Source organism: Lissotriton vulgaris, chromosome 2_1 (genome assembly GCF_964263255.1).
Source record: "Lissotriton vulgaris chromosome 2_1, aLisVul1.2, whole genome shotgun sequence".
In the NCBI taxonomy this organism is placed as follows: Eukaryota; Metazoa; Chordata; class Amphibia; order Caudata; family Salamandridae; genus Lissotriton; species Lissotriton vulgaris.
This window is the reverse complement of record NC_141687.1, coordinates 1240008459-1240152637: the sequence shown is the minus strand read 5'-3', so window position 1 is coordinate 1240152637 and position 144179 is coordinate 1240008459. Positions and strand designations below refer to the sequence as shown.

Below are 144179 nucleotides of genomic sequence, written 5' to 3'. Positions count from 1 at the left end.
CCAATAAAATGCACCACTGACAGAGTACCCCTGGGCATAATGGATGAAAGCATGGCGACTGTGTGCAGGCCTATGGCACAACAAAGTACACTGCCTGGCTTCAAAATGGCCCCTAGACCCCCACAGCATGGCCAGGCCCTGCCTGTACCAGTCCTCAAAATGGCCCCCACCCACATGGCCATGCCCCATCAACACTCCAAAAAATCGAAAAACACACAAAAATCACCCCAATCCAATGCCATCCATGCCCTCCATGATGTTTACATTGAAGAGACCCCACAGAAAGACTCAGTCCATGCACCACTGAGTACCCCTGGGCAAAAGGCCCCAACAACAGCCAAACAATCGAAAAACACACAAAAATCACCACAATCCAATGCCATCCATGCCCTCAACCATGTTGAAATTCAAGACACCCCACAGAAAGACTCGGTCCATGCACCACTGAGTACCCCTGGGTATAATGGATGAAAGCATGGCAGACTGGGTGAAGGCCTTTGGCACAACAAAGCACACTGCCTGGCTTCAAAATGGCCCCTAGACCCCCACCCACATGGCCAGGCCTTGCTGGACCAGGCCTCAAAATAGCCACCACCCACATGGACAGGCCCCAACAACAGCCAAAAAATCGAAAAACACACAACAATCACCACAATCCAATGCCAACCATTCCCTCCATGATTTTTACATTGAAGAGACCCAACAGAAAGACTAGGCCCATGCACCACTGAGTACCCCTGGGCATAATGGATGAAAGCATGGCAGACTGGGTGCAGGCCTATGGCACAACAAAGCACACTGCCTGGCTTCAAAATGGCCCCTAGACCCCCACCACATGGCCAGGCCCTGCCTGTACCAGTCCTCAAAATGGCCCCCACCCACATGGACAGGCCCCAACACGACCCCAAAAAATCGAAAAACACACACAAATCACCACAATCCAATGCCATCCATGCCCTCAATGATGTTTAAATTCAAGACACCCCACAGAAAGACTAGGCCCATGCACCACTGAGTACTCCTGAGCATAATGGATGAAAGCATGGCAGACTGGGTGCAGGCCTATGGCACAACAAAGCCCACTGCCTGGCTTCAAAATGGCCCCTAGACCCCCACCACATGGCCAGGCCCTGCCTGTACCAGTCCTCAAAATGGCCCCCACCCACATGGCCATGCCCCATCAACACCCCAAAAAATCGAAAAACACACAAAAATCACCACAATCCAATGCCATCCATGCCCTCCATGATGTTTACATTAAAGAGACCCCCCCAGAAAGACTCAGTCCATGCACCACTGAGTACCCCTGGGCAAAAGGCCTCAACAACAGCCAAAAAATCGAAAAACACACAAAAATCACCACAATCCAATGCCATCCATGCCCTCCATGATGTTTACATTAAAGAGACCCCACAGAAAGACTAGGCCCATGCACCACTGAGTACCTCTGGGCAAAAGGCCCCAAACAACAGCCAAAAAATCGAAAAACACACACAAATCACCCCATTCCAATGCCATCCATGCCCTCCATGATGTTTACATTGAAGAGACCCCACAGAAAGACTCAGTCTATGCACCACTGAGTACCCTGGGCAAAAGGCCCCAACAACAGCCAAAAAATCGACAAACACACAAAAATCACCCCAATCCATTGCAATCCATGCCCTAAATTATGTTAAAATTCAACAAAACAGTTGTATCATGCACCCATAACTAACCCTGGTCCTACTGGATACTGTGGCTACCCACAATATATTTTATTTAATGTTCTGTTAAAATTGTAGTTGCAGCAACTGTAATGCCCCAAACAAACAACATCAACTTACTTGTGAAATTTCTAATCCAAAAGTGATCCAAAGAAAGTCAAAAAGGCCTCAAATACAAATATCCAGCAGCATCCACAAAAAGTAATCCTTCCAGGTCAAGATCCAAATCAAAGTGACCAGGACATGAACAAAGCACTGGGAGGAGCCTGCTGGACAGGAACAGGAAGTTGGAGACTGTGGGGCTCTTCCTTCCTCCCACCCCCCCAAAATGGACTCCTTGCAAAAAAAAGTGCAGGCAAATGTCAACCTGAGGAGTTATTCTGATAAAAATCATCATTTTCAGAAGGTTTATGCTGCCTGCTGGTGGATTTCTTGTGCAGAATTGCAAATTTTGCAATTTTGCGAGTGCGAGATTGTTGCTGCCCGCCGCATCTACGAGTTCGCAATTGTTTACTCCCGCGATACGTGATCACAAGCCTTCATGACGTACTCGCAATGACAAACTCTCGCTGTGCAAGGTGGCAAGCCGCGATAACGTATTGAAGTACTGGGTTTTTAAGAACCCAGCGGTGCCAGGGAACACACCCGAAAACTTCGAGTCCTTCCTGTTTCAGACTACAGAAACACAGAGTTTTCTTGGTGAAGTCAAAGATCGTATTTATTGGCTGCAGCCAGTAACAGGTATCCTAGAAGTACAACACAGTGTATGTTCTCAGGAGGCTACTCAATCTTACAAAGCCAGCCTTCTCTTTTTATACAAAATATTATGCTTTAGGCAAACATTCCTTATTTTACAGTTGACCATTCACATATTTCCACTACAAAGAAAAAGCAGAGTCATGATGACAAGCCCATATTTCAGTTTGTCCAGCCCACAATAAATTACCCTGCAAGGGCTATGTATTTTCATCAGATATCGCCGGACCCCCAATAAAAACGGGCACCTCCTCCTCGTAAAGCAAGTCATAAAGAAAGAAACAGGGACAGGTTTGTGTAAGGTTAGGCATGGTTTGTGTGCGATGAAAGGTTTATGATATGTTGTGCCTAGATACTAATCTCATTCGGCCACTGGGAAAGGAACTGGCCGAACAGGTTTGGCTTCTGGCAGTGGAGTCAGCTTGCCCAGGTCACAGAGGAGTCAGCAAAGGTGTACGTGTCCTTTAGACCCATTTTTGGCCTTAGTCATTGGGCCTATGTGAGGGCAATCACAAAATGGCTGCCGTTCACAAAATGGAACCCGAGGGTTTAGAACGGAAACTCTGATTTCAGGGTGATTTCGTCACCCGAATATGACGGAAATGCTTGTGCATGGTATCCTAATCATTCTCGGTCTTATGATACCAAAATCGTCATGATACGACGATGTTTATAACACAGGTCCAGAATTTTCAGTACCACAGGCCCTCCTTTTGCCCTTAGATAGGCAATAACCTATACTCACGCTAATCTGAGTCCAGGTCTATATTCATAAAGTCATTGAGATGTTGCTGTAGCATCATCCTATTACTTAGCTTGTTTCTTGATACAGGCTTCCTTACACACGATGTAGCACAGAGGCCACATATTGCAGGAGCACACTGTACACAGAGACAGAACAGGAAAAGAATGGCTAAGATCATCCCAATGACTATCAGGATCTTTCATCCATAGGCAGATATCAGTTCCCAGAACCACCCCATCAATGACCAATCTCCTTTATCCACGTGAATAGATTCAGAGATTTTATGTAGTTTGGAAATGGCCTGGTAAACTGTCGGAGCGCTATCTGGGATGAAAATACAACAACTTGATTGGATCACTTTACATACCCCACCTTGGTCTGCAAGTATGACGTCTAATGCGACCCTGTTCTGAAGAGTCATAAGGCGATCCGATTGAAGCTCAGCCGTCAAATTGCTAAGGGCACCGGCGGTTTCAACTACAGTGGATTCAACCACCCTTGTCAATTGCCTAATGTTCCTGCTGTTAACCATAGGTCCCCAGAACGGCAGAAAACCCTTTACGAAATCTCCAAATTCTTGTCCTGCAGTGTCTTCTTCACTAATGACACCTCTAACTATCCTTGTCTTGTGGTAATCTGCCGTGGCCGAGTAGGTGGGAGGCAACAGGAACGAGACAAAGCATGTGCCAGAGAAGTCAGGGGGCAACCATGTATAGGCTCTATCATGGCAGATGAAATAGGTAATGTAATGTAATGTAAAAAGGATTTGTAGAGCGCTGCGTTCACCGGACGGTTTCTTGGCGCTGATCACTAACCCATGAGGAGGCAGAGAGGGGAGAAAGGAGAGCATTATGTATAGACACCGCGGAAAAGGTGAGTTTTTAGGAGAGATCGAAAGTGAGGGTAGGAAGAGGAGAGTCTGAGGTCTAGAGGTAGAGAGTTCCAGAGTGAGGGGGCCAAGAAAGAGAATCTAAGGCCTCCGTGCTTTTTTCGCCTGAACCTAGGTGTCTGGAGAAGGGCGTGATGGGAGGAACGGAGGTGTCTGGGGGGGGCGTACGGATGAAGAAGAGAGGAGATGAAAGAGGGGCCGATGCCGGCTAGGGATTTATGGGTTAGGCAGCCAAGTTTGAACTTGCAGCGTTCCGACACAGGAAGCCAATGAAGGGCTTTGAGGAGGGGACGGACGTGGTGATGTTTTGGCTGACTGTAGATGAGACGGGCGGCCTGATTCTGGATTAACTGAAGTCTCTTTATTTGGTATTGCGGAATGCCTGCGTATAAGGCGTTGGCGTAGTCAATCCGGGAGATGACTAGCGCCAGCAGCGCCAAGGTGAGAGCTTCAGTGGTCAGGAAGTGAGCTATTTTCCGGATTTTTCTGAGCTGGTGGAAGCAGGAGGATACTGTGGCACTGATCTGATGGTTCATGGAAAGATCTTGTGAGATGTAGACCCCTAGGCTTTTTACTTTTTCGGCGGGACTAGGAGGGGGGCCGAGGGAAAGGGGCCAGAAGGTGGAGTTCCATGGATTGGCTGGGCCTCCGACAAGAACGAGCTCCGTCTTGTCGGGGTTAAGCTTAAGGTGGTGAGCGCCCATCCAGTCGCTGATATGGCAGAGGGTGGACTGGAAATCCTGGGCCGCATCCTGCGATTCAAGGTTGAAGATGAGCTGGATGTCATCTGCATAATTAAATGCAGTGACATTCCTTCCCCGGAGGGAGTGGATCAGGGGGGTAAGGTATAAATTAAAGAGGAGTGGCGACAAAGACGAGCCCGGCGGGACTCCGCAGGTGAGTTTCATCCTATCCGCCGAGAATTGGGAGATTCGAACAGATTGGTGGCGGTTCGTCAAAAAGGAACGAACCCAGTCAAGGGCTGTCCCTCCAATACCAGCCTCCTTGACACGGTCGACCAAGATGGAGTGGTCGAACGTGTCAAAGGCTGCCGACAGGTCCAGGAGGATTAAGGCTTGGCTGGCGTTAGAGTCAGCACCTCTGCGGAGTTCCTCCATTACAGAGAGAATGACCGCCTCGGTTGAGTGGGCTGGTCTGAACCCAGCCTGTTGAGGGTCCAGGAAGTTGGAGTCCTCAACAAAGGAACTGAGGATGCTGGTGACATATGACTCAAGTACCTTGCTAAGGTAGGGAAGGAGGGAAATGGGACGGAAGTTGGCCATGATTGTAGGATCGGCGCTGGGTTTCTTCAAGATGGGTACTACTTCCGCGTTCTTAAACTGACTGGGAACCGCGCCGAGCAGAAGGGAGTTGTTCAGAGCGGCCAGTGGAGGGGTGGGACAGGCTGAGAAGGCAGCCCGGAGAATCGCGGGGGGCAGCAATCTGTGGGGGAACCAGAGGAGACTTTATTAAGCAGACTGATGAGGACTTCTGATATCGGGGGGGAACTGAGTCAAAGATTGAGGGTTGACAGAGGGTGCAGCCTCAGTTGAGGGTACAGCCGGGGGAGTGAAGGAGATGCTATTTTTGATTTTGATAATTTTTTCTATAAAGAAACAGTTGAGGGAGTCACAGAGTGCTTGAGATGGAAGGGGTTTGAGAGTTACCCTATCCGGGTGTGAGAGCTCGTCGACGATTGCAAAAATATCTTTAGATTTCTGCGCAGAGTTAAGGATTTTGGTGGAAAAGTAGGCAGTTTTTGCAGCTGATATGGCTAGTTTGTATTCTCCCAATAATTTTAGAAAGAGTTGTTTCTTTACAGGGTCATAGTTTCTGCGCCAGCGGCGCTCGGCCTGGCGGAGACCTAGTTTTAAGGTTTTAAGACTATCAGAAAACCATCGATGTGCGTCGTGGGGGCGCTTGGATCTTATTAGTTTAAGGGGAGCAACCTTGTCGCTGGCCTGTTCTAGCCAGTCGACTAGTGCAGCTTCTTGGGAGTCGATGGGGCCTAGAGTAACCAAAGCCGAGGATGATAGAGAGGTGAGGAATAAGTCAAGGTCTGCTTTGTTCCAGTTGCGAGCTTGGAGGCTAGGGCCTCGGCTGCGCGGGGGCGGGGGAGGAACCAGGAGGAGAAAAGAAATTAAATGGTGGTCGGACCAGTGGCAAGGTGAGATCATGAGCGACTTGATTTCAAGGTTATAGGTCCACACCTGGTCAAGGGTGTGTCCCTTGGAGTGAGTGGGTAGATGAATGTAGGTACCCTTAGCTGCTAGAAACGGAGGGGAAGTCTGAGACGAAAAAACGTACGTTTCAGTGCAGACACTTTTCCCTAGCTGAGCTCTTGGATTATTGCCATTACCTTGCAGACATAGGTGACCCTGATGGGGTACAATCCAAATCGGGGAGGATCTCTTTGCTCGCTTGTTCTCACTCAGAGTAACTCCATATATTGTTACATTCCATCTATCGTAAGCTTGCAACTCATCTATGGGAATCGTTCTATACGAGTCAATGTTTCTGCTCATATTTGTGATTCCCACTACCAATGCTTTGTTGCTCGAGTTACTTCTCGTGGAACGTGGGGGATATGGTTCGATGGCATATATGAACATCGTCTGAAACGCCCACAAAGAACCATTGTAGCTAAATGGTAAGACCAAGTATGAAATACCCTTATCTGTTGTATGTGGCATAAGACCACACACCCAACAATTAGTTGTGTTCATTACTAATTGGTGTTGGTGTAAAAGCTGGATGAAGGAGTTATTGATAAACTCTAATCTTCGAATGGACTCATGCTCTGGCAGAGGGTGAAAAGAATGCGGGGAAACAGTAGAAGGAGGTATGGGCTGTGTAGTGGGTGCAAAGGTCACTTGAAAAGAGAATAAAACATATCATATTAAAAACGTCATTACACTAAGCAACATGAAAATGCATATTATCAAAAATCATTTCTTTGTCATCAGTATACACATTCTGGTTTTAAAGTTCATCTGTTTGGCAGGTCTCTCCATCTTGAAGAACTCCATCCTCTCTAATTGCTGCCCGCGGCGGTAGGGTGTTCTATGCTAAGGAATGCTTCTGTCAGTCCAGGGCAACTCCCTTAGACCGACCAGAACTGTCGACCTAACGTCTTCAGCTGCACTCCAAAGACTTGGGCAACCGCGACCCTAGCAGCTGAACCGGATGGCAGTTTGAAAAACAAAAATGAGAAAGTTTCTCAGATGAGAGAGCTGCACTTTCAAAAATAGAAAAAAAAGATTTTTTATTTGTCCATAGTTCTCGGCCTCAGATTATAACGGCTTTTTCCAGGTAATGTCTGGTTCTGAAACAAGAGTTCAGGCTCTGTAGTGTTCAATCGAATTGACGGTGGCACAGCTTCTTGCAAGATATTGTCTCTTTCTTGTTCAGAAATTGTTCCTTTTACACGTGCATCGCTAAAAGACAGAAAACGAGGCACAGTCTCAGTTTCGCAGTCAGCGATCCCCTCCTGGACCCTACGGTCGTACGGAAGAGGCAGAGGGACCCTCTTACAGTGTACACCATGGATCCAGTGCTTTTTCCCTTCTACTCGAACAGCTGATCTTGTTGAGAGAAGGACAAGGTGGGGGCCGGTCCAACGGGGGTGGTCATTCTTTGTCCGTTGGAAGTTCTTAATCAGCACCCACGATCCAGGATCGATAGGATGTCCTGGAGCTTAAGAGATCTGAGGCAGGGTATTGTGAACCTGTTGGTGTAAAACACGCAATTTAGCCGTCAATTCATACAAATAATCAAGCAGTACAGGGTGTTCGATCTCGCTGAATTTTGTCGGTCTTGGCACTCCCCATATGTTGGCCGGACGGCCGAACACAATTTCATAGGGACTAAGTCCCACTCGCGAATGCACAATCATTCTTGTTGATAGGAGTGCCAAAGGCAGAGCGTCAGGCCATTTAAGACCAGAACTCGCTTGGATCTTGGCCAATTTAAGTTCTAGTGTGCCATTGTAGCACTCTACTAGTCCAGCTGATTGGGGGTGATTTGCAGCATGAAATTTTTTAAGGATACCTAGCCCCTCACATACTTTCTTCATCACTCGACCCACAAATTCACTCCCATTATCACTCCAGACCATTCTCGGCATGCCGAACCTAGGGAAAAATTCTTTGACAAGGGCTTTAGCTGTGGATATGGCAGTGTTGTCTTTTAAGGGATATGCTTCTACCCATCTCGAAAAGGCACAAACAACAACAAGTACGTATTTCATATTGTTGCACCTTTCCATGTGGATGAAATCTAGCTGCAAAACCTCGAACGGATACGTTGTAGGCGCAAAATGACCATCTGGAGTTGGAGTTCCCCTACCAGGATTGTATTTCAGACACACCATACAGTTCTTTACCAAGTTCTCTGCACATTTTGGAACTCCCACATTCTGCCAAACCGGAGTCAACAACTTGCAAATCCCTTTCACGCTAATATGTGCCATTCCATGAGCAATTGTCACCACTGCAAGCACATACGCATCGGGTAACAACCATCTCTGATGCTCTGACAAATCAGTCCAACAACCATTCGAATCCAATCTACCCTTACTTTCTCTCCATTCATTCAACTCTTTCTCTGTAGCTTCAGCTTGAATGGATTTCACACTCTCAATCGTATCTTCACACATTCCAACGTCTCCAATCCATCTTGCAGGGCCTGCAACATACATTCGATTCATTACATCTTTTGCTGTTTCTTTTGCGGTTTCATCGGCAAATGCATTCCCACGACCAACATCATCCGTAACCTTTTTGTGTGCACTGCATTTCACAATCGCAACTTGTAATGGCAAGGTCAGTGACTCAAGAAGCTCATTCACCAACTGACCATGCTGAATCTTAGCTCCATGCGAAGTCAGGATCCCACGTTCTTTCCACAATCGTCCAAAACTGTGAGCCACGCCAAAGGCATACTGACTGTCAGTATATATGGTCACTCTCATTCCTTTCGACAACACACACGCTCTCGTAAGTGCAATCAATTCTGCTGCTTGAGCTGAATTATGTGGGATACGTGCAGTTTCAACAACTATATACAAAGTTGTGACAGCATATGCCGCAGTCGTGTCACCATTCGGAAGCTTGAAGCATGAACCATCCACCCATAAGGTTCCATCACACTTCACAAGAGGAGTATCTTTTAGATCTACTCTCCCTTTTGTTTCTTCATCTGTCCTGAGAAAACAATCGTGCCGTTCGACATCATCTGTCTCTACTGAAATCGGCAATAACGTGGCTGGATTCAACGTATTGCACCTCTTTATGTGCACATGACTCGCTAATAGTGTCAACTCGTAACCTGACAAACGAGCACTAGTCAAATGTTGTGTCTTGGTTCTGTTTAACAAAGTGTCCACCGCATGTGGAACCATCACAATTAGCATATTATTCATCACTAATCCAGCAGACTGTCGAATAGAAACAGCTGCTGCCGCTGTGGCTCTCAAGCAACTTGGCAACGCCTTTTGCTACCGGATCCAAAGTCGACGAAAAATACGCGCATGGACGCTGTTTGTCTCCAAAAGACTGTGTCAGCACTGACAATGCACAACCTTCTTTCTCATGGACATACAGTGTAAAGGGCTTACTGTAGTCGGGGGTACCCAACACAGGAGCCGAACACAATGCATCATGAAATTCGGAAAAACTTTTCTGACAATCTTCAGACCACGGAATGGGATTCGGTGTATCTTTACAAGTTAATGCCACCAAAGGTTTGGCCAACAAAGAAAAATTCGGTATCCACTGTCTGCAATATGATGTAATGCCCATGAAAGCACGTACTTCTCTCTGTGTCCTCGGCACACTCAATTTTGCAATTGCCTGAATTCTTTCTGGGGTCAGTTTCCTTCCCTCCTTCGATAAGAGGTGACCTAAGTAGGTCACTTCTTGTCGACAATATTGCAGTTTTGAAAGAGACACTTTGTGGTGCAGATCAGACAAATGAAGCAACAACGACAACGTAGCTTCCTTACAAATCTCTTCAGTATCTGCGGCGACTAGTAAATCATCGACGTACTGAATAAGGGTAGCGCCATCAGGAAAAACAATCGTATCAAGCTGAGTTTTTAAAGCCTGACTATATATTGATAGGCTTTCACAGTAGCCTTGAGGAGCGCGTTTGAAGCGGAAGCTTCGGCCTCCTAAACTGAAACCAAAAATATCCCTGCTCTCCTCGGCAATCGGGGTGCTGAAGAAAGCATTCTTCAAGTCAATCACCGAGAACCAAGCGGCTGAAGCTGGAATCATAGTCAATAGAGCAGTGATGTCAGGGACAACGGGAAACTGTGGCACAACTATTTTATTTACCTCTCTAAGATCAATCACAAACCTGTAAACAGGTGGCTGGGATGGGTCGGTACGCTTCAAAAGAGGCAGAACAGGACTATTACAAACGTTGCCTCTTGTCTCTTCAATTACATCTTTTTTGATCAGATCATAAATGATCGCTAACAACGCCTTTTCACCTTCGCTAGAGATCTTGCATTGGGGAATGCGCGGCATTCTAACATTGGCTTTCAATGTTACAATATATGGTGGTATTTCCAAAAGACCCACGTCGTTAGGACCAGTAGCCCAAAGACTATCCGGGAGGGAAGAACATTCTGTCAGAAGTGTATCTTTCGACAAATAGATTGGGGAGACCACACTCTTGCCCAGTGTAAGTTGTACTCCCGAAGGAGAACAATACAACGTCGCATATAGTCTTTTCAACAGATCCGCTTGTGGGAGGGGGTGCATTATTTATCGAATAGCCAGGTTTTAAGTTCCTCTCTGAAGGAAATGTGGTTCTGTGTGAGGCGGAGGAGGGTGGGGAGAGAGTTCCAGGTCTTGGCCGCCAGGTAGGAGAAGGATCTTCCTCCCATGGTGAATCTGTGGATGCGCGGAACTGCGGCAAGCTCTTGGTTGGAGGATCTTAGTTGGCGGGTGGGTGTGTAGAAGGACAGTCGTGTGTTGAGGCATTTGGGTCCTAGTTTGTAGAGGGCCTTGTGAGCGTGGGTGAGGAGATGGAACGTTATTCTCTTGTTGACGGGAAGCCAGTGGATGTCTTTCAAGTGGCCGGTAATGTGAGCTTGGCGAGAGATGTCCAATATGAGTCTGGCAGATGCATTTTGGATGCGTTGGAGTTTTTTCTGTAATTTGGCTGTGGTTCCGGTGTAGAGGGTGTTGAAGGTTCTCCCCACAACCTGTCATCAGAATAAGGGGTGCTTCAAATTCATAAGGTCCAACAGAAAGAGACATAGGACTAGAAATCGGGCTCCTAACCGGGGTGCCAGAAAAACCTACTGAAACATTCATTTCGCCAGACAAAGGTGCGCCAGGGAGTTTTGAGTGCATAATAGAACTCTTTGTAGCACCAGTATCCAACAGAAAAGGCTCTGACACACCTGATGTAATCACCTCAACATAAGGTCCACTCTGATCTACTGGAACTGAAACAACTCCCTCTCTTTGTCCATGGCTGTCCTAACAATCATTACCATTCATTTCCTCTCCTTCATTATAGTAATCGTCCGTATAGTACTGAGCGGTCCTACCAGATGAACCTCGCTGTTGATCAAAACTATTCATCGAGTTCTGTGGAGGCAAAGAAAGTACATTCTGTCCACGACCTCTACCTCTAGGCGTTTGTTGAGCACCTCTACCTCTTACACCAGAAGCACCATTCGTACGCTGCAACAAAACCGGACAACTATTCTTGTAGTAACCCTCTTCTTTGCAATACGCACACTGATTAGGACCATACGGAAAACGCTGTTGAGAAGATTCGTTTCTTTGCGAGTTTCTCGCATACTGCTGAGGTTGCTGATAGTCGAGCTGGCTATTACTACGGGGTGGATAAGCTTGCTGTAGAAGAACTTTAGTCTTCAATTCCTTAGTCTTCTTATCTGCTTTCTCTAACTCATCTTTGCGCCTATTTTCATAGTACTGGGCAGTAGCCAAAATCTGTGCTGACGTGGAAACACTCTCAGAATCCTTCAACTTATTACACAGTTCAGGAAGCAAATTATGTACAAACTTGCCGACAAACAATCTCTGACCACCCTCTGTAGCCATATCCTGACCACTATGATCTACAAAGGTCTCTTCAAACCGCGTGAAGAAATCAGACACAGTCTCGTCTTTCTTCTGTTTACATGCAGACAACTTGTCCCAATTGACACGCAATTCGGGCATTAAAGTCTTCATATATGTAATAATCTTATCAGGAAGTTCAGTAATCAAATCCTCAGGCTTAGCACCGCCTACTTGCCTATTGTCGGCATCTCTAAGATTAACCCATGTATCACCCAATTCAACCGCATGATCCGTATGACGAATCTTACTCCAAATAGGTTGTGAAACGACATTGTCAAACAACATGTCGATGTCCGCCAAATTCATAATACACGAACCCACGGTCTGAGTCAACTCTTTATAGTACCCTGCTGGATTTTTGGTGGGTCAGGCAAAGACTGCTTAGTAGCTAAAACTTCAGCGCGTTTCCAAGGAACATGCACCCAGACACGCTGGAAATGAGCCGGTACAGGTGGCGGTACATTACCTGGACCAGCAGCCACTTCTTCTTTCCATACCGGAGGAACCTCTCTCATTGGATATTGTCGTGCCTTTCTCCCAACTGAAGAATCAGGCCAGAACAATTGTCTAGAAGGAGACTCACTCCTAAATGACAACAACATCGCGACCGCTTTCCCTACATCGGATGGACTTACAATAGTTCCTTTCGCAAATTCTGAACGTATGTTGTACAACTTATCAGGAGCTTTCCCTACATCCTCGTCCCATTTTTCAACAAGAAAAGCACACATCGTATCGAAAATGTACCGTTGCTTCGGTGCTTCCCATTGAAGGAAAACATGCATAACACCCTCAAGATCATACTGTGTATCGTACATAATCCATTTACGCGCCATGTGGTCCAAAATCGTACGCTCATCCATATTCGGCAACTGACTACGTGACTGCCTACGCTCAGTAACAGGAGACATACCCAATTGTCCCAACAAAGGAGAAAAGAAACCATTAACTGCAGTAGTCATTCGTTGTCTAGCAGAAGAAGAAGGTGAAAGAATAAGAGAAGACAGAACAATAGCAGAAGAATTCAAAGTCGGAATGGAGGGAGCATTAAGAACAGGCGTAGGAGTAGCAGATGAAGAAGGAGGCAAAGGTGGCGGCCCCTGAGGAGGCTGCGCCAAAGGAATAGTAGCTAACGGAAAGGGAGCTGGCTGTGGTGGAATCACAGGAGGCACAACAACTGGGGGTTGTGCAACCACAGCTGGTGGCGGTGGTACCGTAGCATTTTGTGCATAAGGGGGTGGCGAACTCAAGAGATGCGACATTAAAGGATCTTTCTCAAGATCTTTCTTCCTGTTCTTTACGAGGCAAAACTGGGTAGCATCTATCTACCGCTAACTTCTTCACTGTAATCATCTGTTCGCTTTCTTGCTCTTCCTCATTATCCCTAAACGCAACAGCAGCTTGTACCATTGACATACCTCGTTCTCGTTTATTTTTCTTCGCTAATTTAATTTCTCTCTGTTTGGCTTCTTTGCGCCATATGCGAAAAGAGTCAAACATTGCCGGCCGGGCTTTCTTCTTAAAAAGTTTAACTTCTACATTATCCAAAATCTCCGTGTCAAAACTACCATATTGGGGCCATTTTAAAACACCATCTTTCCTGGTGTATCGGATCCATACTTCATTATAGGCGATGGGGCGTACGCCATGCTTTACATAAAGTTCATAGGTCGGAGTTCCAATCGGAGGAACCGGACACGAGTCCTCCAATCGGGAATCCCTATTACAACCAAGACAAAACAGATTTCCAAGTCTGCTAAGACCAGGCATCTTCGCTCTCTAGTCTAGCTTCAAACTTCAAAGGATTATCGAATACGATAGTCTCGTGAATACACGAGTCCCTCGGCTTTGGTACTTGCAAGTTCCAAATAAAGGCGATCCCAAGGGGATACCCAATACTAAGAACCAAACTAAGGACTAGGAGACGCTCCACTCATACTTAACTGAGGTATCGATGATGTCACCAGAAGACTCGTCTAACGTTTCGCTCTACCAATCATCGAGGGTCCAAAACAGGGCGATAGTCAGGGCAGCAGTCCTTCGTAGCCGTCGGGAAGCGGGGAACCTCGCAGCAAAGACTTTCGGACCACGTCGACATACAGGGGTCGATGAAGTGGCGGCCTTCCTCCAGAATTTTCACACAAAGCTCCTCACGAACCTCTGGCTTGGACCGGTACCGCTGAAATCGCCCAACGTTGGGCGCCAAATGAAGTACTGGGTTTTTAAGAACCCAGCGGTGCCAGGGAACACACCCGAAGACTTCGAGTCCTTCCTGTTTCAGACTACAGAAACACAGAGTCTTCTTGGTGAAGTCAAAGATCGTATTTATTGGCTGCAGCCAGTAACAGCTATCCTAGAAGTACAACACGGTGTATGTTCTCAGGAGACTGCTCAATCTTACAAAGCCAGCCTTCTCTTTTTATACAAAATATTATGCTTTAGGCAAACATTCCTTATTTTACAGTTGACCATTCACATATTTCCACTACAAAGAAAAAGCAGAGTCATGATGACAAGCCCATATTTCAGTTTGTCCAGCCCACAATCAATTACCGATTTACAAAAGGGGGGTGGTGATGAACAGAGTGTCTGAATTGAGCAGACCACTCTTACCCAGTCCAAAGATCAGGGCTTGATCCATCACCGTTATTTATCTCACTGCCCCATCCCAGCTCAGAACCTGGCTATATGCAAATCAGTCTGTCCCTGGCCCAGTGCATCATGGGAACAGGGCAGACTAAACTACCAAGCCAATTCTTTACCAGAAAGGAGACAAGCTACCGGGGACCGGTTTCTGGCATTTCAGCCGTCTTCGGCCCGGCTTGCTTGAATCCTGATGGAGCAGTGAGAAAGGGACTCATGTCTGAGTATACCCTGCCACACCTATAGTGGCCAAAATCGATTTACAAAAGGGGGTGGTGATGAACAGAGTGTCTGAATTGAGCAGACCACTCTTACCCAGTCCAAAGATCAGGGCTTGATCCATCACCGTTATTTATCTCACTGCCCCATCCCAGCTCAGAACCTGGCTATATGCAAATCAGTCTGTCCCTGGCCCAGTGCATCATGGGAACAGGGCAGACTAAACTACCAAGCCAATTCTTCACCAGAAAGGAAACAAGCTACCGGGGACCGGTTTCTGGCATTTCAGCCTTCTTCGGCCCGGCTTGCTTGAATCCTGATGGTGCAGTGAGAAAGGGACTCATGTCTGAGTATACCCTGCCAATTACCGGGCAAGGGCTATGTATTTTCATCAAATATCGCCGGACCCCCAATAAAAACGGGCACCTCCTCCTCGTAAAGCAAGTCATAAAGAAAGAAACAGGGACAGGTGTGTGTAAGGTTAGGCATGGTTTGTGTGCGATGAAACGTTTATGATATGTTGTGCTTAGATACTAATCTCATTCGGCCACTGGGAAAGGAACTGGCCGAACAGGTTTGGCTTCAGGCAGTGGAGTCAGCTTGCCCAGGTTACAGAGGAGTCAGCAAAGGTGTACGTGTCCTTTAGACCCGTTTTTGGCCTTAGTCATTGGGCCTATGTGAGGGCAATCACAAAATGGCTGCCGTTCACAGAATGGAACCTGAGGGTTCAGAACGGAAACTCTGATTTCAGGGTGATTTCGTCACCCGAATATGACGGAAATGCTTGTGCATGGTATCCTAATCATTCTCAGTCTTATGATACCAAAATCGTCATGACACGATGATGTTTATAACACGGGTCCAGAACTTTCAGTACCACAGCATTCGCGGTCGACAAACTCCCGCGGGATCACGCAGCAAGATCCAAAAAGGCGCAGCACACGCAAACTTGGAGAAAAACAACTCTTCAAACGCTGAATGACTTAAGTGAACGCAGCGCGCCGCAATATTGTATTTGTCAAGCGCGACCAAGCAAAAAAAATCTGCTGCGCTAGAATTTGCGAATTGTCGGCAAATTTGCGAGAATTCGCGGATTGCGAATTTGCCGAAAGTCCGCAAATTCCGCGAGTGGAACAGATTTTACGCTCATACTTAGAAATCGCATAGTTGGTCATGTTTCCACAGATAATGGCAGTAATATAGTTAAGGCCATGCAGCAAGGTGACTATTTCAGAGTGCCGTGTTTGGCGCACAATATTAACATTGTGGTGCAAAATTTCTTGAAAAAAGAAAGCACAGTCAGCAAGTAACTGACCACCTGCCGAAGAATCTGCACACATTTCAGTCATTCTTTTAAGGCCCGGAAGGAGCTGAGGAGCATTTAACATGAACGTAGACTGCCAGTCAAAGGACTCATCCAGGAGGTGGCAACACGTTGGAACTCAACCTTTTACATGCTTGAGCGCCTTTCTGACCAGTGGAGGGTAATAAATGATTATGTCTATAAACTGGGTTCTACTATGAAAGACATGAGGCTAGAGGCTTCGTCCTTTTGAGGTCGTCAAGGTGTGAAGTCAGCCTGGAGGACTGTTCTTTGGGCAAAGCTATCCCATTGTTGGTCATGCTAGAGCACCAACTGAAGGCGGTGTCTTCAACGTTCCGAGATGATGCTGAAAAGCAAGACGCATATCAGTTGGCAGAGAGGTTATTAAGCTGCCTAGTTGCCAATGAAAGGCTTAAAAACATACATACAGAACAACATTACATTTGTGCCACTATTCTGGATCCACAGTACAAAAAGGCAGTGGCCAGAAAAGCATTCATTCCTTTTGATGAAGCAGATGTTTCAAAGTACAAACATTGGCTAGCTGTGTCAGCCACTCGGTTAGAAAAAGAGCGGCAGAAAATTCAAGGAGACGGCAGAAGTATAACTGAATCAGCAGGCCATCCGGCGTCATGTTCCACTTCTGAATCTGTGGCCGAAGGGAGTCACTTTCCCTCACAGCCGTTAACGACACCAGCAACCATATCATCATCCTCACCTGCACCAGGCCCAGCCATAATATTGTTGGAAGCGGATCGACTAACTCCTCAAGAGTTTGCTCGTTCCAGTACTGCAAAGGCCACAGATGGTACGCAAAGTGGAGCAACTGTGGAGAACCTTGAGTCGTTGGGGCAGGCCTATCTGGATGACCTAACAGAGGTCTTTTTTAATCAGTATTTTATATTATTGGTATAGGAAAAGGCCTCTATGGCCACTGATCACCAACCTGGCTCTAAATTATTTGTCTTGCCCACTCGCAAGTGTGTCTTCTGAACATGTTTTCAGCGCTGCTGGTGCCATTGTAACTTCATAAAGGACCCACCTCTCGTCCAAAAATGAGGAGAGGTTAACACTGATCAAGATGAATCAGCACTTCATACCAAGAGATTACAAAATAAGTGAATGCACGCAGGAAGAAGAGGATACCTACTTAGGTGAGAGAAGTTCTTCTCTGTTAGCTGACCTACTCGCGTCTCAATTCATAGAGTTTCAGGACGAGCTCTACTTCCATGACACCGAGGCCTGAAAATGACTTCCTTTTTGCTCGTCCTTATTCACTTTCATTCCTGTATGTCTTTCTTTGTTTTGCAACTTTTACCACAACAAAACTCTAATCACCTAATCACAACAAGTCCATCACAGCACTGCCTTCATCTTATTTTCCTTATTGATTTGAAGGTGCCGCAGTCTGCATTCCTGAGGTTCATCAGTTCACAAATCAATCATGCTCCTCTATCCTCCTCCTCCAGACTCCCCCTATCCATTTCCCTCAAGGCAGATGGATGGATTACGAAGAATAAAGAAACTTTGTCTTCGTAGATGAGTCCCCTCAAGTGGGACTGAAATTACTGACTGACTACATGTTTGCTGATTGCTGACAGAGTTACTTCTGAAATTGACAGGAGAGGCTGCCCTGTGGGCCCTCACTTTCCGAAGAAGATGCGGACAAAAAGTAGAACAGGTAATAAATAATGAGAAGATGGCATGCAGTGGACAGCAATGGCTGTCTGGCTCTATTTAAACCAATTGCTGTTTGTTTTTTGTGCATGAAATGAATCATATGTCTTGTCTTAGTTATTATTTAATCTTTTACACGCAAATTGTAACTCGTGTCTACTACTCTGTTTTTTTTACCTTGTTTAATTCAAATTGTACTTCAACTTCATGGGCCACTATGTTGCATTTTCCAATATGCAAAATGTCCTTGGAGTGGACTCACTTGCCAATATACCATGATGATTGATTAAATAATATATCTTTTTTCTTTACAGTCACTCACTGGGATGGATGGATCATCAACGTCGGCTTACGGAAGAACTATTGCCAATTTGTGAGTGGCAAACAGGTAAACCGGTCTACAACAACTACTACAGCAGAACTACATGTCTGTCTATTCGTGGTATGTAGGGGTTGAGGGTGAGGCAGTGTACTGTTATTGTTATGCCAGGCAGAGTCCACTCCACTCTAGAGAGCAGTTCATGTAAATTGGGGCTATATGGCTTGCTGCATACAACTAGATATGCTTTATCTGACAAAGAGCCTAGGTATGCTGCATCAGATTGCTTCACTCAGTGGTGCCTTCCTTGACCGTCTGCATGTCCATGCCTCAAGCTTGGGCCAAACATACGTTATGTTTGCGAAATTTGCTGTTTCTGTTTTTTCGCGAATCTTGCAAAATTACCGAAAATTTGCAAATTCTTGAGCGGATCGGATTTTTGGCCCCTGCTTGCGGCAGGGCCATGCAGACGGTCAAGGTAGGCATCACTGAGTGAAACATCCTGATGTAGCATACCAAGGCTCTTTGACACAGAGAGACAAAGCATATCTAGGGTTTAGGGTTCAGTGCGATTTACTTGGGTTTTTGGGTTTAAGTTGGTAGGGTTCCTGCTGAGTCTAGGGCTCAGGGCCCGATGCAGGCTCGTTCATAATGATGTTGGCAAGGTTTTAGGGGGGGTTTGCGTTCTTTGGTCCTGAATTGGCATACTTTTGGCCTTTTTTGGTGTTTTGCGGGCGCGTGTGTTTGGGTGAAAAGTGAAAACTAGTTGTACACCTTCTTCTACTTCTTCTTCTTCTTCTTCTTCTTCTTCTTCTTCTTCTTCTTCTTCTTCTTCTTCTTCTTCTTCTTCTTCAAAGAGCGCAGTGGTTCGATTTTGTTCTGCCTTGCTGAGATTCTTGGGAATCGCTGGAACAAGTGTCCAGGTAAGTTTCAAGAGGATCAAAGTAGTGGAAAGCTGAAAACAGCCATTTTTTGGATATACCAGTATTGCATGTTTTTGGGGGGCTGTTTGGGGGGGTTCTAGGTTTTTGGGGGTGGGTTGGGGGGTCTGGGAGCACTGCTGGGAAAGTCTAATTTTGATCGCAAGTGGTTTGAAGAAAATCAATGGTGGAAAAGGGGGGTTTGGGCCTAGCTGCAGACAGCATTTTGGCACAATTTAAACTGAGGCCTAGTAGTATTGCATGTTATTTGGGGGCTGTTTGGAGAGGTTCTAGGTTTTTGGGGGTGGGTTGTGGGTCTGGGAGCACTGCTGGGAAAGTCTAATTTTTATTGCAAGTGGTTTGAAGAAAATCCATGGTGGAAAAGGGGGGTTTGGGCCTAGCTGCAGACAGCATTTTGGCACAATTTAAACTGAGGCCTAGCAGTATTGCATGTTTTTGGGGGCTGTTTGGAGAGGTTCTAGGTTTTTGGGTGTGGGTTGTGGGTCTGGGAGCACTGCTGGGAAAGTCTAATTTTTATTGCAAGTGGTTTGAACAAAATCCATGGTGGAAAAGGGGAGTTAGGGCCTAGCTGCAGAGCGCGTTTGGAGTGATTTTGAGGTAGGCCTCAAATTTTCTGTGTGACATTTTCCATTTGTGCGTTTGGCCTGTTTGGGGGTGTTCTACTTTTTTGCGGGTAGGTTGAGGGGTCTGGGGCATTGCTGGGAAGGTCTAATAACGGATGCAAGTGATTTGGAGAAAATCCATGGTGAAAAAGTTTTTCCTTTTTAGCTCATTTCCGTGTTTTTGGGGGGCTGTTTGGGGGGGGTTCTAGGTGTTTGGGTGTGGGTTGGGGGGCCTGGGAGCACTGCTGGGAAAGTCTATTTTTGATTGCAAGCTGTTTGAAGAAAATCCATGGTGGAAAAGGGGAGTTAGGGCCTAGCTGCACAGCGCGTTTGGAGTGATTTTGAGTGAGGCCTCACATTTTCGAAGTGTGACATTTTCCATTTGTGATTTTGGCCTGTTTGGGGGTGTTCTACTTTTTTTGCGGGTGGGTTGAAGGGTCTGGGGGCATTGCTGGGAAGGTCTAATAACGGATGCAAGTGGTTTGGAGAAAATCCATGGTGAAAAGGTTTTTCCTTTTTAGCTCACTTGTGTGTTTTTGGGGGGCTGTTTGGGGGGTTCTAGGTTTATGGGTGTGGGCTGGGGGGTCTGGGAGCACTGCTGGGAAAGTCTATTTTTGATTGCAAGTGGTTTGAAGAAAATCCATGGTGGAAAAGGGGAGTTAGGGCCTAGCTGCACAGCGCGTTTGGAGTGATTTTGAGTGAGGCCTCAAATGTTTTAAGTGTGACATTTTCCATTTTTGCTTTTGGCCTGTTTGGGGGTGTTCTACTTTTTTGCGAGTGGGTTGAGGGGTCTGGGGGCATTGCTGGGAAGGTCTAATATCGGATGCAAGTGGTTTGGAGAAAATCCATGGTGAAAACGTTTTTCCTTTTTAGCTTACTTGTGTGTTTTTGGGGGGCTGTTTGGGGGGGTTCTAGGTTTTTGGGGGTGGGTTGGGGGGTCTGGGAGCACTGCTGGGATAGTCTAATTTTGATTGCAAGTGGTTTGAAGAAAATCCATGATGGAAAAGGGGGGTTTGTGCCTAGTTGCAGACAGCGTTTTGGCACAATTTAAACTGAGGCCTAGCATTATTGCATGTTTTGGGGGGCTGCTTGGGGGGGGTTCTAGATTTTTGGGGGTGGGTTGAGGGGTCTGTGGGCACTGCTGGGAAGGTTTAATTTTGTTCTAAAATAGCAGTTTGCACCTAGCTTGAGGGGAAAGATCCACACAATTCGCCCATACTTACTAATTACTATCCTTGAAAAGGAGACTCAGAGTACGCACTTTCGAAATTAAGCTTGTATGTAATACTGTTGACTCTGAAACTGAAAGTGTTATTTGTGCACTACACAGCGTACCTTAAATTTGTTTCCCCGTGGTGTTAATATCACTTCCTGTTTTTCCATCAACAATTACAGGCTGGCTTTTACCCTGTGCGATTGGAAAAACGTTGATAAACTCAGGCTTACCATTAGCGATCCACAATTCTGCATCCGCCAGGCAGGCAGTGGACAGTGTGTTTGGTCACCAAGATTGATCGACGGAGCCTCAGATGGAATGGAGGAGTACCGCGAATAAGAGGAATGGCTGGATGCACGCAACTTCCCAAATTCAACAGGACAACTACAACATACACTTACAGTATCCTCTACACTTCTCCTTATCTTTTAAATAATCTTATTGTTGTGAACTTCTATGAGTGTGACTCTGTGAATTTGTTTGCTCTCTGCTTCAAATTCATCCCTCCTTTATGTCCCTTAAAAGATTTATGGATATCTTCATATCCAAAGATTTGTTTATCTTCATTTGTTGTTTGTCCATGCTGTGTTTTTCTCCACAAAACTTTCCCCAAAAACCTCATTCCCATCCAATTTTCAAACCCTAACCCTCTTCCCCCGGGTTGTGTGGTTTTCATTGAGGTGTGACTAAATGACAACAATAATTCCACCCACTTGCTGGGGAGGATAAGGTCAAAGCAACAGAAAATTCATTTCAAGGCTGGTGAAGGAATCCGAGGATATATTCTTACTCAGGTTGACACACACCCATGACTATTTGCAAATCAAATCTGATTTTCATGTGCGCCATCAACTGGACTGATCATCAAGAACATCCTCCTCCTACACGTGGCGAATGATTACACTGCTGTGTCCTTCACCTTCAGTACTATTTCTTGTAGTAGCCAAACTCAAACTCCACGCAACTAGTAGATATACTTTGAATTAAATAGTTTACCATTTGTTAGGCTAAATGATGGCACTGTTCTTGTGTACTGTGCTATCTATCGTACTGTTCTAATGCTCCGCTCAGGCCACTCAAGGTTTCAATTTCTTATTGTCATAGGCTGCTACTGCCACTGTGTACCAACACTACTACCACCACAATGATGCCATTTCATCCGCCCAGGATTGCCAACCTTCATCGCCATTTGCCATGCAGCCAGCCCTGTGCCTAGCCCTATTCTCAAACACGAATCACAGGTAAGATAAGGGTTTGGGGGAAGGAAGAATAATGGAGTAGGAGGAGAGAGGAGAGACTGACGGTACTACTAGCAAAGTAGTAGGACAATTGAATTCACTAACTCTGTGAGTGGCACTTACTTTTGTAAACATTTGGGCGATCACTTAGGCAATTTGAATCAAGCAGCCAGTTAGGTTTCAGGAAAACAAACGTACAGTTACCCCCCCCTCGCCTCCCCCGCAAAACAGTAAAAACGTGTATGCTATGTTTAAGTTGAAAGTAAATAATTATTTTTATCCCTAACAAAAATAAACTATCCCGCAAGGCCCGACCCACCCGAATCTCCCTAACCGCAAAGAATGTCCGTGAAATAAAAAGTCCCCAAAGTCCAAATAACCCAACTCCCAATTCCCACCCCCCAAAAAGTCTTTAAAAAAGGGGCAAGGGACAGTCTCTCCTCCTCTACTGCCGCCGGCAGTGTCCTTTGGCCAGGTGGTCCTGTTGCTCCCTGCGGAGGTTCTTCTTGAGCAGGGTTTTCACTCTCTCCATCTCCTGCTCAAGGTTGGACACCCTGAGGGTTAGGCGGTGGATGCGTGCCTTGCACCTGCTGAGGGGGGCGGCTGATTTTTTGGCTGCTTGGTGGTGGCGAGTGGCTGCGGTACCACGGCTCCGTACCACTGGAGGCTTGCGCTGACTGGCTGACCCAGGGTGCGCGGAGGAGGATGCAGCTATCGTGGTTGTGGACTGCGACTGCGTGTCCTCCTCCTCCTGGGCCACCAGCCGCCGATATTCGGCAACATTCGCCTCCAGCTTCCTTTGCCGGGTCCATCCAGCCAGCTCCTTCCGTGTTGGTTTGGAAGGAGCATCTATATGAAGAAAGAAAAACATACTGTAACCAATGCTCTTTAAGATTAACACAAAATAATTCAGCAGAAAGTTGTGTCACAGTAGCACTAGCAACTTGCAAGCACAGTACATAACATTTGTGGCCTGTATCTATCTAACATCCCACTTCGTCGGCCTCTGCTCTAACATTAGTGGGAGTTTCAGGAATTCTACTACCACTATATGGTCTCACTACATTAGACTCAGACAGTACACCAGTCTTCTTCTTCTCTCGTTTAGCGAAATTGGTACGTGAACTTGTGGAAGCCGGCATAATGCCAGCGCAGTCAACTTGCACCTGAGAAAAACAGACGCAAGACATGATGACACAGACTTGCGTTACTGCACCACTCTAGTACATGCAGGTTGTGAGGCTCTTACTTTTCTATTACCGGTGTAACTCTGTTACAAGGGCTACTGTGATTGTAATTGTGAGAAGCATTTATATAGCGCATGGCTACCCGGAGGCATCCCAGCGCTTGATTAATTTAACTTTCACCCTGCAGTGCCAATGACTACTAGAAAAGGAAAATGAAGAAGATAAATAATATGATTATCCCTTCACAGGATATTTGCCTACATATGGGATGCTTTATTTTTTATTGAATGAACACTTATAGGCCACACATGAATGACAGAGTTGTAATAAAATTATTAACAGAGGTAGGGAGGGGTCCCCATAATGGCAGGATATATGCTGTGCTTGCAAACTACTGTTACTAGTCATGGTAGTATTCTGATAAATTACATCTTCTTTTCTTCTCCTTTGCTAGACTGGAACGGACGTGCGGGTGCGGTTTTAAATGCTCTTCAAAGTAACACTTACGTCATCCAGTGACCGTCTACTCTGTCTACATACACCTATGCTATCTATGAGTAAGATTGTACCATGATCCAGGCATCCATCCATTCAAAGTAAATGTCAATCATTCTTCTTAATGTCTCAACTGGACAAACCTTAGTTTTTCTCATGGAAAAACAACCTTTTTATTTTATTTTGGAAACCGCCAGCCATGCATCCGTGCTTGACTTGCATTTGAATTTGAACCAAAGGATATATTGCGCACACATACAGTTTCTGTTTCACCCACCCAGGCAGTCCTCTTCCCTTTCTTCTTCCACCCATCCTTGCTTCAGCCTTCAACCGGCCATGCATCATATTCCCCGCCACCTCGGGCAGCATTCAAAAACAAGTATCATTCTTTGCCAGTCATTACTTTTAACTCGCTTGTCCTTCCTTACACCCTTCTTTCCCTTTTCGTTCATCCCATCCATCAACTTCATCTCTGATCAGACTTGGCTTCTCGATAAAACTTTCACAGCTGAGTTGAATTCAAATTTAGAGGAGGCCATTGGTTACTCGTCAACTCCTACCGCTAATGCTATTGCTCATGCGAAGTCAAGGCTGAATGTCTTCTACCTGGTTGACAAAAACGTACTCCTAAATTTGTAAGTCTTCTTAACAGTAAAGTGTACTTGTACTGTGCAACATATACACCCGTGCAGAGAGCACAACTACCGTGGCTTCCCCCACAGCAGTTCCTGATGGCTGTTCCACCGCCTCCGCCCCAGGAGTGCCCACCTCCGCGCTGGCCCCGGCAATGGTGGATGGTTGTGCCGATGTTCCGCCTACAAAATACATTTCATATTCTTAGATGTCATATACACCACTTCCTATTTTTTATAGGAATGAAAAAATGTTACTAGTACTAAATAAACAAATTTAATAATTTGTGACTCTCTAGTCTCAAAACTACAAATTTCCCTTTCTTCAGGGAAGGCTTTTTTTTTATTTATGCTTAGCCGTAACATGTCTTGCTACACTTTTTGAGTGAACACTGATAGGCCACACACGAATGACAGAGTTGTAATAAAATTATTAACAGAGGTAGTGAGTGGCCCCCGTAATGGCAGGATATATGCTGTACTTCATTCATTAAGGTGAGAGCCGTTTTCAGGCTTATTCTTTTAAGTACCAACTATTGGAGTCCATACCATTGATAGTTTCCGGACTTATGTTTCACAGATTACTTTGACTCTGTGAGATCAGTTGGGACCATATTGTTTTTACCTCCGCCACTTGAGTTAAGACTCATGGTGATTACGTGTTCTTCATAAGGCAAGCTTTTTTTTTATGCTTCTGCATGACTGTAAGCATGGGCGAATTTTGCGAATTCGCGATCCGCGGATTTGCGAATTCGCGATCCGCAAAATTCGCGAATTTGTGCGAATTTGCGGATTTTTGTTTTTTTGCGTGTTCGCGGGGTTTTTTGCGTGTTCGCGGGGTTTTTTGCGTGCTCGCGGGGCTTTTTGCTTCTTCGCGAGCGGCTTGCATAGCGAAGTTACCCATGCAGTCGTTTATGGGAGAGGGAGAGAGAGATAGATAGATAGATAGATAGATAGATAGATAGATAGATAGATAGATAGAGAAAGAGAGGGAAAGAGAGAGGGAGAGAGAGAACGAGAGAAAGAAAGAGAGGCGGGATCTCTGAAGGGCCAGATTCCTGAGTTGCCCCTACAGAACATACAGCTTTTTATTTTTAGCAAAATGCATATGAAAATTGTGCTGTAAAGGTTTCTTTTAGTTTAACCCCTCCTGACAACTCAAAATGGGTGTATTTACCATCCTCTCCCTTCTTCCTGTTTTTTATATCTGTAAGTGCTTCCTGATGAGGTTTAATTCCTTGGACAGGTGCCTTGTTGCCTACTTGTAACTATTCTCTGACCCTGCTTCAAGGGTCAGAGCAGGGTCAGAGAATAGTTGCAAGTAGGCAACGAGGCGCCAGGAAGCAATTAGCAGCAGGTGTCCAAGTTGAAGTTAATTTGTTTGTAACCCTTTTGTAAAAGGTTACAAAGAAATTAGGTTCAACTTTTGCACCTGCTGCTGTAACCCTTGCTTGGCTGAAAATTCGTCCCCGCTGATTCGCGGATTTTACCGCGATTTCGCGAGATTCGCGGATCGCGAAATCGCAGAAAATCCGCAAATTCGCCAGCGAAACGGATTTTATGCCCACCCTTATGCACGAGGCATTTGTTATTATGAGTTCAAGGGTGTGGTATCTTTGTCACCGATCATCTGAAACGCATGAAACACACAGTGGGGTGATCTCATAACCTTGGCCTCTATTTACCTACTTCAGGAACACTAAGTACAGGACTATCCTCTCACTTTCACGAACCCCTTCATGAGCACCTATTTAATTTGAGAGTGCAAATCCTATTTTTTTGGATGCAGTAGACTTACTGCGTTTGTTGTGTTGTAGATTACTGTGGATTGGATCAACATTTGGAAGACGTCTATATTGACAGAATTGATTCTCCCCTGATGAAGAGTTCGGATTTTGAACCCGAAATGCATTGGGATTTTTAAGGTCAATGATGTTAGATTTACACATTTATGTATAATGTTATGTCACTCATTTAACTTAAAAATGAAATATTTGTAAGAGCGATACATGACTATTAGCATGCATATAATGTTTATAGACATGAGTTTATGTTTTTTTGCACAATGATGACTTAAAAGTTGATAAAACCTTTTTGCCCTTGATCATTTGGATTACTTGTGTTGTAACTAAAATTGAAAAATCTTTACTTGAGACATTTTTTTCCAACAGCTGTGCACTCCCCTGACTGTGGGTATCCCACGGTCTATTTTTGTATTCTAATTCATTGAGAAATTATTGGATCTTTTCTCATACACAGGCAGTAGCACGCAATTTCTTTACAAGAAAATAAAAAATCCCCAAAAATTGGTTTATTTAAACTGAAACTCATTACCTAGGTGTGCAGCCACACGTTTGTTTTTTGCTACACTTTTTGGCACAACTGATGAATGCTTGCTTTTTAACACGCACCATTTTTCTCATAAAAGACAGAAGCTTCCCCTCTAAGAACAAGAGCAAGATCAGATCATCATCACTTGGAGTCAGCAACGATTCATCCCCACAAAGAAGACTTGAAGTTCCAACCAGGTGAGGGCTCTCCCACAATTAATGTGTGAAATCAGCCACTTTTCAGTTTTGAATCCTTCACCGTTTATCTTATATGATGAAGTTGATTTTAATAAATCTTTTAACTTTTAATAACACTTTAAAACTTACCTAGACTCTATGGTTTTTGGTCATGAGTGAGTGAGCGAAAGGGTTTGCAATTTGCAAGCATGAGTCCGTGGCTCAGAGAGGTCGGGACTCTGACTCCGTAGTCTTATGTTCTGGGTTGTATAATCATTGGGGATCAATCATCACTGCATTCGGGAGCTAAAATAATGACTCTGACACACTAGTTAGTCAGTAAGGAGATTGGGGGTTCAACTTCTGTCATGACTGAGGTATGTGGAAAGTCTAACTGCGCCTATTATAATTCATAACCAATGCCCTATTTCTTGTCCATAGTTCTGTTGTGCAGAATAGTCCCTGCAACAGTAGTAGTATGGCTTGTCCTCCTATCCAATCAAAAAGTAAACTAGTATCTTATTCTTGGTGGCCATTGACATTTTATTGTTGGGAATTGTCAAAGCATAAACATTTAGACGACTTCAATAGACAGTAAGGACAACCCAGAGGACTGCACTTAGTGCATAGAGCTATTGCTGAATAGAATAGGAGTTTTGTTTAACACCTTTTGCCAACTGCGCAAATTTGGTTAGCTACACAGACAGACTAATAATAATCTAGTAGTACCAAAGGGAGTCATACTAAAGGCAGGATAAGAATTTAGAAACAGTCTACAAGAAGATCAAAGACGATTTAGTAAAAAATAGAATGAGGAACGTTTGGAAAAAATACAGGTGCTGTAAAAGATAGAAAAGTATAATTATTAATATTAACAGGAAAACTTACTGGGGCCAGCAGAGGAGCCCTCGCCGGACCGATCCTGGCCTTCCTGCTGTTGTCCCTGCTCCGCCGGCGCCGGAAATAGACAACAATTGCACTAAATTTATTGACCTATCTGATGTGGTCTAATAGGATATTGCTGGATTCACGGACCGTCTACTTGGAAAGTTATGTTACTCACTAAACCAACTACAAAAAGGAGCACGCGAAGTGACAGACACAGTCTGTCATGATCACCACCACTATCTCTTCTTAGTGGCAGGAGTACAAAGAAAGGACTGGACTTGAGTCTCTATTGTCTAGCATTAAGCAGTTCTGTAAAGTACACTGATACATAATCATCACCCAGGCCAAATGAACATAAAATTGAAAGCAAGTAAGCATAGTAAAACAGCCAGTGAGCAGGCTAGCACCTGCAATCACAGAAGCTTTTGAAACATAATTTACCTGCAACGTAATCGGCAGCATTCTTGCTCTTCGGAAAAAACAAACATTTGCGTTATGATAACATGGAATAGGAGAAAACAGAGTAGTGATTAAATAGCTACTACTACTCACCAAGCCCAGGGATCTCGATGCCTAGCAGGTCGAGCAGGTCGTGTTCCCAGGCCAGGACTGCGGACCACCGGTGCGTCGCCAGGCTGTAGGTGCGCCACCTGGCTGTAGGTGCGCCGGACCCCAGACTGACAATACATGGCCTAGCACACCTTCCCCCATAGCTCCCGGAGCCCGTACCCGGCACCGAGCCTGCCGCGGCCACCTCCACCGGACTGAAAATCTCCTGGGCTACAAATGCTTCCTCCCTTAAGCGCCCCCATGGGAACCGGGTAAGGGGGGCGGGACCCTTCCCCTTACTCTTCCCGGCTCCCTTTGCCATGGTCCTGGACAGCTGCAAAAAAAAAAATAGGAAAGAAAAGGGGAAAAAGTAAAGAAAAGAAAAGAGTTTGAAAAAAGTAGCTTTAAAAGTAACCAAAAGTAGAAAAAAACACAAAATATAGATGTAGAAAAGAGAGGGATAGATAATGAGTTAAAAGAAACAAAGGATTGCAAAGATTAGCAGAGGATTGGAAAAGCATGCCCAGAACCATAGCAATGAATGAAAAACAAGATGGCCGTGCCCACTGAGAACCGCATGGGTAAGTTCGCGCGATATTTCCCCCGCGAGCACGCAAAAACGCCCGCGAACACTTAATCGCGTCCCGCGCACAATGCTAGCATGCAAATAGCGACCAGAAACGGAAATACGCAATGCGAACAAGATGGCTGCGCCCATGTACGGCCGTATTGGTAACTTCGCGGTCGATGCACTGCAAGCGGCCCGCGAACATGCAAAAAGCCCCACGAACACGCAAACAAAAAAATCAGCAAATCCGCACAGATTCGCGGATTTTGCGGATCGCGAATTTGCTTTCGCGCTAATACACGCAACGCGAATTTGCAAATTTCACCCACACTTAGGGACGACCAAACCAGTCACTGCGCACTGAGGGTTGGGTAAACCACTTCTCCCCTGACCTGCTCCTTGAGCAGAGCAGCCCCCACACCCGCCCACCCGCAAAGCAGCAGAACACACCACAAAGCATAAAATTATAATAAATTCAAGTTATTATCATTTTATGCTTCTTTGCACTGCTTAAAAGCAGTGGTGGGGTGGGGGGTGACACTCCTCTGCCATAGTGGAGGAGCTGCCCCTGACAATCTCTGCAATTGCCTTCTATTGAGGTCTATATACAATTCAGAATACCAATTTTAAATGCTCTAGAAAGAGCTGGAGGTTGGAACCTGACACTAACTGCCCATGTAAATTAACTCTATACCCTTCAGTCCTTGTTAATTCTTCTAAAAGTACTTTTATCTAAACCTGTCATTTAAACCTATTTAGGCCCTGATTGCGAGTAGGTAGTTAGTTCGGACCCCTGTTTGCACACAGAATGGAATTATGAGTTGGGCTGCGTTAAATATCCCAACTACCATTTAATTTTGACATATTAAACCTGTTAACATTTCACAGGGGAACTTTATTGGTATTTACCATACCATGTGGATTTTGCTGCGTTAAACGCAAAACCTGCATGTTATTTCCTTCAAACTGATGATAGATGTTATTTATTGCACACAATACATAACCTACCCTGTGTTATTGTTATTTATCTTGTGCGATAAATAACACCCAAACTCATAATCAGCGCCTTTAGTTTAACACCGAGTGTGATACTGCCCATCCCTCAGATTACTGGCGTCTCAAGTGATCATTTGCTTAGGACGTTCTAAAAGGCGGACGTTATGTGCTTTAATTTTTATTGACTTTTTCAACAAGTCCTTTGACTTATCATATGACAGTGAAACTTTTTCTGTAATTTAATATACTGTAAGCACTGAAGTGGTGTTGTCCTACTGAGGAAATAACAGAATAGTCAGTTTCTGTATTAAATGATTATACTGACCTCATGGCCACTGGGTGTGACAGTATTGGGTATGATTCCTTGAAATTCATACTTTTTGCTCTTCTTGAAAACATCTATAAATCTGTGAAATTATAGAACACACAAAAATGATAATAGGCATATTATTAGAATAATATTTATGGTGAACACTGTGTGGCTCTGGTGTTGGGCAAAGTAATGCAGAGCTCCTAGTCTCTAAGAAGGCCACTTGCAATCAGAGCAGGGAAACAAATGTATGTTTAATACACCCACCTAACACTGAGGTCCTATAAATATTACTACAAATTTTCATGTGATAACTTTAATTGCGGAGCTTTACAGACCAAACACAGGGGAACATCCCACAGAGCACAGATGTGGTGCATTAGCAAGGAGGTGTGTATAAAGCTTGTTCCATTACTGTGAATAAACACAACACTTCTGTTTACTTAGCTGTCTGTTCATTGCATACACTGTAGAAGCAACTGCTAAAGAACAAGTACCTACATTTAGTAAGAGCAACCTTTACATAATGTATATGCATACGTCTAAAGATAAAAGAGAAGGTCCCAAAGTCATCTAGGTAAATAGAATATTCACCCAGCTTCTGTCAGTCAGTTTTCTCCTTCCCCCACACCCAGGATTTCCCATGTCACTAATCTAGGCAATCACTGTTACCATAGTCTCCCTGCAGGATCTCATTGATGATGCTCAATGATCTATTATTGAAAACAATGGTCAGATGGTTAACCTCTTCTAGTTCAATGACATGGACCTTTTCCTTTTGTTGTTTGGTCTAGCGCTTGCACAGGCTCATACTCCGTGTGTGCATTGTATCATCCACATCAGCGTATGTAATATTTATACGCTCTCCCGGTGGGAAGTCCTCACCATATGCATAAGTCTCTGGTGTTGGGATCCCAGTGCCGTAGATGCAAAAGACTTCAACACCAGAAGGCGGTAGGCCTTCGAGTATGTTTTTGGGTCCTCCCACATGTACCAGCAATCTTCAAAATCAATATCTTGGAAAAAAACACTTGTAGTCGGCATAAGTGTAGTTGTAGGAAGGCATAGACACAAACACATGGGTCTCTGGCCAGGCTAGGTTGCTTGGAATCATCCAGGGGTTGATTGTGGGCATGCCCTGATCTTCCCAAATCTTGATGTTGGAGACCATTGGGATCCCTTGGATATCTCCTAAAAGACAAAAGTTCCTATTATTTGAAACAGTCTTCTTTAGGTGCTAAAACGTGATTATTTTTTGATTGTCAATCTTGAGGTTTTCAGGAACATGCCATGCCAGATTTTAAGAATGCCTTCTATGTAATTAATTTCTCTTTAAATGACTTTTGAGATTAGGTTCATGTGGATATTTTTAATAATTAGAGTGGACGTGGAGAACATGAACCGATATTGGTGACCCATAATCTAACACAGTGTATTTCAAAAGGGTGTTAAACATAGCCTTTCAAAACATAGATATGTGATGTTCTTGATCATTAACTAAGTTAGAGCAAGGAATGATCTCCCATAAAGTTAATGTGCCAATTTGATAGTAAGGGAATAAAAGGTTTTAAGGCAGGCCCGAGGCTCAACCCTGGGAGACTAAGGTGCTAAGCAGTAGACCTTTTTCAGAGAAAATGTTAGCAAAATATTTAAGCAGCAGCAAAACATTAAAGTCAAGAAGGTAGAAAACTAAAATGATAAACTTAAGTTAAGTGGGATCCAGAGGTATGCATTTTTAGTTTAAACATTAAAGAGGGCCCATAAGAAACAATTGGGATTGCAAATGTCAATGTTAATCGGTGAGGTTTGTGTGACTGGAATTTAGGCACTTTTTTGTGATGAAGCACAGGTCAGGTAAAGCATAATGGTTGAGCTTGGGTGTGGGTGGCAAGGGGTTGGTACATGAGGCGGTGTATGCTGAATTTGTTTTTTTTTTTGCACCCTCCCGTTTAGTGCCAAATGATCAAGTGGGACCCACTTTAAATTTATATCTGCTTGGTCATTTCACTGAAAGAATCACTTGGCTGCCTTTTCTTACTGCTTTCCTGTAGGTTCATATTTACGGCCTGATTCAGAGGTTGGAAGGTGGCTCGTCATCCGTCAAGGGGGTGGAGGTCATTAAGTTGTACTACCATTCACCATATTTAGAAATCTTCACCATCCCTGTAGACATTTCTGTTTTGCAGAGGCTCCTTTGAAGGCACTAACAGTGTTCAAAGCAGGAATTAATTTTTAAAAATTTTAATATGAATGATCCAGATTTCATGGGAATCTTCTCCCAGACTTTGGAGGTGGAGTAGAGCAATTTAGACTCCATCCTAATGAGTCACAGAAATGCCCTTATGCACTTATATGTACCACTATATTCACTATGTGTCATAACTTTATGAACGCGTGAACATTTAAATGCAATAATGAAGTATATAAACTATGCAAACTAGAGTTTTTACAAATGTGTTCCCTAATGTTGAGTTTAACATGAAGACATGCATTCAGTATTCACGGTAGTATTTATACTTTGTCCCATTGCATATGTTCTGATAGTTAGCTTTGAAAGAGTATTCATGTATGCTTTTACTGACGTATTGCATTTGTTCTCGAGTTATATGTGTACAAGTATAACAATGTTTTTGAAGTGAACGGTTAAATGGTTAGTTAATGTTAGCCTGATTAAAGGCCTTAATTTTGAGATTATTTTCCTCTGCCAGTTTGTTTTTGTCCTTTGCAGGTGCGTTCTCAAGGTTTTATTAGCTAGAGTAATGGAGTCTTTTTGTCTGTACTAGTTTTTGATAGTAAGGGTAGAGAAGAGAATTCTTGGAAAGAAATGTCAAGACCCAATGAGCAGATGAAGCCTCCTAGTCATCGTGTATCAGGAAATGGAGAATGTTCAAGGTTGCAGTAACTGTCCAAGTTCTGTGGAATGGGAATGTCTAGTATTGTTACAAATACACAGCCCAAGAAGAGAATTGAGTGGGTCTGGGTGATGTGGGAAGAGATATGATTGTTGTTGGAGCATTACTGATTTTAATTAGTGCTCACACTGTTAAGGAAGATTATCTTAGACTTTGAGGGGTACAGACCTGCCTGCTTCCTTTATTCTACCATGTGTGGAGCTTCATACTTATTTCAATTCTGGAAGACTTCTACTGGAGCCTTTATTGTGCTTAAAAGAACTAAAAAAAGGAGAAACCCTATTCTTCAAGATAGGGATGGGGTAATTAAACCAAGAAAGTAAAACAAGACTGTAGCCAAAAGTTTGGATCATATGTTGCTCTGTAGTCATATACTATATCAATGGGGTTAAACTGTATGGGTAAATTAAAAAATGCAATAATTATAAGATATCACTTTGACATATAGTGATTACGGAAAGATCCCTATGACATATAAATGTAGTAGACATTAATGCAAAAATACAAGGTTTTTCTTAAAAATGTACAACTCAGTTTTTCTTTATCATTATATTTAAAATAAACATACATTTAAAAACATATTAAAAAACAAACCATTGTTACAACACACTTGTGTTGATCATAGGAACAAAAAAAACTACACAAAAGCCTATGCGGCGTTTCTGTGAGATTAGGATCAACCACCTTCCTCAGGACAGAGTTTTCTAAAAATTAAAATATTTATCTGACAGAGACTACTAGCCACAGATTCCTTAACATAGAACTATCCCCAGGCGTGAGACTGGATCCGGAATTTCTTTTGCCAAAGCATCTCTGCCTGCTGGGGGTGGTATCACGTGACTCCGCCCTGATGTCATACGTCAGCAAGGTCACATAAGCCCCACCCTGGCATGCTGACGCCAGTTTCCTTCTTTTCCAGGAGCAACGCGGTTCCGAATTGTGTTTCCTTGCCTGTTTTAACGCTTTTGCCTTGAGGAACTGTGCACATGCCTTCGGGTTTCAAGACGTGTACTTTGTGTACACTTCAGATGTCGGTGACGGATGCTCACCCTATTTGTATGTGGTCTTTTGGCGAGCACCATGATTCGATGGACTGCGACGTTTGTCAGCATCTGGAGCCGAAGTCCCAGCTGGAGCGCCGGATGAAATTGCTTTCGGCCCGCTTGTCCAGATCGGTCTCGTCACCATGTCCGTCCCCTGCCTAAGGGGGGTCTAGAAACAGCTGATTCCTGCTGCAACATCGTCTTTCACCGAGCCCCCATGGGTGTCACACGCACACCAGTAAGTCTTACAGATTGTCACCCAGGCCTGGTCCTCAGTCTGCAAAGTGAGCGGGTTCCTCTCAGGACGTGCACCCTCGCCCGTCGCCACCCTATCCATCATTTCCTGGGGTTGGGGTGACTAGGGCCCAAATGGAGGCCTATGCTACGGCTCTACAGGCTTCTTTGACCCCCTCTCCTCTTCCTGAGACGTCCGCAGATCCCTTGCCATGTGCGGGGCCTTCCGCGGAGTCGCCTGCGGATTTGACCCCGGCGCCGATGGATTCGGCTTCAGGTTTTGTGGGTGTGGTGTTGTCAAGGTGTGGTCCTACCGGAGTCCCCTTTTCAACCCACGGTCTCCCTGCCTCGCCGCAAATCCCTGCTGGGGTCCCTGTGGTGTCGCAGGAGGTCTCCGGGATTCACGGTTCATCCTGGAGTCCCCCTCGGTCCTCTGGGCAGGTGGCTGCCTTACCGGAGTCCGAGCCAGCACTGACTGCTTTCCTCCCCAGCCCTGGTGGCGCACGGGACCCGGGGCACCTCTACGGGTCCCTCCCGGTCTTCCACGCAGGCAGCTGCCTTGTCGGAGGTCGAATCAGCACCTTTTTGGCACTGTCCATTAGCCGCTCCTGCTCCGACCTGCCCCATTCTCCTGGGGCACAAGTGGTGGTGGAGGTTGACTTGGCGCCCCTGAGGGCCACTTTGGTGCCGGTCGAAGATGCACAAGTGCCTATGGCGGACTCGACGGCAACGTTCCGGCGTCAGGTTGTCGACTTGTCTCTGGAGGTTGGTCATCTCCTTGTCTCTTCTTCACCGGAGACTGGACACTGCATCATTGCCTTTTCCCCAGCATCTTCCAGGGAGGGCTCAACGCGGTCTCGGCGGCCACAGCCCCCTGACCCTCTCTTCCGCAGCTCGCTGTTGGTTGCCCCGCAGGCTTCTCCACCTTCTCTGGAGGCCCCTCAGGCCCCCCACTTGTCCTTGTATCTTCCATCCTGCAGGGGCTGACCGTTTCTTCCTCCAGCTGGACTCAGGGATGGGCGGCTTAGTTTACAGCCATTGCCGAAGGAGGAATTGCTTCCTCCCCCGCGACGCCCTACGAAGGCGAGTGTAGCCTTTGTCCAGGCCATTTCAGCGGCCGCTGGCATTTTGCAAATGGGCAACCCGGTCACCCCATTTCCTACGGATCATTTGTTGGAAGTTCTCCACCAGGGCTCTGGTGGAAGGGAGCTGCTTCTTCCATTTGAAGCTTCGCTCCACAATTCTCTTCTCGGGGCCTGGGGGCATCCTGCCACGGGTGATCCGGTGCCTCAGCCAGTCCTTAACTGCCACCGTCCTGCTCAAAATGACCCAGTCTGCCTTTCTTTCCACCCTTCTACCCAGGGCCCTCTTCTACAGACTGCTTTTCCTTCCTTGCCTTCGTGTTGTTCCCTCCATCACAGGAGGCCCGGTGGTTGGATTCCTGGGGGCGTAACATCTTCTCTTCCATTAGAGCAGCTTTGTGAGTGCTCAACTCACTTGAGCCTTGGATGTTTCTGATTCTTTCGGCCGCGCTATGGCAAGTTCTGTGGCTCTCCGCCGCCATGCTTGGTTGCGGGATGGTGTTTTTCCGGAGAATGTTAGGGAGCGTCTGCTTTTCCTGCCTTTTGATAGGGTTCTTTTGTTTAACACCCACATGGACTCCTCCATTCAACAGCTCCTTGCATGGCTCCATCCTCCGCCCCTCCGTAAGCTTTAGATTGTTGGGCCTCTGGTGCTTTATGGGAGGCATTTATCCCATCTCATTCTTTGGGCCTAGTGTTTCGGTTGGCCCGTCTGCGTGTTCTGTGTGGCTTGAAATGCCTTCAGGGGCCTTAAGTTGGTCTCTCTGTGTTCTGTTGGCTGCTGGTACACCCATTTGGCTTTTGTGGTGTGGTGTGCTTCTTGGTTGTGGGTCATTCCTGCCCTGTCCCCGGCCTCTGGGCTGCTGCTTGTTCACCCTTCCCCTCCGCTGTGTGTGTATGTTTTCCTGCGGCGGGCTCTGCCTCCGCTTCCACCCCTTCTCCTTGGAGTTTGGGGTGGTTCTTTTCTTCCTAGGTACTCCTCTGGCACTGTCTGTCCCTACAGGGTTTTCTAACGACTGTCCCTTGTACCTTGGGTAGGCTTGCGTTATCCTGGCCCTCCCTTCGCCATGTTCTTGATTACTTCTGCTGGGTGGAGACTGGGCCGCCCTTCCTGCCGCCGTGACACATCCCTTTGTGGGGCCCTGTGTGTCTTCCAAGCAGGGAGGTGCTCTCGCACGCCCTCCTCCCCTTTGGGTATGGCTAGGGTATCTATTCTATGTTAAGGAATCTGCGGCTAGTAGTCTCTATCAGATGTACAAGTTACTTACCTTCGGTAACAATGTATCTGGTAGAGACTATTCTAGCCGCAGATTCCTTCACGACCCGCCCTTCCTCCCTGTTCTGCGAGGACTCTCAGCTTGGTTTTCTACACTAGCCTCCCTCCGGGTGGCCTGTCTTCTGCCGGTGTCCTTTTTCGTTTCCTCCCTGTGGGATGCTTCTTTCTGTTTACTTGTTCCACCTCTTCCTTGCTGGTACTTGGAAGGTTGGTTCATGTATACTTCTCCATCCCTGCACCCTGGGGTTTCCAGTGTGGGGGCCTACTCTTACTCTTTCTGACTCCTCTGCAGTCCTCTGAGTTGGGGTCTCTAGGCTATACCTCAGCCTTTAGCTCCTCCCAGGGGATACAACCCTCCTCAATGGTTTTAACTGTCTGGACTTGTTGCCCTTCACTATTGTGGATTGGGGTTGCAGATTTTCTGTTGTCTGCTATGTCGTTTTTCTGCCTCCAGGGAGGATGTTGCCTTAGCTTGCAAGGTTGCTTCTCAGAGTGGTGCTCTGCTCTTTCCCTGCTATGGCTTTCAGTGCCACAGGGCCTGGCACTTAACCAACTGGTGCTGTTCCTCAGTTTTGCTTCCTTTTTCTGTTATACGGCTTTTTCGCACACTGTTCCCATACTCTCACAGATTTGTTTGTGATGGCTCTGCGTTGTGGTGTGGAAAAGTTCTCCGAAGCAAACTGACGTCAGCGCGCCGGAGTGGGGCTTATGTGACCTCGCTGATGTCACGCCTGCAGACAACGTCAGGGCGGAGGCACGTGGTACCGCCTCCGGTGTGCAGAGATGCTGTGGCAAAACATTTCCAGATCCAGTTTCATGCCCGTGATAATTCTATGTGAAGGAATCTGCAGCTAAAATCGTCTCCACCAGATACATCGTTACTGAAGGTAAGTAACTTGTACAACAATACAACAATATGTTAGTTTATGCATCACAAATCAGTTTCAAATAGTTTTTACAAAATTTCAAAGCATTAGTCTCTATCTACAACCAGACATGGGACAGAGAACGCACTATACATTAATACATGTCCCCAATACAGATGAATAAAAACAATGAGTTCAAGACATCACATGATCCTTCCTTATCATGACCTACCTAATAAAATGTATCAATGAATCCCCTGTATGATTCAGATAGGAAACATTCTTCTAGTTGATTTTGTGATTAAAATTAGAAATATCCTGCAGCACACATACAAAGTAGGAAAAGGTTTTAAACTTGTCCTGTCTTTGTATTTTACACAGGAAGGGTACCCTTCCTGTACAAAACCTATGGTAGACTCAGGTACGCATCCAAGCACAATGACGCTAAGGTGTGTGCCTGGCGCACAGCAGTTGAAATCAGCACCAACATCAGGGAGAAGTGAGGGGAGTGCCATATCTCTGTGAATATGGCGTTATCCTGCTCTCTCCCTCTCTCCCTTTCACACAGCACAGCCTCTTTGGGTAATGCTCTGCGTCTTGACACCTCTCAGAATCTGGGCCAAAGAGTATGTGCAACCCTTTTTAACAGGACAACAGGAGTGTTTTTTTCCCCCTGGAATCTTTAATGTTGATATTTAGCAGCAGAGTTCAAATGTAGACAAATACTAATCGCCTGAACTAAATTTAGAAATAATTCATTGAGTTTTTGGCATACTTAAAAAAGTCCACTCTTAATATCAGTTGTAGCAGGTTCCTTATTTTACTCTGCACTGTAAAAAAGTGTAAATGTTTTTTTAATTATCAAAATGTTGGGACTGTACTACGACATCAGCACTGTGTTCAATGCAAATACATCCCGGCCATATTTCTAGATATGTGTCAGTATGATTATGTTAATAAATAAGATATATGCCGCAAGACACAATCGTCATGCCAATGGGTCTAGATAACAATCATCGCTCTCCTCAAAGAGAGGCATCTGCCGGTAAGTCCGAGTCCCTGTCGATATTCTTGGTGGCTGGGGAACCTGTACTCGAGGAGGCGAAGTCCCCCCCTTTTATCGACTTGGTCTTTGCTACTGCTGTCGTCGTCACCTGGGGTACCTGTTCCTGAACCATTTCCTCCTCCTGCTGCTCCTGATTTGCAGGATTATAAGGACACTCGCGTTTCCAGTGTTCAACCTGATGACACTGGTGGCATTCGTTAGTCTTTTTCAACGTCCCTACATCTACCCTTGGCTTAGAGTCGTCCCCTTTTCCCTTTTTCTGACCCTTCTGTTTCCTTCCTAAAGTACCTCCCTTGTCAGCAGATTGCATCTGAACCAGCATCAGCTTGTCCTTGAGCTTTTTGTGTTTCGAGTCGATTTCATCACTACGGTATCTAGCATACCTCAAAATCTCATCCAGCGGTTTGTTCTGCCAACAAATCAAATGTTGCTGGATCATAAGACAAATATCAGGCCTCAACCCTAGAACGAACTTTGAAACAAATTGTCCCATGTCCCTAGGGTCCATCACATCTAACCCACTGTACTGCTTAAAGACCTGTATTAGTCGTTAGTAATACTCATGCACTGTCTCTTTAGGCTCCTGAACCGTCCGATCTTAACCCAGTCGATATCCTGTGGTGGCACCTTAGATTTCAACCACGTAATCACTTGTTCATATTTTTTCATTATAAGAGGTGACAGTCCATTTGTGGCAGCATCCCTATCTGGTTACACAGTGGGCCATTCAACAGCAACCTTGCATGCTACCCACAAGTCTCCTGGAACCACAATGTCAAACAAAGTGTTCAGATCAATCCACAGCACCTTTGAGATTTAACAAACCTCTCTACCTGCTTGTGCCATTCAACTGGGCTCTCTCACAGCTTTGGGAAATCATTTGTAAAGGCAGCCAAATCTTCCCGACTCCATGGCACATGTGTATATCCTCCATTAGTTGCCTCCCGTAAAGGGTATGTTTCAATTCCTGCCATTCCTCCTCCCAGAGGGGGCGTCTCAGTCATAATCCTTCTAACACTCTTTTTCTTTGACCACCTTTCTTCCCATTTGTCAAGTCAGCTCCAAGCTCGTATCCCTATAATCAGTTCCCGAATGTGAGTCTTTAGTCCGATTACCCTCTTCTCTTCTAGGTCTTGATCAGTATATTGCAATCTGTGATTACCCTGCAGCATTTTGTCCTAGACAAATCCACATCATATTTATTTGCTAATTCAGTCAGTTTCTCATGGGCCGACCTAGCTTTCCGAGTCACATCCTTCGCTACAAACAACAACTCATCTGGTTCATAAAGCTCAATCCTCTCTAAATGCAGGTTTCCTTCAACAATCTCATCCACTTCTGCATTTAGTCGCATCACATCAATTGTTTTTGCTTTTTTTGCTGCACTCAAAGTACCTCGGCTAGATGCACTACTCCTTTCTTCACAAGCACTGTCCTGTTCTCTTCACCTGTTCACTTCAGATACTCCTCTGAAAGGCGTCCTGTTCTCGAAGTTCCCCTTGTCCCAATCCTCCCTTGGCCTGTCACTTTGGGTCCCTTCAACTCTCTCCCATGTTCTCAAATCTGGCCTCAACTCCCCGAAAGATTTTCGTCTCTGGCCCCTTAAGTCCATCGCTCCTCTCGATGAGTCTGCTGTCGCTCATAGTGGGGTACTCCATTCTGCAGGCCTTGGCATTTGGCTCAATCCATCCACCACCACACTATTCCTTCCACTGCTTGTGCTCCCTTCCATACCATCCGTGATGGACCTCCACTTTGCTTCTGCTCTGGATTATATACTGACACTATCAGGCCAATGGTAACCAGTACTGTAAGAGCATCCGGCAACCTCTGATAACTGACACTTTCTACATTCTGTCCTTCTCCTGTCGAGAGCTTTCCCACTACTTCAGCTCTAGGAGGAACTTGCGGTACCCTAACTTCCTCTACCGGGGCTGACTTCTCCTCCCCTGACTCTGTGTTGTATGGGGGTGGTCTCTCAGATAATAGCCTTTCTATCAAGCTATCATCCGTATCACTGTTGTCTTCCTCTGCATTCCTTCTCTGCACATCCCCTGTTTTAACCAACAGTGGAAACAACCTGTCTCCATCAGTTGTCTGTACTCTCCATCTCTTTTCCAATGCATTCCACCTCGCGTCCTGGACTGCCCTAACTGATCTCTTCGCTCTTTCCTGTCGCCTGTCCCTGTTTCTTATGTGCGCTGCCCTGATCCATGCATTCAATGCCTCAAATTGTGTCGGTCTAGGTAGAGGTCGCAAAGAAGCCATAATCGATTTCAACTGATAGAACACTTCCAATCTGAAAGTGTCTAGGTAGAGGTCGCAAAGAAGCCATAATCGATTTCACCTGATAGATCACTTCCAATCTGAAAGTTCTGTATCTAGGGAATGTCAACTCTTCATTTCCATCTGTCATCTTAGCCCAATTCTCGAGCCACAATATAGTGTGCAACCCACCATTTGTAGCCACGTAATGAGCCGGAGTATACTTGGGCGGGGTCTCTTCTCCCTCCCGGGGTTCTAGACTCTTTTTTTTCTGAACAATTCTCGCAAAACTGTAAAACATTTCATGATGAAAATCAGCGTCTCTTCTCCCGCAGCGCTATTTTACTTCCTGGTGACAATCCACCAATCCCAGCGCGGCTTCACACCAACCACCCTATCCCAGTGCGGCAACTTCTGACATCACTCACCTTCTCTTCGCAGCAGTTACCCCTCCTTTACAGTTTGTCTCTCACTCACACACACGTCCCAAACATACACTGAAATGATCCCTTCAGACCAAGCAACCACTTCGCTGACTGTACGTCCACAGTTACGTAATTGTCACCGAACTGGCAACTGTCTGTCCACGAAACGACCGGACAATCACCTCAACTGATGGGTTACAAACCCACAGCAACTCACGACCAGCATCAGTTACTCACGCACTCACACATTTGTTCCCCCTATTTCGGTCCAGCGGGCGATCGATGGTACCTCACGATTCCCTTAACAATGGTTGGCAATTACTATGGGTGTTTGATACACCCGAACCACTTAAGGTACTCCTTGAGCCTAAGAATTTCCCGGGCTGCGCGCGCTCACAGCCTGATCTCCTTTCATACAACAGACATTCCATCTCCGCTAGACATTACAACACAACACAACATATAAACACCGCAATCTAACAACATATAACCCTATTCATACTCACTCTCCTATGAACTGCTGCTTTTCGCTGCACGTCACTCTCCGTCAGTTTCCATGGAACGCTGTCTTCCGCCGACAATCCACTGGGCAATCATTACCTACTTTCTATGGGCCTTGGGAAACACTTATCCTAATCTAGATCAGATCTTCCCTCACTCCAGAAAGGGAACCATCCTACTCTGCTACTAACTTGGGAGCTGGGATTTTCATCTAGATTTTCTTACCCATCTCTAGAATCCCAAGCCAGGTCGACTGGATCTTTTTCCCTGTCCTAGAAATACAAAGGGAAGATTTCTTCCATGATAACTTTGAACAGCTTTACAACCAAATCCAAATTATACTCAAAGGACGACTGGCTATGAACTGAAATTTTGTAGATTTATTACAAAGTCAAAAATAATTGAACATACATCTCAGCAAGAGGTTCAGAAAATAGACAAGCTCTAATATAAACATAATTCTATGCAGGATTCTCAGACGACTCAAAATTAAAAGCAAAGTCAATTCAAGTAACATTAGGCAACCAAGAACAGTTCAAGCTTGAAGTTTGGACTGCCTTTACAGAGGAGAAAAGAAAATTATTAGTCTGTCCCTACACTATTCTAAAGTGACATCCCTACTTAACATTCCCTCCAGACAAGAGTAAAGGTGTCAGCAGTGAAGACTTCCAAAGAAGTACATTCACTTTCTTCATGCAGGTAGTCTAGCTATCGAGCTCATTCTAAGATGCTCCTTCTTACACCCCACTCTGCCCTAAGTTCCCTAAACTCTCTCTACAACTACCTACATACTGCTCTGTCAATTTCCTAACAAAATCTGCTTTCCACCCTCGGGTGCTGTCCCTAATACAAAATCCCAAAAACAGTCGACACGCCCAGAAGTACACCCTCTGGCAGGTACAAATATTTGGATTTTTCCAGCATGGCACCTCTCCATCAAGCGTCCGTTGATGTGTCCTTGGGTCCCAGGCACCATTCACGCTGAATGTTGCACTCCCAAATTCTTTGGCAGCTCCTCTGCACTCACGCCTACTATCCTATCTCCTAAACAATGGACCCTTCTACCTAACAAGCCGTGTGGCCTTGCACCTGCAAGTTGAAACACATGGAAACATCTTTACAAACATTCAAAGTTACAATTTAATATTTTGCTGAGGACAGCTTCTTTCCCGAAGAGAGAAAATCATTCCTTCTCAACTCAGGCTAACAAAAGATATTACCATTAGACCTCTGCTGGCTTCAACATATCCCAGGCCCTTGCACGTTAAATGCATTTCTAACATGACATGACATTTCAATTTCTCACTCTTAAGCATTAATTCTACTTTCAATGTAAGCAATATCTTTCATATTAAAAGCCTACATTAATTCACTCATCAATAAGCACGTATATACTTCAAAAACATTTCATTACTAATACGACATTTCACATGTGATTATTTCTCTACATTAAACAAACAGTATTTCCTAACCAAGACACTACATTAGTCCATGATTGATAAACACCACACTTAGGGCCAGATGTAGGTAAATTCGATTTACCGACTTTTAAATACTGAGTCATACCGAATCTGTATTTAAAAGTCGGTAAATTGGAAGGAGGCAGATGTAGGAAAAAAATTATCGAATCTGTCAGAGTCGGTATTTACCGATTCTGTAAATACCGACTCTGTATTTCCCATTGATTCCTATGGGCCTTGAAGCCCATAGGAATCAATGTGAAATACAGATTTGGTATTTACAGAATCGGTAAATATCGAATTGTGCAAGGGTGCAGGGGGTGTCACTTTGACACCCTCTAGCACCCCAATTCTGGACTTGTGTGCAATGTGGCACACAGACATGCCCTAAGGGCATGTCTGTGTGTCACATTACACAGGTGTGCATGCACAGATGTGCATGCACACCTGAATTCGGTATTTTACCACCCAATAGGATTGGGTGGTAAAATACCGATTTTTAAGGGCCTGTGGCACTCTTAGAAGTGCCACCTACATGTGGTTTTTCAAAATCGGTAAATATACCGATTCGGTAATTTACCGATTCTGTAAATTTACCGATTCGGTAACTCTACAGAATCGGTAAAATATAGGCCCCCTACATCTGGAAACCCTAATACCGGTCGGTAACGGCCGAATTCGGCCGTTACCGACCGGTATTAGGGCTCCTACATCTGGCCCTATATGTTATACTAATCTACTTTAGTAAGACCCTCTAAATATGTGGGTGTTGACTACTCAGGATTGTGCATCCCTACAATTTTCCAAATAACATGGCGCTCTCTCAAGTGTTAACACTATAGAGTTAAATAATTCAGTAAATCTAGCTGAAAAACATGGGGAAACCACATACAAAGATTCAACCACTTACATCATGATGTAGAAATGACCAGAGGTTGCAGGGTCCTACCCGTATTATTGTGCTTGCAATCTGAGCAGACTGTTGTAGAATCCCTCTAATTTACTCAATGTAACAACTTTCCTTTTGAGTTAAAACAGGCCTTTTCCCTTTTGCAAATTTGAATATATTGTTACAGATCAGTTCTATTCACAAACAGTTCCTACATAAGTGGAGCACAAGCATGAGAGTTTCTGAATTTCTGCATGCAAAATTGGCAGGTGGTTCGCCAGTCAGTTTTGTTTGCAGGAGTATTATTTGCAAGTGCATAAAGTCTGCTTTGTGTGCAGATTTTTTCCATTCTTAAGCAGCCCCTAGTATAGTATTCGTAGGCGTAGCCAGGGTATTTTAATGGTGTGATAGGACTGTGCAATGCAAACGAGGTAAACACTTGCACAGTCACATATTTTTAGCATTCTCAAATATTTGGAATACCATTGCTGCAATTATATGCACTAGCATCTGGATGATCCAGCTTTAGGTGGAGGTGCTGTAAGCTTGAGAAAGTACAAAAGAATTCCCCAACTTCACATGAGATTTGAAGAATGAGGAGCGATTTCTCGTAAGCTAATTTTCAGTGAAAATGTATTTGCATTTCAAAAAAACATATCCAATGCTTATGCATGATGATTTTCCAATCAATCAGTCAGGGATTTTTAGATGCGGGGGATCTTGGTCAAGGCTAGGTCAGCAGAGCGGAAGTTTCTCTTGGAGGCGTAGAAGGAGATTCGTTTGTTGGGGTATTAGAGTCTTGTGTTGTGGAGGGCTTTGTAGGCATGTGTGAGCAGCTTGAAGGTCACTCTTTTTTTGACAGGGAGCCAGGGAAGGTCTCGTAGGTGCTGAGTGATGTGGTCTTGTCATGGGATGCTGAGGACGAGTCTGACTGTGGCATTCTGGATGGTCTGCAGTTTGTGGAGTAGAGATTTGTTGATTCCAGCATGGAGGGCATTTCCGTAGTCCAGTCTGCTGGTGATGAGTGCGTGGGTGACAATCTTCCTGGAATTGGGAGGATTCATTTGAAGGACTTGTGGAGTATGCGGAGGGTGTTGAAGCATGTGGAGGATACAGCATTAATATATTGGTTCATAGTGGGGGGAGTAGAGTATGATGGCAAGGTTGCGGGTGTGGTCCGTGGGAGTGGGAGGGGTGCTGAGGGCGGGGGGCCAACAGGTGTCGTCCCATGCAGAGGGGGAGGATCCGAGGATGAGGACTTCAATTTTCTCAGAGTTGAGCTTTAGGCAGCTGCTGCTCATTCAGGTTGTGAGGTCCTTCATTCCTTCCTGGATGTTGTGCCTGGCAATATAGGGTTCTATGGTGAGGAAGAGGATGAGCTGGATGTCGTTGGTGTAGAATACTATGCTGAGTCTGTGTTTTCTGACAATGGTTGCGAGGGGGGTCATGTAGATGTTGGAGAACATGGGCTGAGGGAGGTTCCTTGGGGTACTCCACATCTGATCTCTGTGGGTTTGGGGAGGAAGGGCGGGAGTCTACATCTTTGAGTTCAGCCGGCGAGGAAGGAGGGGATCCAGTTTAGGGTAGTACCCTGTATACTGGCGTCGTGGAGTCTGGCAGCTAGTGTGCAGTGGGAGATGGTGTCGAAGGCTGCTGAGAGATCTAGTAAAATGATGGCGGCAGAGTGTGGCCTTGGTCTAGGAGTGTGTGGATGTCATCCATGGCGACTAGTAGGATGGTCTCTGTGCTGTCGTTGCTGTTGAAGCTGGATTGAGATGTCAAGGATGTCATTGGATTCTATGAAGTTCATTAGCTGGATGTTGACGATCTTCTCTGTGACTTTGGTGGCAAAGGGGAGGAGGGAGATGGGCCTGTGGTTCTTGAGGTCTGTTGGGTCTTCAGAGGTCTTCTTGAGGAGGGGTTTGACTTCTGCACATTTCCAGTCATCGGGGAATGAGCTTATTTCGAGGGTGCAGTTGATTGTCTGTCGTAATTCTGGTGCGATAGCAGAGGCGACCCTGTGGAAGATGTGCGGCGGGCAGGGGTCACTGGGTGCTCCACAGTGTATGCTCCTCTTGGTCTTTGCGATGTCTTCTGTGGTGACAGGGGTCCAGGCGAAGATAGTCGGCTGAGTGGAGTTGCTGGTGGAAGGTGTTGGGTGGGCACCTTGGTTCAGTACATCAAAGTTTCCACAATCTTAAGGCTTCACATATGCAGCCCTTAGGAAAATATGCCTATTTTAGAAGTGAATATTAACTGTCAGGTTGAGGCTACTGGGCAACCAGAGCCTCAACTGTCAACCATGAAACAACCATTGGCATAGCTAATAGGTCTCGCCTTTGTGACCATATAAGTTTTTAGCCAGAGCTGTTAGCTTTGCCGATGTCTTTAAGCTATGTTGTAAAGCAACATGACTGCTGTGCAGCATGTTGAAGAGTTATCATAAAAAAGTGCTTAAAGCATTTTTGTTACCTTATATATAACCTAGAAAATATTATATACAACTGAAAACCCCGATTAAAAAAAATATTATCATAAAACATTCTCTAGTTTTCTTTGTTCTTGAAATCCTGGCAATTTTTTCCTGTCTGTTCTAATGCCTGATTGTTAACGCTTTTTTATTGCTGTGGTGGGGGGGGAGACATACACAGCGCTGGTAGTGTGGTGGTGCTGTACTGGTGAAGAGCTGGTGCTGCGATATTGCAGAGGTGGTGCGGCACTGGTGCTCAGACGGTGTATCGCTGGTGCAGTGCTGGTTCTAAGGGGGTGCTGAGGTGGTCCTGTTCTGGGACTGTGATGCTGGGATGGTGCTGTGGTGGTGGTTGGATGGTGGTGCTCAAGTGCTGCTGAGTGATGCTGACTTGTGCTGAAGGGGTGCTGCACTGATGCTTAGGCAGTGCTGAGTTGGTGCTGAGGTGGTGTTAAACTGATGTACTGGTGCTGAGATGGTGTTGCGCTGATGCTGTAGTGGTGCTAGAGTGGTGCTATGCTGGTGCTGAGTAATGCTGAGGTCATTACACATTGAACTGCATCCTCTGCCAGGAATGAAAGGGACAAAATGTAGCATTTTTGGCACCTGCCTCAGCCTTTCAGCCTCTGTGTCTGCCTTTTAAGATGCAGTTTTATTATGTTTTTGCATTTTATATTCTTTATAGAGTTGTGTTCCTCCTGATAAACAATATCAAGCTATCTGAATGTATAGCTGAAAGTTAGCAGACAGCTGAAAGTCTCTGTTGAAGGGGTGTGGAGGTGAGGGTCTGTATCAGGGACTGTCCGGGACTATGTGGGGAGCACAGTCAGGGACTTGGGCAAGGACTGGGCACTGGGTAGAAAAATTACACAGGAAGAGGAGTACAGCACTGCCCAGGATCATACAGGGAGTCAGAGAAGAAAGAGGGATCCGAAGGGGAAGCCTGTACAAGTGAACAAGATGGGTAAGACTTGGAAAGGAAGGGCACTCACAAAGCAATTTAGCATTCAGAATAACTACACCCAGGACGGACGTGCGAGACATATATATGAAACAACTTTAACAATAAAGGGGGTGTGGGGTAAAGTACTTAGGAGTTCCACATGGGAAGACTGAAGCTCAGTAAGTTTCTTACCCACAATTGCTGTTACAGATACGGACTGCAAATACCCACATATGGTATGTGGGCGCAAAGGCAGGGTCTGTGGAGCTTATACCTATGGTGATGTTATAAATGTAACTCAAAGAGAATCCTCACAGTGAACAAGAAACACCACCTAGTAGTCAGCTGTGCCCACGGATCCTGGCGATCAAACAGGAACACGCGAGGCAGTAACAGCAAAGGGGTAGAACTAAAGACAAGCACAATAGACAAGGAGCTAGTAAGGGGAAGTGCTTAATAGGAAAGAAAGGAAATGACAGGGCATACTTGGCAGAAAGCAGGTAACACACATACAAGGCAAAAGAAGCAAGACAACAGAATAGAAAGACACCAAACTGGAACTGGAACCAAGGAAATGGGAAGAAGGGCGGGGACTGGAAAAGGATATACAGAAGGGGAGGTTACAAAGGTATACTAGAATAGTGCAGGTTAAGGAATCAAGAAAACAAAGTAGCATAGAAGGCAGTGCTGGGGCAGGAACAAGACGTGAGCTAAGGCTCAGGAGTTAAGGAAGCACTGCAGACAGTGCCGGTTCAGGAACAGGGACTTACCAAAGCTCCAGGAGTCAAGGTAGCACTGCAGGCAGTGCTAGTTCAGGAAACAGGGAAATTACTTTAGCTCAGGAGACATGTTAGCACTACATGCAGTGCTGGTTCAGTAACAGGGAATTACTAAAGCTTGAGGAGTCAAGGTAGCACTGCAGGCGGTGCTGGTTCAGGACCAGGGAAATTACTTTAGCTCAGGAGACAAGGTAGCACTACAGGCAGTGCTAGTTCAAGAAAGAGGACATAGCTACAGCTCAGGAAACAAGGAGTCAAGAGAGCACTGCAAGCAGTGCAATTCAGGTACAAGACCTAGCTGAAGCAAAGAACAAAGAATAACTATAGCTCAGGAACTCAGGAAACAAGAGCACTGCAGTCAGTGCTAATTCAGGTACAAGGAATAGCTATAGCTCAGGGACTCAGGAAACATGGTAGCACTGCAGGCAGTGCTAATTCAGGTACAAGGAATAGCTAATTCAGGGACAAGGAAAATTTGCTGCAGCCCAGGAACAAGGATTACAAAGGCTCAGGAGTCAAGGTAGCTCAGGCAGTGCTAATTCAGGAACAAGGAAAACTGCTGCAGCTCAGGTACAAGGAATACTAAGGCTGAGGGGTCAAGGTAGCACTGCAGGCAGTGCTAATGCAGGAACAAGGAAAACAGCAGCAGGTCAGGAACAAGTCATAACCAAAGCTCAGGAAACACTGGAAACAAGGATAGAAAAAGCTCAGGGAGCACTGGAAACAAGGATTGGTCTCACCTGTAAACAGCTAAAATGACCAACCTTGGCCTGAAGGGAGCTGGGGGCTTAAAAGAGCTCACAGTAATCATATGCATCAGGTATGAGCAGGCTAGCAGCAGCCAGCCACAGATGAGCTGATTTCCTCCACCCATCCTTGGCCTGCAGGGGTGGAGACAAAGCAGTGAGCAGGGAATTCTGAGTATTGGAGTTTCAGGCATGAGTTTTCTGGCTTCAAGTATAAGCAGGCTGGCTTTCACAAAACCTGGCATGGATTGGGAATGGATGTCAATTCCCAATAAGTGTCCAAATGGCTGGAAGTCAGGATATGCATGCAGGGGAGCATCTGGAAGCATATTAGAAGACTGGAAAGTCTCACTATGTGGCCCCCTGGTGGTGGGTACGAGAGCACAGTGAGCAAATCGTGACAGTCTGAAGGCCCTGTGACCTCCTCTGTCCTGCTCGGGACCCTCATACAACTGTAACTTGGAAAACGAGGACTATGATTGATGCATGGTGTCGTAGAGTTGAGATGTTGGTGCCGAGGTTGCCACGGAGAAGCAAGGCATCGAGTCCATGCGGGGCTGAGGCATTGAATCCAGGACAGGGGAAGTTAGGAGGCGTTAGCGGTGAGGCGTTGGTTCCAGTGAGGTGGTGTGAAGTCAAAGAGTTTGTGAAGTTATGCTCATCGGTTATCGGCTCCGCTATAACGTGATGCTGGCCCTGGCAGTGACGGCGTCGCTGCATGCACTGGCGACGAGAAAGCCGATAACTGAAGGTGTCAGCAGGCGTCGAAGGGCATCAGAGATGCGGTGCAGATGGGGTGGTGCCTTTGGCCTCAGTGCAGGTCGCAGCATCACTGTCAGCATTGCCAATGGCGTCTGAGTAACTTTTCTTGCTTAGCACCACCCACACAATTCTCAGGGCCCAGGAACTGGAATTGGCACCCTTTTGATTGCAGGAGTCCACAGAGGAATCCAGGTGCTAGTCAGTGGGTTGGCGGTGAAGTATTTGTGTCCCTGAGACTTCAGAACAGGAGGCCAGCACATACAAGCCCTTGGGAAGTCTTTTTTAGGCAGGTTCACTGCAAAGTTCCAGTCTTTGTCCTTTCCTTGGCAGAAGCAGCAATTGCAGACTAACTCAGAAAAGCACACCGAAAAAGGGACAGTACTCCTCCTCACAGATCTCCAGCTCTTATACTTGGCAAAGGTTCCTATTAATTCCAGAGTGAGCATCGGGGTTGTAACTTGCTTGTATGTAGTATATAAAGAGCAATGGTTCCGTGAAATGGAATGATACGTTCCTCATAATGGCATCATACAATCCTCGTAACGGCATCACCTCCTTACTTTTGCAATATCATTGTCCCTGGAACAGCACTGACTTTCTAGGGGTCGATCTCCAATGGCAAGCGGAGCTTACTCCCCAGGTGCCCAATCCAGACAAGAGCTGAATTCTCGACTTGGATATGCCTCTGCCTGGCTCTTCTCCTTGACATTTAACCGTTCTTCCTTTTGTGTTGGCATGAAACCTCTGCTGCTACATCTCTGAGTGATGACAGCTTCCCAATATGAGGAATGTTGTCACCCACCACCTTATTCATAAACAGAGTGCTGGGGCTTACCCTAGTCAAGGCGTGTGGAGTGAACTGGTATTCTTGAAGGAAAGCATAGAGGGCGCATTCCCATATTCTGATTTTTGGTCAGTGCAATCCTCAGAACATTATTCAAGGTTTGCATGAAGTGTTTGGCCTCCCCTTTTGCCTGGGGCCATCAGGGTGTTTTCCTCCGGTGACGAATACCCCTGGATGTCATGTAGTCAGCAAACCCCTGACTGGAGAACGGAGCACTGTTATCTGTCCGGAGCTCACTCAGCAAGCCATGAGTAGCCATAACCTTGTATACTCTTGGTATGGTCTGGTTGGCAGTCATGGACTCAAGAATCTCGACTTCATGGTTATTTCGAGTCAACGATTATTACCAGCATGTGCCAGTCATTTAGTAGGCTTCCAAAGTCAGCACTTGCACAGTGCCATGAAAATGGAGGAGTGCGTTCTGTGATCAGAGGTGCAGGCAGGTCTGTGGGACCGGCAGCTTGTCATAGGGGGAATTGTAGCACTCTGCGTTCCATCTAGTCATCAGGCCCCGGGAAACAGACTTAGCATCTGAGCCTGGATTTTGTTTTGACTACTCCTTGGTGGGCAGTTTGAGCTAAATCTACTACTTATTGTTATAGTTGTGCAGTTGCCACCCACCGGGACGGATGTATGTCATTACATCGCATTCTAATACCACGCATACCATTACAACGCGGGTATTACAACGTGATGACAATTACATCGCATGCCATTACATCGCATACTTTTACCACTAGTATGCTTTTACCACGCATGCCATTACAACGCAAAGACATGCGTGGTAAAGCTATACTTATGGTAAAAGTATGCAAGGCAAGTTACATCCCTATCCCGACACCTACACAGCAGACTACTCCCACCCCTACACTACCCCAACCTAAAAACACTACCACACTAATACACTACCCACACTACTCCCACCCTTACACTACCCAAAACCACTACTACACCCTACCCACACTACTCCCACCCTTACACTACTTAAACCCTAAAACACTACTACGCTACCCACACTACTCCCACCCTTACACTACCCTAAACACTAAAACACTACTACGCTACCCACACTACTCCCACCCTTACACTACCCTAAACCCTAAAACACTACTACGCTACCCACACTACTCCCACCCCTACACTACCCTAAACCCTAAAACACTACTACGCTACACACACTACTCCCACTCCTACACTACCTTACCCCCTAAAACACTACTATGCTACCCACACTACTCCCACCCTTACACTACCCTAAAACACTACTACGCTACCCACACTACTCCCACCCTTACACTACCCTAAACCCTAAAACACTACTACGCTACCCACACTACTCCCACCCTTACACTACCCTAAACCCTAAAACACTACTACCTTACCCACACTACTCCCACCCCTACACTACCCTAAACCCTAAAACACTACTACGCTACCCACACTACTCCCACCCCTACACTACCCTAAACCCTAAAATACTACTACACTACCCACACTACTCCCACCCTTACACTACCCTAAACCCTAAAACACTACTACGCTACCCACACTACTCCCACCCCTACACTACCCTAAACTCTAAAACACTACTACGCTACCCACACTACTCCCACCTCTACACTACCCTAAACTCTAAAACACTACTACGCTACCCACACTACTCCCACCCTTACACTACCCTAAACCACTACTACGCTACCCGCACTACTCCCACCCTTACACTACCCTAAACCCTAAAACACTACTACGTTACCCACACTACTCCCACCCCTACACTACCCTAAACCCCAAAACACTACTACGCTACCCACACTACTCCCACCCCTACACTACCCTAAACCCTAAAACACTACTACGCTACCCACACTACTCCCATCCTTACACTACCCTAAACCCCAAAACACTACTACGCTACCCACACTACTCCCACCCCTACACTACCCTAAACCCTAAAACACTACTACGCTACCCACACTACTCCCACCCTTACACTACCCTAAACCCTAAAACACTACTACGCTACCCACACTACTCCCACCCTTACACTACCCTAAACCCCAAAACACTACTACGCTACCCACACTACTCCCACCCCTACACTACCCCAACCTAAAAACACTACCACACTACTACACTAACCACACTACTCCCACCCTTACACTACTCAAAACCACTACTACACCCTACCCACACTACTCCCACCCTTACACTACCTTAAACCCTAAAACAAACACCTGCACTTGTGCTCAGCCTCACTCTCATTCGCACCCCCCACCACTGCATCCAAGAAAGCAAAACGGGAAGTCGAGCGTTCTCCTACATTGCACCCAAGAGAACGACCTTCCACAACACAGCAGGGTGTCCCCCACATTAATTCAATTCCGCAAGAAGCTGAAGTGTCAGACACTCAAATCCACATAACATAACATGCTGAAGTAATCCTGTGCACGGGTGGCCTTATACCCAGGTTGTTTTAAGCCTTGAAGTGCAGTGAAAGGGTCATAGTATTGTTTACGCCCCTGCCGCCATTACACATTACATCGCATGCGTTGTAAAAGCACATGCGATGTAATGGTATGCGTGGTTTTACCACGTGTTGTAACATCGCATGCGTTGTAATGCATGCGATGTAAAAGCAATGCGTGGTAAAACCAGCGTTGTAATTGCTATTCCCCCACCGGGACCCTCATTAGGAACCCTTTGGGAGAAACAGTAGGTTCATGATGGGCATTATGTTATGTAATGAGGCACTTATTGAGCACACGTACACCGGAAAATGTCTCTTGGTCGCAAAGGTAATAGAGGCTATTGCAGCAAAAAGAGATTAGCTGTACGTTTGTCTAAAGAGCCAGGTTTTTAAAAGTTTCCTGAACCCCGCAAAGTTGTCTGTAGATCTTACATCAGAGAGGAGTGGGTTCCAAATGTGGGGAGCAATCGCTGAAAACCTAGCCCCACCCGGTCTCTTTCTTTCACTTCTTGGAACAGTCAATAGATCCAGGTAGGCTGATCTGAGCTGACAATTAGGGTGTAATGCAGAATTTCAGAGACAAAAAAGCTAGACTTTTGCCAGGGAAGGATTTAAAAATAATCCATCCTGTTTTAAAAATAGTCCTCTGGGCTACCGGGAGCCAATGTAGCTTTTCCAACAGAGGTTGGTGTGGCAATTTTTAAGCTTATGATAGACTAGCCAGGTTCATTAGTTTGTGCTATTTGCAGTCTGTGATTTGGGTCAATAGGGAGTACCAGGAAGAGACCCTTTGCATAGTCTATTCAGGATATTACTAAAGTCATGATAATTTGGATGACTGGTTCAAGGGTGAAGTATCCAGAAGTTGGAGAAAGCATGAGGATGTCACTACTCCTACCTGGGGTTTCATAGCGAGATCCTCATCAATAAGGATTCCAAAGCTTTTAACCACTTCCTTGGACGCAGGGGTTGATCCTATATCAGAAAGTCAAAAGAAGGGATTCCATTGGTGGAGTTTATTCTTACTAACAACAATCTCTGTTTTATCTGAGTTCTACTTTAATTGATGGCAGTTTATCCAATCCTGAATATATAGCATAGTGTCTTGAAAATTTTCCTTGGATTCCACGTTATTCTAAGTGGTAAAACTCAGCTGCATCTCATCAACTTAGTTGTATATTGGCATGCTCCGCTGCTGAGAGAGTGGACACACATAAAGATTAAAAGGAGGAGAGGGATAGGGAGGAGTCCAGAGTCACTCTTCAGTTTAATTGAACCTTTGATGAACCTACAGGAAGAAGACAGACTGATTGAAAGCGGTATTTAAGGAAAGATTCCATCCAGTCAAGGGCAGTACTTTGCAGGCCTATGGTCCTGACACAGTTTATCAGAATAGTGTGATTGACCGTGTCAAAAGCCACTGATAGATTTAACAGGACCAGTGCCTGTGTGATACCTCTATTAGCTTCTTTCCTCATGTCATCGATAACAACAAGAAGGACTGTCTCAGTGGAATGAGCTGGATGGAAGCCAGCCTGTTGAAGATAAACATAACACAATGTGTATTAGTAAAGTGCAGATTCACCGAAGGGTATCTTGCCGATGAGTTACAGATGTTCGCTGATACCCAACTCAATAGTACTCATTTCATCAACCTCAGAAAGATGAAAGGCTGAGTGGACCCACCGGGATTTGAACCTGTGACCCTGAGGTCAAACACAGGCCCATACAATGGAGGCAATACTTCACTAAGCCACCAGACCCAGGCAAGTTAGACTCCTCCAGAAAGAAGCATGTATGCGGAGCAACATGAGTTTAATAATTTTGCCAAATAGGGGAGTAGTGAGATTGACCTAAACTTTTTCAAATTAGCAGGGTCCTCGCCATTTGCTTTTTTAAGGAAAGTATGACAGCCTCCTTAAAGGAGTGTGGGACCTTACCCTGACTAAGGAATTGATTAAGAAGGGAGATGGCTATGTTGGGAAAGCAGGAGAAAATGATTTTTAGAATCCGAGGGGGGCAGATATTGTTAGAGGAACCCGATTTAACTTTGGCCATCAAGTCAATAAGATAATCTTTACTAATGTCTGGGAAAACTGTGAGTACCATGGGGTTACTGTCTTCTAATGGATTTGCAGTGATTAAGGAGCTGGAGGGAATGTTGCCTTTTATCACCTTTATTTTATTTTTTAAAAATGAGTTCAAGACATTACATTACTTTTGAGTCAGAACCACCAGTAGAGTTACTGTATCCAGATTGGAAAATTCTCTAACAGTCTCAAATATGACCTTAGTTTTATTATCTGAGTTAAACATTTTATTTGAAAAGAAAGTAGATTTTGACTGTAAAATTAGTCTTTGATAAGTTTTTCATCATTGAACAAAAACTTCCTAATTTTCAGGCATATCGGAATTTTTACATATCTATTCTGATTGTCGAAGATCAAGTTTTGCAGACTTTAACTCATCCAAGAATCATTTAGATGCTTCATTAAGTTGAGATTTCTTTTCTTTTCTGAACAGGGGCATGAATGTTACTGGCTACTGTTAGCCAGTCTGTTGTTACCCACTCAGGAACGTCCAGGTTCTCAGTATGAGTATGTAGGGATTGTGCCAATGTATCACAAAGTGAGTTAAGATTTGTTAGTTTCCAATTTCTAGAAGAGGTCCCTGGACATGAAGGGGGTTTCAGCCACGAAAAGTCTTTCAAAATAAACTTAATACGGTGATGGTCAGACTATATGCAAGGGGAGACAGTAAGATTCAAAATAGTTAAATTGTAAGACCAGACCTGGTCTAAGGTATGAGGCTGATGTTGCTCATGCTTTCCATGAGGTTGGTGGAGTTGCCATAGCCGGGGCCGTGAAGGTGGAAGTTGAGGTCCCCTAGGAAGATGTAGCGCTCCAAGTTGATTGCAAGCGGGCGATGAGTTCTGGGATGGAGTTGAAGAAGCTGGAGTGTGGTCCTGGTGGTCTGCAGGCAGGTGTACCTCTGATGGGGCATTTTCTATCTGCATGGAGTTGAAAATTGAAGTGTTCCATTACCAATTTTGGGTCATCAGGGGATGTCATTCAGCGTACGGTGTCCCTGTAGATGATGACTTTATTGCCTCTGTGCTTGTCCCTTCAGTCCCGGTGTGTTATCACCACCAACATCCCCGAAGGTTACAGGATATCTGGTGAACAGGTGGGGTTTAGCCAAGTTTCTATGCCAGATCTTCGTGGCATGTTTTCTGAGTGAGCGTACATTGAGTAGGATTCACTGGAGTTGTGACGTGGTGGTCTCAGTTGATGTCACAGGTGCCGCCATGTTTGTGGTGTCACTGGTGTCATTGAGTGCTTCGGTTCTGAAGGGGAGGGGAAGTGTCGGCAGGAGAGCGGTCCTCTGGTGGTGCACAGAGATGTGTGGCAGCAGGGATTGTTTGTGCGTCCTGGGTCCATGGCTCAGAATAACTGTGGAGTGGAAGGGCCAGGGGTTCTGGTGCTAAGCACTGTCCAGACTGGCTTGCCTTTGGTGGATCAGCTCCGCAACCAAGCTGCAGCCTCCATTAAGTAGGTCCTGGGAGGAGGCAGAGGCGCTGGCAGACAATGGGCGGGGCTAGGTGGAGGTGGAAAAATGAGACATTCAGGAGCAGCAAATGGGAAAAACAAGGAAATAGAAGTGAAAAAAAGCAAGGCAGAAAGCAGGAGGAAGCACATACAAAAACAAGGAAAAAGCAGTAAAAAATGAGGCACAAACCAGGAGGTAGCCCTTAGAAAAACACAGGGAAAGGAGGGAGAAAACAGTAGAAATGAGGCAGAAAGCAGGAGGAAGCACTTTGAAAAATGGGGAGACGGGAAGGAAAAAGCAGTAAAACAAGCAAAAGCAGGAGAGAGCAATGCAGAAGCATGGGAGAGCTGGGCTTGGGACCTGAGATTAATTTCTTTGTCCCGCAGTGGAGCATCACCGGTTCCCTGTGCATTGGCTAGTTTGCGAGTCGTATGCCCCACTAAGGAGTTGGGAGGGAGCTGACCCAGAATGTAGAGCACGCCTAAAGGAGAGGAACTGTGGGGCATATGTACAAGCTCCTATTGCCAACATAATAAAACTTTCAGTGACGTTGTGGTTGCGATATGGGCTGCGCCTTAAGTTCAAGGCAGCGTTAAGCCACTTAACATGGCCTAATGCTGCCTTCTACATAAGGTTCCCTTTCACTCTATGGTTAGCGTGAAAGGGGAGTGCAGTGGGTGTTGAGGTGGGCGTTCCACCGCAACACCCAATTGTATTTGACACTGCCCCCTATGTATAAGGGTGGTGTATATAAGAGGCAGCGGCAAAATTAAGACAAGGAAAACCCTAGTCTTAAGTTGGCAAAACGAGGAGGAATGCATTATTTCTCCTTGTTTTTTCTTTTTCCATGTGTGTTGCCCAGTGCAGCACACATGGAAAAAACTAAATGGCATGGTTTGTTTATGTACAAGAAGGTGTCCCTTCCTATACATAAACAAACCTTTATAAAAAATTGCATTTTGTCACTTTCATGTGTGCTGCATGAAGCAGCACACATGGAAGTGACACAATGGCTTTTTGGAATGTTTATGTGCAGGAAGGGACACCTTCCTACACATAAACAATCCTCCCCTGCACGCAGACACCCCTGCATTAGTGCTAAGTAGCTAAACTGTTGGTGTTGACCTCTGAATTATAGAACAAAAACAAAATTGTCAAGTATGCAACCAAAAATAATCAGAGGTATTATTTATTCAAGAATGTGAAGGTCAAAATTTGTATAGAACAAGAGCTGTACATATTATTGGTGCATGGTATTGAGATTCAAACTTCATTTGGATTACATTTAGGTGTCTTTTTGTGTTGTGTTGTTGTGTCTTCAGTGTATGTCTACAAGCTTACTTTATTTGTATTGTTGAAATCTTTGAAAAAATAATTGTTTTTCAATACAAAGATAACAAATAAGAAAGAAAAAAAAGAAAAAAAAAATTTGATAAAGAAAAATAGAATGTTATTTTTTTTTCAACCAGAGTGTTTAGGTCTTTTGGTTGTCGGTATAATTGTAAAGTGTGAATGGGTATCAGTATTGGCAGTGTGGTGTTGGTTATTGAAGTTGCTAAACTTAGCACCATCGCAGGGGGAAACGCAAGGCTGCACCACATTCTTGTAAATATAGTGCAGCCTTGCATTTCAGATGTGGCAGAACGTGTTGTTAAGTCAAGGAGGCCACTTTCTTGTACATATCCCCCTGTATTTCTTGCCTACCTTTCCCGGTTTGAGCATGCCTTTCAGCATTGGGAGGTATTGCATGGAAAGTGAAGAGTACAACATTTGCAGCAGTAAATCCTCTTCTATGGCATCCCTGTGCATGTTAACCTTATGGAATGAGTCAGCCCTACCAAGGACCACTTGTTAGGAGGTAGTGTCATCTGGTGGTGAGGGACGGGCGGGGTCCGTGTCTATTTGTGGGTCCATATCAGGTATCTGCATGTGGAGGCATGTCAGGGGGATCCCCATGTGTTGACCCCCAAAACCAGAGTGTGATGACCCCTGTGGTGTTTAGAAAAGGGGTACAGTTGGGAGGGCGGGGTTTGAGGCCAGGGAGATGATAAGAAGTGGAGAAGTGGCTGAGGCTGAGGAAGAGGGCTGGTAGCCTTGCTGTGCGGCTTTCCCTGTTTGATGGTGGTAGAGCTTCTAGAGCCTCCTCAAATTGAGCTATCTTTTCTATGCCTGCATTTAGTGTGCTGATGACTGGGTGATGATGAGCCCCATGTGCGTTTGGATCATGATGTGTCGTTGACAGGCGCCAAGTTCATCCTGCAGCTCCTAAAGGACAGGTTCCACAGCGCAGACTGAAGATGTCAGTTTCGGTGCCAAAAGCATTAGTTCCTGCCCATGGGTCATTGGCACCAAGCAGGTTTTCAAAGTAGAAGGCTTCGACTCTGAAGGGGGTTTTGATGCTGAGGTGGAAGCAGTCAGCATTGAGTGTGTCAACTTCATGATTTTCTTTGGCGCAGAGCATGGCTGTCTGGCTCTTGGGTGGGGCCTTACTCAGAGAGCAAGGTAGTAGGGGAGGAGGATCTTTACGTACGAACAGTTGAGCAGGTGGGAAGTCTTCAATCTCCAATTGGAGCCAGAATATTCTTTGGGGAAGAAGGCCTTTTTGTCGGTTGCCAATAGCTCCGGCTGATGTTCCCCCTCAGAGTCCTCAGTGTCAAAGGGTTCTGGGTGTCGTCTACAACCTTTGTGCCACATTTCTGTTTTACAAGCCCAACGGTATCAGAGTGGCATGCATCGCAGGAGGCCTCATTGTGCTTGGGCGAGAGACAGAGGTTACAGACCTGATGTAAATCGGTCCAGGGGTATTTCAGACTTGTTTTTCATCACAGGGGAGGCATGGTGATGACAGAATGAAACAGAGGCGGAAGGTCCCGAAGGGCGAGACCCCTTTGGGGGGTGAAGTTGGCCACAGCCTATTCAATCGAAGCTGGGTGAATCAAGACAATGCAAGAAAGGAAAATCATGATAGCAAAACAATACCTACAGATGGGAGAGGAACCAAACAGAACATCGCAAAGGCGTCAATCAGGAGCTCGGTGACACACATACAAACCAGCCGATGGTAAGAAAAAAACCTTAATAATGGAGCTAATGACCATGCATATTACCTGAAAGAGGTGGAGTGACACTACCTTGTGACTCGAGAAGAATTCTTCAAAATAAAACAACTGCCACATATTCAAACCCAATGCTAGATGGCAGGAGTATGCACAGCTTGTGTATCTAAAACACACATGCCTCGAACAATATGGAATATTTTACTTACCCTGTAAGTATTCATTTGTAGAGTATAGTGCCGTAGATTCAAATTTTTAGCATACTCCTGCCATTTAGTTTTGGGCTCAGATGTTTGTAACTTGTTTTTCTTTGAAGAAGTCTTTCAAGTCACAAGGTATTGTGACTCCTCCTATAGTCTGTATTACGCATGTTCATCGATTCCTTTTTTAGAGTGTTTTTCAGGTCATCAAGTGAGCTTAGGACAGGAGACATATAATGACAGAAGCGATGAGCCCTCACAATGGCCTTACGCTAGTCTCGTCCGACTCCCGCCTCGGATTTAGAAGGGGCAGTGGACAACTTTGATCACTGGATCAATCAGGGGGTCTGTCCCAGCTCCAAAGCCAACAGTGGTAGCAATCGGCACTCTCTCCCCTCGCAGGCCTGGTATTCCACAAAGCTCAGGGACTTGAAACTGGGGTTCAAGAGGCTGGAGCAATGCTGGCACCAAAATGATTGCATGTCAGCAAAGACGACCCTGCTCTTAGCACAGAGGGAGTACTATATGGCCATTAGGAAGGCTAAAAGCGACTACTTTGCCGGGATAATTGCGCCAGCTCGGAACAATAGTAAGGAGATCTTTGCTATTGTCCGGAGCTTTCTATCTCCTTGTGCAGAACAAAGATTGCTACCGGTATCCCAACAATGGTGTGAGGATCTATCCACCTTTTTTGTTGACAAGATACTAAAGATTCAGGATAGTGTTGGCCCACATTTCAGAACTGTGGAGACCCCTGCCCCTGGCACCTCCCATATCCTGTGTGCGGTCTCTGCCCAGCTCACCTCATTTCTGCCCACCACAGAGTTAGCCATTCTAGCCATTCTTGGCTCTCTTAAGTCTAGTTCTCCCTCAGACCCTTGTACGGCTCGGGTACTAGCTGGTGTAGCAGAGGAGATTTGTCCAATGGTAGTGGACATTGTTAATCTTTCCCTTCAGACCGCCTCGGTGCCAGCCCAATGAAAACAGGCTAAATTGTTACCCCCCCTGAAGAAACCCTCACTGGACCATCAGGTCTTTACCAACTACCGGCCTATCTCGCTTTTACCAGCCTTCGCCAAAGTCTGAGAGAAGATGGCCTTTCGTCAGCTGGAGACGTTTGTGGAAGCATCAGGTGCTCTCCACCCTGCTCACTCAGGGTTTAGGTCTGCCTACAGCACGGAGACTGCTCTGGTGGAGATGTCGGAGGCTATCAGAGAGTGTCTTGACGGGGGAGGCTGGGCAGCCCTGATTTTACTCGACCTCTGCTGCCTTCGACACGGTGCCCCACCAGTTGCTCTTGGCCAGGCTATCTGCGATCGAGATCTCGGGCTTGGACTGGAAATGGGTTAAATCCATTTTTTGGATTGCCGCTCGCAGCAGGTCTGTATGGCTCCATGTGCTTCCTCTCTCAGGAACCTTGCAACAGGGGTTCCGCAGGGCTCCAGTCTGAGTACTCTGCTATTTAATATATATCTAACCCCTTTGGTTTATCTGGCAGAGGAGCTGGGAGCAAAAGTTATAGCGTATGCTGACGACACTCAGCTGCTACTTACTTGGAGGGGCTTGGACCTGGACACGGACACCACCCAGACGTGCCTAGCATCAGTATTTCACTGGCTGGCCCAGGCCTCTCTCTAATGTAATGAGGATAAATCTGAGGTCCTCCTGTACGGCTAGTTTTCTTCAGACTTCAGAAACTGCCTATGGCCACCAAACTTCCCTAGCCCGCGTTCTGAGGGTGGGCCTCCAAAAAATGTGGGGGTATGGTTTAGCGTGGACCTGCGATTTATCGACCATGCAAAAAAACTGACGGGAGTCTGCTTTGGTACCCTCAAAGCACTCAGAAAAATGTTCCCAATGCTCCCGAGAGTGGCCAAAGAGACGATCACCCGCGCCTTGATTCTGTCGAGGCGGGACTATGCCAATGCTTTGTTCATAGGCATGCCTGGCTATCTACTGTGCAAACTTCAAATTATACAGAATGCCGCAGCAAGACTCCTCTTTAATGCCTCAAGGAGATGCAGCGCGCGGCAATATCTACGGGAACTGCTCTGGCTGCCTGTGGCTCAGCGAGTGCAGTTCAAAGCAATTACCCTGGCTCACTGGGCCCTCCATGGACATGGTCCCACCTACCTCAGGAAGCGCTTTGCCTTCTATGTTCTGACTTGACCTCTGCTATCTGCCTCTCTCCGCCGGATGATCATACCGCGTTTCCGCACAGTTTGTTTGGGAGGCCAGTCAGTCTCTGTCAAAGCTGCTGAAGCCTGGAATGCGCTCCCTCCTGACCTTCAACTTATACAAGAGTTCCAACTCTTTAAAAAGCACCTAAAAACACATCTGTTCAGAAAGACCATCAAATCTGACTCCCGCCTCTACCCCAGCTCACTTTGGCGCCAGGACACTCGAGAGCATTCGTGCGCATTACAAATCCACTATAACATAACATAACATAAGATAACATAACATAAGATAACATAACATAACATAACATAACATAACATAACATAACATAACATAACATAACATAACATAACATATAACAGGTAAGGTTAAGATAAGGTGGAGTGTTTTAGTAGAGAGGTGTTTGTCAGCAGGTAGCTTCGAGGTAGGAGGACGAGTGCATATGAATCTATGGCACTGCATAGATGATATTGGAAAATGGTTATCAGTAGTGATAAATATATATCTCCCAATGGCAATAAGGCCACTAACACCATAAAGGGCTCAGAAAATTATTCCCATGCTCAACCCTTGGTAGCTTGGCTCTGAGTAGACAGGCTTTACTTCAAAGACAGGTATGCAAAGCATTTAAAAACACCAATTCAGTATTTAATTAAAACATCATACACCATAGAAATCCAGCACACATTTATAAAAATAGGAACTATTTTTTATCTTTAAAATGACACCACAATGAATATAATCCAATGTAGATAATCGGAGATATCAATTTTGAAAGATGTAGCACTATATAGCACATAGAAACTGAAAGCGCCTTTTGGGACATCTGGTCGAGCTAGACCGGGACAAATTCAAACTTTCAGGCCAACCGCGATGGAGCTCTGTGTGGCTACTCCTCGCAGTAGGTCTCAGTCAAAGTTTTCACCTTTGAACTTAGACATTAATCAGCCAGTCCGGATTCTGTGAGGGTTCGCCGGCTTGCTGTGTGACAAGCTCTCAGTCAAACTTATGGAAGTGAGACCCTTGGAGCTTTCCAGCTGGATGAACCAGGGATCCAGGGTAGCTTCCGGTTGAAGGTGGGCAGCTTGACTCTCGCAGTTGGTCCCGGCCATTTATCTTAAGTTCGGACTTAAAAACTTTTACAGAGATTTTTCTTCAGGGGTCCCTTGCTGCTCTTCACCAGGCCGGCTTTGGTGAGGGTTCGCTGGCTTGGGGTTCGGCCAACTCTCAGTCAATCTCTAGAAGTCGGACCTCTGGAGCTTTTCAGGTGGGCAAACCTGGATGGCAGGCAGGCTCGCAGTTGAGGGTCGCTGGTTTGGCTGGCCAGGTCGAGTCAGTCCACTTGTGGAACTTTTCTCAAATGTTTCTCCAAACATCTCTAAACATCTTCCTGAAGTTCCTTTGAGGGTCCCAAAGTGTCCAAAGCTTACTCCAGGGGTCTGGAAGCGCCAATATGGTCCTTGAAAGTTTGGTACTTCAGTGCTCACATTCCACACAAAACCCTTACAAATCCACTGGTAGTACTTCAGGCTGGGAGTTCTTGGTGGTGATGGTCCAGGTAACCTGTATCTTGCAGAGTGTCTACTCTGACGTACTTTTGAAGCAAGGCAGGTCCACAGGACTGTAGTACTATATTGTGCAGCAGGCACAGGCAAGGCCTGGTTGGTGCAAATCAAAATTCTCAGCATGGACCCTTCTTCTTCTTCTTGTTTCAAGCAGCAGATCTGAGAGGCTCTGCCCCACTCAGATACTTATTCCAAGTTCTATGGGTCAAGCAGGAGGGCACTTCTGTCCAATGGGCTGCAGGGCAACACCCTAGGGTCTGACCACATCTGCCAAAGTGTGGCACTATACTCTCCCAGACAGTACAATTTCTCCAAAATTCATCTTGACTGATTTTCCAGCAGAGAGAGAAGAGCTACGTAAACCAGCCTATAGGGTGGCTCATCTACATACCTCCACCTTGCATCTCTAAATTCCGGCCTTAAGCCTGCCATCTAGCTGAGTTCAGAAGGTCGGGTTGTAACTGGACCTGACTTACACTGTCTGTCCCCTCCTCTCTTTGAAGAAGATGTTTTACAACCCCCGCCATAGCATTCCTATGTAGCAGAACCAAGTATGGCTCCCTAACCCCTGAGCTATTTATCACCTTATCAAACTAGCCTGGCGAATAAACTTAACTCTGGCCAATCAAATCAGAGCATGAGAGGCCTGGATTTTGGCTTACATACAAAAAAGTCTTATAACTTCTTGTCAATACATTTTAGGATACATTCTACAATACCATATTGTTAAATTTATCAGTACCATTCTAGAAAGCCTTTGTTTTTTATAAACAATTTTATTTAAATTTTACAATCGACAAATTGAACATAGCGTCACTGTGCCATAATGATCATTTCAGCATAGCATACAACTTTCCCTAGTCAGGGCAAGGCCAAAAAAATAGCAAAGTTGTTTCCGTGTCCCTCTTCCCACCCCATCCTGTGGTGAATCAGCCTGACAGGTCTAACCACTTGCCCCTTATTCACGCATGTTTGGCCAGACAGCCCCGTGACTCATACACCGTTTTTTCTTGGATGGCACACCAGTCTACACCCCTGAGGCATTTTGAGAGAGAGGTAGCTGCTGAGTCCTTCCACGCCGCTGCGATGTCTCTATGGGAAGCCCTTTAAAGATATTTTTATCACCACCTTGACGTTAGTTAATATTAAGCCTCCCTGTTTTCAGTTTTTACAGAAAAATACAGACAGAAAACATTTATTTTATTGTCTATATTTATTTTTAAATGTGGATAAAAACGGAAATTGGGTTACTTTTTCAGTAATTCTAAATACTGTCTGCCATGACTACCAGGCCAATGCCAATAGCTATGTGGATTAATAGGTGAGGGGGCTAAAAAAGAAAGGATTTTATTAAAGAGGCTTTAACAGCAGTAGAAATCCACATGGTTGATACTGAAATGTTCTTATTCTCTTAAAAGTGCATTAATGTATCTTCTGCGGGTGTTTACAGCAGTGAAACCTAGTAGGCATTCAAGCATGAGTGAATATTTACTGGTTAAATAATGTGGAAATATATTCAGCTTCCTTTTTCCACAAAACCTAAAATAAATACAGATAAATTTAGCAAAAAATAAATATGGAAAAATACAGACAGAAATGTCAAAAAAATAAATACCATAAACCAGGAGCCCTAGTTATTATTTAATAACTTCTTGCCATGGTAACCTATGTGGCTGGGGGTTTGCAAAGGGAAAAAATTGCCAAATATTTTTTATAAGGACCCTGCCTATATCTACAGGACCTCACACCCATGGAACACCTAGAGGAGACTTTAGGGGTTCTGAATATGTAAACATATTTCAGATCCTCACTCCACAGTGCTCCTAGGACAAAAGTAGATTTTGGGAAGCACTTCACTAGAATGTGGGGAGTGAAATGTGTAATTTCACTAAACTCAAGGTGTATAAAGCTAATTTTTTAAGGGTCCTCTTTGTGAATACCTGACCCCCACCCCTGGGACACCATAGGGGTACCTAATATGTAAAAACATTGTAGTTTATTAATTTTGAGTGCCTCAAACACCAAAATCTAGTTTTGGCATAATTAGCATTTTAGAAGCAATCCTGCTTTTAAACTGGCCCCAGCATTGCATAAATGCAAGCACAGAAAAGCTGCTGGCCTTTAAACTGGCATGCATGTCCTTTTAAATGCAAGGGCATTAAAGGTAGTTTTAACCCCCCTGCCCTATTCTGCACTACGGCCTTATATGCCAAACATGGGGTACCCTAACCCATAGTGTACCCTAGAGTATGAAGGTGTTTTCACTGTATTCTAAGTGTATTTTCAGCATAGCACCGGCCCTGGTTAGACAGAGCCCAGGGACAGTCAGAGTCAGTTACCACCAGTTCCTGTCAGCACACAAATGGGGGGTACCCAGGGCACAAGGATGACTTTGCAACATAGCTGTTGAGGACTACCAGGGTGTAGGGTAGTAACCCATCATCTTTGTTTCGGGCGCTAAGTGGAAAAACCTTGAAAGTCCACCAGCATTTGCATGGGCAACCCCAAGTCTGTGTTCCACTGTAAAGTCCATTTCCTGTAGGAAAATGGACCACCTTAACAACTTGGGATTCTCCCCTCCAACCTGCCTGCATGAGCCATCTGAGAAGCCTGTGGTCAGTTTGAACATGGAAGTGAGTCCCAAACACATATGGTCTCAACTTTTTCAGGGACGACACCAAAAGTCTCTCTCTCAATTGCACTCCACCTCTGCTCTATGAGAAGGAGTTGTCTGCTAATAAAGGCAACTAGCTGATCAAGGCTCTCTTCTTTTAACTGTATCAACACTGCCCCAATCCCTTACTCTGAAGCATCTGTCTGAACCACAAATGTATTTCTGTCGTCGGGGGCCAACAGCACTGGTGCTGAACACATAACAGCTTTTAAAGTGTCTAAAGCCTTCTGACATTCTGAGGTCCAGTTCACCTTTTTGGGCCTCCAGAAGTTAGTTCTGTTAGGGACCGCACAATGGTCCTGTAATTTTGAACAAACCTTCTATAATACCCAGTATGTCTAAGGAATGCCCTGACATGAGTCTTGGTGACAGAAGCTGTCCAATCCAAAACAACTTATATTTTGCCCTGGAGAGGCTGTACATGGCCTCCACCAACCAGGAGGGCTAGATACACCACATAAATCTGCCCTATTTGGCACTTATTTGCCTTAATAGTCCGGCCTGCCTGCTGCATGACCTGATGCACTTTCCCTCCGGTGTCTTCAGTGATCCCCCCCAGGTAGAACTATATACAGCTATATCATCCAGATAAGATGCACTGAACTGCTTTAACCCAGACAAGACCACGTTCAGCATCCTTTGGAAGGTGGCAGGTGCATTCTTTAAGCCAAACGGCATTACATTGAACTGATAATGTCCCTGTGGTGTAGAGAATGCTTACCTTTCCTTTGCTCCATCTGTAAGAGCAATCTGCTAGTAACCTGAAGTAAAGTCAAATGTACTTATGTACTTAGCAGTTCCTAACCTGTCAATGAACTCATTGGTTCTAGCTATAGGGTGAGCATCAGTCTTTGTGACGGCATTCAGTCCTCTGTAGCCCACACAAAACCTTAACTCTTTTGATCCCCGCTGGGGATTAGGCTTGGCCACCAGTACCACTGGACTAGCTCATAGTTGGTTCAAATACCCCCAATCCCAACTTGGCTACCTCAGCCTTAATGCTGGCTCTGACATTGACACACAACCTTTACAGTTGATTTTTAAAAGGTAGACTGTCATCAGTGTTAATGTGGTGCACACACCACTCAGTAATGCCTGGGCTCCATTTAAGAGAGATTATAACTATCTCCAATGGCCTATCTTGCACATTCGTGGAGGCGGAGGTCAGGCATTGGCTCAGTTTCCTCCTCCACTCCCTCATCAGTGACCAGTAACATGGTCATTTCTGCCCTGTCATGGAGGGGTTTCAATTGGTTAACATGCAATGTTAGGCCTATTAAGCCTTGTTAAGCAATGTTAAGCCTGCCAAGGTCCACCAAATAGGTAAGCTCACCCTTATTTTTCAAGATTAGATAGGGCCCACTCCACTTATCACAGAGAGCCCTAGAAGGCACAGGCTCCAACACCCACACCAACTGTCCTGGAGTATACTCAGGCATAGTAGCCTTCTGATCATACCAGTGCTTCGTGAGCTCCTGGCTGGCCTTCAGTTTCCTGCTTGCCTTGTACATGTACTCTGCCATTCTTGATCTCAGGCCTAGCACATAATCAAGCACATTGCCCTTTACTTCATTGAGAGTCTTCCATTAAGACTCTCTCAGCAGGCACAATGGCCCCCTCACAGGGTATCCAAACAACAACTCAAAGGGACTGAACCCAAAATCTTTTTGTGGAACCTCCCTGTAGGCAAACAGTGGGCATGGGAGGAGAACATCACATTTCCTCCAGAGTTGCTCAGATACCCTTTGATCATGCCCTTGTTAAACCTCCCAAAAATACCATTTATCTGTGGGTGATAGGGGTTGGTGAACTTATAGTTGACACCACACTCATCCCACATAGCAGTCAACTAGTTGGACAGAAAGTTTGCGCCCCTGTCTGACACCACCTCTTTCGGAAAACCAACTCTGGTGAACACACCAAGCGGTGCTCTAGCCACTGCAAGAACATCAATGGTTTTAAAAGGGACTGTTTCAGAGTACCCAGTGGCATAGTCTACTACCACCAAGATATACATATTTCCTAATGTAGTAGGTGGTTCCAGGAGACCAACAATGACAATCCCCACCCTTTCCAAAGGAACCTCAACCACTGGCAGTGCTACTAGGGGAGCCTTTGTCTTGCCCCCTGCCTTGCCACTGGCCTGACAGGTGACATAGAAGCTACTAAACTTGTTTTCTTTTTCAGACATATAGGTCCAGTGCAAATGGTTGACCAACCAGTTCCAAGTCTGAGTCTGTCCCAAATGTCCTGCCAAGGGGATATCATGACCTAAGAGCAGGATGAACTCTCTGTACTTCTGGGGACCCACCAACCTTCGGGTGGCCCCATCCTTGAGGTTTCCGGCCTCAGTATAAAGATCTTCATCTTCCCAGTAGATTCTGTGAAACCCACTGTCATCCCCATCCTCCTGCTCTAGGGTCCAAGTGTCCAGCCTGTCCCTTATAGATAGACTGCGACCTGGTCACGGCACATGCCCACTCAGGAAACCCTAATATTTTCATATAGAGATCCCTCTCCACTTCTGACCACTCAGGTGCTTTGTGGTCATTGCACAGTATTCACTGGACTTGGAGCAGAGGATACACAGCTACCTTTATAGAACGTGTCATACCTTCCCATTCCAAATTCACCACAGCCATAGAATGGAGTTTGGTGAAAATCATCAGGTAGCAACCTCTCCTGAGGTACCAGCTTGTCCCGGACCATAGTTACACTAGCCTCTATGTCTGTGATAGCCTCTACTTTAGCCCCATTAACATTAGGCCACTGCCTGTACTTGTCCATATTTGAAGGTAAGGCAGCAAGGGTTGCAATATTCACCCCACCCAGGGACATTATTGTGGCTTCTACCACCTGACAACCCCTCTCTGGAGCACCACTCTCCACCCCTACACTTACACTGGCAATCCCTGGGGATGAGCCCTTAGGGAGAGCTTCTTGGTGCAGACAGCATCTCAGTTTTTGTGCCCTGGCTGGTTACAGTCAAAGCACTTGCCCACCTTTGAGGGATCAAAGAACCTACCATTCTTTCCCTGATACCCCCTACCCTTTGAACTTGGGTTGGCTTGGGGCCCCTTCCTTGTTCAGGTTTTTGTTGGTCTTTGGAGGACTCCTTCTGTTTTTGTCCTTTTCCCTGGAATTTCCCCGAGAGAGACCTGAACCTCCTTTCTTCTGGTCACCGCCCTGGTGCTGTGTGGAAGCCCAGCTTCTCACCCGCTCATCAGCTGACTTGACCATGTCTCTAGGACTAGATAGCTTTGAATCCACTAGGTACTGGCGTAACTTATCTTCAGCACAATGAGTCAAAATGTGTTCTCTCAAAAACAAATCATACAATCCCTCATGTGTGTCAACTTTGTTACCAACAATCCAGCCTTCCAGTGCTTTCTGTGAGCTGTCCAAAAATTCTACCCATGACTTTGTACTTTCTGGGTGTCTCTGAACTTTACCCGAAACTGCTCTGGGGTTACAAACTATTTTTCAACTAAGCATGCCTTAATCTGCTGGTATGATTCTGCACCACCGCCCCCACCCCAGTGTCATGAGCCTACCCCTCCCGGCTACTAGAATCAACTCACATAGGAGTGCACCCCAATACTTAGAGTGGGCCCTACTCATTCTAAGGGCTCTCTCAAAGACTGCTAGCCACTTATCAATGTCACCCCCCTCTGTGTACTTAGGTTCTATACACTTGGGAAGTTTGGGCTCAAGTCCTTCCCTGGACATCTCAAATTCTTCATCATTTTCACTGCTATCATTTCATTTCATTGACTCCTACCTCTCCCACGTCTTCTCAGCCATTTCCAGTTTCCCATGCTCAAAAGCTATCAAATCTAATTGGGCTCAAGGTGTCTCTCTGCGAGGGACAGTGGTGGTTACTGAGCAGGGGACCATTCCTCCCTTCCACCATCTGGAATCATATGGCTCCACTAGAGAAAATGGAAGAGGCACCATCATCACCCCCCTCTTGGGTGAGGTTGGGGGTAAAACTGTCTATCCCCCCTTCAATCTCCCCAGCTACACCAGCCCAGGCCTAAGGGACTAAAGCAACCCTGCCTTCCTAATCTTGTTGGAAGCAGGCACCCCCCTAAGACTACACTGTACCCTAAGATCAGCCATCCTGAACTTAGACTGCTTGGCCAGGTCTAGCACCATGGTTCCCTAGTTTTGGGTCACAACAACTATGGACACAGACATAGAATAATTTGGAAAAAATCAAAACAATGGATTAAAAACAGTTTTAGTCCAAATTCCCAAAATTAGTTTCAAAGGTTTTGTTCTAAGGCAATTTAAAGGAATTTTAACATCTTAATTCACTTTACTGAAAGGTGTACTTTTTAAACACAAGTCCCCATCCACACCGCTGACCACCAAAAATGTTGGAAAGTGGGTTTATATATATATATATATATATATATATATATATGTATATATATATATATATATATATATATATATATATATATATATATATACCACTCGTAATAAGGCCACTAACACCATATAGGGCTCAGTATAGGTCTCAGAAAATTATTCCCATGTTGAACCTTTGGTAGCTTGGCTGCGAGTAGGCACGCTTAACTTCAAAGAAAGGTATGTAAAGCATTTAAAAAAAAACATGCAGTAAATAATTAAGACACCATTCACAATAAAAATCCAAAACCAATTGATCAACTAGTAAATATTTTTATCTTTAAAATGATACCAAAAATGAAACAATCCAATGTAAGGAACTGGAGATATGAATTTGTTTTATATTTAGCACTATATAGCACATAGAAACCGATAATGCCTATTGGGAAATCTGGTTGTGCTAGACCAGGACAAAGTCAAAGTTTCAGGCCAACCACCCTTCGCGGTAGGTCTCGGTCAAAGTTTTTGCCTTTGGACTTAAAAACTTGTCTGGAGATTTTCTTCCTGGATCCCTCCAAGCTCTCAGCTAGTCAGGATTTGGTGAGGGTTCGCTGGCTTGTCTTGCAATGAGCTCCTGGTCAAACTTAAGGTAGTCAAACCTCCGGAAATTTCCTGCAGGATGAACCAGGGATCCAGGCCTGCTCGCGGTTAAAGGTGGACAGCTTGACTATTGCGGTTGGTCCCGGTTACCTCTCCTACATTCGAACTTAGAAACTTTTACTGATATTTTCTTCTCTGGTCCCTCACTGCTCTTCACCAGGCTGCTTCTGTGAGGGTTTCTCGGGTTATGGTTTCAGCCAACTCCCGGTCAATCTCTGGAATCAGAATTCCAGAGCTTTTTAGAATGACAAACCTGGATGGCACGCCGGCTAGCAGTTGAAGGTTGTCGGCTTAGTTGGCCACGTCGAGCCAGTTCACTTATGGAGCTTTTTTCCAAAGTTGCTCTAAATTTCTCCAAACTTCCGGAACTTCTTCCTGGAATTTCTCCGGGGGTCCCAAAGAGTCCAAAACGTACTCCAAGGATCTGGAAGTTCCAAGATGATCCTTGAAAGTTTGGGACTTCAGTTCCCACAATCCACTTGGACAAAACCCTTACAAATCTACTGGTAGTACTCTAGGCTGGGATTCTTGGTGGTGATGGTCCAGGTGAGCTCCGTTAATCTGTAGCTTGCAGGGAGTCCACTGCTTTGTTCTTTTGAAGCAAGGTAAGTCCACATGGATGTAGTTCCAGATTGTGCAGCAGGCACAGTCAGTCAGAGTGAAGGGCCTGGTTGGTGCAAATCAAACTCCTTAGCATGGACCATTCTTCTATTTCTTGTTTCAAACAGCAGATCTGAGAGGCTCTGTCCCACTCTGATACTTACTGTAAGTTCACTGGGTCAAGCAGGAGGGCACTCCTGTGCAATGAGGGACAAGGCAACACCCCAGTGTCCGACCACGTCCTCCAAAGTGTGGCACTATATTCCCCTGGAGAGCACCATTTCTCCAAAATTCCACATAGCTGATTTTCCAGCAGAGAGAGAACAGCTAACTAACCCAGCCTACAGGACTGCTCATCTACATATGAACCCCCCTTGCATCTGGAAATTCCGGCCTTAAGCCTACCATCTGGCTGGGTTCAGAGGGTAGGGCTGTAACTGGATCTGACTTATACTGTCTGTCCCCTCCTCTCTTTGAAGAAAATGCCTTATGACCCCACCCCTTGCCATAGCATTCCTTCCTATGCGGCAGAACCCAGTGTGGCTCCCTGAGCCCCTGGGCTACTTATCATCTTATCAAAGCAGCAGGTTGGCTAATCCACGTAACTTTGGCCAATCACATCAGAGAATAGAGGGCTGGATTTTGGCTTACAGACAGACAAGAATGTCTTATAACTTCTTGTCAATACATTTTTGGATAGATTCAACAATGCCATATTGTTGGATTTATCAAAACCATTCTAGGAAGCCCTTGAATGATATTTTGTTCACCTGCTTGACCTTAGTTAATATTTAATAACTTCTGGCCACATTAACCGATGTGGCTTGGGATTTCCAATGGGAAAATGACTTGGACCATTATTCTAGCACCAGATCCTCACTCCACAGTGCTCCTAGCAGCAAAGTTGATTTTGGGAAGCCCTTCACTACAATGTGGGGAGTAAAACGTGCAATTTTACTAAATCCAAGGCATATGAAACTCATTTTATAAAGGTTCTCTTTATAAATACCTGACCCCCAACCCCTGTGACAACTAGGGGGATACTCTGGGGTTACCCAATATATCGAAACATTGTAATGTATCAATCCTTAAGGTCTCAAATACCAAAGTCGAGTTTGGGCACAATTTGCATTTTAAAAGCAGTCCTGCAACACAGGGCTGCTCTTAAATTGACCTCAGGCTCCAGCAGTCCACACATGCAAGTGCAGAAAAGCTGCTGGCCTATAAACTGCAACGCCCTATTATATGCTAGGGTCTTAAAGGTAGTAGTCTTCCCCCTGCCCTATTATTTACTAGGGCCTTATAGGAGAGATCATGCCAAACATGGGGTACCCTAACACATAGTGTACCTAGTGTATGTAGGTGTTTTCACAGTTTTTAAGTGTCATTTCAGCATAGCAGAGGCCCTGGGTATGGTTAGACAGAGCCCAGGGACAGTCAGAGTCTGTTACCACCAGTACCTGTCAGTAAAAAATGAGGGGTGCCCAGGGCACAAGCATGACTTTGCAACAGATGCTTAAAGGGTAAGTGACATATTCCATTAGTAGCATGTGTTGGCCATAGATACATATAGTTTGCATCGAATGTAAAGCAGTGCTCCCCAAAAGCGTTGGTTAACTAGTGGTTGACGCAGATGCTTGAAGGAGTGTTTTGATAAAGCTTGACCCACTCTAGCTTGTTGATTAGCTAAGACATCAACACAATAGTGTTTTGTGAATGTTTGTGGATTATTCCATGTAGCTGCTTTACAGATATCTGCTAATTTGAAGTTTTCTAGAAAATCCATGGAGGATCTTTTTTTTGCTTATGGAGTGAGCTTGTGGAGTTACAGGTAGCAATCGCTTAGCTTTGTGGCACCAAGTTTAAGTAAATCTTACTATCCTTCTTGCGGTTCCAGATTTTCAGATAGGGGAACCTTTTGGTGGGTTTGAAAAAGCAATTAAAAGCCGTTTGTGTTTTATGAAAGGTTTTTGTTCTTTCAATATAGTAAGTAAATCCTCTTAAAGCTCCTTCTGCTACTGAGTCTGGTTTAGGAAAGAATACCAGTAGCTCAATTGTTTGATTTGCACGGAAGGCGGAAACTACTTTAGGTAGGAACGTAGGGTTTGGTCTAAGTACAAATTTATGTGGATAAATGTGGAAAAAAGGTACTTCTAGAGTGAGTGCTTCAAGTTCACTTATTTGCCTTAGAGATGTGATAGGTACTAAGAGTGCTGTTTTCCATGTGAGGAACTGTAAATCTCATGAATGGAGTGGTTCAAAACGTGGAGCCATAAGTCTGGTGAGAACAATATTGAGGTTCCAGATTGGTGCTGGTGGGATTGAAGGTGGAATGACTCTTTTTAGTTCTTCCATAAATGCTTTGATTACTTGGATTTTTAACAGCAATGTATGTTGTCTGTTTTGCATGTAAGCGGCAAGTGCTGCTAAGTCTAGTCGAATAGAGGTATATGCCAGGTCTGCTTGTTGTAAATGGAATGGATAACAAACAAGGTCTTGCGCTGTTGGAGAAAGTGGTTGGATTTCTTTGGCTAAGCAGTAATGGACAAACCTATTCGAGTTGTCTGCATAGCAGACTTGTGTGGTTGGCCTGCATGCCTATTTTACAATGCTCATGCATTCATATGGTAGATTGAGGTGTCCAAATTCTAAGACTTCAGGAGCCAGATCACAAGATTCAGCTCCTTGGGATTTTGATGTATGACCCTTCCTTGTTCCTGAGTTAGAAAGTGTCAGTTTCTTATTTATTTATTTTTTATTTATTTTGAACTTGTAATGCGCAACAGCTACCCGCAGTGGGTTTCCCGGCGCCAGGGATAGACACAAGAAGAAAAAAAGGAAAACACTATACAGTACAATGAATAAGCTAATGCGAAAGGACAGATCTAGTGAAAGAGCAGAGTTTTAAGTCTTTTCCGAAAGCGAAATAGAATAGTCTCAAATTTCAGGGCGAAAGGTAGTGCCTTCCAGGATTTGGGGCCTAGATGGGAGAAGGACCGACCCCCCACCTTTACAAGTTTAAATCTTGGAACAGCAAAATCACCATTTGCAGAAGATCTCAATGTGCGATTGGGTTTGTAGGTTTGGACACGACTCTGTAGATATTTAGGGGCTGAGCCCTGTTTAATTTTAAAAAGATAACACAGGGCTTTGAATTTGATATGGCTCGGGACCCTAAGCCAGTGTAGATCACGAAGAGCCTGTGTGGTACAACAAATAGTTGTAGTAGGGTTTTAAGCCATACTTGTCATGCCATGTTGGGGTTATTAGGATTAGAGTGAGGGATGTTTGTGTGAGCTTCTGAACCACATAAGGAATGAGTGAGTCAGGTGGAAAAGCCAAGGTGAATATCCCTGACTGACTGACCCTTAGGGCATTGCCTTTGGATTGTGTTGTGAAGAGGTCTATATCTGGGGTCCCCACCATTGGAAATATGAGTGTAGCAGTGTTATGTTGGTCTCTCATTTGCATACTTGCTGATGCATTTTGCTGAAGTTGTTGTCCACTCTGGCTATGTATTCTGCTAGGGGTGCATTTTGTGATGTATGGCACGGTGCCATATTTTCTTCACTACGTATGAGAGCTGTAAGGAGTGTGTGCCTCTCTGTTTTTGAATGTAGTACATTGTGGTCATGTTGTTGGCATGGTCCAGAAATACTTTGTCATGAAGATGTGGCTGAAAGGTTTTAAGAGCTAACTAAATTGGAAAGAAGCTGTAGGTGATTGATGTGTAACTGTTTCGGAGTTGAGACCATAGGCCAGGTACTGTGAGGTCCTGCATGTGTGCCCCCCAGCCCTGTAGGGTTGCATTTGTAGTAACGCTCATTTGCAGGACTGAGGCTTTCGAGGGTCATCTCAGCAACAGATTGTTGCTTTTCTAACACTTCACAGAGCAATGGGTAACTGGCCCTACCAAGACAAGATCTTGTAGATGCCCCTCTGCTTGGACCATTGTGATTGAAGACAGCTTTGAAGCATTGCATGTGGCACTATGGAGATACAGAATGCGATTATTCAGAGAAAACACATGACTATTTTGACTGTAACTTGATGCTGCAGCTGTAAAAGAGGCAATGCTGACTAACACCTTTGAACTCTTGCCAGACTGGGTAAGGCTTTGGCTGCAACAGTCTAGGGTTACAGCTAAGGACAGTTGCATTTGCAAGGGTTGATGGTGAGATGTTGTTGCATTAAGTGTGAAGCCTAATGTGTGTAGAAGGTTGAATACCTTTTGAGTGGCCCACAGACATTGTTGTTTGGTTGCACTCTTAATCCCCCAATCATCTCGATATGGGAACAAGTGTGTGCCCCCCTTCTGAGATGAGCTGCTTCTACCGCTAGGAATTCTGTGAATATTCTTGGTGCAGTAGTTACTCCAAATAGCAACACCTTGAACTGGTAATGTTGGCCATTTACTTGAAATCGGAGGTAGCAGCAATATGCTAAATGTATTGGAATATGGAAGTGGGCATCTTTGAGGTCTCAGGCTGTCATGAAGTCTCCTTTCTGTAGCAATGATATTTCTTCTTGAAGTGTTACATTATGAAATTGCTCTGACAGAATGTAATTGTTGAGTGGCCTGAAGTCTAGTATAGGCCTTAAGGTTCTATTCTTCTTTGAAATAAGGAAGAACAGTGAGTACACTCTGTGTCCTTGATATTGTTTCGGGACCAGTTATATGGCCTTTTTGAAGCAGAGCTCACATCTCCTCTTGTAGGAGTGATTGGTGTTCTGTTGACATAGTTTGTGTATGTGGTAGTTTAGTGGGTGGGGTAGCTGTGAGTTCTAGACATATCAGTGAGTCCATTCCATCATATAAGATGAGTACTGTTTTAATTTGTGCCCAGTGTTTGAGTAGTGCTGCAGCTGCCCCCTACTGGTGTTAAGTGTGGAAGAGGAGGCATAGAGAGTCCCTGCGTAGTGGGAGTGGTCACCTTGGAGGTGGCTCCATGACCCTGTCCTCTATTGTTCTTGTACTGTGGCCTGTAGTATGCCCTTCTGGTGTTTTAGGATGATAGCAACCTTGCTGCTTATGTGTATTGGTTGTGTCTGATGAGGTGCTTGTTTTTTATGCCCCTCTATAGTTTCCTCTATGAAAGAAACCCCTCTGTTGGTAGTTTTGTAGTGCACCCATGTCGTTGACGGTATCAGTGTCTTTTTCTATTTTTTCCAACATCTCATTTACTTGTGGTCCGAACAAATGCTGGCCAGCAACATCGACTCAAATTACCATTTGATGGTAATCAGGCTTAAAACCAGCGACTCTAAGCTTTGCACTGTGCCTGATGATGACACAGTATTAACTTACCTTTCACTTGTATCTGTCAGTCTAGTGCACATTAGATGGTGGATTTAGAAATAAGTTTGCCTTCCTCCACTAGCTCTGTCCCTCTTTGCCGATATTGGTCTGGGAGATACTGGAGGAGTTCCTACATTTCATACCCTTGGGCTCTGTTGTATTTTTAAAGGAATACAAAAGGGGATGATGGACGGAGCGTTTGAGCAAATCAAACACTCACCCCCAGTCAACTGATCTGGGTTTAATCCATCACCATTCTTTAGCTCACTCAGCCACCCCAGTTCAGACATGGCCATATGCAAATCAGTCTGACCCTGTGCCTCATGGGAACAGTCCAGCCCGAACTACCAAGCCATGTCTTCCCTGGACCGGAAACAAGCATCCTGGGACCGGTTTCGGATTCATAATCCTCATCAGCCAGGCTATCTTGAATCCAGTGGGCAAGTGAGCAAGGGATTCACGTCTGAGCATAGCCTGCCAACTTAGGTCGAACAAAGCGATACAAAAGAGGATGATGGACGGAGCGTTTGAGCAAATCAAACACTCACCCCCAGTACACTGATCTGGGTTTAAACCATCACCATTCTTTAGCTTACTCAGCCACCCCAGTTCAGGCATGGCCATATGCAAATCAGTCTGACCCTGTGCCTCATGGGAACAGTCCAGCCCGAACTGCCAAGCCATGTCTTCCCTGGACCGGAAACAAGCATCCTGGGACCGATTTCGGATTCATAATCCTCATCAGCCAGGCTATCTTGAATCCAGTGGCCAAGTGAGCAAGGGACTCACGTCTGAGCATACCCTGCCACCTTAGGGCGAACAAAACGATACAAAAGGGGAGCCTACAGAATTTGCTATTCTTAGACTGTTGGCTACTTGTGCTCCACACGTTTTCCTAATGCATCATACTTTTTGCTCTCCTTATCTGTGGGGGGACCATCTCCAGTCCCTTGTGATTTTGCCTGTTTTCTGGAAGTATGAACCCCCAAAGAATCTTGTGGAACTTGGTCTATGATGTAAGTTGGGTAAGATGGGGAGCGCTTATATTTCTTGTTGACCCTTGGGGTTATGACTCTAGATTTTACAGGTTGCTTAAAGATTTCTACTGTGGGCTTAAGCCTGCCTTATAGCATGGGCAAGAACTGCACTGTTCATTGACACCTGCTTAATGATCTCACTAAAATTCATCCTCTGTCTCAATTGTGTGCATATCTACATTAAGGTAGTGTACAGCTCTACTCAGGACCTCATGGTAGGTTTTTGTGTTGGCTGGGGGTGAGGGGTTAGAGTGTTATTGATTGGGATCAGTATCATCGATGAGGTCTATGTCGTGATTATCCCAGGGGTCATCAACATTGTTTGAGTGTCTCTGTGGGTTAGGTAAGTATGGTGCCTCATAGGGGTTAATGGTATACCCTGTGCTAAGTTCCCCTACAAATGATGGTGTAAGGGATGCCCGTGGTTATTCGTGAGGGGAGTGTTCAGGTGATTAGGGATGAACTGGTGATGCGGGAGGTGCTGGTATAATGGGGTTGATAGGTGGTAGAGGAGAAGGAAGAGCAAGTGGTGTAGTAGCAGGGAAGAAGGGGCGATCGATGAAACAGTATGTGACTAGTGCTCCAGCTTTAAGTTTTTTCTATGGGGCTTTCGGTGGGTCTTGCCCTATGGTCTCATTTTTAAAAGTTTATTTCCTTTTGTAGTGTAGTTCCTATATTCCCAATAGGCTCTACGCATTGGAATAATATATCCTATAGATTTGACGTAGGACTAAGGTCGACTAGGTCTCTATCAAATTTATTAGACTTAATTGTGAGTGCCAGCTAGCTCAGAGGTCACTAGAAACTTTCGCGAATAAACAAGAAGGGATTAGTTTCTGACAACCGCATAAACATGACATCTTTGTTTCCCCAAGATAAAATGTATCTTCAGAGTCGTGGAAACAAAAGATAGATATTTTACTCAGTCAATCGTGCATGCTTCGTTTCAACAGAGGTGCAGAGAAATAGAGAGACGGGCATTTTCAATAAAAGGATTTATTGAACAGTCTTCTTTCTCATGCAAAAGAAATGAACTGCTACAATCGTAATACTGGCTGTAAAGTATAATGCGTACAGCAAGAAGAGTATTATAAAATAATACTGTAAAAGCATGGTATGGTTTCTAAGCCTTAAACTACATTTATAAATAACAAAGGCTAAAAGTACTCAACTGGTGCTCCTAAAATACGCCTACCCCAATGTACCTAACCTAAGTCTAGTACGAGGGAGGAAGTAAGTGAGGTGTAGTCTAGATTTAGTTTCTGTGCCAAGAATCTATCCAAGATTTCTCTTAGGTTCTAATCAGCTCCGTACCTTGGTTTTAGAATGAAGGAGGTCTGGTATCTCTGTCTCGGGACTCGATTTCCCAACACCCAGCAACGGGAGCTTGGAAACACTGGAACTGAATTCTCAGCAAGAGAAAGGACAGCTTCCTGATCAGCTGGAGGGTCGGCTTCCTTCGGCATTTGCTGTAGCGAGCTGCGTCGGCAAGTAGATAGTCGAGCTGCTCCGAACCAACGTGTGTTTACTAGGGCAAGTGTAGGCATATTTATACCTTGAAGGTGCCTAGTTTGACGTAAAGTCAGACATAATAACGTCACCAGAGAACCCCAAGGGAATGGTAGTTCTTTGAAAACTCCATAGTTTCTAGGACAAATCAATATTCAACAAAGGGGATGTCCCTGACTGCTTAAGCCGAGTTTTCCAAGAAATCGTTGTGGCTTTTTCGAACAAATGGAAGTAGCAATGCCTGTATTTGGACTTCATGGGCTATGTCTAAATATGGTTATGATTTCTATGCCTATATAAGGGTAATGTGAATTATATATATATAAGGGCATGAAACTGTAAATTTCGCTCGGATCCTAAAACGCTATACAACACACACTCCACTTTATTATGTTCGATATTACTAAATTCTAAACATTTAAAACATATTTAAAGCATGATGTGTTATTAACCCCATCCAGAATACATAAAATGCATTCGAACTGGTTGGACACGAAAAATGAACATTTGTGCTGTACACATTTTAAAAGCAATATTTTCATTCAAAGCATTAGTATGACATTGGAAATGCTATCCGAATGAATCATGAAAGGACATTTATGAAATGGCTCTTAAATACTGAAGAAAAATTCCTGACCATTCTATGACAGAATATATAAACTGTTTAGGTTGTGAACAAGGTCAAATATTTTCACTTGGAAGTGCTTCAAAGAATTGTTTTTCTCTAAGAATAGTTCTACTTTAAGCAGATTACTTGTGTGCCCCCCAAAATTTTGGAAAAAGTCAAATCGCAAAAAAATTTAGTTCTAAAGTTGGAAGTTTTTGTTTTGAAATGTGAAGGTCAAATACAGAGTCACATAGAACGCTGTCTGCTAATTTCAAAAGTCATTCTCGTTGTTCGGAGAAAACATAAAATCTTCTAAGCTGGTAAAGAATTCGTCTACCACAGTAGGTGAAAGTTGGGCCACTTCATTAAGTAAACCAATTACATAAAAAAATGTGAAGCATCGCCATCAGCGTCAGCCGCATTAGCAATGTTCGAAGGAGATGGAGATGGCACCTGTGTGCCTGTCAATCCACGTATCTCACCGTCAGCAGATTGCGTCAGTGAGACCTCAATAAATGCCGTCATCAGGATTGGTATCCACTGGGGACAACACAATGCATGAGCCGTTATCAAACCTAGCAAAGTATCAACATACGTTGGCAGGACTGATGGGTGTGTTAGACAGATGTCCAACACGCATTCCTCTCCACATAGCCGGCATCGTAGAACAGGTAAGATGCAATCTTGCCAGATTGGTCGGAAGGATAGAAACCACGTGGTATGCAGATCTCTCAAAACGAGCCAAGCCCAAGATCTGTATCATGCGCTCACAACACTTCATTGCCAGGAGAGTGTTCTCTATGGTAATCTGGGTGTCGCTGGTGATCAGACTTGGCATATCGGAGCAGAAGGGACAAGAATAGGATTCCTGCTACGAGTCCCAAAATGAGAGGCAGGCCGCTTAACACAGAGTGCATGTAGTTTGGAAAAATGCCTAGGACTGCTTCAAAGGGTGCTAACAGTTGTGAAAAAACTGTCTTAAATACATGTACAATACCACTGGTATCAGACATGTTTAAGATACGACCTAACATTTCTGCGAAATGTATGGGGCAGTTTGTGGATAAAAGGGCATGTATCTCTGCAGAGGACCTTGCAACTTGTAGTTCATACGTCTCTTTGGACGAGGTCAGTGGCACAGTTTTTTGCAAAAGAATGGATTTCATTCTGCTTAAAGTATCAATTCGAATAGAAGAGATGTTCAGTGAAGGCCATAACGGCGACTCCCCGTCTGTTTTAGTTTTAGGAAACAATACTTGCATACAACAAGTGACCCTGGCTGACACAGTTACGAGATAGGCTATTCCTGGCAACATTCCACAACAGCTGTGATCATTCAACATTATGTAGCTCCCGTTTGAAAGCTGCCTAAAAATTGGATCTATCACTGCTGCTGGAGAACCTTGCAAGTGGCAGGATAAATTGGTTGAAGAACCGTTGCAGGCTCCGTGTAAAGGAATACCCTGATAGAATTCACTTTTCGATGCTCTAATTACCCTATGATGACGTGTGAGTTAGCATCATATGACTAACTAATGCATTTACGTAAACGCACTTATGCTGAATTCATATACTTACATATTACTTATACTCGAATGTACGTGTGACCATATTCGTTTCTTAGCTTAGCCTGTGTGCCACCATTTTGTGTAACTCTCTGTGCCTGCGGGCTCTGCTCGCTCATGCCCCTCCCGCAGGAATACAGAAATATACTAAGACAGCAGTTTTCGTTTCTCGGCTCACTGTGGCCGAAACTAACAACTCGTGTTATCTGCAATGTTCTCATGCCCAGAGACGCCGAAGCCTAGCTCCCTGGCCTTGAACAGAGATAATAATGTATCCCTCGCAGGTGCAGATGCCTGCTGTATGAGAGCATTGTTCACTGGTCTGGGGCTCAGTAGTTTTCCACAAGGGGCGTACCCCATTTACTGTATTGCATTATAATGTATTGCTGTGATGCAGAGAGTCAGTCCTCTCGTTCGCACTCCTAGGAGTGAGGTCGGACAGGGCCCTCTCATATGAGTGTTGTTTTGGCCTAATAAAGACTTTTGTTTATACTTCTCCACTGTCCGGCTGACTTCCTATAAGGTAATTATAGGTGAGTGCTGTAAGTCACTCCAGTGGATTTGAGCCACGCTTATCAGATGGCGCCCGAATAGGGACCCCGCGATAAGGATCTTTCTCACCCGTAAGTGGGTAGCAGAAGACCGGGGACCCGCTGGTCGGCACGGTGGGCCCGGGATCCCATTTGATGCCGAGCTTGGTTCTCGCAGCGCTGCCCCACCCTGCTGATCGGGAGAGGTCCCGGTTCGGATCTTACGCCGGGGTCCAGAAGGCGGAACTTGAAGCTGACCGTGTTGGTCCTGGCAGCCGGAGGTGGAGAACGGTAGAGGTCGGTGCCGCATACGGAAGGTGAGTGGTCCACCTGTGATTGCTGCAGGAACGGGAGTGTTCCGGGAGACTAGAATGTCTCCGATGGTTTGAGGAGCCGGTGTGCTCCTGGGGCTAGTGTGCTCCGGGGAACTCAGAGTACGAGTTGGTGCTCTGACAGACTTGACGGGGTTGGGGACGTATTTCGAGGTAATTGTTTGTGGCGATCCGACCGCATGGTACTGTGGTGAAGGCGTGGCTCATTGTGGGTAGACTCTGGCGCGCTTACTCTGAACTCCTAGTGTGGTGATTCAGTGGAGGTGTGATCCGGGTTTCCCGCGGTAAAGCGCGCAGCGATCCATAGTGCCGCACGGGTAGCGGATCCGTTCCCCGTCCTCAGAACAGTTAGCGTACTGTTCGGTCTGCGGTAGAGTCCAGGTTCCCCAGGACTTGGTCGACGGGCCTTGTCCCAGTTGGTAACACGTGTTTTGGAGATCTTGTATATGTGTACGTGGTTCGTCTATATGTTTGTATGTGAATGAACTTGAGTTGTGATTCGAGATAAAGTAAAGATGCCGTGTTTTAGCAAGTTGCGATGTTTTGGATGCTGTTGTCGACCCTCAGATACTAGACTGGCCGAGAGTCAACCCGCACCTCCTGAAGGGACACCGAGTTTTGATATGTATGTTAAACATGGACTGGTCCCGATTTTGTTTGGTACCTTGTGGCATCGATACACTGCTGATAATGTGGATTTACAATGGCCTTTGACGGGTTCTTTTGATGAAGCTAAATTGGATTATTTGCAAGACAAACTGTTTGCTAGGCGTAGCCGCCAGAGTATGTTCGACTCTTTGCGAATGTGGCAGAAAGAGGTCAGGAAACGTAAGATGCGAGAGGAGAAAGAGGAGTATAAAAAGTCCACCCAGACTATGGCACAGAAAGCGAAGGAACAGGTGGGGAATGAGAATGCACTACGCATGGAGCGCGCAGATAGACTTTGTAGGCTGAAAGAAAATAAAAGTTACGTAGTACGAGAGGACGACCCAGATGAGATGGAGGACATTTTGAATGCCCGACCCCCACCCCCTTATGCCCCGCAGCCATTGTACCCCTCCTTGCCACTTTCGGCCCCTAGTAGCGCCATTCCAGGTCCTTCAGCGAGTGCCCCCCAACAATCCCTGCCCTCGACACCCCTCGTTTCTCTACTCCAGCCCGCTTCACCTGCCCCCTCGCCATTTTCTTTAGCACTCCCTACTGTTTCAGCTAGCACCACCCCCAGTCAGGAGATGCTAACACCGAGTCGCGGCGCAGGTAGCGGTTTGTTCTCACAGGTACGGAAGCTGCTTACACGTTCTACTGTAGGTTTGGATGAAAAAAGTTTGGTGGCTAACCAGGCATGTCAATGGGCCAGGAATAATATTTATTCATTCGAAGATATCTGGTCCACCATGAAAGATTTTGAGCCGTTAATGCAGCAGCACGCTTTGTGGCACATGGCTGGTGTATTGATACCGCTATGGGAGCAGGGATATGGAGGTGTGGCCCCGGCGGTTTTACGGGATATACAGGCTGGAGCGTACAGAACAAACACGGGGGTCAAGGAAGTGATGAGTAGTCTGCGCGCGCTTTTGCAATACAGGAATGAATTACCCTCTGCCGGTACACCCCATTTCCCAGGTCTCCACCCAATGCGAGAGGTGCACCCTATTTTTCATCCTGAGGTCCCCGAGTTATTAGACCCAGTCACGAGGGCCGTTACAAGGAACAGAATTGATGCGCATTTTCAGGAGCAATGGGTGTACACGCCATGGAAGAGAAGTGAGGTGTTGTCATTGAAGGCTCAGCTGCCGGATTCTAGAAAGAATCCGACCGCCTATTACAAAGAGCTTACGGAAGCGGCGTCTTCTACTGTGATGACGTTGGCTGATGTTGAATTGTTTTTCGGGCTTTTGGTCCCGGTTGATGTGTGGCGACAGGTGAAAGGTACGGATCATACGGAGGAGCTGGGTGGTACATGGCAGGAGTTGCAGGATTGGGACAAGGAGCGTAAGCCAGGAGAGAAGCCGAAGGCTGAAATATTAGCTTTACCGGGGCGCATAATAAAGTATATGCACTCCCTCATTCCCCCGAAAAAGGTAGATTGGGACAAGTTGACGGCTTGCAAGCAGAAGAAAGATGAGGCGGTCTCTGATTTCTTTACGAGGTTTGAGGAAACGTTTATGGATTTTAGTGGGCAGGATGTGTCACAGGATGGGGGGTTACGGCTCTTCGTCAACAGGTTCGTCACAAACTTATTGCCTGAAATATCAGCCAGACTGCAAGCGTCGGAGAGCACGTGGACGACGTCCTCTCCTTCGGGAATACTAAGTATGGCACAATATTACGAACACAGGGAAAATGAGAACAAGGATAAGCAGGAGAAGAAGGCTAAAGATTTGAAGACGAGGGTTTTGTTGCAGCAAGTGGCAAGAGGCAGAGGAAGGGGTGCGGGACTGAGCCGCGGAGGTGGATTTGGCAGAGGTGAGAGCAGGGACAGGCTGGGACCGAATCAGTGCGCGAAATGCAAGCAGGAGGGGCACTGGTGGAGGGATTGCCCGCTGCTTCAGGCGAGCGCTGGTGTAGGGCGCGGACGAGGAAGAGGTGGTGGTGATAATGGAAGACAGGTGGTACGATCGGAAGGAGGCAGGAGGCCGGGTGGAAATTATTTTGACAATAATACCAATAGGCAGCAGTTACAGAGCGATGGTGCCCAGTACTATAACGATGATTACTCAGTTGATGATTTGACAGGGTTTTCCCACAACTAGGACAGCGTAGGACAGAGCATGGGACCAGTACTTATGGAAGTTGATCAGAGGGGACCTTATGTCGAAGCCGACTTACTAGGGTCTCAACAGAAATTTCTAGTGGATACGGGTGCAATGAAAAGTTCAGTGGCTCGTTCTCGGGTCCCAGGGGCGGCTCTGTCTGGCAAGAATAACATATCCGTGGGTTTCGCGGGAACTCCGGTGATTAGCCCCATTTCTAAACATCTCACGTTAACGATTGGTCCTTTTACTGTTGATTCGCCGTTTCTATTGACATCAAATTGTGGTGAAAATTTGTTGGGTTTAGATTTATTGAAAAGATTGCATGCCACTATCTATTGTTCTCCGGATGGCGTGTACCTTACTCTAGGCCCCAATGTTGCCCGCCCACTACAGTGCTTTTCAAAAGACGACCCGCTGCCACCTGAGTTTCGAGGCATACCCGACAGCTTGTGGGCTGTCAGTGATAATGATGTGGGGAGAATGGACATTGCCCCGGTGTCAATAAGAGTGAAGGTGGGAGCCAAATTGCCCAGAATTCCACAATACAAAATACCTAGAGAGGGTGAGAAGGCCTTGTTACAAATAATTCAAGATTTAATACGGTCTGGAGTAGTGGAAGAGACTGATTCCAATATATGTAACAGTCCTATTTTGCCTATACTTAAAAGACGGTCACCTGATGCAACAGATAATACTCCTGATGTCTATAGATTCGTGATTGATTTGCGCCAGGTAAACAGAGTAGTGGAGCCACAGTACCCGGTGGTCTCGGACATCACTACGATATTGACTATGATTCCACCTTCGGCCAAATATTTCTCTGTCTTAGATTTGAAAAATGCCTTCTTCAGTATTCCAGTACATGAAGACAGCAGGTATCTTTTCGGATTCTCATTGGCTGGCCGTAGCTTCCGCTTCAAGAGAATTCCTCAGGGGTACACTGAGAGTCCTAGTATATACAGTCAGGCCCTGAAGGCACAATTGGATGATCTGGAACTTCCACCGGGCAACGTAATGTTGCAGTACGTGGATGATATCCTAATAGCATCGGACGACGAGCAGGGTTGTCGGGATGCTACTGTAAAATTGTTGCACCATTTGGCTAGGAGGGGGCATAAGGTGTCCCTTCCGAAATTTCAATACTGTCGAACGGAGGTCACCTACCTCGGTCACCTCCTTTCGAAAGTGGGGAGGAGATTGACGCCGGAGCGCATAAAAGCGATCAATAACATGCAGGTACCTAACACGCAGCGAGAGGTGCGCGCGTTCCTAGGCATAACATCGTATTGTCGTCAGTGGATACCTAACTATGCATTACTAACAAAACCCCTATTGTATCTGACTACCAAAGAAGTGCGCGAACCCCTACCCTGGACCCCCGCATGTCAGGAAGCTTTTGAGTTACTAAAGACGTCTTTGTGTTCGGCGCCAGTTCTTGGAACACCTGATTACCAGAAGCCTTTTGTTCTTTACGTGCACGAGGCGGAAGGTTGCGCGTTGTCTGTCCTAACTCAGTGTTTCGGGGGGAAGCAGAGACCGTGTGCGTACTTCTCTGCAATGCTTGACAATGTGGCAAGAGCGCTGCCGAGTTGTCTGAGAGCCACGGCGGCTGCTGCGGTCTCTATAAGACAATCGGCAGGGCTCATGCTGGGATCAGACCTCACAGTAATGGTACCGCATGCTGTGGACATTTTATTGAACAGGACACAGACGCAGCATTTAACAAGCGCTCGTCTGACGGGTTACGAGATGACCCTTTTTGCACCCCATGTGACAATTAAAAGATGTGCCACATTGAACCCCGCCACCTTGTTACCTATCCCCACAGATAGTGATACAAATGATGACGACATACATGACTGCTTGTATAGGACTGAGGAGGAGACAAAGGGGAGGGTGGATCTGACAGACAGGCCCATGGAAGAACCAGACGGGGAACTGTATGTTGATGGATCCTGTTTTAAATTACCAGACGGGACATCAACAGCAGCATATGCAATAACGACATTACAGACGGTGGTAGAGACTTCTAGAATACCTTACAATTCTGCCCAGGCTGCCGAGATTATCGCCTTAATGAGAGCATGTGAGTTGAGTGAGGGGTTGGATGTCAACATTTACACCGATAGCCAATACGCCTTTGGCGTGGTTCATAATTATGGGCGACTTTGGGCAGAACGGGGATTCTTGACCTCCCATGGACAACGCATCCAACATGGCCCACTGATATTACGACTGCTAACGGCACTGACTTTACCCAAAAGATTGGCTGTGATAAAATGTAGCGCACACAAGACAATAGTGGACGATGTCGGGCGAGGCAACGCTTTTGCCGACGAGACAGCAAAAGAGACTGCTAGAGAAAAATTACCACGAATGTTTGTGGCAGGGCCAGCACGATGGGTCCCAGATATTCATATGTTCGCAGACACGGTACAGAGTGTCAAGAACATACAGGGCAAGGCGACGGATGAGGAATTGAGAGCATGGAAGGATGGGCAGGGACGACTGGATGCGGATGAATGCTGGACAGATGTGACAGATAAGAGACGATGGATGTTACCGAATGCGTATGTCCTCCCAGTAGTGACGATGGCACACGGTCCTGCCCATGTGAGCGCGAAGGGCATTTGCAAGCTATTAGACCCGGTATGGAGCAATAAGAATATCTCTAAGATGGCCACCAATTTGGTTCGTCAGTGTATGGTGTGTTTGAGACACAATCCTGGAAAGGGTACCCCTGTCCCAACTGGAAATTTTGCACCCCCCTCTTTCCCTTTTGAGGTGATTCAGATGGATTACATCGAAATGGAAAGAGTCAACAACTTGAAGTACGTCCTTGTAGTCGTATGCGCCTTTAGTAGGTGGGTGGAGGCGTTCCCAACGAAAGACTGCACAGCTATGTCCACTGCTAAAATGTTGATAAAGGAGTATTTCTCCCGCTTCGGATTACCTAGGGTGATCTGGAGTGATAATGGCACGTCCTTTAATGCTGAATTAGTGAAGAATATATGCAAGGGTCTACACATCACCCAGAAGTTCCACTCAGCCTTGCATCCTCAGGCAGCAGGACTGGTGGAACGGTTTAACGGCACACTCAAGTTAAAAATGGCCAAAATATGTGAGAGTACAGGTCTCCGTTGGCCGGACGCACTTCCCTTAGCTTTGCTATCCACAAGAGTCACTGTAAATGCAAAAATGGGCGTCTCCCCGCACGAGGTGGTATTTGGCCGCCCGGCCAATATCTGGGGAGTGCCCCGACCCAAATGCTTTTCAGAAGTTCCTTACCCTCTGTTGACAGATTATCTGTATGCTTTGACTAAAGATCTTCGTTCTATTCATCAGCAGGTAGCAGACACTCTGAAGCCGTTGCCGGAGGGGCCTGGACACACCATCCACCCAGGGGATTGGGTCGTGGTGCGACGATACCAGCGGAAGTCCTGTTTGGAGCCGAGATGGTCAGAGCCTCGTCAGGTGCTCCTCACCACGCGCACGGCACTGCGGATTGACGGCAGAAAGGCGTGGACCCATGCCTCTCATGTGAAGAGGGTCCCGCTCCCGTTGCCCTATGATCAATGGGTACAAGATGGCATCGCTGACCAAGAGTGTGAACATATTCCAAGATATGTTCCCTTCTCGGATGCTTCACTGATTGGAGAAGAGCAAAGCGGAATTGAAAATATTGAGAGCTCTACCACTCCTTTTGTTGCTAGCAAAGAGATCTCGGAAAGTTCAGCATCTGCCACTGATACACCTGCTTTGTTTTCTGATCCCGAAGTGCCAGGGAGCACTCGCTACAATTTCCGGCCCCGGAGAAAATAAGTACAGTGCTGGAATATGATGGACTAAATACTGGAAGAAGGGCTTAGTGGACATTCTGAAAAAGAAGATTTAGTGGTAGGGATGGACTTGTAAGAGCCCTGGTGTTTAGCCGAAAATTGTGTTCTTTGAGACTAAAGAGTGGTGCGGGGCCCGAATTCAGTGCTTCCCTTATTTCAAAGTGTTGACCAACGACGTGGGAATAGGTATGAACGGTAAAAGCCTGCCTGTGAGGCTTTGAAGGACACAGGGAAGAAGATCCCTTTTTAAGGGTTGAAGAACCCCTCCGGCCGGTTGAGGATTGTCTGGGACTATTTTTTTAGTTGTAGTGTGATTTTTATTTTATTTTTGATTTTTGGTGTTGAAAAGTATACAAAATGTATCCCTTTGGGCGGCCAATTCCTGATGAGGAGCAGCCTTTTGCAGCTCCCCCGAGACGTGAGCCTGATTCCCCCTGGTTGGCCCTTTCCCGAAAAGGGAAAATTGTGATGGTCATAATATTTTTAATTGCCTTTCTGGTGACTCTTTGAATATTGTTCTTCCTAGATAAACATTATCCCGTTCATACATTTGCACCCACACCTACTGCTGTTCCGGAGCACAATATGTTAACTGTTGAATATGGCGAAAGAATGATACGTACCAATTATAAAGATAATGTTTTTATTAAGACTTTGCATCATGCACATGCCACTACCAACATGACAGATTGCTGGGTTTGTGGGCTATTGCCTTCTGCTGCTTATAAGAAAGATAGATTTCTTGCTCTTCCTTTGACTCCGGTAAATAGTTGTGTGGGATGGTACACCCTTATAGGTCTAGTTAAATATTTCCAACAGCCAGATTCCCTAACACCCCGACTACAGAATAGGGGGTGGACAATGACGATGCGAGTACGCCCTTTGCCTTCAGCTTCCCTTGGACGAATATACACTGACGGACGTTTTGATCAGATTTTTATAGAGACATGTGAGAAAAGGTTGGGCCGATTCTTGACACCTAATGATACTGATCGACTTAGGGATAGTTTCATGAAATTGAATGCCACTTTGTCTTATAGGCACCCCCCTAAGAATAACGACAGCTCCAAGTCTTTGATACCACTGGCTGTGGTGGGTCCTCCTCCATTTTTTTGTATAGAGGGAAGGGGTCCCATCAAGGTCGGAAATAGCTCCTGTAATGTGACTGCTTCAATACGCCTGCCAGTTAGCCCCTCTTTGATTGCCCCACCCAGTGTCTATTTTGTATGCGGTGAAAATGGATACTTATGGTTGCCAGAGGGTTGGGGTGGGGTGTGCTACCTGGCTTATCTGATTCTTCCTGTATATGTGGCCCCCTCTGATTATCACAGAACTCATCGACGATTCCCCAGTCCTCAACAGCTTAGTGCGCTTTTGCATTGTGTACCACTAAGAAATACTTCTTTTCCCCCACTCCAACATCTGTGTGTGTATGGTAATTACCAGGTTGACTTTCAGTATACCTTACCCAACCTTTCATATACGGCAACTGGTATATGTTTCAAACAGTATTGAAAATTGAAAATTGTGACAGGCAGAGTGATTATCCCGTGTATTAGCCATTCTGTTGCAGGTTGTTCCGAAACAGTTAATGGTAATCTTTCCAGTTTTTCAATCCTCAGCACAGTATAGCCTGCTCCTCTTTGTGCCAGAGTGATTTGTTTATCTGTAAGGTTAAATACAGAAAACAATGACGTGGTGTTGATTAAACGCCATGGCACGTATCCAGAACGAAGATTTTGTAAAGTCCAGCCTAAAAGCATTATAGAACGTAATTGAGACTGGCCATGCTGTAGCATGAGCAAGTCCTGTTCCATTATGTCAATGGTAGAGGATACTATGCTGTCCAAAGAATAAATTCTGCATGACAGAGTCGTTAACCCATTGTCAACTTTCTCAAAATTAATACGATCAAATTTTTCGTATTCGTTCTGCAGTCTCTGCTTGTGTCGCTTTCCAAGCTTCATTATAAATGGCATATATGAAACGTTTAAGATGTCGTTTTGCAGGACCTTGTAAGAAGTCCCTTAAATCAACGCCATCTGTAAGTAAAGATAAGTGTTGTTTAACCTCTGTAAGTGTAGATTTTTATAGCCACTCAAGGCACAGCTTTCCTACACTGTATGTTGTTACTATCCCTGGATGTTGTCTCTGGACATATCTTGGATCTGGCCTAGTGAATGTAAACCCTTGAGTCTTATTCAGGAATCTATCTTGACAGTTATTTGTGTCTGTGGGCCAGGTTAACCATTTTTTTCAATCAGGATCAGTTATGTTCTTAAGTAAAATTGTTGTTACGTCGATCCCTCCTTCTGATGTGTTTTTACCATCAGGTTTAGCTGTAGGTACGGACGGTTTGTTTAAATCTTTTATCTTGGCCAGGCCAAGCAGGATGTCTGTTGCACAGTGTCGTTCAAAAACATTATTTGTTCAAGGATGATGCAGGCTCTACATAAAGCTTCTATTCCCTGCACCTGCCAGTCTTTTGTGCCCCATACAGTTTTTTGTCTCAATGTTCTCTCTCCAAAAGTCGAAACCTAATGTGGACAGCTGAGCATAAAAGGCCACAGAATAACTTTGCTTAGTATTAGTCAACATATTTTTCGTTCCTGTCATATTAAAATGTTTAAAGAAAAATGTTTCTGGATTTGAGACATTAAAACCTGAGAAGTATGGAAATGTTTCATAAAATGTTTATGAGATACCTTTTCGTAGCATTGGACAATGTTCCCATTGATTATAAGTATACATTTTTCATAAAATGTTTTTGAGCTCCCTATTCGTGGCATTGGACAATGTTCCCATTGATTATAAGTATAAACATTTCTAGCGTTTGCAGATTTGTGCAAGTAGTGATGACCATAGTGATTATAACAGTACATTTGATTAATATCTGATGAACCTTCTAAGTATTCATGTTTTGTAAATTTAGCAGACATCTCGAAGTCTGACATCATATTACTAACCGTCTCAAAGTCCCAATCATCAGAAAATGTGCAGGGTGAAACAAAGTCACTCAAGGAAACCTTGAATTGATGTGGAATCTTCAACAGCTCTTCGTGGCCAAAGATGTCATAATTAGTTCTGTCCCATGGTATACCACCTGGTATAGGAACGGCTGTGATGTTCACTGATGTCAAGTTTCTTTGTTCACAATGAGTTGATTTGTGTGGCTTGAGGAGTAAGTTGATGTTCTTACTTGCTGTGTCCATTTTACTATATCTTCCATTTATCAGCATTCTCAAAGTTAATACAAGAATTAGCCAAAGTAGGAGAAAAAGTATGCCAAGCACAATCCAAAGTTCAACCCATGGTGAAACCAGATAAGTTTTTTCATGTGGCTGAAAAAGTTCTGTTACTTGTTCTTTAAAAGTTTTATTTGCTAGCGTTGTTTCGGGCTCACTGGGATCCTGGGAAAATATATCAAAGTTGATGAAATAGCCAGAAGCAGTTCTGTCAATTGTAGGTATTGCGTCAGGATTATTTGAAATCGCTGGAGCTACTTGATCCCTTGTCATATTAGTATAGTTAGATGCTATATCATTGTAGACAGGAGTGTCTTGATGAACTGTTATTTGGGTCTCAAGTGGTACTAGTTCCGTGGATTTGTTGCATAGTCCTTCTTTCCGCACGGCCGATTCTTCAAAGGTGATGAGTCTCTCAGTTTGAACCTCTTGAATAGTAGCAAGATTTGGACTTGCTACATCTTTGGAGTCCACTGGGCCTACTACTTATTATTGGCCACATGATGTGGTTTTACCAGGTCGATAGATACAAACCTGTTCTCTTTTCTTCCAGCAAGGGGCGGCAGTAACACTGTTCTTGATCCGTGGATTGCTAGCACAGGTACTGGTTTTCTGTAAGAAGGCCCAATTCCTTCTTATCCGCGATCTTTTCTCCGACTAGATCCTGAATTATTGGAATACAGACAGGCCTTGTTGGGACGTGTGGTTCTCCTTCAGTGGTCCTTGGCTTGTGCAATGTGTTGCTTAGACTTCTCCTTGTTTCATTCAAGTCCTGCAAAACAGCCAAACGGTCTTTGATATCAAAGGGTTTTTGTTCCACCACTGAAGTGTGATGATCAAGGTCCTGGACAATCATTCTAGTACCAAAAAGGATTTCCTTTGGAGTGATTCCACCCAGAGAATTTCTTGGAAGATTATTTAAACTACGTTGGACACTTTTTAGATGTTTGACCCACCCGTCACCCGAGCCTAATACCCTGGCTGTTATAGATTGCTTTATGTCCCGGTTTGTTCTTTCCACTACAGAATTTCCCTCAGGATGGAATGGACTTGAATACCGAAATGCAACGCCCAGATTGGCCATGACCTCCTTGTAAGCTTTGGAGCTAAATGCAGGACCCTGGTCAGAATGTAGCGTGCCGACTGTGTATGTGCCGATAAAGACTTGCAAATCTTTTATAACAGTTCGGGCTTCAGCCCAGTGCTGAGGCCACATCCAAATGAATCTGGAGCATGAATCCACTGCAACCATGATATATTTATAGTTACCATCCCTCTGTAAGGGACCACAGTGGACCAGGTAAACACATGAATAATGGTTTATCTGAAATTAAAAGGGGCGTGTGCGCCGGGCTGAAACCTTCATTTTCTGGCAGATTTCACATTCCAAAACATAGTGTCTGGTCTGTTTCCTCATGCATGGCCACCAGTATCTTTGTTTTAATAACGACTCTGTGGCGGAAACACCTGCGTGTGCAGAGGCTAGCCCTTTATGTGCTGCTAAAATTAGTCCAAATCTGTGTTCCATGTTTGGAATTACTCTTTCCCCCACTCCAGGGATTCGAGCAAAAGGAACATTATTTGCATCAGTTATATATGAGTATTTGAGTGGAAAGCCTTTTGGTAATGTTTTACAGCTGTCTTTGTTGGAAGTGGTGACAGGCTGCATTATTTCGCTGTCTATTTTTGTTTTAGAACGAATGATTGCAGCTACGGAAGCCGTTTGCACAGCTGCCTTCGCGGCTTCATCAGTCAATGAATTCCCTGCAACTTGAACGCCATCACGCTGATGACTCAGTGTATGGATCACGTGAGTCTTTTTCAGTTCTTTCTGTAATTGAACTACTTGTTCCCGAAGCAACTTATGCTTGATTGTGCCACCTTTTGCATCTTTGAAACCGTTGGGAATCCAATTCTTCAAGTATTCATTGTAAGATTGAACGCATTAATAGGAATCGCACACTATGAGTGTGGAGAATTCACGATTGGTATTTTCAAGCGCCATCTTGAAAGCTTGTGGTTCAGCTCGCAAGAGATTGAGTTTTTGTGACCATAGGTCGGAATTTACCATTGCGTCAGCGACCTTTAACGATCGCGCACGCAGCACTATAAGCTTGTTTACCCACAATTGCGAGCTGTGCTGAACCGTCTGTATAAATTATACATTCATACTGTTCTAGAGGCAAAATCTCAGTGGGCAGAGGGCATTCTTTTTCGTATTGTAGAAATTCTTGAGTTTTCAAATAGGGGTAAAAAACGTATTCAAGAGAGTTAACCCATTGTATCCATCTTGGATGTAAGGCCTTTGCATTTGGAGTGCTCACTTTTGTCACTGCTTCTAGAGCAGGTACAGGGGTAACGACCATTATGCGCTTACCCTGTGCGTGGGCTCTTTCTTTTGCTACTGCCGTTTGAACCGCTGTCAGAATTTTTTCTGTAGAAGAGAATTTCACTTCAGCTTGTGTGTACAAGTGGGATTTAAAAGCAATTGGTACTTTTTTCCGTTTATTAAAGGTTAAGTACGTGAATCCGCATCTTCCTGGGATGATTCGGATAACAAGATTACGTACGATTATGCGAGTCTGTAAATGTGTTGTTGCTAACATGTCTGTTTGCACTGAACGCAAAAAAGATTTGAATGATTCGTAGAGAGGTTTAACCCTTTCTGCGTAGTTTAGAATGTAAGTTCTTCCAAAATTTAGGAAACCTAGAATTGACTGTAAGTTTGACAGCGTTTTTGGAGGTTTGAGCAGCGCACACTTTTCTGAAAAGTTGGCTGCCAGGCTTTTGCCTTCACTTGATAACTTGTATCCGAAGAATAGGATGCTGAGGTGGGCAATTTTCGATTTTTTAAAGTTGAATTTGTACCCTTCAGAGGCAAAGCCAAGTATTATGGTATTTACTCAGTTCAAGTGCCTATCCAAGTCATCGTCTGTTAGATAGATGTCATCAACATAAGATAATGCCTCATCATCATACGTTTGTAGTAACTCTGTTACTCTGACTGAAAATAACCCTGGACTATTCTTGAATCCCTGGGGGAGATGACAGAAGTGACGCTGTGTCCCCATAATTGAGAAAGCGGTCAAGTACCAGCTTTCAGGTGCAATGTTTTGACAGAAGAAACCGTTAGAAATATCTAATGTGGTTTGTATTTTTTCCGCACAATGTTATTCATTAGTGCTGCACTGTGTGCATTTTGTACTGCAAAGGTTTGGTAACAAGAGTTTAAATGTCTGTAGTCCAAAACTAGACGATATGTATTTTCTGGTTTAGAGACAGGAAACAAAGGATTGTTCATTGACGAGGTGCATGTTTCAATCACCCCTTGGTAATCAAGTTGATCTAAGATCTCCCTGACCTGTTTTTTAGCTTCTTGCTTTACTGGGTACTGCCTCTGTGCAGTTGGTTGAGTTTTTAACGGGGTTTTATGGTGAGGAGAATCCTCATCCCATCCTATATGATTTTTAAATAATGCTGGAGCCTGGGCTACAGTCCATTTTCTGGCATAGGTGTATTTTAAGTGAATTGGAATATGATTTGAGAAGGCTGGCATAATGATATCTTCACCATGTGGGCACTCCCTGACAAATTTTGGTGGCCAGTCTTTTTCAGCTAGCAGAATGCCATAACCCTTAGAGAGATTCTCCAAAAAGAGTGCTCGTATATTCCTAGTTATGTCCCCCTCCATCCGGAGTGTTACTTCATATAACTTATGGGGTACACTAACCTTGGTGTCAGCAGTTTCAACTTGGATGTACTCATTCAAGACCACGGTCTCCAGATGATCCTTCAAGATCCTGCGAGCTATGGTGACTTCTGCTGCGCTGTCCAGCATTGTCTGGGCCTACTCCCCGTTCTTGAGTTGTGTCCTCAAGATCCTCGGCATGTCTGATTTTTAGACCTGCTACTTTCTTTTTGGTGAATTGGGTTTTCTTAAGTTTTTTGGAACGTGTTGATAGTCTTTGGACTTCAGGCGTTCTTCCTTGTGTTCTGAACGTCCTCTTCTTTCCGATTTCTGTGAGGAAGTCTGAAAGGTATGAGAGGAACGTGTATCAGTATCTTGATATCAATCAGTTTTTTTCTAATTATCCCTGTTCCTGAGGTTATACCTCTTTTCAGAGGGCTCCTTTTGAGGAGACCTCCCTCGGGATCGAAAACGCTTCTCTTTAGAAGTTTGTTTAGTATTCTCCCACTTCTATTTAGGAACAGTGAGAGAGTTTTTAATATAGACCTTTCAGGACTTTCTGTTAGTTGTGGTTTGACTGATTTCCCACCCAAACTATCTCTACTTAGTTCTTCATAGGATTTTTCAATAATTCTGGCCAGTTCATATTGCTGCTCAGTTACATCAAGTTCTCTTATTTTTTGACAGATCACCACGGATGCTGCCGCACCTTTAATATTAGCTAATATTATAGCTGAGACCCGTTTGAAATCTTTCAGTAATTTCATACCCAGATTCAAAGCAGGCTCTGCCACGTATTCATTTTGAATCTGCTTCAGGACGTCTGGTATTACCGCCATAGACGGAACACCATGTGGTATTGTGTAGATTGCAGCAAAGACTGTACCCCCAAGTGTCACAGTCCTCCAAGTGTGGTGCGATCCCCATTGGTAAATAGATTGTTGAAATCCTGTGTTTCCATGAGGGGTAGTATCGGGAAATACTGCCTTTAGACGCCGTTTGTTTCTCCGTGGGGTCGCGACTTGGCCTCGCAGCTTGTTTTCCCGTGGCTGGGCTTGGCTCCGCCCCCTGCTCCTCTGGGCTGCCACTCACCACCAACCGGCCGGGCTTGGCTCCGCCGGTCCACCTCCCTGCTGCCTACAAGCCCCAGGATCCCCTGGGGCAGAACGACAGAACTCCACGCGCCAGGAGGCGCATAAAGACGCGCCTGGGGCCGAGTTCCCTGGTGCCCTTTAGACGCTGTTTGTTTCTCTGTGGGGTCGCGACTTGGCCTCGCAGCTTTTTTTCCCGTGGCCGGGCTTGGCTCCGCCCCCCTGCTCTTTTGGGCTGCCACTCACCACCGACCGGCCGGGCTAGGCTCCGCCGGTCCACCTCCCTGCTGCCTACAAGCCCCAGGATCCCCTGGGGCAGGACGACGGAACTCCACGCGCCAGGAGGCGCATAAAGACGCGCCTGGGGCCGAGTTCCCTGGTGCCCTTTAGACGCTGTTTGTTTCTCCGTGGGGTCGCGACTTGGCCTCAGAGCTTGTTTTCCCGTGGCCGGGCTTGGCTCCGCCCCCCTGCTCCTCTGGGCTGCCACTCACCACCCACCGGCTGGGCTTGGCTCCACCAATCCACCTCCCTGCTGCCTACAAACCCCAGGATCCCCTGGGGCAGGACGACGGAACTCTACGTGCCCGGAGGCGCATAAAGACGCGCCTGGGGCCGAGATCCCTGGTGCCCTTTAGACGCTGTTTGTTACTCTGTGGGGTCGCGACTTGGAGTCGCAGCTTGTTTTCCCGTGGCCGGGCTTGGCTCCGCCCCCCTGCTCCTCCGGGCTGCCACTCATCACTGACCGGCCAGGCTTGGGTCCACCAGTCCACCTCCCTGCTGCCTACAAGCCCCAGGATCCCCTGGGGCAGGACGACGGAACTGCACGTGCCAGGAGGAGCATAACGACACGCCTGGTCCCTCACCCACGAGGTCACGGGCGGGCCACGCCGGGAGAAGCCCAGGACAAGGGCGGGCCATTTGTGGCCTTCTGGGGCTGGCCTAGGCTGGGCTGGCCCACCTCTCTTGCATTGGTCATCCGGGACATTGACATTAAAGTAAGATCATATAATCATTGTGCATTACATGTGTAAATATAAAGGTATTTGGGTATTACATCTGTACATTCAGCTGTAATTACACTTTATAATATGGATACGCGGCTCAGTAAAGGTAGAAAATCTCTGGTGGGTGGGTCTGTCAGAGGGACTTTAGATACGTTTATTACAAGGGCCGCTTCAGTGTTAGAACGTGAAATTGCCTTCAATGAGCGGCGCCTATCTTCTGAATTGCAGAATAAACGCTCTTCCCTGGGGCTCATCGAGTTAGCGACTACACCATCCCACCATGGCACTGGTATAGTACAACTAAACAACATCGGTATTCCCCCACAACTACAAGATCTACCAGATTCACCAGCGAGAACTAGGGAACCTAAATCCATAGATATTAGTATAGGATCTCAAACTGAAATTTCCTCTGAGGAGCAAATACTATTGACATCTAGTAAGCCCACTACTAAGAAGAATACTTCAACCAAAATACCGGGTTTAGGACCCCCAAATAAAAGAAAGCGATGGGGGAATAGACAAACAGGAAGACGAGCAAAGACATCTAAATTACCCACAAGCCCCTTGAATGGCAACGGTCCCACAGAAAGTAAATCTGACCAAGATCACTCGTCCACACATTCTCATTGTTGTAAATATCTAATGAGAAATATTGAGCAATTAGTAAAATCCTTATTATTACCACTTGTTGAGAGAGTAAAAAGAATGGCAGAGCAAGTGGGGTCCATTCAAGAAACGAGTACCGTTAATACAAATCTACTTAAGGAATTGTCAGTTAACCGACATGACCTGACCTCCCCTGTGCCAGTGAAAGGGCCGCAAATAACTAATATTTCGAATAGCGCTGATCCATTACCCTCAGTCCACGATAACATATCGGCCCCCTTAACATGAATACAGTTCCCGACCCTACGAGACCCAGGGAAGTAAGAGATGGAGGGCAAACAAGTAAGCAAGGTTACAAGCATGGAATTATGGCAAGGGGATCTCACTTTGATAAAAATGTAAAAGGACCCGCCCAGAAAATAGATCTCCCTCCAGAGGCGGTACCTTCTGTTATAATACTCACTGGGGTACCAGAGCTGAAAGTGGGGAAATCTGAGGGATATCAGGATCTTAAGAACAAGGTAGTGCACTGGCTGAGAAAGAACAGGCCATTACCTCCCAACACAGATGGTGAAATCCTACACGTAAGAAGACTAGGTTGGGTGGGACAAAGGCCGAAGGATGCACAGGGGGACGGGATCATTATCAATTTCAGGGATCGTAGGGGGACTAATCACATCAAAGACTGGTATCACAAGAGTTATGGGGGAGGTATATCTACCCGTGATTTAAGCTACTTTTACCCACAATCTCTATTAGGAAATCCCACAAGACCGCAATACCCGAATATGCGGTCCACGGCGGATCCTACTTTTAACATTGCCACCTTCAATCGATTCGCTTCTCTCTCTGGATTGGAGGGGGTAGACTGACTCTCAAAAGGGACTGAAAAGATTGTGAGGGATAATGAGCCATCTGTATATATTGCTGACAATACGATATACAGGGAAGAAGGCCCCCCTGACTTAACATCTAAGGTGGGAGAGGTTGATACTATTGATAAGAATATTCACAAAGGCCAGCTGATTATGTCCTGGAATCTAGCGGGTTTGAAGGATAAAGTGGACCGCTTAGACTGGTTAGACATAATAAATAAATACAATGTTTTGTGCTTTCAAGAAACTTGGATGGCCCAAGAAATTCATTTAATGGGATATCAAACCTTTAATACACCTGCTATTGTAGGCCAGCATGGTAGAAATAAAGGGGGTTTATGTACCTACATTTCAAATACAGCAGGGATAACTGTTATTAAATTTATCTCAGCAGAATGTTATCAGATCCTATTAGTCACCTGGCCGGGCTTGAAGAACATGGCCATTGTCAATTTTTATAACAATGCCCATGCTTCCTTATGGGAAGGGATCATCACTAGTCTTAGAAGATTGCTAAGGGAACTGGAAAAAAAGTGGATGGGGACTTGGCACTCTTATGGGTGAGTGATTTTAATTGTTTGCTTTGTACCTATAATGCTACTGGTACTTGTCTCCTGGCGGAGAATAGGGAAGATGCACCAACTCACTTTGTTCATTCCAGGTTGGGGGATCTGTTAAATTCATTGATATACGAGTTTGATTTGGGCTATATTAACGAAAGTTGTTCACCGGCGGAGGAGTTTAAACCAACATTTAATGGGAGAGGAGTAAATTCCATAATTGACTTTACCCTCCTATCCTCCAGATACCGGTCATTAGTTTTGTCTTGGGAGACACTTGTTGCCGCCTTGAGCGACCACTATCCCATTTCATTCTGTTTGAAAATAAAGGGACCAGAAACAATTAATAAGGTTAGTTATAACTTCCCGATCAATTTGGCTAGTACCAATGGTTACTCCATTAAATGGGCAAAAGTAGATCCCGAAATTGTTATGCAAAAACTGGTTACTAAAGTTTTTGGCCACCTATTAACCTGCCTCTCATTATCCGAAGATAATTATCAAGTTCTTGAATCCTTCGGTAAAATCACGGGCAAAATTATAAAACAGTTGACAAGAGTGTATAAAAATCGCCCACAAAAAGTTAAGGGCTGGCTCGATAAAGATTGTTCGAGGGCACACCAAATTCTGATATCCGCTTTACATGTAACCCCCAGATCGTCGGAGCTGGTAAGACAGACTCGAAGATCTTACCGGGCTGCCTTAGCTAGAAGGAAAAAAGAGTTAAAAAAGGAAATCCGGAAGAGCGTTCATGAGGTATGTTTAAAGAATGACAACATAGCTTTTTGGAGAGCAGTAAACGCTACCTTTTTGACAGATAAAGAAACAGACATTATTGACGTAGCTAATCCAGGGGACATCTGGGTTAAGCATTTCTCTAATTTATATAATAACCCTGATATACTTGACAGTGATAACGTCATAGATAACCAGATGGTGTCACTTGTAGAGACGGAGCGATCAGAGTTGTTCCCATTGGGGATCGTATTTGAGCATGCGGAGGTTATTAAGGCAATTAAGGACAGTGCTTCGGGGAAAGCACCGGGCCCGGACGGCGTCCCGATTGACCTATATAAATCTGAGTTATCTCTTTGGTCACCCCTGCTAACAAATGTCCTAAATTGCTCTAATGCTTCTGGTTTTATTTCAACTTGGCCAGAAGCAGTTGTTATACCAATCTTCAAAAAAGGGGATAGGAATAATCCCGCTTGTTATCGACCAATATCTCTTTTAGATGCCTTAATGAAGGTTGCGGGTAGGATAATTATTAATAGGCTGCAGGTCTGTGTGGAGGAAAAGGAAATTATTACTAACCTATAATACGGTTTCCGTACTGGCAAGGGCACGATTGAACAGGGCCTTAATTTAGCATTACTGACAGCCAAGTATACCCAAGCCAAGAGAAGAAGTCTATTTATCACCTTCGTGGACTTACGTTCCGCGTTCAATTGTGTAGACCACTCTATGTTATGGAAGACGCTCAGTGATATGGGCATAGACCAACAGATCCTATTATTTATTAAGGAACTGTACAGGGATGCAGTGGCCAGGGTACGGTATGGGGGGAGATTTTTCCGACAAATTTATCATAATATGGGGTGTGAGACAAAGGTGCATCTTGGCACCCTTTCTCTTCACCCTATATATCAATAGTGTGGGACAATACCTCAGGGATTTTCAGTTTGATCATCCCGCCGTGAGGGGAAAATCTATCCCCATCCTTTTGTATGCGGATGACGCAGCAATAATGTCACGTACTGTCGTCGGCCTACAAAGGGCTGTGGTTGAATTTTCAGATTATATGAGTACCCGAGGGCTAGTAATTAATGTCTCGAAAACATATTCCATGACATGTAGTACCTCGATAAGACCTAGTAAGGCAATCTTTTTGGGGGAAAAAAAGATTGAAAATACCAGTAGCTTCTCTTACTTTGGAGTTAACTTTGATTGTAGAGGGAGCTGGAAAGAGGCAGTGTTTGCAAGAAAATTGGCCTTTAGTAGGGCCAATGGTGCCCTGATAAACTTTTCCAGGAAATTGGGTTGGCGCCCAGTGCGTAAACTCATCCAGATATACAAAACAAAATGTGTTCCCACTGGCACTTATGGGGCTGGGCTTTGGGGGATTGTCAAAGCGGAGCAGATTCAACGCTCCGAAAATGATTTCATTTGTTATTTATTGGCAGCCCCTAAATCCATGTCTACTTACTTTAGCCATAATGAAGTCGGGTTACCATTCATCGAGGATACAATTAAATCTTCCCTATTGCTCCTATGGCATAAAATCTGGGTAACCCCAGAAACATCTCTAAATAGAGATGTCGTTACAGATTGTCTATCGTTAGATGGAGTTGTAAATATTAAATGGTTAAACTATATCAAAACCATGACATCGGAAATAGGGCACAAAGAATATTTTGAAAACCCAACGTGTTTAGAAAGGGTTCCAAGACGTACGCTTAAAAAACGAATCCTGGGACATTTGGATAAAAAAAGGTGGTACATTGAAAAGGGTAAACACACCGCCATGGCGAATCAGTCACTTATCTCTCACGTAGGGATACAGCCTTATTTATTGCTAGTTCTAGTTCCTTTTCTCAAATGCTGCTGACTAGGTGCGAGGCAGATACTTATTTTCGCTTGGTGACATTTCCCAATTGTAATGATTTGTCCAAACACTTAGTGCAGTGCCCATGCGATGATTTATCCCACCAAACCAATATTCACTGCATCCTGTTTTGCAAATTCTATGCCACCTCTAGAAAACGGTTTTTGAAACCGATCCTTATTAAATGGGGAATAAGTAGATGCAGAGCAGCTTTCTGTAAGTTAAAACAACTGGAAACAGAATTCGTTATAAAAGCAGTCTCCTCCTATCTAAGAATAGTCATTGGCCTGAGGAACACCATGTGATTTGGGTGATTTATGCGTAGTGCCTTGTTATTTCTTTTTTAACTTCCTTTTTTAACTTATCTTTGTATCTTTGTATTAGAAATACTTATGAATGTTATGTAATTAATTAACTATTACTGTTTAACATTTGTTCAGAAAAATTTTAATAGCAAGGATGTATATATTTGTATGATTCCATCTGTATTTCCTTAAATTTTGATTTACAGGAGATAATTTGATTGCTGTTAATCCTGAATATTTTTAGCTTTGTATAAACATCTGTGAGTGTTATTTTAAACTTTCTTGCATTTTATTGCCTGTAATTTTAATATGTGCTTTTATGATGTTGCAACAAAAATCGAATAAAGCTAAATTTGAATTTGAATTTGAATTTACTGCCTCGATTTGAATCATTTTCTGAGCTATCCAGAATGGAATGTGTTCCTTTGTGTGGGCAATTTACCAATGACTGATTGTATAGTCTGTGAAGTGATTTTATTTGTGTTCCCCTGGTGAGGGGTTTGTTGTGGAATCCTTATAGGAGGTTGGACTATTAGAGTCCGCATGACATATTGAACCAATTGTCTATGTTTTTTGATTAGTTGTTTTAGTTGAACTAATAGTTCTGCACCTGTCATTTTTTCAATGTCAGGATGAGGTGTATAGCTGGCTAAAACCGGCCATGTTGCTCCTGGTCCACCTAGTGGACCGAGCCTGGCAATCTGATTTTGATGATGTAGGGAACCATTAAATCAGAGCTGGTGCTCTTGGTAAGTTAGTGGAATTTCAATGTCCTCGAAAGGAACGTATTTCATTGGATTAGCCTCTACTTTGTAGAAGTGACACACATGCGATACTGCATTTGCTTCAGGGAAGACAATCCATGAATAGAATACCTCTGTCTGCTGATATTCATGTGCCTTTATGACAAAAATTACCCTACCACCTCTCGATGATAGGCCATTTGTTATAAACTTTATAGTGATGGTTTTCCTTATAATTTCTGGGATGATTGCATCCGGGTCGTCTTGTTGGAAACCTGTGATGTTAAATCCTGATTGGGTTGCAGTTCCTGCAGTTCCACCGTTCTTGGCGTCACTATCCGTCATTTTGTTGACTGAAAGTTTGCAGAGCAAGTTTCAAGGAAACAAAGATAAGGTGCACAATAATTTGGAACACTGTATCCTTCAGCGTTGAACAAACCAAAAAAACTAATACATAGGATTTTTCGTCCTACTCAGTTATGGCGGATATTTTATCCTTTTACCCACTCCAGACGTCTATTGGAGCATTTTATGGGAAAAAGGGGTCTCTGTGAAAAGCACGACTGAGTTACTCTAGTATCTAGCGTTAAATTAGCACCTTACCAAACGTTGGGCGCCATGTAGTGTAGTTCCTATATTGCCAATAGCCTCTGTGCATTGGAATAATATATCCTATAGATTTGACATAGGACTGAGGTCGACTAGGTCTCTATCGAATATATTAGACTTAATTGTGAGTGCCAGCTAGCTCAGAGGTCACTAGAAAGTTTCTGGAATAAACAAGAAGGGATTCATTTCTGACAACTGCATAAACATGACAACTTTGTTTCCCCAAGATAAAACGTATCTTCAGAGTCATGGAAATAATAGATAGATATTTTACTCAGTCAATCATGCATACTTCGTTTCAACAGAGGTGCAGAGAAATACAGAGACAGGCGTTTTCAATAAAAGGATTTACTGAACAGTCTTCTTTCTCATGCAAAAGAAATGAACTGCTACAATCCTAATACTTCAACACAAAGAGGTGCTACAAGGGATTTATTTTTAGATCATTTGGTCTTAATTCTGAGTTGTACTATAGTAACACTCAACAGTATCCACTGGATAACAATATTTCTTTAAATGGATAAACGAATCAGTGGAAGGTTGGAAGAAAGAGCAGAGCAGGGGGGTTTTTATGTTTGAAAAAATCTTTACTGAAAACAAATTATGGGAGATAAATGTACAAATTAATGATAGCAACAGATCATGAACAAAGATTAAAAACAATTTATCTATAGTTCATGAAAAAACACATCAGCTCCTATTTAGTAAACAAAACATAACCCAAAATGATCAATTAAATGTGGTTACGAATATGTGTTGTAAAACAACATTAGTGGAGTTGATGGAGTGTCGACGTTTCGGTCTTGGTTGCAGATGTCAAGAAGACCATCATCAGGACGAGGGTGTTTCAATTGCTGAAGCAAAGACTCCCTTGGGGTATGAAGCGGTGTATCTCCTTTAGTTGGCTGTCACAGAATTTTCTAATATTGCATCCATAAAATTCTTGCAGAGAAATGTTAACCGCGTCAATCAGTGAGTTAAAACAACTCTTTTTTGCCAAGAATATATCCAAGATTTCCCTTAGGGTCTAATCAGCTCCAAACCTTGGTTTTAGAATGAAGGAGGTCTGGTATCTCTGTCTCGGGACTCGATTTCCCAACACCCCCTGAGGGGAGCTTGGAAACACTGGAGCTGAATTCTCAGCAAGAGAAATAACAGCTTCTCGATCAGTGTGCCAGCTGAAGGGTTGCCTTCCTTCAGCACTTGCTGTAGCGAGCTGCGTCGGGCAAGTAGATAGTCGAGCTGCTCCGAACACGTGTGTTTGCTAGTTCAAGTGTAGGCATATTTATACCTTGAAGGTGCCTAGTTTGACGTAAAGTCGGACATAATAACGTCACCAAAGAACCCCAAGGGAATGGAAGTTCTTTGAAAACTCCATGATTTCTAGGACAAATCAATATGCAAGCTAGGGGATGTCTCTGACTGCTTAAGCCGAGTTTTCCAAGAAATCGTTGTGGCTTTTTGGAACCAGTGGAAGTAGCCATGCCTGTATTTGGACTGCATGGGCTATGTCTAAATATGGTTATGATTTATATGCCTATATAAGGGTAATGTGAATTATATCTATATAAGGGCACTGATCTTAAAACGCTATACAACACTTTTAGGGAGTACATCTGTTGGTGGGAAAGGTAGTTTTGCAACTACCCGTCCAGTGTCCAGATTGGTTAACAAACTTTTTTTTTTGTTGTCAAGTTTTTCCAGCAGTTTTGCTAGTATTGGCTCAACAGGTTGCTGTTTGCGCTCCTACGCTGTTTTTGCTGTTTTTGGTGCTGAGGGTACTTTTAGTGTCGATGGGTTAGGCATTGAACACATTTTGGGTGCCAATGGTTTCTTGAGCTGTGGAATAGCCTTCGGCACTGAGGGTGCCTTTGGTTCTGAAGGTATTCTTTTTGGGTCTAATGCCTCATGGTGTTTTTCCAACATCCAAGCTTGCATTTCCGACTTGGCACCAAGGTTAGTTTTAACTTTGGCGTAGTTGGTGCCTTTGGCTTTTCAGCACCTCTCAGTGCCTGCTTAGGCAGAGGGGTGTTGTCCTCTCCTTTACCTGCTTTCAGATACCTCCATGGTCCGAGGGCAGTGGGTTTCCATGAGCTCTTGTTGATAGTTTGGTTGGCTTTCACCAGATTATTCACGTGCCCTTTGGATGCTGATGGGTTATGGTAGGAGTTGGGGCCTTTCTCGCTGCTGGCGAGTAGTATGGGGATGTCCATGGGCACATTTTGTGCTTCTGTGTCCTCAAAGTCTCCTTCCGGTTGGAGCTCAAGTGAATACTTGCCAAAGATATTGGGTACATCTTCTGCTCAGTGCGCTTGCATGGTAGAATGGGTCCGGGGGGTTCCCTTCATTGCCGAAGAGTCTTTTTAGACTGGAAGGCCAACCAAGCTTCTCACAACACCTCGTTGTGTTCTAGGGATAGGCAGAGGCTACAGATCTAATGTTGATCCTGCCTGGAGTACTTGGTGTGACCCTTGGGGCAGAAACTAAAGGGAGTCTTTTCCATCACTCTTTGGCTTTGAGTGAAATAAGATGGCAACAGAGTTAGAAGCCAAGGTCGAAACGGGTTTGATCCTGGGCAGGCAGATGTAAGCATGTGAAAGAACACTGTGGTTGTTTGTCATTGTCGTATCTTCCTTCAAAGGGTTTTAAATTGGGGTGCTGGTAAGGCCTCGTGGCAAGAATCTAAGCTTCGGTACAGGAGATCCAAAGTTGAAGTTTGCACTTATGGCAGAGATAAACAATCTCACAAAGGAGCCAATGAACATGCACAATACAGAATATAGGACAAGTCACTAGCGGCCATGCATCAAAGTTAGCATTTGCGATTTCATAATTGCAAAAATTAAGGAATCTCAATTAAGAAATCGCAAATTGCTATGCATCAAAAAATTGCATTTTTACATGCCATTTCTAAAAATTCCTTAGTTGCGATTCACAATTTGCGAATCGCAGTTAAGGAATACCTTCCTATTCATTCCTATGGGCCAAGAGGCCCATAGAAATGAATGGGAAGGCATTCACAAATTGCGATTAGCATTTTGCGAATCACAATTTGTGAATGCATTTTCAAGGGTGCAGAGGGGGGTCCAAAGGACTACCCCCTGCACCCCTGAAATGTAACTTTAAGTGCAAGTTTCACACACACATGAACCAAGGACATGTGTGTGTGTAACATGAAAGTTTCAAAAATGCTTTTTTGTGCATTTTTGGAAGTTTTCGCAAATTAGCATGAAGGTCAACTTCATGCTAATTTACCCCTTCCTATTTGCGAATTCGCAACTTAAAAATGTTCCTGCATTGCATTTAAGAACTCTCAAATTGCGATTTCTAAAATGCAATCGCAATTTTAGAAATCGCAACATGGTTGCGATTCCTAAAATTGCGAAAAGCATGATGCATCCCAAATTTGAGAATTGCATTCGCAAATGGCCGAAAATTGCGATTCGCACCGTTTGCGAATGCAATTCTCAATGATGCATGTGGGCAAATACCTCTTGACTCAAAAGACTTTGAAGAAACACAAGTTGCAAATGTCCGAGCCCAACACTAGATGGCAGGAGTATGCTAAGCATATGTATCCACAGCCCACACATGTTACAAATATATATATAATATTACAATAACGTATCAAGACAGTTTACACCAGCATCAAATCGGGTCAGCTCTGTTAAGTAAACAGGAGGGTAGCAGTTCCCAGATGTCTTTAGGTGTACTCTTGTGAGGGAGCTTAGAACAGTAGGTCACTAATTGTTTGTTCATTATAATATATCAAATCAGATGGCGGCGGTTTTACAGTAGGAGACGTATTCTGCCCCCACACACAAGACTTTCCTTTGTGGCAGTAGCAAAGCAATTGAAACAAAAAGGTGTATGACATCTAACAGTGCACTTAACATATACTATTGTGTCTGCCACTAAGAACTCACATCATACCATAATGCATGTGCTTCCAATTAACTGTTTTACTTCAAACCAACAAGAGAGGGAGAAAGGAAAGCCCATTCCTCTTCCCTTACTTCATATGTCCAACAAAAAGAACAAGCTTGCTATCAAACAAATTGTCTGCTATTCATGTTCATCAAATGACGTCTCAGGGAAAACCATGAGGTTTGTTAAAAGAACCCTTGCACATCAACCTAGTTGGTGGTATGCTTCATCCCCGGGTTACCACCTAAGAGGCCGAATGCATCTTAGGTGTGCCTAGATACCTGATTATAGTGGAGTTTTTTTCTTGTGATGAGGTGAATTTATGAGTGAAAGTGTTAAAACTACCTCCAGATATCCGCCTTTGAAGGATAGATCTTAACAATGGACTCCTGGTGTAGTATTAAAAACAGTGGTGGATATACTGTGAAAAATTAGTGGACTAAGATGTTTAGGCCCAGAAAACCCTAAATAGTGAACGCATTCTCACTAACACCTGCGTATATTCGGCGCTATTTTCGGAACTTACGATTTTTCACCCTATTATTGGACTATTACAAGAAATAAGGTGAAGTTCACTCTTTAGGGGTTTCTGGCCCTAAACACCTTGGACCTGTAAAGAGCCACTGTGACTCAATCTGTATGCACCATTGGCTGAAACATGTTGACCAAACACCAGGATGTGAGAAACCATTAATTTGATGGGTGAGGGTTCTTTTAAAAAAACCTAATGATTTTCCTTGAAAAGTCAGTCGATTGACTTGAATGACAGGCGATTTTCATGGTAGCAAGCTCATTCTTTTTGGTAGACTTTCAATTAACTGGCCATCTGGAAATACATCCCCAATTGTAGTTAATCCCAAATTGGTTAATGTATGGATGAATGCCTTTTCTCTAGCAGGTTGATAAAGAGGGCATTGAACCAAAAGATGTTCTGGGACATATACAATTGGGCATGTTAGTCTCTTACAACACACAACAAGAAATTAATTAGGGTCAGAGGCCAAAATTTAAAGACTAGCTGGAATATGTAGGCCCATAAACTGACTAGTACACAAAGAATATACTCCAGCGTCTGGAAAAACAGAAAACAGAAAAAGGAAGTTCCTATTAAGAATCAAAACTGTGAGATGGCAACAAACATAAAGGTTTATGTGTATGGATTCCCATCATTCACCAAGCCTGGTGATTAGCTTCATCATTTGGGTATCCCTGGATGTACACAATGACAGACTGGCTCTATGAATATTAGAGCTTATGAATGTCAAGAAAGTATATCAACCAAGATGAGAAGGATAGAATATGTGGGACCAAGTTTTTATGATATTTTAAATGCAGTGCAAAATAGTGGGGTGCAAAGATATAAAATTGGTGTGTGAACAGACTAACAATTCTTATTCGTGTTAGTCACGATCAAGGATTAAAAACATGAGTGCCAGGACTAGTTTTAATAAATAGCTGTCCTAGGCAGTGGTGGTCAACATGTTTTAGCACTTGAAGGCAAAAGGTAAAGCCATGTACTTTCGTCAGGACCTCAACAAGACAAAATTGCAATAACTGCTATTTATAATACTTCAAAAAAGGATATGGTGTGAGTACTGCATCTCACAGTCCCGTTTCCCTCTCAATATCTTCAATTTTCTGAAAAAATAAATAAAATAATAGCACAAAACACATGTGATTCTTTATAAAGAAACAACCAAGATAAGTTCTCTCTTAATATGTGGCCACAAAACATTATGCCATCATATGTGTCCCTGAGTGGTACATAACATCCTCTTACCTTTTAAATAAGGAAGATAAAGCCTCACCCCACCTGGCAACGGCTCAGGATATAGGAGGCACCGCTCTAAAAAGAAGAATACACATGTTAGTCTCTTCCCAAAACCCTCCCATGTCAACTGAGTGCCTACTATAAAATTAATCTAATTTTGACAACTGTTTGGGGTCTGGCCTATCAAAGCAGAAGTGGTTCAGATATGCCCTGCTCAACTGCTACATAAGCCATATAGGGAGATGGGTGTAGCCAATAGTAGGCGAAATGCAGATGAGCACAGATGTAATAGCGTTCAAAATACAGAGCCACCTGCTACTCCATGTGCATATGGTAATGTTAACATTTCCTATTTTAATCTGGGTTGTTTGTCTACCCATGCTAATGTAATCATCATGGACCTACGGTCTATGAAAAATTGCTTAGACAGTGGGATATGGATACTATAGAAATGATATAGCAAACTGGGCAGTATCATATTTGTCATCTATGTGAGACTACCCACAAGTGACACTGGGAGGAAATTCCATTCTTAACAAGGTAATCAACTTTTGACATTATTACTCTGCAATTTTCAGATATAAATGCCTTTTTATCTCTAGTAAACCCAATTCCCAAATATTTAAACAAAGTCTGGCTCCACAGGAGTAGAAAGTCTAGTATTCTGGAGTTTGCGCTGGGAGGGTGGGCAACTCGTGGATTCATTTCAATTTATACCAATCCAGATATAGCCTTAAATAGAGTGAATTCTTAAACATCGGTGGGAGTCTCCATGTCTTGGTTCAGCTGACGAATTATTGCAAATAGGGTCCTAAGAATGTTAGTGGTTGATCTACCCGGACTGAATCCTGATTGGTTTTGCAGGACCAAATTGGGCAGTAAGACCATAAATCGGTTAGCTAATAACTTTGCAAGGATCTTGGCGTCAGTGTTAGTAAAAGATAATGGTCTATAAGAATCGCATTGGTCGGGTGACTTTACCTGTTTCATTAGAGTAATGAGTAAGGTCTCCCTAAGGGATGGGGAAACAACACCCAATGTGAGAGCATTCTAGATTAGCACTAGTTGAGGTGCCAGCAGATGGGAGTATTCCTTAGAAAGACCGGCATTCCCAGGTGTGTTACATGTGGGCATACTAGAAATCACAATGGTTATTTCCTCAAGTGTGATAGGAGCGTCAAGGAATTGTTTGCGATAATTATTTATCTAAGCAATTACAATGCAATCAAGATATTGTAAGTAGTTGGCCTGTGAGAAGGTGGCATATGCAGAATGTAACTGGATATAGTATGCACATATTCAGATGATATATGTTCAGCCTCATGCAAATCCATCTCGTCTGCCACCTTTATATTGCGAGGTCCAAGGGTGGCGCACCAGCACAGCAAGGATTCTCCCTGACTCTCCCTCCCATATGCTTGTGCTTTTGCATGTTTATGTGTGCACTTTACCTCTTGATAAGCTATCTGTATAAACTCAGATAGTTTCATTTTTATGTCTACTAGCAGTTGGATGTTGGTATGGCTCATATAGGCTGATTCAAGTGTGCAGATTTCAAGTTAAAGTTTATCCAAACAGTCGCACAGAGCTTACGTAAGACATGTTGCGTTGCCATGCAGATGTCTCATATATAGGATTTGAAGGCATCCATGAGCATACTCCCAGAGCTTACTCATGCCTCAATAGAGGTGAAAGGAGTTAATGATCTCAGATACTAACTTGTGTCAAGTAGTGCAGAGGGTGGTAGCTGCCAGGTAAAGGCTGAGTATTCTATTGCAGGTACCTCCACCACCCACCAAACCAGAAATTAACTGTTAGGGTGCGAGGCAAGTGCTCAATTTATTTTGTCCAGCTGTAGACATCCTGTGTGCCATGCCAATATTCTAAGCTTGCCCATCAAACATGCATTGAAGACATGTGTGCCATCATGGAAAGATGGGTGTTTATTCCTCCATATGTCACAACCACGCTGAAGCGGCTCCGGTGATTACGCTAGCTGCGTGATTTCAGTAGAGGAAAGACATTCCGGATTACACGCGAGAAGTGTGAGAGATGGCATCAAAGGATGCCGGCAAAAACTACGTCTCCCATGAAGCTTAGCGAAAGTCGCGCGAAAGCATCAGGTGGAAATCAGGCAAGGCGTTGCTCTGACGCACCCAGTCGACTACAAAACGGCAAGAAGGCTAAGGAGCGCTGCCGATAATTGTTTCTACGGTCCTGGGGCTCACCACGGCAGAGTTTGTTCATCGCAGTGTTCCAGGTCGAGACGTGTTTACAGTCCTTCGGTGTTTGAAGACGACCGATTACAGCCTACGCTTTCCTAGACTCTCGTTTCAGGTATTTTGGGGACAACATGGTATACTCCTCTGTTGGCTGTGTCGTAATTCAAGCGTACTCGTGCAGAGGAGGAGTGCGCACATAGAGGCGCTGGGGAGGTTGTTCTCTCTGTTGGAGGAGACAGGCTTGTCTCATGCAGAGAGGTTAAAACCCCCTATACCTTGTCCTACTAGATTACACATATTATCGAGTGAGATAATCGATGTGTTTAAGCTAAGGATTATTAGCGACTTTTGATATTCTTTATCCACAACTGCAACTTTTAGGGGAAGACCTAGCTGAGAAGTCCTGTTGTTGCAAGGCTCTTGGATTTGTTCTTAAGTGCTGCATCATCTCCCTTCTTTCTGCTGGTGCTTACAGTTCCTATCAAAAATAGAAGATAGAGATATTGAACATACACTGTGTATCTATTTCGTTGAAGCATCCAGAATATAGGAGGTCTTTATTTGTGACAAAGGTAGGAACACCTAACAATGCATCCATAAAAAGATAGATTGATAGAATAGGTAAGGTTGACCTGTTGTTGTCTACTTTTGTCTCCCTTGCAGGTCTACATCCCCGCAGTCCCCTTCCCTGTTTCTTTTCCCCCCGCTCAATCGCTCCCAAAAGTCTGTGCATTCTGCAAACCGGACTTGGGTCAATTCAGAGGTGGGCCCCCATATAGCATCACACAACCCTGAGGAACTGGATTCAGACGGCCTTGACACCATACATCTGTTAGGCCAAATGTTTCCAGAAAGTACATTAACTCTGCAGTGGACTCGTTGGTGCAACTTGTACCATGGGAGCAGTCCATAGATTTATCAATGACTAGCAAAATATCCCTGCCACACAATATAGTCTGGGGTGCCAATGCTGTTCATCTGTTCCAAACTTGTTACTTTGAACCTGGGTCATCCGCATTGGGGCTGTAAGTGTTTATAAGTGTGACAGATTTGCCCTGGTGTATAACTTGAACCAAACTGTAATATCCACAAGGATCAGTCACATCAAATATCCATTTAAATGTAATACCATATTTTATGAATATAGCTGCACCCTTCAAAATTCAGAAATCTTTTTTCAATTTAAAACAAGTAAACCATAAAAGACAGTAAGAGTGAATATAGCATGTTACAACGCATGCTATAACATTGCATACTATTACAACAAGGTCATTACAACGATCACCTTGTTAGTATGCAATGCATTTACATCGCAATTCTTTACATCGACTTGGACTATGGGGGGGCGCTGGACTTAGGAATTGTATTAATTACTATTCCTACTCCAGTTTGTACAACAGTAGGGAAGGTGTTGGAATTTATTTCCAATCCCTGTGCGCCCCCTAGTGCAAGCGGTTGTAATGATTTGCGATGTAATTGCATCGCGTACTAAACGCGGTTGTTGTAACAACCGCTTTGTAATGGTAGCGTGATACATTGACAGAGTTGTAAACGCTGTTTCCCGTAAGAGCCTGCTAAATCATTGAAATCACAATGTTGCAAAGTAAGATCAATATAACAATAAAAACATGATAGATCCATCTCAGAGTGCTACTGCAAACAATACAAGAGTGCAAACAAACTTTAAGATTAAACACAAAAAGGTTCAGCACTATTCAGAGAGTTATAACAATTTAACAACAATCGTTCAGGAACCAATGAACACACAAAAGGATGCCCAGATCACCCATGTGAATTTCTTAAAAGATTTTTCTCTTTATTTCATATCTTCATAAGAATGAAGGATCATAGCCGACGCGTTTTGTCTCTCAAGGAGACTTCTTCAGGGCTTCACAAGGTAATATAGGGGGTATTCACATTCAAATCTGAAAACGAGAAGAACAAGAGCTACGGGCTACCATGACACCTCTGACAATATCTACTATATAAGAAGTCTTCTGAAAATTGGATTCTCAGTTACCGGGTTGAATTATTCAAACGTTAATGTGAATACCCTCTATATTACCTTGTGAAGAGAACAACACCTCATGCAATACATGTATCAACAATCTTGGTGAAGGAGGGTACCCCTGGGGGTGCCATGCTAGCCGTCAAAGCAGCACTGCCTGAAATGGGGGGCAGTAGGGATAAGATTCCCTATAAAGCTGCAGTGAATATGATATGCCCTGGTAAAAGCCATGGGCCATTAACCCAGATTTCCGGGTCCTGTATCTGAGCATAGAACAAGAGCAGAAAAGTTATCAGAACAAACATGTATACATTTAGAGTCACATCAGTAGATCATCTCTCTGCAGGAAATAACATACTGTCCAAGGTCTCAGTCACTCGATTGAAGAAATCACTTTACATCACCCAGGTATTCATTCAGTGTATGTGGGCAACATGGGGAGTCCGCTGCAGGAGGAGGCAATCTCTTTTAAGAAGAGAGTGATATTCTGTGGCGTTAGGAGGACATGGGGCTTGTTTTGGTGCATGATTTTCAGTCTTGAAGAGTAAAGCCTAGCATAAGGTATGCAGACTTGCCTTAATTTGCATTGAGGGGCTAGATCTACCAGCATGGTTCCTGGACCACAAGTGTGAATTCTGGAAATATTGATAGGGCCATGACCTCATATGTTAAAGATTGTTTCTCCCTAGCTAATTGGAGAATAGTGTCACAATTCTAAAGCCGAGCTAGGATAGTATGGGGTGTTGCCCCAGGTGATGGCTTAGACCCAATAATACTGATCACCTTTTTAATGTCGAATAAGGGAGAGAAGTTGTCTTCACCAAAGAGGACTCTTTAGCTAGGTTTGCACATAGCAGGTCTTGTTACCAATGTAGGTGGGTTCAGGAATTCCCACCTGTTGTAACATTAAGAGTCTTGGACAGATCTAATAGTTTCACATTTGTGTCTGAGGTGGTATCCTTCCAAATGAAGATCTCATGATACTGCAGTGGAGAGTGTCTGTTCCCTGTTAACTGAGTGTAGTTGTGAACTGGTCCACTCTAGGAGAAAGTGACTATTGATATAAGGCTTTTCTTCATATGTAGAAGGAGTCTTTTTGGTGCGCCTTATTCTCATCGGATCGTTTTTCACCCACCGTGCCACCTCAGTTTGCACCCAGACATTGCAAATCAGTCCTGACCCTGCTCCAATCAGAACAGTCCAGTCCAAACCGCCAGGCCAAGTTTTCCCTGAACTGCAACACAAACAACCCAGGACTGTTTTCACCCTGATTAGGGCTTATCAGCCAGATATTGCTTGTTTCCAGTGGCACAGTGAACAGGGGACCCAAGTCTGGGCATTTAACGCCTGGAAATTTGGCTGGATTGTTACCCTTGGGCAGGGTCTAGACTGTTTTGCATATGGCTGGATCCACATTGAGATGGTATGGTGGGTTAAAGTGATAGATAGTGATGCAGCCAGAGCAATTGCAAGTGGCTTAGATTAAATCAAGCATTCCGTCCATCACCATGTTTTTGATGCATGTGGTATACATGGCACTCTCAGCTCAAATGTTATGCTCAATGCTTTTTGCTATCTAAAGAGCCATCACCAGCAGAACTGCCATATGCTTTTATGTTGTCTTGTATTGGATTTTAATTGCTTCTATAATATACCAGTTCAGTGCTTAATTTAAGCTTGTGATTTCCGTTTCTCAGCACAGGAACTTAATTGCCAAGACTTATGACAGTCTGCAACATGGTGGTGCTGTTTGACTGTTTGGAGATGAACACAACAGTTTTTTTATTCAATCAATATACAATAAAATGTACTAATACCTGCCACTCAAGCCATTTTTATAGCATTGGTGGTCTGGAATAGTCTGAATTGTCAGACTCGTAGGAGTGTGATGGTTAGTTGCTGTGTTTGTATGTCATGGGCAGTGCTGACAGGGGCAATGGGTGGTGTATGCTGTAGTGGCCACCTGACGAGGACCCTGACACTTATTTTTTTATTTACAAATTAAGCACTGCCTGTGCTGTAACATTCTCTCAATAACTGTTATTAACTTTTTGGCTTTCTATACCTTCTTTGGTGCAACATCTTGAGTTTTTGAATCTCAGACACTTAAATTCAACCAGCAAACCCATTTCTATATTGTGGTTATATTTCTGTATGCCAGTTCTTTCCAAATTGCACTCTATCTTCCAGCTCTTGTGGCTTGAAGATCCCTACTGCTAACTGCCTGGTCCTACCACCACAACTCCCAACTGCCAAGCCACTTTCCCTCAACGTACTCTGGGTATGTACACCAAGGTGCTTGACTTGAGTCAAGCACCCTGGGTGTACATACCCATGGTGTACATATTTAGCCATCACCTGTGGCTGAATATGTACTTCATTGATTTTGCATCTTTGTTACATGTTTGTACCTACCATAAAATGACTATTGAAATATGCACAAGAAGATGGCTCTAAGACCTATTACATGTATAATTGATGCAAATTACCTTTTCATGAGGGTATGTTTTGTGCATGTGAAGACATCTCATTTAAGCAGGGACGTAACCATCCACATCTTATGTCAACAAAATCATGAGCAATCTACATAATGAACAGATACCTCACCTGACACCAGCACCAATATTGGCTTGACAGCTCCACCCCAGGGCGCCCCTAAAGAGATGAAGCCATTAATATGCTGGTCCTTCCATTTCTGTAGTTGTTTAGTGAGAAAATGGAGGAGATACAGGCAGTCAAGGCTATGACCAATAAGATACACTGGCTTCTGCTAAGCTTCATACATCGCCTCAACCAAGTCCTTCATCTTGTGGAAGTATTCCTCCTGTACATCCGTGGGGGTCAGAGGAAAAGCAGACGTTTGAATTACAACTTGTGTAGGTCATTGTAAGCATAAAAGGCCTTATTTGATATATACAATACTCTTTAGCAACAAGCCACTGGTTGTTTACAAACATAAGCATTGATTAACATAGATTTTGAGGAACTCTTGGCCCGTGTCACTCTTAGAGGATATAAACAGAGCACAGGACTTGATCTACTCCAAACCAGCAATTACCCAAACATGTGGTTTCTTGCCAATTCTCACGTGGACCTCAGCCGCATGACGAAATTGATAGCCCCCTCGGGCTTCCTATTGTAAGCCGAATACAATGTGCCTTCAATTGACTTGCATCCACCACACTGCTGGTCCAGCCATGCTCTAAATATTAGGTGCTCACACAACTGTCCTGATGATGATCTCAAATACATGAGATTGAAACGCTGGTGACCATAGAACAACCTAACTACTTATTTTATTATATAACAAATTGCCCAAAAGGAGTCTCTTCTTGTTGTTCAACTCGATGCATGTTTCAACGTCTTCTAACTCACTACAGCACATTTTTTCACCTATTTGTGAGCACTAGATCAAAAAGTTAAAAACAATTAAAAATGAAATGATACTTAGCAATTAATAAATTAATTCCATGACAATGTCAAAATGTGTCCTTCCCTATACTTGCCAATGATACACTGTATAATGCTGGGTCCTCTAAACATATAGGACTTACTGTCTTAGTGAACCATTGTTTTTTTGAAACTACATTGCCACAAAAAGGGCTTGCTTCTCAAGATATCAGTCTCCATTGTAAATGATAGGAACATGTTGTTTTTTAATATAATGCATTGCTGTCATATTGTCTGTTCATATTAGTACTACTTTTTGGTGTAGGTGATTGTGAAAAGCTTTGCGGACTAGCTGAATTGCTGGTACCTGTAGATGATTCATATGAAGATGTGTTTGAGCTATTGTCCAGCTATTGTGAGATCTTCCATATGTGCTCCCCATCCCTGAAGGGATGCATCTTTGGTAATGGTGATTGGGGGAATTGAGGCTTCGATGGGCTGGCCTTGCAACAAGTTGCTATTGGTCCCAGTTAGGGCTGGCAGGGAACGGGGGGGAACAAAATATATTTTTTTAAACTACTTACCTCCTAGCGGCTGCCTCAGTATCTCCTCCGTCATTGCTGATGAGTCTCGGAAGCACACAGGCCCCCTTAAGCCAATCACAATGCTGCAATGCAGCATTGTGATTGGTCTAAGTGATGTACAGCGGCGCTCAGACAGGCAGTGGGAGCCTGTGCATGTTCCTCACCAGGCTGTGTTTTAAAGCTTAGTGGGGCACATGCAAAGTGCGCATGACTGGCCGGCCCAAGGCGGCTGGCCAAGCAATCCTGCGCACTTAGTGTGCATGAACTCCTCTTCGTCCCTGTGCCACTAGCCCCACCTTAGCCTAACCCAGCCCCGCAGCAATGAACCTTGTTGGTATCATTTTATTTTTTCCCTTATCCACTGCAGTGGGCTACACTCTGCCTTAGCAGAGGAGCCGCCCTTGGCTGTTCCACCACTGCAGAGAGCAATGAATTACAGGCCCTACCCACGCTCAATCTTCTAAATGCCCCTCTTTTAAAGACCATTGAGATTGGAGAGTGTGCTGAAGGGGACACATATGTAGGCGAGCGTGTTGTAATATGGCTATGCAGGAAGATATCATGCCTAAAACACCATTGCTACTTCTACTGTGAGTTGAGCTTGTGGTTGAAAAGGAGATATGGTTTCTGTGAACTTTCACACTCTTTCTGTACTAGGATATGCTTTAGCGGTAACAGAATTTCAAGTTGCACTTAGGAAAGGCTGAATTTCCAATGGCTGCAGATGAGACTTTTGTATGTTTAGGGTAAACCCTAGTTTGTGTTGAAGGTTGATCACCTTATGAGTGTCTTGAAGACACTGTTGTTAGTTTGAACGTTTGATGAGCCAATCGTCTAGATAGGGGAATATATGTACTCCTTTCCTTCTGAAATGAGCCGTCACTACTGCAATGCGTTTGGTGAAACCCTCTGAGCTGTAGTGACCCTGAAGAGTAGCACCTTGAACTGATAGTGTTGCCTGTAGAGTTGAAAACGTAGATAACAGCAGTGTGGTGGATGAATGGGAATATGGAAGTATGCACCCTTTAGGTCTAATGCGGTTATGAAATCTCCTTGCTGTAGCAGTGGTATCACTTCTTGCAGTGTTGCCATTTAAATGTGCTCTGAGGAGATGTAACTGTTGAATGGCCTGAGATCTAGGATAGGTCTTAGGATTTTATCCTTTTTGTGGATGAGAAAATAAAGGGAGAATATTCCATGTTCCTGATGTGGTAAGGGTACAATTTCTATTGCCACTTTTTAAAGGAGAGATAGAACCACATCTAGTAAAAGGCTAAGATGTTCCTGTGGCATATTTTTTGGTCCTGGTGGTGGTGTCAGTGGTGTTTGAGTTCTAAACAATACCCATGTTTGATTATGGATAGTAATTGTTGGTCTGTGGTGATGTTCTACCAGCATGGATAAAAATGTTTCAATTTTCCCCTAACTGGTGATATATGTGGTTGGGGAGGTGTAGCTGGTCACTGTCTTTGCGGGGTGGGAGTTTTGGTAGCAGTTGCCTGGCCTATACCTCTATTTGTATAATTTTTTATACAAAGATCCCCATGTAAATTGACTCTGATAGGAGCCCTGTTGTTTAGGTCCATTGCTGGAATCAGAGGAGGATCCCCTCTGGCCCCACCCCTGTATTGACCACTACAAAAGGAAAAAAGTTGTTATGTTGCTTTAGCTGTTTCAGTGTCTTTTCTAACTTTTCAAGCATTTAATCCACCTGTGGCCCAAATAAATTTTTTCCATAAAATAATAAATTGAGCACGTCTTTTTGTTCATCCGGGTCTAAGCCGGAGGTTCTGAGTCTGATGAGCAAACTGGTGTTAACTTTGCGGGTGCTTTTGTCTGCAGATTCTAGGGCATATTGTATAGTGGCATTAGATATATTCCTACCTTCTTCCACCAATTCTGTTCCCAAGTTGTTGGTATTGATGTAGTGATCAGGGAGGTGTTGCAGTAGTTTCTACATTTCATCCCATGTGGCACGATCATATATGGAGAGTAGTCCAATACAATTTGCAATACACGTGTGGCTGGCTGTTTGTGCTGCAATGCATTTACCAGTGGCATCTTATTTCCTACTCTCTTTATCAGTAGTTGGCTCCTCCCCTGGGCCTTGAAAATATGCTCTTTTCCTGGCTGTGTGTACCACTAATGAATCAGGTGTGATTTGGCCCTTATATAGTATGGGTCCAATGGGCATGCTTTATATTTCTTTCAATTTAAGGCGTGACTACCCTATATTTAACTGGCTGCATAAATATTTCATGTGTGGGAGACAAAATACCTTTAAGCATAGGTAGCATTTGAGCTCTTTTATGTGATCTTCATCGTTTCAATCAGGAAATCATCCTCTTGTGGGATAGTGTTTAGGGTTACTTTGTGGCATGCAGCAGACTTTCCAGGTGGAGTGGATTTGTGTTTCTCGCTGTAACGCCTCCTCTAGGAAGGTGTGGCATTTTGACACATTCCCAGGTCTACCACTAATGATAAATCTGTGACTGCACCAACAACCATGGGTGGATGCAGGAGAACATGAATGTTCCACCAATGGAATGCCTCCCTAGGGCAGAGTAACGCAAGGCAGCAACTTGCATTGCCTTACATTACTCCAGATTTACTAAGCAGTGCAAGGCTACACGTGGTGGCCTTGCATTGCTTGGGAAATCGGACTTTAGTGTTGCGTTGCCTTTGCGTTACCTTGTGTGTCGATAAAGGCAATGCTACACTAAGATAAATGTGGCCCTCTGTCTGTGTGGACACACAGTTAAGTGTAAAGCCTTTGTTTGGGGAAATCCAACAGTCTAAAAGAACCGTCGGAAGATAGTATGGGACATTTGGGATGACAAGGGTAGATAAAGGCTTGAGCAGGTTTGGAGAGATGGGTGGATTTCATCTGAGGAATATGAAAGGAATAATGTGCTAACTTGGTTTTATTTGTCCATAAATGCAACACTGCTGTCATTGACTAAACATGTTCATCATCCTTCAGTGACCACCCTAGATACCCAAAAGTAGGGACATTCCATTTCAGCAGCCTCTTTGTCTTTAAGTGACTTGGATGCCAAACGTGGAAGCAAATATTTCCATTTAAAAAATCACCCAAATGGAGAAAAAGCTAAAATAGGAAAAGCTAGATGAGGATGAGCAAGGGGAAGAGCTACCAAGTAGAGCACAGACAAGTGGAAACAGTGTAGATCCTTGTTCCTCCCACTACATCTTGGGCGGCAACAGGGTGTGTTGTATGATTGATAACTTGCTGATTACAAGCTGAATTTTAATAATTTATTTAATCGCTGCATTTTAATTGATTTTATACACTGATTACTAGCACTGTATACTAAAAACTGAATCCCTGTGACCTCCTCTACTGCACTCTGCACTTTCCTGTTTACTCTTGCGGCACCTGAGGCGAAAAGCCGGGTGACCTAGGCACTCTTCGCACTAGAGCACTTTTACGATTTTTTACTCACTCTGTCTTGCGCCGCGCTGTTCTGCTCTGTGCCCCATCCCTTTCAGCCGAATAGGTGCTGTAGGGTACTGGTGGAATCCGGGGACCACGCACTTCCTAGCGGCCATCTTGGGGGTAGGCTGGCTCGCGGGGCTGCAGTCTAGTGGCGCTGCCTCTCGCCGGCCAGCGACGCCATAAAACACCCCGGGGAAGTCGGCCCTGGCTAGATCCTTGTCCCTCCCACTACATCTTGGGCGGCAACCGGGTGTGTTGTGTGATTGATAACTTGCTGATTACAAGCTGAATTTTAATAATTTATTTAATCGCCGCATTTTAATTGATCTTATACGCTGATTACTAGCACTGTATACTAAAAACTGAATCCCTGTGACCTCCTCTACTGCACTCTGCACTTTCCTGTTTACTCTTGCGGCACCGGAGGCGTAAAGCGGGGTGACCTAGGCACTCTTCGCACTAGAGCACTTTTACCATTTTTTACACACTCTGTCTTGCGCCACGCTGTTCTGCTCTGTACCCCATCCCTTTCAGCCGAATAGGTGCTGTAGGGTACTGGTGGAATCCGGGGACCACGCACTTCCTAGCGGCCTTCTTGGGGGTAGGCTGGCTCGCGGGGCTGCAGTCTAGTGGCACTGCCTCTCGCCAGCCAGCGACGCTATAATAGTGGTCTCCTCCCCCTCCGCGCAGAGGACGCGCGCAGCGGAGGCACATAAGGAGCGCCAAAGGAAAGCCCGTCTGCGCCCGTCAGCGTCCCGGAGGCGGACTGCTGCGGGGCGGGTCGGGTGAGTGGGACAGGATGATTAAGTACACGCGGGAGGAGATTCTTGTCCTCAGGGAACAGGGGAACAGCTGTTGCATGGTTTTCCCGACCCCGCACCGCGGTAAGAGGCACTGCTCTGGCTGCAATTCGTCCCTCTGTAAGCACGCTACTACCTCTCCTTCCCCCCTTAACCCCCTTCCCAATCAGAGCAAATGCTTACTCCTGAATACCAGGTCCTTGGGGAAGCACGCGCTTGACATTTATATTCTTTTGACTGACTTTAAACCGTCGTGTCTCTTCCTTACGGAAACCTGGTTAGGAGAAGGTTCGGGACCAGACATTGCTGCAGCAATCCCCCCTAGCCATGTGATTTTCAGGAATGACAGAATTATTGGGAGAGAGGGTGGGGTTGCTTTGGTGGTGGACAGGTGTATTTCCTGTTCAGTTATCCTCACTGATAACATTCAGGGTTGCGACACCTTGGGGTTTTCCCTCTCCCTAATGCCTAAACAGTCTTGCATTGGACTGCTGGTCTATAGGCCCCCGGGCCCGGCAGGCTCTTTTTTTGAAGAACTCCATTCGGCCATTCCCACGCTCTGTCTCAGATCCAAACACTGCTTGCTTTTAGGGGACTTTAATATCCATATGGACACTGTTGATGCACCCGACAAGGTCAAGCTGACTGATATTGTCTCCTCCCTAGGGCTCACTTCCCTCCTCCAGTCTCCTACGCACCTTAAGGGTCATACCCTAGACCAAATATTTTCCACTATTCCCATCGTCCTGTCCTCCTTGGCACCCGTGCTTTGGTCGGACCACTATTTAGTGGATTTTCTAATTCCTCACACGGGAGAAGTGCTCCTCGAACAGTTACATGCGGCCAGTTCGTGATTTCAGAGCGTTCCATCGGGTTTCCTCAGCCATGGTAGCGCAGGCCCTTAGCGACCATCCCTGCCAACTTACTGGCTCGTTGGGAAATGACCTTGAACGTCTGCAGACTTGGCTCACCCAAAGATTTAATGACCTTGTACCGCCTCGGGCCTCTCAGTCCACCTCTGCTAAACTATCCGCCCCCTGGTTCTCGTCAGACTTGGCTGCGAAACGGCGGCAGTGTAAAAAAGCAGAAAGAACATGGCGCAGGCATTATGATTCTAAGTCCAGGGAAGCTTATAAAGAGTCTATCAGAGAGTACCACCGCAACATCACTGCTGGTAAAAAGTCCTATTTAGCAAAAAGAATTGATGCAGCCTCTAATTCTTGCAAAGACATTTTTAGGGTGGTGAAGGATTTCATCTCCCCCTCCTGATGCACTCCCAAGATCATGCACTCGGAGCTCTGGATCACCGAGCTGGCTAATTTCTTTGCCCACAAGATTAATGCCATCCAAAATACTTTCGCGGCTATCAGGTTGACATCAATCCAGGAAATACCTCAGTCCTCTCCCTCCCTGAATTCCACGGACCCGGCCCTTTGGGATTTTCCGTCGCTGACTCCCGAAATCTCTCTTGAGCTTCTCTCCAAGCTCAAATAAGGTTCCCCTCTTGACCCCTGTCCCGCAAAAGTTCTGGCCCAGGTGGCTCCGGTACTTAACCCTTTAATCAATCCGCTTCTTAACCTTTCCCTTAGCACAGGGACGGTTCCTCAGCCTTGGAAGCAGGCCCTGATCTTACCCCTTCTGAAAAAACCCAACCTGGACCCTAGGAACCATGCTAACTACAGACCCATCTCCCTTCTGCCGGTCCTGGCGAAAGTTGTCGAAAAGCATGTCCATAATTCCCTCATCAACTTTCTCAAGGCCCATGATATTCTGCATCAGTCGCAGTCAGGGTTCCGCTCCAATCTGAGCACAGAAACAGCTCTGCTCAAGGTCACCAAGGCCATCAAAGAAACCCTTGATGGTGGGGGCAAGGCCATGCTGATCATGCTTGATCTATCGGCGGCCTTTGACACCGTCCCCATGACCGTCTCCTTCTTAGACTCTGGGAGATAGGCCTGAGGGGGACGGTGCTCAGTTGGGTCAGATCCTTCCTCGCCAACCGCCAGCAGACGGTCTGGGCCCCCCCTTTCTCCGCCATAATGCCGCCTCTGGAGGTTGGAGTGCCTCAGGGCTCTATCCTGAGCCCCACTCTTTTCAATATCTATATGACCCCTTTGGCGGCACTGACGGAGGCTTACGGGGCTCAGATCGTATCATACGTGGACGACACCCAACTCTTGTTCACGTGTGATAAAGGTTCTGACTTTCACGGTGCCAACATCAGGGGCTGCCTTGAGGCTGTTTTCAACTGGTTTGAGCAGAACAGCCTCAAGTGCAACTCTGACAAATCAGAAGTTATTTTCTTTGGTTGCTCAGCAGACCCCAGGTGGAAGGACTGGTGGCCTGTGGCCATGTTTCCCCGGGACAGCGACTCGATGGTCGCCAAAAACCTGGGAATTCAAATAGACAACAGCCTTTCCCTGAAACCCCAGGTTCTTAGCCTGTTCGGCAAATGTTTTGCCACCCTTAAAATGGTAAGGACATTTCTCCCTCTGCTGTCCTTTGACCACAGAAGAATCACCATACAGGCCTTGATAGGCTTGTGCCTTGACTATTCGAATGTGCTGTACCTGGGCCTTCCTGACTTCCTCCTAGGTCGCTTACAAGTCATCCAGAATTCAGCGGCTAGAGCCATTTTTGGACTCACTAGGAGAGCAAGAGTCAGTGATCTTCTTAAAACCTTGTACTGGCTCCCCATCAAAAAGCGCATTGCTTTCAAAACGCTCATCATGGCATTCAAAGCTCTCCGTGGTCTGGGCGCCAGATATCTTCAGAGAAGGATGAGCTTCTACACACCCTCGAGATCTTTGAGATCTTCCACTCAGGCCATGGCTGTCACGCCTATGATTAGGCGTGCTTGGTACGGGGGCCGTTCTTTCAAGCGCCTAGCACCCCAGCTGTGGAATGCCCTTCCTCTTTCTCTGAGAATGACTACCGATCTCTTGGCTTTTAGAAAAAATCTTAAAACTCTCCTATTTACTCAGTAATTCTTTCACCGCCCCCTTTCGACTGGACAGAAGATCTTCCAGTGCCGGGACACTCCTCGGAGTAGCCGCGCGCTATAGAAATCCACCCTATAACATACAACATAACATAATAGTGTACTATGCAGATTTAAGGAACCATACAAGGTAAGGACTAATGGAAAACAGTGCAAGAAACTAGAAGAATCTTGGAAAAAAGGACAGAGATATAGTCAAAGGGTAATGAACTGCCAGTAACAGTTGATTGAACAGTTGCCAAGCACAGTCCATCTGCAATTAGAACTTAAATGCTAATTATGGGCTCACCGGTCGGGAACTTACAAAAATCATACTCTCAGCTTTATTGCGATGATGTAAAAAGAAAAATGTACTTTCCTCATCATTTGGGAACAAAATGTAGTTCTGCCTCTTCCCACATTCATACAGGAGTCATATTTGTGTGTACTTATACCTACTACCACTCCTGGGGTATAGACCATCAACCAGGACTCTCCAGCCATTTATGTCCTGGGCTTTTCTTTCAATCTAACTCCAGGTGTAACCCATCCCTTTGCAGTCAGCCTGGGGTCCTCAACGCCAGGTGTTTCCTGCATTTCTCTTTTTCTTTTCCCTTGAGGGTTCCGGGTGGGGGCTTGCCTGGTGTTGTTTGATGCAGGCTTTTGGCATCTTTTCATGATCTCTTGATGAGCAGGGAGTTAGATAAGATGCTGCCATAGGCCATTGTTGCTGATAGTGTTTGGCCAGTAGATCTTGAGGATTTTTCTCAGACAGGTGTTGATAAAGGCCTGGACTTTGTTGCTAGTGGTCCCTGTTCTACAGGTTTCTGCTACATACAAGAGGATAGATTTGACTTTGGTATTAAAAAGTCTGATCTTGGTTTGCAGCATTAGGTCCTTGGAGCTCCAGATCTTCTTTAGCAGAATAAAGGCAGCCTTTGCGTTTCTGATTCTTGCCTTGATGTTGGCCTCTGCGACGCCCTGCTTGCCTATGACACTGCCCAGGTAAATGTAAGCCTCAACCGCTTCCAGGGTATCACCTGCAAGAGTGACTGAAGTAGTGCTGGTTGTGTTAAACTTCAGGATCTTAGTTTTTCTCCTTTAGATGTTGAAACCAAGTTGCACTGGTGTGGCTGCCACTTTGTCGGTTTTCTCTTGCATCTGCAGGTGGGTATGGGAGAGTAGGGCCAGGTTGTCAAGCTTCGTCCAAGGTGTCCACTGGCTCCCATTGTTTTTATTTGTTGTGGATGTCTTCAATTTTTTGTAAACAGATTTTAGTGATTTTTTTCCCAGTAAACAAGTGCCAGCCGATATAAAACATACTGATATAGGATCAAACAACTACTGCCTAAACCACGAAGGCTAAACAACGAGCATTGCCAAACCACTACATTTTTTACAATGAGTTCCTAAACCAAGAAAAATATTTAAATTGCTCTTTACCCATTTACACCACTTTCTTCTTTTTAATCTGCATGTTTTTGACATAAAAAAAGAAATGTAATAATAGATGAATTTTTATTGACTGCCCTCTCAACTGAAAAGGAAAGCAAGGCTGCTGCTTGCATGGTGAAGCAGAAAAGAATGCACACTGGTCCAGTCGCGAGTGCCAGTGCCTGGCACATCCTGCAAAGGGATACGTGTGGAATGATTGTGTGGGGCTGGTCAGAGCCTGCTTCTCTCTCGGGAGGAGCTGCTAGAACCGGAATATGTCTGGTGCCAGCAGAGAATCGGCCGCTGGATCTCCCAACTGCAATTGTTGGCTTTTGTAGTCTATGGGTTCACACAGAGATACACATCTTGGAGTTTTTGCAAAAATGCTAATTTTCACAGTAGTTTTTCAAAGTTCTTTCATTGATTTAATGTAAATTGACATTTCCCTCTGTACATAAGTGTCAGTACTATATTCACCAAATTTAAATCTGCTAATATTTCTTCCTGAAACATGTCTTCTAACCTGTTTTATAAATAATCTGGGGTATGTCATTGGTTGTGTTGTTCTCTGAAGTGTTTCCACTGTATGCTTTGAATACGGGTGCTTTGCATTAAAGACAGCACATAAATGTACAGGCATTCACATTGAGAAATGCTACATGTTTCTTGAGTTCACATGCAGCCTCTTCACACATTATTAGCATCACCTGGTACAATCTGCCCTCTGTAAAATGATGGGCACTGCAGTCATGGGTAAGTACCTCAGCACAAACATATCCTGCTTCAGCTGGTACACAGGAGATGATGACGCACAAAGCATATTAGGCAATTTTTGCCGGGGTAAATGAAGCACAAGCAAGTGCCAGATCACACAAAGAGAAATGTTTAAAAAAAATGCAGGCTGGAAAAAAATCAAAAGAGAATATTTTATAATTATGCAAACATGAAAAGAAAAAAATTAGAGCTGTGTAGCACATGTTTACGGCACAATCACTAACAAACACACCCTCGGGCGACAACAATGATCGTAATTGTCTTTAAGGGGCTGCTTCCCCGCACTCAGCTTGGCCGAGTGAGTCATGCCGGGGGGCGAAGATTGTGTCAGGTCAAGAGGGGAGAGACTCGTGGTTTAGGAAAGTCGTGGTTAAGGAAAGTTGTGGTTTAAGAAAGCCGTGGTTTATAATTGTCGTTGTTAAGGATTGGTCGTTCAGGCTTCGTTGTTCAGGTAAGTCAGTATAAAAACTTCGTTGTTGAGATGTTTCCCAAAACATACATCACAGAATTACCATACAAATGTTGAAATCACGTTTAGTCAAGCAATGTAAGTCTGTGCTGACATCTCCCTTACTCCCCTCCCATCATTGTGCACCAAAGACATTGAACACATTTTGGATGGGTAGACAAAGAGGGGGAAATGATGAGGGACTCTCGAGCCTAATATTGTAGAAGTATCGCCCCTGGGTTCCTCATAATGGTGCCCCTGCTGAAAGGCATCCCCCACAACAAGAGAGTATCATGGAGTGTCTGGGGAAGAGTCAGTGGGGGGTCAACTGGGTGTTTATGTTCTTCTACTAGGCTCTCCCATGTTCTGCCAAATTGAGGCATGCCCGGCCACGTCAGACTTCACAGAGTAATACAGCTTCCTCATAGTCAACAATTCTTTCCAATTCAGGTTGCCACAACATTAGCTCAGGGCCACCTCTCAATTTCCAGTGTGTGGTGACCTCCCTCTTAGCAAGAATATAGACCAAGTCTTGCAATTTACTAGAGACCTTCTGTTTCGCAGTGTGAGGGAAGTTCCTCAATAGACAATAGCTCAGTTCGCAGGGGATTTACTTATCATTACTATGCATGTGTTCCAGTCTATGGCCAGCAGTAAGAGAAAAGGTGAGAGCAAACAGCCCACCAAACTACAAAGGTTTCTGTGAGTTGTCCTCCATGAATTATCTTGCAGGTAATTTCCATGTAAGAGTTCCTGATGATTCTTACGAGTTTATCTGGCACACCACAGTGGTGGAGGAGTTTCCTAAGGGTCTCTCTGTCCACACTGTTGAGTCCCTCTACACGCCTTGAACAAACGGATGTAACTTGTAATTGATGTACCTTGTGTAACAATGTGTAACTTGAAACCTATGTAACTCTCCTCATGTAAAGCGCTCTGATACCCCCGGGTCTAGCCAGCGCTATATAAAACTCAAGTAAATAAAATGTCTTCTCATAGTCGATGAAGTTGACATAGAAGGGGGATTTCCCTTCCATCGATTGCTCAATGATGATGAGCACTATTGCAATCTGGTCTGTGCAGGATCTATCTTTGCAGAAGCCAGCTTGCTGGTCTAGTAACTGAGCGTCAACTTGTTTCTTTATCCTGTTAAGGAAGACTCTGTTGAGCACTTTGCCTGAGGTTGATAGAAGAGCTATCCCTCTGTAGTTCAGGCAGTTACTCAGGTCACCTTTCTTGGGAATCTTGATCAGATATCTGCCATTCAGTCTGATGGTACCTTTTACTCTTCCCAGATCCTTCCAAACATGGTTTAGAGTATGTCTACTGATGTGTCAATGTCTGCCTTCAGTACCTCTGCCGGAATATTGCCAGGTCCTACTGTTTTTCTTCATTGGTTATTCTGCTTCCTGATCTTCTGTGGCAAGACCATCTATGATTATTCAATTTTGTGCTGCTAAGATTATCTTTGCTTCCTCGTTGCTTTTGGTATATTCACCTTAAGCTTTAACTTTTCTGCTCTTGTTTGACAGGTGTTGACTGCAGCATTATTTTCCTTTCTTGCTTGCATTTTGCAGAGTCTCTGTGGAGATCCATTCTTTATGCTGGTGTTTCTATGGGAGTCAGTACCACCTGTCAGGTTGATGTCACTGTTTCTCTGTAGTCCTCTAGTTCTTGCAGGACTTGAAACTTGTTACTGAGGGTGACTAAGTATTCACTCTGTTTCTGTGCATCTTTGAGGAGGGTGGTGTTTTTATCGCTGGCGTTGGTTTGTCGGTTCCATCCATGCCTTCTTCAGCTTTAGCTTTTGCCTGGCTATGACATGGGTATGGTCTGACGCTACGCCGGCTCCTATCATAACTCTAACATCCTGCATGGAACTCCAGAACTTCTTGGCAAGGTAGACATGGTCGGTCAAATTCTCTTTTGAATGGTCTGGTGACAACCATGTTGCAGTTTGTATTCTTCTGTGTGGGAATACACTAACACCAATTACCAGACTGTTCAGGGCACAGAGCTCTGGAAGCCTTTCACCATTCTCTTTCATGTCGCAAAGGTCATGGTTGCTAATTACTTCTTTGTACCAACTGTTGTTGCTTCCAATCTTGGCATTGAGTTCCCCATCAGTATGGTGATGTCTGTCTAAAGGTATTTCTCCAGGATGGATTGGAGTCTGTTGTTAAACAGTTCTTTTTTCGTTTCTTTGCTGTTATTTGTTGGTGCATAGCACTGGATACCATTCATGATGTTACTCTTTTTCTTTATGTGGAAGGCCGCTGTGAGGATTTTGGGACTGTGGGCTTCTCTTCCAATCAGAGTTCTGTTGGCTGCTGGCATTAGCATCAGGGCAACTCCCTGAGTATGTGGGGCGTAGTCTTCATTGTGTCCGGAATACAGCAGCATTCTTCTTGGAGCCAGTCTTTTCTGTCCATACTGCATCCATCTGGTCTCACCAATGCCAAGCAGGGCAAGGTTGTATTTTTCTTCTCTGCTGTCAGGGACTGTCCAGGACTATGTAGGGAACACAGTCAGGGATTTGGGCAAGGACTGGGAACTTGGTAGAAAACTTGCACAGGAAGGGGAGTACAACGCTGCCCAGGATCATACAGGGATTCAGAGGAGAAAAAGGGATCCAAAGGGGAAGCCGGTACAAGTGAACAAGATGGGTAAGACTCAGAAAGGAAGGGGACTCGCAAAGCAATTTAGCATTCAAGAATAACTACACCCAGGACAAATGTGCAAGACATATATATGAAACAACATTAGCAATAAAGGGGAGTGTGGGTTAAAGCACTCAGGAGCGCCACATGGTAAGACTGATGCTCATTAAGTTTCTCACCCACAATTGCTGTTACAGATACTGACGGCTGTAAGATTGTGTGATGTAGTCTAGTGGTTGGGGGGTGGAGTGAAAGGGAGGAGCAGGAAAGGGAGGAGCCAGGGACAGGAACCAGGACAGTTAGAGTAGGGAAAGGGACATGAAAGGAGGTACAGAATAAAGCTCCTTTATAAATCAATGAGAATTGTCTGTCGTTATTCACAAGACATGACAACTGGCGACGAGGGTGGGATCTGCATGCCCATTGCTCACCGGACCTTGTGAGAGCACCCTATCCCATGCAGTGTCCAGACAAGAAGAACACTGCTGTGTGGAGCCGAGCTGCCGCCCGAAAAGAGAAGCCAGCAGCAAGTAACCCTCTCTCCAAAGCCAGGAGATCGAGGGAGCCCAAAGAAACCGAGGGAACGAGTGCCCGAGCGTCCGAAGAAAAGAAACTCTCGATCGCACCAAAACGCGACTCACGCCTGATGCGTGCAAGTTGGCGTGCCTTGATGGAACAGGAGTCGGGAGCCCACCCCGACTCTGCTGTGCACCCAAGGTGGTGAAGAGTGCCCCAGGTGAGGGAGACTGCCCCCAGAAGACCTGCTGGCAGGCGCTAACGAGCGCGACAAAAGCGGAGCTGGAAACGGAGCTCGAAGAGTCCCGGCATCGGAAACCTCACTCCTGATGTGTGAGCATTGGCACGCGATCGCCGAGTGAGCGCGGGACCTGGCGAAGCAAGGTGTGAGGCGGCTCGCGATGTGTCCCCCCTGCTCCGTGACCTGCCGGTTGCGTGGAGTCCCAGTGGAAGAGCGCTGGTAAAGCGCTGGAGACCCCGTCCAAGAAACGCGCGTGAGCGCTCATATGGGTGCTCACCCCGGATGCGGGAGAAAGAGTGGAGTGCAGCGGTGAAGTAAAGGTTGGGAGCCCACCCCGATCCTACCTGCTGGTCTAGCGTGCTGTTGGCCTGGCGACCAGGGAAGGTGTCATCGCGGGAGAAACCGGCTGTCGGTAAGTGCCGGTTGTGGCAGAGGGAGCCTGAAGAGTGGAGGAACCGAAAATCTCGTGGGAAACGAGATTCCCATAGCGGCGGCCATTTTGGAGTCAGGCGACTCCTCCAATTCCCTGTCAGGGATCGGAGTGGGCCATATTGAAGTCAGGCAAATCGAGTTGGAGAAACAAGCCTGGATAAATGTAAGTCAACAAAAGAAACAAGCATTGACAAATATAAATGAACAAGCATTGGCAAGAGTAAGTGAACAAGCATTGGCAACTATAAAAGAAGAAACATTGACAAATGTAAGTAAAACAAGCATTGATGAGTGCAAGCGAACAAGACTTGGCCAATGCAACAAGACAAGCAGTGGTCAACCTAAGGAAACAAGCATTGATAAACGCGAGGAAACAAGCATTGACAAATGCAAGAAAACAAACATTGTTAAATGTAAAAGGAGAAAAGAAAACAAGTACTGGTAAAGACAAGAAGAGTACAACAAGCATTGGCAAGTGTAGAGAGCAAGCACTAACGAAGGTAAAGGAACAAACACTGACAGATGCAAGAGGTAGATAGAAGTAACAAGTGGACACCAACAAGCACGAGCAAATGCGAGAGGTGCACAAAGATAAACAAGCACGAGTACAAGCAACCTGAAGTGAAAGGAACAAAAGTGTCAATAAACACAATAAGCACTGGCAAGTGCAAGAGATACACTGAAAGCAAGCACAAGCAAACACACGCTTCAAGTATAAGCAGGCCCGAGCGAATGCAAATCCACGACAGCACAAGCACGAACCAACACAAACCCGAACATACCAAGCACGGACGAATACAGATCCTGAATGTAACGAGCACGAGCAAAAGGCAAGTACCCAAGAAAATGTTCAGCACCATGTGAAGATAAACAATTAAAAGTAACAGAAGATAAGAAAATAAATGATCCAGAAGCATGAGTAAATGAATGTCAAGGAAGTCTTCTCTCATCAACAAAGTGATTGGATAACCTGCACTAGTCCAGAAAGAGACGAACGGACATGATGCCAAATTTACCATGCCTCATTGCGGAAGAGCCACAAACCACCTGCAGCTAGCATGCAACTCTAAAGGCAGCGGGAGGTCGCTGAGCCACGAGTCATGCACAGTGGAGCTGAGTGGTGGCCATTCTGAACTCAAGAAATCCAAGCCTCACTCACAGAAGCATACCGAGATAGTTGCAAAGCTTAGACAGTTGCAAAGCTTACCAACCTCAAAGGAAACGACCAGATCAAGGATCGCGGCCGAAGAGAGTCAGCCAAGAAGACGGGTAGCAAAGTGAACAGTCCCGTGACCGTATCAGATCATGGCGGTGGGAAAAGCAACACAACGGTTCAATCCCTGCATTGAAGTGCCACCCCCAGTGACACAGACTGACAGTCAGAGTTTGGGTCCCAAATGGAACCGGTGGCTGGAATCACTGGACGATTTTCTTGATGCCATCGGTGAACGAAGAGATGGAAAATGTCCGATACTACTCCTCCAGCTAGTAGGTCGTGAGGGCCGACGCCTAGTCAGAACATTTCCTGAAAAGGACACAGGGACCTATGAGAGACTCCAAGAGAAGCTATGTGCCCACTTCCACGCGCTGGCAGACGTGGATCATGATCGCATTGCCTTCAACACCGCACAGCAGGAACCAGTAGAACCATTGCCAAAATTCATCAACCGCCTGCAAAGTCTGGTACAATGCTTACATTTCAACACATTTACAAACGAGGAAACAGTTCGGCTCCGGATAATCGAAGGCTGTTCAAATGCTGACACGAAGCGTAAGATTCTTCAGGGGAGTGGTCGCTAAAGAGAATCATCAGAGGGGCAGAGGTTGGAGTGCGGGTCAAAGAAAGAGACATATCAAAAGACGTACACTCGAATACAAGACGCAAGGATGTCTGGAAAGAGACATCCCTCATGTCTGGGGGCAAGACCCAGGAAACAAACAAAACCGAAAAGAGGGAGGGTGAAGGCAGATCAGAGCCAGGACGAAACAAGAGACAAAGCACACAAACGACCAGGATGAGTCAGGATTGCGATGGCGGTACCGATACAACCTCACGGAGTCATTCAACCTCAAGGAGTCAGTCAACAGATGGCAGCACTGATACAACCTCACGGAGTCATTCAACCTCAAGGGGTCAGTCAACCGATGGTGAAAACGGTTCTGAAGCGGATGAAGTGTCAAGTGGGACAGATCACACCCAGGGACAAGATGGCAGCCTGCCCAACAAGAGGGCAAGGAAGACAAACTACAGAAGATGGGAACAATCCCGCCAATGCTGGAAATCGGCACACGAACACCCTCGGGCATCCTCCTACTATTCACCAAAGTCTGTAGATGAGTCCGAAGGAGCATCAAGCAGTGAGACACATCACCCCAATGGCACGGACGTCAGTACACCCAACAAGCGAAAAGAAGAAACTAACCACATGAGGAGTGGTAAGCCACTCAGACACCGAAAAGGGAGAGGCATGTGCACTCAAGACAGTCATGACAATGAGAAAACGGAGAAAAGACAATTGATGTCCCGTGAGAGGGGTAAAGACCAAATGTTCCAGGATCAAACTAAAGAAGTAAACACGTGGTTAGCAAACAACCTCTCCCCCGCAACAACACAGAAGACACGTAAAGAGACATACCCAAAGGAATATCCCGCAGATAGCTCCGACTCCAGGAGCATGTCATCACAGATTACCAACTCAATAAACTTACCAGCCAAGACGCCCTCAAAGGAACGTTCTCAAAGGGAATTGGCAAGCGACTCCTCCGACTCGGAAAGCATGTCTGTCCGATCACTCGGGTCAACAAAATCATGGTCCCGACCACGTCCATGGCATCAATCACCCGAACGCACAATAGAACCAAAGGACAACATGTCATGTCAGTCATCGCCATATCGAGACATGAGTAATATACCGTCACCCCTGATGGGGTCAGCGAGGCTGACTCAAAGAACTGACAGAAGGAACAGAAAGCGATGGGACTGCATCTACCAGGTGAAAAAAGACTATCCTGTCACCCTGCCAGGAGGACCAAATGTGGTGACAGAGATAGATTGTCACCGGATGAGAGAGAAACAGGTACATGCCCAGATGGTCAAGGGGTTCGCCAGTCTCAAACACGAGTGGGAGTGGGAGAGACAAACAGAGGCGGCGAATGAGTCCAAGAATCAAACCAGGACACCCATTTCAGATAGTACATTAACGTCTGGCATGCCTGACAGTGAACCGAAGAACAGTGCTGCTCCCAACCTGACAAGACAAAAAGAAGTAACCTTACAGGTGGGAGCTCGGAAAAGAACTAGAACATCGTCCACTCATGAAGGAGATCGATCGTCAATAAAACAAGAGTCACCAAGGAAAACAGACTGCCACTACCGCGCTGAGCCAGTAGCAGTCACACAACAAGAAAGAACCATGATAACTGCGGAATCAGAGAATCAGCAGCCCACATGCAATGGGTTGCATTCTCAAAAGTGCACTCCCGTAATCAAGGATGCCCTGGTTAAGACAACGGAAAGATTGACCAAAGCCAGGCCCACCACTGATTTGACACTACTGATGCTTGAAGAACAGGCTGTCCGCCGACCTGTGTGGCTGATTGAAGAATTGCGAACACTGTGGAAATTAAGTTCATTTTGTTAAGAAAGGGGGAGATGTAGGATTGTGTGATGTAGTCTAGTGGTTGGGGCGTGGAGTGAAAGGGAGGAGCAGGAACGGGAGGAGCCAGGGACAGGAACTAGGACAGTTAGAGTAGGGACAGGGACATGAAAGGAGGTACAGAATAAAGCTCCTTTATAAATCAATGAGAATTGTCTGTCGTTATTCACAAGACATGACAACGGCAAATACCCACATGTAGGATATGCATGCAAAGGCAGGGTCTGTGGAGCTTATACCTATGGTGATGTTTTAAATGTAACTCAAAACAATACTCACAGAGAACAAGAAACACCACCTAGGTAGTCAGCTGAACCCACGGATCCTGGCGATCAAACAGGAACACGCAAGGCAGTAACAGCAAGGGGGTAGAACTAAACACAAGCACAATAGACAAGGAGCTAGCAAGGAAGAGTGCTTAACAGGAAAGGAAGGAAGTCACAGGGCACACTTGGCATAAAGCAGGTAACAAACATACAAGGTAACAGAAGTACGACAGTAGAATAGAAAGACAGCAAACTAGAACTGGAACCAAGGAAATGGGAAGAAAGGCAGAGACTGGAAAGGGATATACAGAAGGAGAGGCTACAAGGGTATACTAGAATAGTGCAGGTTAAGGATTCAAGAAAAACGTAGCATAGAAAGCAGTGCTGGGGCAGGAACAAGAATTGAGCTAAAGCTCAGGAGTCTAGGTAGCACTGGAGGCAGTGCTGGTTCAGGAACAGGGAATTATTATAGCTAAAGTCAAGTTAGCACTGTAGGTAGTGCTAGTACAGGAAAAGGGAATTACTAAAGCTTTAGGAGTCAAAGTAGCACTGCAGTCAGTGCTAGTTCAGGAACAGGGAATTAGATACAGCTCAGGAAACAAGGAGTCAAGAGAGCACTGTATAAAGTGCAAATCAGGAACAAGAAATAGCTGAAGCCCAGGAACAGGAACAAAGAATAACTATAGCTCAGAAACTCAGGAAACAAGAGCACTGCAGGCAGTGCTAATTCAGGTACAAGGAATAGCTATAGCTCAGGAACTCAGGAAACAAGGTAGCACGGCAAGCAGTGCTGATTCACGAGAAGGGAAACTGCTGAAGTTCAAGAACAAGGAATACTAAGGCTCAGGGGTCAAGGTAGCACTGCAGGCAGTGCTAATTCAGGAACAAGGCATAACTAAAGCTCAGGAAACCCTGGAAACAATAGCAAAAGCTCAGGGAGCACTGGAAACAAGGATCAGTCTCACCGGTAAACAGCTACAATGGCCAACCTTGGCCTGAAGGGAGCTGGGGCTTAAAGAGCTCACAGTAATCATATGCATCAGGTGTGAGCAGGCTAGCAGCAGCCAGCCACAGGTGAGCTGAAATCCTCCACCCATCCTTGGCCTGCAGGGGTGGAGACAAAGCAGTGAGCAGGGAATTCTGTGTAATGGAGTTTCAGACATGAGTAGGCTGGCTTCAAGTATAAGCAGGATGGCTTCCACAAAACCCGGCATGGATTGGGAATGGATGTCAGTTCCCAATAAGTGTTCAAATGGCTGGAAGTCAGGATATACATGCAGGGGAGGGTCTGTATTCTTATTGGAAGACTGGAAAGTCCCACTAAGTGGTCCCCTGGTGGTGGGTACGAGAGCACAGGGAGTGAATCATGACATCTGCTGCCACTTGGGCTGTCTTGCCTGTCTCGGAGATGGTCCTCATGTTCCATGCCGCAATGGAGATGGTCTTGCTCAAAAGCAGATGCATCCGCTTTGTGGCTTCCAATGATCTTTGGCTTTCACCACAAGGCATCATTGCACTCTGTGAAGGCAATTCCTCTCTCCCCAATGCCAGGATGTCTTTTGTTTGACGTCTCTGTACCTAGGATTTTTCTTACATTTGTGTGCAGTCTTTCCTTAATTGTATTTGAATCCAAGGAGGAGGAAAAGTTAGTTGGCAATACTGAAGAATTCATCCTTTGGGGTTGAAGGTACCTTAACATGGAGCTTTTGACTTCTCAGATGTATATTGGTAGAGCCAGAACCCCAGATCACGGTGCTCCTAGTGTTACACCCATGTAAAGCTCAATATGCCTCTGCCAAGAAACTTGACAGCTCCAAAGAGCCAGGTACCTGGCAAGCAGCCCCACACAAGAATTCTGGCAGGGAGAATGGTCTATATTTAGCTTGGCCACACCTAACAGCAACCAGCGGTCTATTGCCCCATAGCCCATGTGTCGCTGAGCCCCTGATGACTGCTGGTGAATCTATGGCTGGGCAACTGGTAGCTCATGAGCCAAAAAGATGAAAGTCAGAAATTGGGGTGCTAAACTCACATCGCAGGAGTTAAATTGGGAATCTTCACATCACAGATAGGTTTTCATCACTTCACATGTAGATTAATTGTTATTGTTTATGTGACTTGATTGTAACAGAAGATCTACTGCACGTAAGTAGAGTAAGTATTTCATACATTTTAAGTGTTTTTAATTTCGGTATATCAGTGTCCGCGGTACTCCCAAGGTATATAGTGATAAGTCATTAGCTGATTAGCTAATGACTCCTTTTACAAAAGCGAAAGGCAGCCATCTTCTTTCCAGCTTGAGATTCCTTGTGTTCTGCATTACCCCATTCAATTTAGGTAAATATTAGGTTTGGTGTTTTTCCCATACCTATTACAACTTTAGTAAGTGATAGTAGGCAGGAAAAAAGTGTTATAAGTTTATATATATATATTAAAAAAATAAAATGGGAAGTACTGCAGTAGTACCATGGTACTGAAAAAAAAATGAAATTCACTATGAGACAATGTATTTTAATAATATAATGTGCTAAAGTATTTTTCAATTATTTAGATATTTAACTATGCACATACAAGTTTACAAAGTAGTGCTGTATATACAAAAAATTAATGTGCTACTCTAAAAAAAAAAAAACACACTTCACCGTACAGTAGTTTAAACGTAGAAAAATGTATAACCAAAAATGTTAGCCTTTGAAAAAATATTTGGAGTACCACAGTACACCTGCTTTACTCCATAGTTTTAAAATAAATATATAGTTACTATTTGCACTTTACTAAAGTGGTAATAGTTAGGGCAAAAATACCAAACCGAATACTTACCTACTTCGGAAGGAGTTACGCACAACACGGTGAAAGTGTACCAAAAACAACATGTCTGCCTTTAACTTTTGTAAAGTCAATGATTACCTGATGCAGTAAGGTACTTGTAGGTTCAAGGAAGGGTAGTGTATGGGGCAGCCAGGGCTTATTTACAATATAATTCTATTCAGGACCATATCCTTTTTTATAAAAACATGCTTACTGCCCCACTGCAAAGTGCATTATGCATTTAAAATGAAGAATCAATACATACTTAGGGGCCCATTAGGATAGCGTGCGGAAAACCACCCCGACCGCCATGGAGGCGGAAATCAACCGCCCGCCATGACAGCGGAAAAACCGGCATGCGAATTAGGATCACCCGCCACGAAAAACCGACCGCGGCGGTAGCTGCCAAAAGAAAACCGCCCGACGCGTGCGGTGATGGCAAAACTCCGACCGCGGCGGCCGGAAAAGCAGCGGATAACACAAAACCGTCCACAGGTACATCGGAGACACTGCACGGGAAATTACGATAACCCCGAGGGTGTTGCGGGCGGAACCGCCCACACCGACCGCCGCGGACGCACCCAGGAGTGAATCGGAGAAATGGCGGACAAGCAGCAGCAAAGCCACCGCTGCGGCTGAACATGATAAACATGGTGGACGATGTGAAAACACTGCAGTGATGCCTAACACTGTATAAACAAAGTAGCCCTGCACCCAAAACATACAACACACATACAAAGAAACATAAATATCCAAAATAATACACAGAACCACTCCCACAACACACCTGACCACCTAAATCCTATTGGACACACCCACACAGCTGAGTATAAAGCCACCCCCTGCACTGGCCACAATCCTTTGCATCACTCCAGAAGACAAGGCCATACACCACATCTGACAGGAGAGGCAAAAGAGCACAGCACAACCACCCACCAACCACCACCACCACCACCATCACACCATCACAAACAAACCCCCACCACACAACACCCCACACACATCATCACCACACCCCTGCACCCCTGCACCCACAAACACCTCAACCCACCCACACCATGACATCACAAAAAAATGCCCAAATTCACAGAGAGTGAGTTGACAGTCATGGTCACCGAGATTGTAAGAGCAGAGCCACAACTATTTGGTAGCCTGGTCCAACAGACACCATTAGCCACCAGGACACAAATGTGGGAAAGGATAGTCCAAAGGGTGAATGCAGTAGGGGCCACCCCAAGATCCAAGAAGGAGATCCAGAAGCGGTGGAATGATCTCAAGAGGGTTGTCAAGGAGAAGAGGAGCAAGAACTGGACGCTGGCAAACGTGACTGGCAGTGGCCCTCCCATCCCACAAAAGACATTCACACCATGGGAGGAGAAGGTGCTTGCCATCCTTCTCCCTGAGAGTCTCACAGGAGTAGCCGGGGGAGCGGAGGCTTGTAAGTACAGACAAATGTCCAACACCACAATGAGAATTACCTCCTTGCAATACCCAAACAACATTTTACTGTCCATCACCACACAACATGTAGCCAGCCACCCTGCTTAGGAGGCCTGTATGGGAGAGGGAGGTCTGTACAACAACTCACACCATACCCCCTGTATCAAAGCTGAGCAGTATGGAGGCCTCCCCCACCCAGCAGCATGCGTCAGCCATTGCCTCCTGCACAGTGACTTAACAGGTACGTATCTACAGTAAATCCGCATGATGTGTGTGTGTGTGACCTGCATCCAGTAAACCTACAACAATCTAACCCAAAGCATTGACAATCAATATGTATGACTCCATGATGTCCCCCAGCACTATGAAATGTTACACGGTGTTGCCATTAGTACTACAACTGATGACTGCACATGTAAGTAGTGTACAGACAGATGATGATACGCAGATGACACTAACACTGACCACTCCCCATCGACTCCACAGGTGACGAAGAACTCACTGCTGAGGACAACACCAACGACCAGCAGAGCCAGTCTCCACCCCCGGCCCATGGACTCTCAGAAGTGGACTCCCAGGACAGTATGGATGATGAGCTCCAGGCCGGCCCATCAGGTGTGCAACAGACCCAGAGGTCCCAGGCCCCCATCCTCCCCACCACCACCTCTGCTGCCACTACAACGCAGCAGACCCCTGCAGCCACGGCCTCTACCACCGCAACCACCACAGCCACCACCCCCACTGCCACCAACACCACCAGGACCACCAGTACCACCTGCAGCAACCTCCCTGTCCCCAGGGATGACCAACCCACACCAACAGCTGCGGAGGGCAGGGAGAGAGTGCGTGGTCCCCCAGTGGCGAGAGAAGAGGTTCGTGGCGGCAGAACAAGTGGGAGGGCCAGGGTCACCACCAGACCTCGGGAGGAGTGGACACCATCCCTGGACCACTTCACCAGAGTTGTGGAGGCCTACCAAGAGGTCCAGGGACAAAGTGGCCGGTCTAATGAATTCATGAGGGAGCTCATCCTGCTGATGAGGTCCATCGATAACCGTCTGGGACAGATGGTGGACCTCATGGGCCAGCAAGTGGCGTTGCAGAGGGACAGGCCTGTGTCCCAACTACCACCTCCGTCCCCTCCTGTTGTGCCGCAGGATGACAATGCTCCATCCTCCCCAGCGCCAACAGAGAGGGACGAGTCCCCTGACGTCGCTGGCCAATCAGCAGGCCCCCCCCAAAAAGATCTAGGGGGCGTCCTAAGAAGAGCCTGGGAGTCCCTGGAGGCAATGCACCTACCACACGCCAGTCACAGAGCCAGCCGTGAAGACAACCCTCTTCCCTACTGCATTCACAGTTTGGACTATCCTTCCCCACATTGCCCTGGCAATGGCACCTCACTGTTGGACTGGGTGACCATATCCATGTGGTCTCTACTCTTACAACTCCTTGAACTGGACTGTCAACTCACTGCTCATTCCACACCTTAATGTAAATATCACTGCACCAATCACATGTAAACTCCAAAAATAAAATACCTGATGCACAAGAATTTGTGTTGTGAATTTTATAGTGCTGTATTTACATAGTTGCAGATGTCCATGATGTGTACCAATGATGTACAGTATGCAGGCCAGGAAACATCTGTAGCACCTAGGGAGACACAACAGAACAACAGTCACTGGTGTCATTGTGGCAACACACAGATCACTGCACACAAAATAACCTAAACTTCACAGCCATATTACACAATGTCTAGCAGATGTGCACAAATACAGTCCTATACACATCTCGGCACTGAACATCCATATCACTAACTACACACATGGGTGACAGTACATGTGCCCATTGGTTACTGCCACGCATAGCCATTCATAACAAGAACAACATCAGACAATGTACACGTTGTACCTAGTCAGCCACCTTCAAGTGAAGTAGCGTTCAATGAGCTGTTGCCGCTGATCAACTCCTTCCTCCTCTCCACTGTCCTCATCACTGGATTCTGGTCCCTGAGCAGGTTGTGGCCTTGGGTCATCACCATCATCCAGGAGCAGGGGGACCCTCCTGTGGATGGCCAGGTTGTTCAGCATACAGCATGCCACGAAGATCTTGCACACCTTCCCAGGCGAATATGCTAGTGCGCCTCCGGTCCTGTCAAGGCACCGGAACCTTGACTTAAGCAGTCCGAAAGTCCACTCGATCACCCGTCGGGTCCTGCCATGGGCATCATTGTAGCGGATGTCTGCTGGTGTCCGGGGATTCCGTAGTGGGCTCAACAGCCATGGGCGACTGGGATATGCTGAGTCACCTGTGAACGGAAAACACACATTGCAATGTTGTACAGCCAGAGTGCAGCAAGTGACACACGGAACGCCATTGCAGTAGTGAAACTCACCCACGATCCAGGCACGTTCGGGATGCTGATTCTCGATCATCTGTGGCACCATGCTGTTCCTCATGATGTACGAATCATGGGCCGAACCGGGAAACTTAGCACACACATGTGAAATTGTCATGTCCGCAAGGCACACCACCTGCATATTCATGGAGTGGTAGTGTTTGTGGTTCCGATAAATGTGCTCCGTCGCATGCGGTGGCAACAGACCTACATGTGTGCAATCGATGGCACCAACTACATGTGGGATGCCCCCAAGGGCATAGAAGTCACCCTTCACAGCAGCCAATTCACGTCCCCTGGGGAAATGTATATATTGATTGCGATATTGCATCATGGCCGCAAGAACATCTCTCAGCACCATGCTGAACATGGGCTGCGACATCCCCCCAGCGTTCGCCACGGTCTCCTGGAAGGAACCAGTTGCAAAAAAGTGGAGTGCCGCCATCACCTTGTAGGTGGGTGTGAATGCCGTAGGATAGTGACGGCGAGGCTGCAGGTGGGGCTCCAATAGATCACACAGGATCTTTAGAGTTGGTCTGTCCAGCCTGAATTTTCTGATGATTGCCTCATCCTCCATGTCCTGCAGCACTGTCAGGTGACGGAGTAGATTCGGCCTCCTCCTAGTCAAGGAGTGAAATGAATATGTCAGTGACAAGCAACATGAGATGGGCATGGCATAGAGCATCAATGATGTAATGTGAAACAAAGGAGTACCAGAGAGATGCATGGCACATCAGGTGACTTGGCTGGCCAATAGCTACACACAGAGGGCACGC

The 144179-nt window shown here is 45.2% G+C and overlaps 1 protein-coding gene and 1 pseudogene across 1 annotated transcript; one reads left to right on the top strand and one right to left on the bottom strand.

The window, feature by feature from the left end:
- Positions 1-31164: 31164 nt before the first annotated feature.
- On the bottom strand, positions 31165-119130 carry LOC147732433 (phosphatidylcholine-sterol acyltransferase-like; annotated as a pseudogene).
- Positions 119131-125458: 6328 nt separating this feature from the next.
- LOC147732432 (uncharacterized) lies at positions 125459-142495 on the top strand. The gene is made up of 3 exons (XM_086954264.1): positions 125459-126213; positions 140768-141006; positions 141495-142495. The coding sequence occupies exons 1-3, from the start codon at positions 125459-125461 to the stop codon at positions 142493-142495; spliced, it is 1995 nt and encodes a 664-aa protein (XP_086810390.1).
- Positions 142496-144179: the final 1684 nt, after the last annotated feature.

Excerpts from the sequence above, each read along its gene's own strand:
- LOC147732432 (XM_086954264.1), top strand. The coding sequence starts at position 125,459 with ATGACCCCTTTGGCGGCACTGACGGAGGCTTACGGGGCTCAGATCGTA. Across the intron at positions 126,214-140,767 it reads CCTATGATTAGGCGTGCTTG|GATAGTCCAAAGGGTGAATG; the intron begins GTACGGGGGCCG and ends AATGTGGGAAAG. Across the intron at positions 141,007-141,494 it reads AGCCGGGGGAGCGGAGGCTT|GTGACGAAGAACTCACTGCT; the intron begins GTAAGTACAGAC and ends TCGACTCCACAG.